Source organism: Camellia sinensis, chromosome 3 (genome assembly GCF_055761805.1).
Source record: "Camellia sinensis isolate YWXY chromosome 3, ASM5576180v1, whole genome shotgun sequence".
NCBI classification, from domain to species: Eukaryota; Viridiplantae; Streptophyta; class Magnoliopsida; order Ericales; family Theaceae; genus Camellia; species Camellia sinensis.
The window spans coordinates 33,175,554-33,307,929 of record NC_138963.1 but is presented as its reverse complement, the minus strand read 5'-3'; the positions used below and the strand labels follow the sequence as shown (position 1 = coordinate 33,307,929).

Sequence of the window (132,376 nt, the reverse complement as noted above, 5' to 3'; positions counted from 1 at the left end):
CACTCTCCATTGTTCTGAATAAAGGGGGTGTACTATGCTGAGACTGTTTAATGTTAAAGAATAAACTTGTTCGGTAACCTTATTTATGGGATCTTATATATTTTGTTTCAGTTTCTTGTGAAATTTTATTATTTTATCACTAGTTTTCAATCCCGTGCTAATTTAAAAATTTTAAATTTAAATTAATAATTAAATATAATATATGTATATTTTTAAATACAAATATCATAAGCTACATTTTTTTAGGAATACCAGGTTAGTTGTGTACTCACTTAATAACAATAAATTACGAGTTTTATTTTGATAATTTGAATCATTTATTTGTAAAGCACTTTATGTATATTATTTATAATAAAAAAATTAGTAGATCTGATCATTATAACCTCTCTATTTTGTCACGTTTGTTTCAAACAAATGGAGAATAAAAAATAATAGGGAAAATTATACAAATAATCCCTACAGTTTACATGATATGTCAATTTGGTTCCTGTAGTTTTAATTTGCTCGATTTTGCCTCTTAATTTAACGAATTGTGTCATTTTAGTCCAATAAATAACATTCGTTAAGTTAATTTAACAGAAATTCAAACAATGTGTCAATTTGGTCCCTGTATTTTCCACAATGTGTCAATTTAGTCCCCGTTAAAATCGAGAAAATTGAAACTACAGGACCCAAATTGACACATCATATAAAGTATAGGGACCAAATTGACACATTATTTGACCTTCCGTTAAATTAATTTAACAACCGTTATTTATTGAACTAAAATGACACAATCTATTAAATTAAGGAGCAAAATCGAGCAAATTGAAACTATAGGGACCAAATTGACACATCGTGTAAACTACAGGGACTATTTGCATAATTTTCCCAAAATAATACAATTATAAAAAATTCAATTACATAAAACACATTTATATATACATAGAAGATGTTATGCATATACAGTGTCGGACAAAAATTATCCACAAGATAGGTTAGGTTAGATATCAGAATCACTGGATTAAGTTTGTAATTAATAATTTTAATGATTTATTATTAGAATGGTTGGTTATAGATCTGCATGCAATGTTGCGTAGGTTGCTTGCCCGAGTGTTTACAATTTACAATTTGGTTAAGAAAGGATCAATAAAATGTTTTTTAAAACACATTTAATTACACATTTATTAAGTTTCTTCGTGTAAGACTAGAGGTGCAACTGGAGTGAGTTGGGAGGTTGTCCAAACCCAACTCAAGTTGTGCTGAGTTGGTGTGCAGTTGCAGGTTGCAGTGCTGAGGCTGATCTGTGTGGCTGCAGATGTTGTGATGTTGCTATCAGCCTGGCTCTGGGTAGGTGCTGAAGTGATGTTGTTGTGCTGTTGTGCTTGGGGTATTGAACAGTTGTGAGTTTTGAGTGCTAGTGTTTTTTCTTCAGTCCACCTGAGCAGCCAACAATTGGAAGTAAGGGCATGAAGTGGTTAGGATGATCAAAGAGTGATTCTATGATGCTTTGATGGTTTGCTTGATTGATGGCTGGTGTTGGTTTCTGCTACTAAAATGCTATCCTGCTACTCATGCCATCTAATGCCCCAGTCTATAATGGCTACTGTTTGAAGAGGGAGCTTTTTTTCTGTTCTTTTTGTTCTTTCTCTTTTGTTGATTGCTTGATTGGTTTCTCACCAATCCTGGGTCAAGTGCTAGCAAATGATTTTGCTTCCTTTGCGTTGCCAATCTAGTTGGGATTGTAGAGAGTAGTTATGATGCTCAGTGCACTTCCCTGTTTTGTTGATGTATTTTTGCATGTATTTTGCTTTTCCATCAATAAAGCTTTCTTTTGCCGATAAAAAAAAAGTTGTGCTGAGACCTGCCCAGACCTGCCTAAGCCCGAATTGCAATGCGAGGTTGCCTGTTCAAACCCGAAATGTCCGAGTTGCCCGAATTACCCGAATTGTACATGAATTTCAGTAGTTTTTTTTTTTTCTGCGTGTAGCTGCATTATTAAATTATTAAAATTTGACTGTATAATACCATCAAAACAAATAATTTATATAATGTAAGAGAGATGCCACTATAGCAATCTTTACAATTCATAAGTGAAAATTTAAAAAATAAGATTTTATGTTATTTGTATATATAATATATATTCAATATGATTTAATAATTTAAATTACATTAATATCATGTAATGACTAATAATTTATATGTAAATTTAATATTTTTTTATATCTATATATATATATATATATATAATTTGGGTTTCGGGTTGTTCGGGTTGTTTGACGTCTTTGCCCAAACCCGTCTAAATTTATTTCGGACTTTTGAATTTTTGCCCAAGCCCGTACCAAATTTGAAAATATCTTATCCAAGCCTTAAAAAAATTCGGACTAGATTTGAGTTGCTCAGATTGAATCCACCCAAGTTGCACCCCCAAATAAGACTGGTGACATGAGCTATTTTATTCTCTTTCCTCCCCCCCCCTCCCCCCTCTGTCTCCATCATTGGCTAGATTTCTTACAAAAATGAATTGTTGCTTGATGCAGTATTTGGGCCCTTTTGTTAATATTTGTCATAATTTTGTTTTTTTATTTGACTCAATCTTGAATGAATGTTTCTTTTTCTAGAAATTGTTGATGAATTGTCTGCATATCTGTTGAATGGGATTTGGCAATTTTTTTTTTTTTTTTTTTTTTTTTTTTTTTTTTTATCGTAGGATCATAAATCTATCTTACTTCTGAAAAGAATTTCTTAAAATAAGTATCAATACTCAACACTTGAAATATTTTAGGATGATAGTTAGATCAGTGAATAGATACTTATCCTCCTATATATCTACATGTTTTGAAAACATCTTCTCTCTGTCCCTCTTAGATAAAGACCTTGATTTTATTTTCATATCAACATTTTGGTTCCTAGATTTCACTACAACATATAAGAGTTTTAGAGATCAATTTTTTTAGTCTCTAAAAGTGAAAATTTTGTTGCAAAAGGTATTTAGGGACCAATTTCTATCGTTATGAAGAGAGTCGTTAAAAAATCGTCCCGAAAAGTAAAAAATAAGGCTTTTAGCGACAAAATTTTGAAAATGTCACTAATAAATAGAGGGACAAAATAATCTAGTCTCAAAATGATTTATTTTTTGGGATAAAAAATTTAGTCCCAAAAGGATAATAATTCATCACTAATGTTTAATTCTTGTTGCTAAAAATATAATAATAATACTTTTCGCAAAAAAAAATTTAATTCCTAAAAAATAATTTTGTCTCTAAATTTTAATTTTTAAAATCTTAATTTTTTTGCAGTATTCATGTTGTAAGTTGGTAACCATAAGGTGAATTAGAAACTACTATTGATCTCACTATTGATGGTGGACACATTGAAGTCATGATTGAGATATGAGGGAAGAAATGATAAGGTGAATTACTAAGTTCAATATATTTTTCTTATTGTCTCGGGCTCTCTTCACTATTCCTTTTTTTTTTGTATTTCTCACCAATTATCATCATGTAATCAGGTAGTATATAAACTGTGGTTGGTCGACCCCCATCCTCACCCCGGGCATGTTTGCCGAGATATTTTGCACTTAGTGATCCTTGTCCTTGGACAGGTATGGCCTAGACCGAGGTGTGGCACACCCAGGCCAAGGCGTGGCACAGCTTAGTCAAGTGTCGTCCTCCCTAGCCGATGTCTTTGTTACCCTGTTGCCGAAGCTTTGACTTTAGCTGATGTCATTACTTGCCGATGTGTCTTACCTTAGCTTGCTGCATACGCTTTGTCATAAGACTTGTCTTATCAATCAGTCACCTTTTTTAGCTGAACCAACCCGGAAGCGCCACGTGTCCGAGCTGAAGGATAAGTCAGCCGGCAGGCCTGTGAACATATCATTCTTTTGTATCATTTTGTTGCAAGTTTTGTTCTTGAAGAAAGAGAAGCTCTAGAAGAGGGAGAAGGAGTTTTAGAGTGAGAGAGTAGATTTTCGAGTTGACCTTTGGAGTTGAGCCGTTAGATTCGAGCTTTGGGGTAAGAATCTTAATCTACTCTGGTTGTTGTTATTGATCATCTAGCTGCATTGCATGATCGAATTTGTTTTGCATGTCATGCATCGATTTGAAGTTGGTTTCGGAAGAGAAAGATAGTATTCATGTGTTCTTGAAGAAAAGTCTCGTTTTGATCCGAAAGTTTGGAACAAGAACCATGTTTTGTGTTTGTTCTTGCATGACCTTCTTGTATGGGTACCCAGGTCCATGTTTTGAACTCATGACATGAAATCTCAGATTTTTGTAACAAGTTATGACCTAGCATTCATCTTCCTCATGATCATGTTCATCATGTTCTTCAAAGGAAACTCAGGTTTTTCCCGACTTTGCTTTTGAATGAGGCCATCGGGACCACACCTCGGCAAGGAGGTGTAGGACCTCGGCAAAGACCTGGTTGGTACCCAGTGTGTTTTCATGAGTCGAAAGCAGTGTTTAAACTCCCAGCATGTTTTGCTTTGTTATTGACTTGGATCTGGTGAGAATGCCGGGATCATTTGCATGCATGTAAAGCTTGTTTTGAGAATGTGATTGCCATGTGATTGTAGGTCCTTGATCTTTGCTTTGAGCCTACACCCGAGGAGATCTATGTGAGTGGTATTTTTAATAAAGCTATGTTATACTGTTTTGATAAATCTTGCTTTGCTTTGTTTTGACGAAAGTATTTGTTAAGCATGAATGAATAGCTCTGTTTTGATGTATCAAGTATAAGCTTTGTTTTGATGTCATCCTTGAAAAGTCCCTTGTGCTGGAGGACTCTAAACTTTCGCAGCACTAAGTATAAAAGGATACGGTCCTTTCTTGGAAAGACTATCGTGTTAAAGCGGGCTACGGGCCTAAGTAACACAAGACCATCGTGTTAAAGCGGGCCACGGGCCTAAGTAACACGAGACCATCGTGTTAAAAAGAGCTACGGGCTTAAGTAACACAAGTCCCTTGTGCTGGAGGACTATAAACTTTCGCAGTACCTTTGACTAATCGATTACGGATCGTGCAGTCTTTGTTTTGCCACTGGCGGTTTACCGCGTGGATTTGTTTGTTCGGAAAGCTTGATTTGTGTTTTACCGATGCCAGTAAGCATCCATTGAGTCTTGTGAGACTTGATAGACGAATACGGTTCATCTCTTGTTTTGATAAAGTTTTGATGTGTTTTGCTCCGAAAGGATCTCGGCTAATACCCGTATGGTTTTGGTGTGTTTTGTTTTGAAAGACTTCGGCTATATTCATGCAAAACCTTTATTTCTAGTACCATTCACTGAGTATCCAAGCTCACCCTCTCTCTATATATGTAGGTGATGAGCAGGACGTCGGCGACGCCTAGACTGTGTTTTTGAAATCTTGTTTTGGATCCCTGATTTTGTCGGCTTTGTTTTGTATTCACGTCGGCGATGTCATTTTGCCTATGTCGGCGAATCTTGAAAATCATGCTTCTTGGCTTGTATTCATTGCATTTTGTATATGTCGGTTCGAGAAGCCTTTTGATCAAGATGTAATACGTATTTTACTTTGTTGTATTCGATTTGTAAAGTTATGTAAAGAGGTATGCCATTTCATTTGACTTATGCACTGCTCTTATGGACCACTTGTATTTTAGATTATTACTTCCGCGCTCGTGAGCCCCCTATATCTATACTCTATTTGCATGTGTATTTTGTAAGTTGGCCTTCGGTAATCTCGGATTACTGGCCATCACGGCACCAAACTACTAGGGGCGGTTTGGGGTCGTGACATTTTGAATCCGCGGTTTGGTTCCGGATTGAAGAATTAAAAATTCGTAGTCTACGGATTGGTTCCGGATTGAACCCCACGGTTCCGGATTGGAACCGATCCGGACTGTATACAAATAGTCTATATTTTTATTATACATCCTCCCCCATAGTATCTTTTCTTATTTCTATATAAAATCTAAACTCAAATCTAAAACCGTGTAATATTTTCTTTTATTACTTTTGTTTGTTGGTTTTTAGTTTTAATTTGTAATGGTTTAAATACTTATAGTGAAACCAGTTTTCTTATGATTATTTAAATTTTAGAACAGTATGTCTCTATTATAAAAAAATATGTTGCTGTTATGAAACTAATATAACGTTATGTTTATATTTTTATAAAATTAAAGTGTTATATATATATATATATATATTTTTGTTATTTAATTATGTGAATCCGTGGTCGTAAACCGATCCAATCCGTATTTAAATGGATTGGTTCGGATTGGTTCCATAATTTAAACGGATTGGATTGGTTCCAATTTTTTTGGAACCATAGATAACGGATTGGTCCTGGTTTTATCCCAATCCGATCCAATTCGGACCATGCTCACCCCTATGATGGGTGATGTTTTCTTGTTCATAGTTTGTGCTTGATGTGGATAAGGTAGTATGTGTGATTGATTTTCATGTGGTGCAGTGGGGGAATTATTTAATAATTTCAGACATGGTCATATTTTAAATCAATCACTAATTATTTAGTTGCTTATTGTTTCTCATGCTTAACATAAATCGTAGACTCATATCCCTCTTTATCAATCAAAACACGTCACATGTTCTTACTCTAGAAATACTGATGTGGTTTGTATATATTACGTTGGCGCTGTTTGGGAAGTGGCTAAAGAGGCTATTATAGCTTAAATGAAAATTTAGCCAAAAAGCCCACTGTTGAAAGCTTTTTTAAAAAAAAAAAAAAAATAGGCTGCACAGCCGGCTACACTGTCAGCTACAGAAGTTGTTCCATCTATGAGTAAATTACGAGTTTACCCCTTGACATCAATTTAAAAAAATATATTTTTAGGGACAAATTTGTCATTTTAATTTCAAATATCATTTCAATACATTTTTCAATACAACAACTCAAATAAAATCTATCTCATCTTCCCAAACACAAAAACTAAAATAGCCTACTAAAATAGTCAAAAAGCCAAATAGCCTACTAAAATAGCCACTTCCCAAACGAGGCCATTGTGTGTGGTGTGGACAGGACGTGAACTTAGAAAATTGTAGTGTTGGTTTATGCTTTAATGCACAAGATTGAGGGGAAAATTTTGTAAACAGGTGTGATGTTATTCTCGTTATGTAAAATTACATTGGCTAGGTTGGTGTGTTTTTTTGTTAGGGGAATTACATTAATAATCTCTATAGTTTAGGAGTTTTGTCACTTTGATTTCTGATTTTTCAATTGTAACACATTTAACCATAAATTTTGAATCTTGTTCCAAATAAGGACAATTGAAGATACCATTACTTAATTTCAAGGGCAAAATTGTCAATTTGATAAAATATAAACTAATTTGATAAAAATAAATGTCAAAAAAATATTTTTGAATTTTTAAAAATTATTTCTACCCACCAAAGATAAAATTATATAAAATTGATAAATCTTTTAGATATTTATTTATTTTATCAAATTAATTTTTATTATGTGTTTGGATGATGATCATATAATGAGTGGTTGTTAAGATTTTAATATGTAACCGGTATATTAATATATGAAATGTTTTTTTTTGTTTTGGATTGTTTGTTAATGGATTTGTTTAATAATGATATCAAAATTGTTGCCATATTTGACTTTTAAAAAAATAGAAACTAATTTAATGAAAATAAAAACAACCACTCATTATATGATTATCATCCAAACATATACTAAACATTAATTTGGTAAAAATATAAATAAATAAATGTCTAAAAGATTTATTAATTTTACATAATTTTATCTTTAATGGGTAGAAATAGTTTTTAAAAATTCAAAATATTTTGTTGACATTTATTTTTCAAATTAGTTTATATTTTATCAAATTGACGATTTTGCCCTTAAAATTAAGTAATGTTATATTCAATTGTCCTTATTTGGAATAAGATTCAAAATTCAGGGTCAAATGTGTTGCAATTGAAAAGTCAAGAACTAAAGTGACACAACTCCCAAACTATAGAGACTGTTAGTGTAATTCGCCATTTTTTGTTGAATATGTCGAATTATCTTTTTAATTATCAGGTTGATTTTTTTTGATCGGCAAATGAAACTTTATTGATGAACACAAACGTAATACATCAACAAAGAGGAGCTTGGAGCTAGACGGAGCTCCAACCTCCTCGTTGGTGAGAAACCAACGAAAAGACAATGAACAAAACCAAATGAAACTATCCAGCTAAATCTGCTACAGAGGAAATCTGCTACAGCTAAATGAAACAATGAACACTGAGTCTGCTTACAGAGGAACTACACCCAAATGAAACTATCTACAAATAGAGCTAACAACACTGAATCTGCTTACAGAGCTGCACCCAGGAAGGCCCACTTCAGAGAATAGTGGACAGCCATTACACAGAATCTGCTTACAGATCTGCTTACTAATTGACGCACTGCCTGATCTGATGTAGGTTTGAGACAAGGTCATGGACTGAGTAATTGACCTTGAAGGACCACTTCACCCACAGAGCAATCTGCAGTTTCAACCTCTCACATAGACCTGCAAAATCTGGAGTAACCCCCTTAAATCTGCACTCGTTTCTTAACTTCCAAACAGACCACATCACTAGTGATGGAACAGCCTGCCAAGCTTTATGAACCCAAGACTTCGCTTTACTCCCAGACCACCATTGGAGCAAACCCTCAACAGAACCAGGGATGACCCAATGCTGATCCCACCAGCTAGCCATGGCTGCCCAGCACTTCCAAACCTGTGGGCAAAACAACAACACATGCTCCAACGACTCCACAACAGATTGACAAAAAACACACTGGGTCTCTGCATTGGGAAGGAGAACCCCAATCCTCTGAAGGAAGAAAGAAGTCTTAATTCGGCCTCTCCAAGCAAGCCAGCATAGGAACTGCATCTTGGGAGGTGCCAGGCTTACCCATACCCCAGCTGGCACTCTCAATTCAAGACCTTTATTTGGACCCCACCAACTCCACACCGATGATGTTGAGAACTTACCAGATGTTGATGCAAGTCAAGAGCAAGAGTCTTCAGATTCAATTCTAAGATCAAGAGATGAGTCCAGGAATGCAGTCAGCCTTTGCAGCTCCTCTTCCTCCCATGCCAACAATCTCCTTCTGAACTGGAGCTGCCATACCCCGAGTTTCTTTTTGGCACTAATTTGCTGTAATGTTCCGTCCTTCTCAGTGGATAGACTGAACAGTTTAGGATACTCCTCATTCAGACTTCTACCATTGAGCCAAGCATCCGACCAAAACTGGATCCTTCTCCCGTTTCCCACTGATAGCTTGAAGTTCTGGGAATAAAACTCTCCCAAAGACTAGTTATTTAAATTGAGCTGCACAATATCCTTCCACATAGTAGGTGCCCCGTCTGTGTTGGACAAAGTTGGTGCCCAATCCCCTTCGGAACGCCCATACCTTGAGCAAACAACTAATTTCCACAAGGTTTTATCCTCTGACCCAAATCTCCACCACCATTTTAACAACAAACAATCGTTCACCTTGCCCAAATCTCTCACACCCAAGCCCTCTTGACTTTTATTCTTAGTTACCTCACCCCAATTAACCAAGTGTACACACCTCCCATCCTTTGCTCCTCCCCACAAGAAATTTGATTGAATTTTTGCTAAAGCCTTAGCAATCCCCTTAGGCATCTTGAAAATAGATAGAAAGTAAGTAGGCAAATTGGATAGGACTGATTTAATTAAAGTCAAACGCCCAGCAAAAGACAGCAGCTTACTCTTCCAAGAGGACAACCTCTTGCTCACCTTATCCAGTATTGGGTTCCAAGTGCTCTTTCTCTTTGGGTTAGCCCCTAGAGGCAAACCTAAAAAGTTGAAAGGTAAGTTCTTCAATTGGCAATTCAGTCTTTGAGCTAAACCCAAAATTTCATCTTCTTGGAAGCCCACTCCGCATATAGCGCTTTTGTGATAATTTATTTTTATTCCAGACAACACTTCAAAACACCTCAACACCCTTTTAATATTAAGCACCTCCTCGTGATCACCTTCACAAAACACTATAGTATCATCTGCAAACTGGAGGTGAGAAATACGCAAATCATTACCTCCCACAGAGGCTCCTCTAAACAAGCCCTTCTCTACCGCCCTTGCTAGTAAGAGGTTAAGAGCTTCCGTTGCAATTATAAACAAAAAAGGTGATAGGGGGTCGCCCTGCCTTAGCCCCTTCTGAGGCTGGAATTCCTCTGTAGGAGAGCCATTAACCAACACTGAAACCCTGGCTGTAGCAATGCAACTCCCCATCCAAACTAACCATTTGACTCCGAAACCCAGATTATTCATCATCGACCACAGAAACTCCCAATTGAGTGAGTCTTAAGCTTTTTCAAAGTCCAATTTTAGGATAATGCCTTTCTTTTTCGATCTTTTCCAAGCATCTACAACTTCATTAGCTATTAGCACACCATCTAGGATTTGCCTACCACTCACAAAAGCGGACTGAACCTCGTTGATCACTACTGGCAACACTCTCCTAAGCCTCCTTGAGAGCACTTTTGCCAAAATTTTATAAACTGAGCTCACCAAACTGATAGGTCTATAATCCCCCAAGCCTATGGGATTAACCTTCTTAGGAATAAGAACTATGAAAGAGCTATTAACCCCTCTCGATAGCTTACCATTTTGGTGAAATTCATTCACCATACTAATGATCTCCCCTTTCAAGATTGACCAACACCTTTTAATGAAATTAAGATTAAAACCATCTGGGCTTGGGGCTTTGTTTGGGTCTCCTTCTGCACTCCTTCAATTAAAACTTCTAAATTTATGCTGGGCCTTGCCTTTGCTGGCCCACTTAGCTCCCTAAGTAGGCCCGTGCTGCATATGTCCTCTTCTCTACTTTGAACTCCACTCGTTCTTGCTGGGTGGGAGTTGACTACCTGCCCCGTCCCTCTCACCTTGGAACATGCACCTACACGGTCATTCCCTACGCTCCTCCCTGCCGCAACCCCTGCATTTGTATGCTCCCCATCATTATCCCTACCCTGCACCTCTGAGCTACTCATCACTGTCTCCACAACCCGAGAAGCCGCTTCCAGCTCTTCACTCACCATCTCCTCCCTTCCCGCATACGCTACCTGTGCACTCTTGCAAGTTTCACCATTGCCATCCACTTGGTCTACCTCATCTTCACCGTTAGAGTGCAACCAACCATGGTCTTTACCTCTGCTCTCAAAAGAACTCTGAAATAAGCTTTTAGGCAACTCTTCACAGGCTCTAACCGGGATATGACTTCCTTTGTGCTGCAAAAAAATTGTTGTGTTGATCCACTCCATACATCTCGTAATCACTCTGACTCTAGTTTGTTGAAAAGTTAAAGGGTTATTGAAGTCCTCTTCATATTGAACAACCAACCCCCAATTACTACCTATGCTTCGAACTGTCGTGATACTCCATAAGTTAATGGGGATGCCAAAACAATGCAGCCATACACACCTCTCTTGCTCTAAGAACTGGCCTTTGTCCCACTCAGTGATTGATTCGCACCACTACTTTCCCCACCCCTGCAACTCTTTCATGCCTTCCTTCTTTTGCTGTTCTGTGGGAAAAGTTACCATAACTAATTTACCTCTCCCCTCTCTAGCAATTACATCTTTCATGCCTCTGCATCTCATTTCCTCTTTAAATGCCTCGAATGCTAAGAAACTATTCAACTGAACTAGTAGACTTTCACTCCCTCACCCATTCCCTTCCTCAAAGACTTTTAACACCACCCTATCCTTATCCCTTACTTCATCACTTAGTACTGCCTCTGCATAGGATTTCTGGACTCCTTTTCCTTTCCACTACTTTGATTGCACCCACCGATTCACTATACGACCTTCATCTCCTCTGCTCTGCCCCTTAGACTTATGTTGTCCCACTGACAGTGGTTTTTGATACTCAGCACACTTGACCCTCAGTGCCTTGTTTCTACACCACAAGCCATCTACCTTCTGAATCGCCACCCGTGCGGCCACCTCACAGTCGTATCTAACGAACCCAAACCTGGAATTTGTTGCTTTCCTCCTCTTCCCCGGGATGAACACATCTTTGACTAGACCAAACTTCCGAAAAAGATTGAACAAGCCTGGAGGATCCATTGATTCAGGGATGTTATCCACGAAAACTTTGATCAGAACTCCTTCCCTTGATTGACCACGATGATTACCCACGCTTCTCCTTCGAATGAGTACCTATATAATATGGAAGTTACTATAATCTTTTTGAATTTTTGAATGTCACATTGTCTATATCTATACGAGGTAGTTTTTGAATGTCACATAAATCGGTAGTGATTGTGGGGAATGATTTTGTGAATTTGTAACTCTGTATTTATAACATTTGGTCGCATTGCAGTGTGGATCTCCACAACTGACAGCCATTCTCACAAAATAATAAGTTATATATTTTACCTTTTTAATACAAAAGAAAAAAAAAACATAATAGAAATATGGGCATAACTATAAACTCAATTTTTAAAGAATATAATAAATTCTTATTTTCAAAATCAGTAGGACTAATTGGTCAATAAAAAATTTATTGAGACTAAACGAATCATCAGCCCTCAAGATGAAATTTATGAATAAATTTTTCAAAATTGTAAAACAAAATCAGTAAAGATGAAAATAATCTTAAAAAAAGTTATCAAATAAACAAACCCAAAATAACAAATGGGGTGTCATCTTACTTTAATTTTTTTAATTCTTATTTTTTTTTTTTGGGTTTTAAAATTCCCATGCCAATCCCAATAAATTAAAAAGAATATGGTTGTATTTGGTTCATGAATTTAAAATTTTTTTTTAAAAGGAAATGGAAAATGCGCATGAAAAGTGTGCGAAATCTATATAATAAAACAAAATGATTTTTGAAAACATCTCTCTAATACAATTGGTTAGAGTGAATGAGATTAACCAATCTATGTAATTGATGGTTCGATTTACTTTGATCAAAATAAAATTTTTCGCTCAAAGTAACTTCATAGCACCTTCCTTCCATCATTTATGTGCCTCATGTCTCTCCCTCATGGAGCATGGCTCATTGAGCCCATTATGGGGCATATTTTAATGAGCCAAACCGTCACTTTTAAAGTATGTTGAATAGAATTGTGTGGGAGTGGATATGAAATACTTCTTCGATCCGAACGAGCCCTTGGATAATCTTCCCAACAGTGACCTAAAATAAGAATAAAATTTCGGACGGTGGTGCCGAAATTAACACTCTAACGGACAAGTCAGTTTTTGTAGAAGGGGTGGTGTTTTTTGGGTTTCTTAAGGTTCAAGGTTCTTTTTTACATACCTCTTTCTCCGGCCTATCTCCTTTTTTTATAGAGTCACTCTTCTCGATCTCCACTCCATGCAGCTTAGCTCTTCATCTTCATCCTGCCATCCCCATCCCCCCTACTATACTTCCTCGAAAGGGACATTCTGGTCCCACTTGATGGTTCCATGCCGACTCGCTCAACATATTCGGCTCTTCTATTCGGCATAGGTACTCACAATTCAGCACTCCCCAACGTTTTCATACTTAATTGGACATTTATTTGGCAAAGACGCAGTTCGGTGGGTTTTGGCCTTATTTAGCCCATTTTAAACGGGCTTCGGCCTTATTTGGCCCACAATTACTTGGCTCCCACAAGAATATACTTACAAAAAATTAAGTTGATCAAACATCAATTACCCTTTCATCAAATCACATTCGTATTTAGTTTTATATTTCAAACTACATTTATCATTTATTTTTTTAGATATAAACTACCCTTTCATCAAAACACATTCGTATTTAGTTTTATATTTCGAACTACATTTATCATTCATTTTTTAGATATAAATATAATTTGATGAAAGGGCTACCAATATTCAATCAATTTAATTTTTTACAAGTATATTATACTTAATGTATTCTAAAAAATTGATGGCTTGAATCATAGAAATAGGCTCCAAAATGGGTCTAATAAGCCGTGTAATAATAGCTGTTGTGCCACCCCAAATCCTTCTCTTTTATTTTGCATTGGATTAATTAATTATTTTTTATTGTAATATGAAATATATTAATTTATTGCATTAATTAATTATTGAATTGCTGAAATTGATCTAGGTTTACTTTCTTAAAATTCTCGAATGTTAAAATTATTAATTTGGTGCTTTAGTTACTAACCAATTCTGTGATAGAGACATTTTCAAAAATCATTGTATTTTATTATATCGACTAGAATAGTTTGAGTTTTGTTGCATTGTAAGTATGTCAATGTATTTTGGTATTGTGTAATGACCCATGAACACAATGTGCTATGTAAAAGTTTCATATGATATTAAGTGTTCCAATGGGAAATTTTCATTTTTCATCAAATCACCAATTAATTGGGAGGATGTACGGCTGGTCGACTGGTTAGTGTAAATTTACTAAAAGTTTGAAGTAAGGAAGTGGTTGTTCGGGAGGACAATAATCGACCAGTCGTCTGGTGTATGGTCCCATTGGCTATCTATAGTAATTTGGTTTTAGACATCTTCAATTTGATGAAAAGTTTAAAAAATTCTCAATTTAATATTGATTTAATGTTAACATTGGAGTATCAAAAGTGGACTTCTTTTTTAATGAAAGAAAAGAATAAATGTTGAAAATACTCTTAGAACATGTCCAACTGTGCATCTTTTTCTTTTCACTAAATGGATGAATAATCTCTCTCTTGACAAGCTCGATTTTCTCATCTGACTTTGTCTGTCTCTTTAATGATTTTTTTCCAATCAGACTCTAATCAAATAAAGGATATAAAGGTCACGTTGGATTGATTTCATAAGATAAATGATATGGAGAGTACACTAAGGTTGAGTGAGAAAATATTTATGTATTGGTATTACATTAAAGATGTAGGATAAAAAAATTTATTTATACAAGACCAAATTAATAATCTTATAGATAGTATTAATATATAAAATAATATTTTAAATTTTTAGTTATAATATTATAATAATAACAATAATTTTTTGTTCTAAAAAATATAAATTTTGTTTAACAATTCACTAATTCCTTCACTTAATTTTTAATTCTAACCCGGTCATGGGATTAATAGTCCTACCAATAAGAGAATTATTAATCCAAACAAATAATTAATCCCCTCATTTATGTTCCCAACTAAATACTCTATAAATAAGTCTTACATATCCAATCTCCCATCTAAAAAACCAAACAAACATGACCATAGGGAGTACAATTCTACTATTAATGACAATCTCTCTCTTGACAATTCCTTTCCAGTTCAACTCTCTCTTTGCTCGATTTTCTCATCTGACTTTGTTTCTCTCTCAAATGATTTTTTTCCAACCCGACTCTTTCCTCGATTTCCTGTCCTACTCTTTCCTTTTTATTTACACTACAACAAAATGCACTTTCGGCGATTAAAATTGGTAACAAAAAAAAATTTAGTCGCTAAAAGTTGTGAAATTGACAATCAAAAATTTTTTTAGTTGACAAAAGTAAAATATTTAGCTACTAATTTTTTTTAGTCGAGGTATATGGGTTATTGGCAACTAAAAAAAAATTTAGTCGCTAAAAATGCCAGAATTGGTGACAAAAAAGAATTTTAGTTGTCGTATACTGAGTGTTATCTACTAAAACCATTTAGTCACCGAATAGAAAATAAAAAATTATTTTTTTACCTTTTTTGATCGCCAAAAGTAAAAAATAATTTTTATATACGGTGGCTAAATTTTTTTTTGTCGCTGAAAATAAACTTTTGCCCAAAAGTTTATTTTTAGCGACAAAAAAGAATTTTAGTCGCCATATATTGCATTTTGGCTACTAAAACCATTTAGCCACTGAATGAAAAATAAAAAATTATTTTTTACCTTTGGCAACTAAAATTTTAGTCGCCAAAAGTTTATTTTCAACAACAAAAAAGAATTTTAGTTGTCAAAGAAGTAAAATTTTTGAAGGGAGACATTTCAAATATTTTCGAGGGATTTATAAAATACTTTTAGCGACTAAAAAATTGAAGTCGCCAATAACCATCTATATAATTCATATCTCATGCTCTCACTCTTCTCTCCAAACCCTAAACAAAACCAACGCCTCTCTCTGTGTCTCCCCGGCCTCGTTCTCCCTCTCCTTCTCTTCAAATTCTTTTTTTTTGAATTATGGAAAATTTCATTTTCTCATTTCTTGAAAATATCAGTGATGCAAGATCACTTATTTATACAACCTATCATATACAACAGATATGTATCTAATATCCTAACTAACTAATCTAACTGATTGACATGTGTGTTAACAACTTAACAACTAGTAACAAATCTCCTAACAGATTCTCTGACCACCATAGGTGTAGTTACTAAAGCAGTTGAGCTGCATGGTAAACTTGAACTGATAGAACTCTTCTTGAACTGATTGGGCTGAGGAAGAGATAGACGACTGAACTGAGTAGGTGCAGGTTTTGAGCTAGGTGCAGGTTCTGAGCTGGAGCTGAGCTGAGTAGGTAATGCTGCAGAGTTATCTGCAGAGTTAGTATCCTTAACACTATCACTCTGTTCAGATTCTTCTCCCTAATCTTCTTTTCATTCAACCTCTCTCTCTCTCTCTCTCTCTCTCTCTCTCTCTCTCGCTCTCGCTCTCGCTCTCTTCCTTTGTTTTCTCTTTCTCTCTATAAACCTACATTCTTGCAGCATATCAGATTTGGCCTCTCTCTCTCCATTAATGAACTCGTTGATGACGATGGAGGGCTTCCAACGTCGGCCTTCTAATGTCCCTTCTCTACATCGACTGAGTAGCTTTGTTTACCCAAACACATTAGCTGCCCTAGATCCCCAAATCTCCTCCATTGACAACCAAGAAAAAGTGAGTTTTTTTTTTTAAATCTTTTTTTTTAAAAAATAAATTCTCTCCACTTAACTTTCATTTCATCCCCATGATGAAAAGCTATGTGATATGAATAATAGACTTGCTAAAATGTTTTGTGAATGTTGAATAATGGACTTGTTGAAACACATTAGCAGCCTCTCTGATGTTCATACATAATGAACATTTTGCATTGCAAGTGTATGATGAAATGCCTTAATGATTTATTTTTTTATTTTTTAAAACAATGAGATACATGTGAATGGGAGCAAATGGCTAAAACACATGTAAAAATTAAGTGATTTAGAAAACAAAGCATGTGTAATATGTTTAATTAAATTTAAATCTCATAAGCCAATCATTACCTGTGGAATATATTTTTGCTACCTGTTGAGCCAATTCTTGTATTGGATTATTATTGGAATATCCCAACAGAGGTGTAACTCATCTAAAAGTTCTAAGGGCTATAATAATTGTGAAGTCCTCCCACTCATTTTGAGAAGTGGAGCATTGCTTCGAATTTTGGTACAATAACATAAAGGGTCATAAAATAACCACACAACTTTGCCCTTTAAAATATAAAGATCATATTCCCTAGTGAAAAATCTAGAAACCCTAGATGTTGATTTGTGATTATGTACCACTTTTAAGCAGAATATAACAAACCCAATCAAACAATCAAAGACAAATCAACACAACGATTTTATGTGAAAAAACAACAATTGGACACCTCCAACTGTGATTAAAAAACCACGGGCAACAGCCACAAAAACAATCCACTAAGAAGATTTAAAGAAATTACACGGGTATACTCTCAATTACCTAGCGAATCCACGCCTAATTGAACCAACCTTTATGTGCCTCTTCTAACCCCATCTTCAACTCGGAATTATCTTTACAATGAGCCACTCCAGAATCCACCGAAGCTTCTGGCTCGAATTCTTCAGAATCCACCGAAGAACAACTCTCTCTTTTGTATAACAAATAAAACCTTTGATGTACTCTCTTTTAAATCATGAGTTGAATACTCAATAAAAACATCAAAGAAAACCTAACAAAATATATCCAGATATAAACCTTAAGATCCAAAAAGAAGATCTGGAGAAGTTCCCTTAGCTTTGGAAAAAAACCAGGCATTTATAGAAGACCAAAAGTAATTCTAGATTTGGAAGAAAACCAACTCTTTAAGAAATCTAGATTTTGAAGCTCGCTCGAGCGAAGCTTTTCTCGCTCGAGCGAGGAGCTTAACTTTCGTGATTTCTACTAGTGCCTTAGCTCGAGCGACGAATCCTTGGCTCGAGCAAGCAATCAACTCTTTCAGGTTTTTGTGTGGACGCAATCTGTCGCTCAAGCGAGAACTCCTTGGCTCGAGCGAGCATTCCTTGGCTCGAGCGAACAATGGCAGACATGCAATTTTGAATGCAATTTTGTATTTTGCATCGGCCGCGAGCTGACCGGGCAAGTCGACCCCCGTAATAATCAGTGAAGTGGCAATCTTGAAAGTATTGACATCACAAACTTCTCTGCAAGGCACAATTCGGGTTGGATTCGCATATAAAACTCATATCCTCACTGAAATACAAGAGCGAATAAAATTACAACTGAAAGAAGTTTTGTCAAACGGGATTGCCAAGAATAAAAACCTAACAATCTCCCCCTTTGGCAATGCCGTGACAGAACACATCTAACAAATAAAATCCTAAACACCCTAACCCTTACAGCCAATGAAAACAAACTTCTTTCTTAAGGTCATGATCTGCAAAACAACTATTAGTGCCACAAGAATATATGAAAAAAACAATAGACATATGACACGATTATCTTGAAACATGAGATGGAAAACATGAATAGTTGAAAACTAAGACTCATGAAAAACAACTCTCAAACAACAAAAGCAAGATCATAAACCACACAAGCAATGATATGACGATGTAAATACTAGGAACATGCAAGAAGGAAATAATTAGCAAACAGTGCATAGCAACATGAAAAACATATAGCCAATCTCCCTTACCAAACATATCAAAATGTTCATGCTAAACAACTCTTGCAATGAAAAACCAAACTCCCTTACCAACCCAAATCAAGATGAACCAAACTCCCCCTTGCTAAAAACAACCACAAACGCTGAACAAAAATAATATAGTGGAGCAAGTAAGGAATTTCAAATTTGTACCTTCAAACACACAAGATTATCCAAGAAGTACAATTACTAGTAAACACAATGTGCACAGTTTGTAGAAAATTTCTCATGAAAGAAAGTGATGCATTATGTGCAAAGCATAGATCCCATGATAAAAGTGTGTGTGTGACTCTCAGAGTTCGACAAACACTAGATTCAATCCTAGTAGTGATCTGAAAGTTAGACCTCCGTCAAGAGAATCTAAGCACAACAAAGGAAAGTCAAACCACTAGGAATCAAGGGATATTTGGTGAGTAAAGGCGGAGGCTCCTCCTCAATCAATGAATCTTTTTTTTTTTTTTTTTCTTTCTTTTGCATATTTTTTTCTTCTTCTCTTTCTTTTTCTTCTTTTTCTTTTGCACAGTGGCTGACACGCTCAAGAGTATGGAAACCGAACCAGAGAAGCATGGATATAATAAGGATGGCCTGGTTGGTGACCCTGAGGTAGCCTTTTCCTCATGGCTAGACTGCAAAGAATTGAGGGAAAAGCCGTGGAGGTGTGTAGACACCCCATTTTTGACCGACCTTGAGACTCAGACGTCACCAGTTGAGCACTTGGTGATATTGCATAATGTGCTCGTTCAGAAGTTTCAGAGTCTTGGCTGCGAGCCCCGCCTCCGGATTTCCGAACCCTCTTCTGTGCCTTGTCTCGGTTTGCGAACCAGACTCGATTTTCTCTGTTTCTTTTCCTGAGGGAAGGGGGAGGTCCCGTAGACTATCTCTCAATGCCCGTGGGCTACATTTGGTGGCCGTAGGCCATTTTTCCCATTTCGGAGCCCGGTTTCCGATTTTCGGAGCCGTCAGGCCGTGTGCCTCGGTTCGGGACCGCCTAACCATCTCCGTTTGCTCTGATTTTTGGCATACATCTTATTTTCTCCCTTTTGAGGGACACTGGGGTCTGAGAAACCCACTTCGTGGCCGAACGACACTTTCGGTGTTTAACGGGCAGTTTCTAGTGCCCCGAACTGCGTGTTTTGGCCCCCGAACATTTGTTTTGCATCGGTTTTCATTCATTTTTGGCAGGTACCTCTGTTTTATCACCAGGAAGGTCACTGAAGGGTAGGAGGCTAGTAATTGTTGTAGCAACCAGTTATCTCTCCTCCGGAGCCTCCCGGCGCCCGTTTTTCTGACTTCCGGGCCAATGTTGAACACCCTGGGGCTAGTGTTGCCAACTTTCAACCACATATTTGTGATCTACACACCTGGGAGGACCCTAAAAACCCATGGCCGGCCAGTAATTGTAAAATTACTTTTTTACCCCTCTCTTCTGGGCCAATGTTGAACACCCTGGGGTTAGTGTTGCCAACTTTCAACCACATATTTGTGATCTACACACTTGGGAGGATCCTAAAAGTTTATGGCCGGCCATTAATTCCACTTTCCATTTTTGCCCCTCCTCTTCAAATGCAATGTTGAACACCCTGGAGTCACTGTTGCCAACCCCAAACCACATATATGTGATCTACACACATGAGAGGACACCAAAAGTTGGTGGGAGGCCAGTAATTTTGCCGAAAATCCAACTTCTTTTTGGTCAAAAGTGGTTCAGCATGAATCCGGGAAGGAGAAAAAGCTGCGCGGCTTCACTGAAACGGGCGTAACTCTTTGCACAAGAGGATTTAAGATATGAGGCCACCACCATTGGAAAGCTTACTTCCGGGGCTTCATTTTGCACTCAAGAATCTCCCAAGTCTAAGTCCGGGAGGGAGAGATGTGGTTGGTTGAAGTCCGCTTGGACTGAATCTGCGCGGCTTCACGGAAAGGGGCATAACTTTTTCTACAGGAGGAATTTTAATGCAAGGTTTGCGCCATTGGAAAGCTAACTTCTGGGGCTTCATCCTAGGGGGTGGCCGGCCACTTTTTCTGGCCGGCCGGCCATTTGTTTCTTTGACCTAGCCGGCCGGCTATGTTAAGTGGCCGGCCGGCCACCTGCAGCAAAAGTACCTGGCCGGCCTGCTTTTTCAGGTTGAGTGCATTCCAGCTGTGCCTTGGTTTTCCCCCAAAAAATATCTACATCCGGGAACCCTTTTGAAAGAAGAAAAAGGCTCATTTTTCTCTCCACTTTTTGGGAGGCTCTTCTCTCTCTCTCAAAAATTTTGCTGGCCTCCTAACTCAAGAAAAGGGGTTACAAAGCTTGCTTGGAGGAGATACATACATAGCACCCCATTTCCTTCAAGTTTTGGGTTCCATTTCTTCATCATCTTCAAGCTCTACCGCCACCCTTCCATTTCAGCAGCAAGGGGAAGAATTCTAGCAGCTTAGAGTCACCAAATCTGGTCCAAGAAGCAACAAAAGTGTTGGTCTTCAAAGGTAAGTCCAATTTCCCTCTTTTCTAGCTCATTCTTGCACCATCTCTAAGCCATACATGCTTATTAATTTGAGCTCCGACCAAAACTGAAAAGGGCCCTCTTTTGAGCTCATCTTCACTTTTCATTAAGGGCTCAACCCTGTTTGAGCCCTCCATGACACACTTGCTTCATTGATCCTCTTGTATGTCATAATTTTGCATGCTATTTTTGACCCATGAGAAATTTATTTTCGAGCATGTTGTAAACTGATATTAGGCTTATTTTGAGCCCCTCTTCAACATTGAAGAAGGGCTCAACACCATTTGGGACTTCCATGTTGTACCTACCTTTATACTCCTCTTTTCTTCCCCATTCTTGCATGCAATGGCAGCCTACCATGCTTTTGTTTTTGGCCATTTTACAGTTCTGAAAAAGTTCTTATTTTGATCCATACTTCATGTTTCATTTAGGTCCTTTCATGGTTTGGGGCTTCCATAGGTCACTTCATGTTATATCCCTCTTTTATTCCCCATTCTTGCATGTTTAGTTAGCCTACCATGCTTTTGTTTTTGGCCATTTTACAGTTCTAGAAAAGTACTTATTTTGGTCCATTCTACATGTTTTATTAAGGGTCTTTGGCTGTTTGGTGATTATTTTATATACTTCATGTTATAGCACCTTTTGAGCCTCATTTTGCATCACATTTTTAGCATGTTTGTATACTGATTTTGAGGCTGCCATATACTGTAAATATGCTTATTTTTTGTCCCTCTTCAATTTTGTAGAAGGGAATTTTTCAGTTTGGGCATTGCATATACCACTTGCCTCTTTGGCCACCTTTTGGTCCATTTTCTTGCATAAGAACTTAGCCTTATCTATGTTTGTTTTTGAGGTTTTTACAGTTCTGTGAAAGTGCTTATTTTTGGTCCCTATTCAATGTTATTGAAGGGCCCGAACCTGTTTGGGGACAGCAGCTATGAGTTGCTTCTTAATCCCGTGTTTATTCCCCATTTTTGCATGCATATTTTGCCCCGTTTTTGTCCACTGTTTGGCCATGCTATAAACTGGAAAAGTGCTTATTTTGGGACTGCCTGGCTTCTGTATTTACATTCCATGTGCCAATTATGCATGTTTGGCATAGCTGTAGGCCATTTCGGGTGCCATAATCCATCTTCCGCGACTTTTTCATGCATCGGGTGTGTTTTCGCCTCATTTCGGGGCTGTTTTCCCCCACATTTCAGTGCTGAAATTTCATTAGCATGTTTGCATGTCATTTCCATGTCATTTGCATCGCGTTATGCATTGCCTCGGTTTGCGTGCCCGTGTGCACGCATTTCGAGGCACTTCATTTTCATCCACCGGCATCCTATGTGAGTGTGGCTGAGGCTCACTCATGTTGGTATAAGCCCATATCATGTTTCCATGTCATTTGCATTGCGTATGCCATTGCCTCGGTTTGTGTGCCCGTGTGCACGCATTTCGAGGCACTTCATTTTCATCCACCGGCATCCTATGTGAGTGTGGCTGAGGCTCACTCATGTTGGTATAAGCCCATATCATGTTTCCATGTCATTTACATCGCATTCTGCCATTGCCTCGGTTTGCGTGCCCGTGTGCACGCATTTCGAGGCACTTCATTTTCATCAACCGGCCTCTTATGTGAGTGTGGCTGAGGTTCCCTCATGTTAGTATAAGTCCATGTTATGTTTTCCATACCATTGCCTCGGTTTACGTGCCCGTGTGCGCGCATTTCGAGACATCTCATTTTCATTGCATTTATCATTGCCTCGGTTTGCGTCCCCGTGTGCATGCATTTCGAGGTATCTCATTTTCATTGCATTTACCATTGCCTCGGTTTGCGTGCCCTTGTGCACGCATTTCGAGACACCTCATTTTCATTGCATTCCGTCATTGTCTCGGTTTGCGTGCCCGTGTGCACGCATTTCGAGGCACCTCATTTTCATTGCATATACCATTGCCCCGGTTTGCGTGCCTGTGTGCACGCATTTCGAGGCATATCATTTTAATAGCATAGTGCATACTAGGTTGTATCTTAGATTGCATTCTGTCATTTTCTCGGTTTGCGTGCCCGTGTGCACGCATTTCGAGGCACCTCGTTTTCATAGCATTGTGTATGTTAGGATTGCATCTTAGTTGCATTTCATGCATATCATGCATATTGCATCGTGTCCGGAATAGGAGTTAGCCCAGGCACGGGAAACGAGGTACATTTCGTACTCCGAGTGACGGAATGTGTCTCAATTCCCCCAGTCACCGACACTCCGGATTATCCATGATGGAGTTAGGTTTTAGCTGTAGTTTCATGTGCATTCATCCTATATTGAGTTGTGCATTTCGACTCCTCGGCCATCATGCCTCGATATGCGTGATTGGTGGCACGAGGATCGAGACATGCATATATCTGTGCAAATACATTGCTATGCCCCTTTCCTGCTCTCTGTTGCAGCAAAATGAAGAATCAGCAACCTTTTGGGGCTTGGCACGCATTTCAAGAACAGGTGTAAACAGAGGCTAATTGGGGCATTTCGGTGGATTTCCGCGCAAGACAATCCGGACATGCATCATCCATCAGAAGCAAGGCAGTCCCTGGCTTGCACGCCAGTTTTATTTGCTTTCTTAGTTAATTCATTAATTAATTAGGATTTTGTAATATTTTGGACTGTAATATTCTTTTATTCGGGACTGTAATATTTGGACTGTATATTTATTCGGACCCTCTCTGCGAGGGCACAACTGTAATAAGTGTGGGTGAGTGTGATGTATGTCTTCCAACCCCACGTCTTTCTCCCTTTTATTTATCCGCTTACGATGGTTAGATTAGGGCATGTTTAAATTAGCATACAGTATGACAGCATGTTTGCATCATTCATCTGTATTGCATGCACCGGGCTCGGCGCATCATACTAACTGCATTGTATTTTTAATTTCAAAGTTGAATACATGATAGTTGTAACATTTCATATGCCATATTAGAATAGCCGAGCCTGCTATAATTGCATTTTTGCATGTGTTGCATTAGGCATTTCTGTATATTTAGGATCATGCATGATTTCTAATAAACTTCTTTTTTTAGCTTGGAGTACTCGGTAAGCTTTATGCTTTAGCATCCTTGCATGCGTGTGAGTGACTGCCATGAATAGCATGCTTACCATGAGGCTATGTGCTTATCTGATATGACTGCTTGAATGCCTGTGGGTGAAGGTTGGGTTATCTGAATTGGAATAGATCATCAAATGTTTCAAGCCTACCTGCGGGTAGCAAAACCTCTTTCAAAAATAAACATGAAATGTTTCGTTCCAATTCAGGCAATCCGGTCTATATTTGTATGCTGTGCGCATCACATAGTAACCTAGGCTAATAACCGGAATAAGAACTCACAATGTTTTCAAAAATAGATATCATGGTTAGTAGAGGCCGGTCTATGACCGGGCGAGCGGGGGTGCTCACGAAGTGACCTTCCCCAATCGTACCCAAGTTCCCGAGCCGAGGCAACTTTGGTGATGACGGACACGTGACCTTTTGGCACCGAGTCAGGGTTTCCTAAATTTCCCAAAATAAAATATTTAGGTGGCGACTCTGTATCTGGCAAAGCAGTCCATGTTTGGCGCTTCTTTCAAAAAATCAGTTTTCTAAAAACGATTTGCCGGATTTGGACTCTTTGGTTCAGATTTAGAACCGTGACTACAAAGTCGAGTCCGAGCTGTAGCGAGGTCCCCCGCGGGCTTGTTACAAGGTGCAAAAAGATGAAAGGTGGTTAAGAGACTCAACGTCACCCAAGATATGCTAGTATAGGTCAATTCCTCTAGAAGCGCAAAAGATCAATGACAGAAATCCATAAAAAAAAAAAATCACTAAGGCGGAAGACTCCAAAATTTTCTAGTCCAAGAGTGTGTACAGAATGAGACATACTAATCAAAAAACACGCACTCCAAAATGAGTAATGACCACAGAAAGCACACATCTATTAACATGTAATGGATTTTCTCATCAATTCCAATATGCACCAAGGACCACTCAAAAATTTCAAGTTTGCAAAACCATACTAAAAAAATATTTTTGGGATTTTTTTTTTCATTAAAAACAACACACAGAAACCCAAAAGCTTAAACAAATAAACAAATTAACACAAGTCAAGTTTTCTCACCCAAACCGCTTTAGTATAAACAAAGTTGTGAGCATTACGGTTCTTAGATGGTGTCCTGACGTTGTGGTTCCCTTTTCTTTCAATGGGATCCCGTCTCGACTTGATTTCCAACATCCTATTTTTAGGTCTAGGCAAATACACTCTCCCATGCAACTTATAACAATAAGGACGAATATGACCATGCATACCATAATGATGACAAATAAAAACAGGGTGTACAGGGTGTACAGGGTGTACCTTCTTTTCTTTTACCTTACCAACTCTAGGAAGTTTAAGAAGTCCATCCTTATGTTGAATTTTTTGTTCCTCCTTTCCTTGAGTTCTTGTATCATGAGATGTGGAAGCACTCTGTTTTTGTTCTTTCTTACCACTAAACCCAATGCCACTCTTGTCAGAACAAATTTGTTGAGACCCAATGATATTGTCCAAAGTCTTTGATCCTTTGTTCCAAAGACCAATGGTAGCCATATCACACTTGAGTTCTTCCTCTTTCTTTATGATTAGTTCTTCCAAGGCAAGTTGAGACATCTCGAGAGTTTCAATCTTTTCTTCATATGTTGCATAGATTTGCTGTAGCTCATTCCTCTCTGTCTCACAAGTCAAGAGTTTTGCACAAAGAGCTTGTCGATCATTGGAAATCTTGATGGCATCAAGCCTAGCCTCGGAAATCTCCTCCTTTAGTTTGACATTCTCACTTTCACATGCTGTGAGTTTCATAGTGAGTTTGTCATTCAATTTGGATAACTTAAGAGATTCCTTATACAACTTTTGATAAGCTTGCTCAAGCTCTTCATTATCACTTCCCGAGGATTCATCATCAATGGCATTCTCAACTGGGCTCTTCGGATGCTCTGTTCGTCTTTCAGTTTCAGAAGCCACCATGAAAGGAAGGAATTGTTTATGTCCCTTTTCGCCTTGATCTTCATTGTCACTTTCATCTTCATCAGATTCTGATTCATCATCCCAAGTGATGGCGAGGGCTTTCTTCTTCGTCAAACGAGTAGGGCATTCTGAAGCAAAGTGGCCAAATCCTTGGCATTCATAGCATTGGAGTCTTTCAGAGTTCCCTTGTATCTTTCCTTTCTCCTTCTTGGCTATAGAATTTATTTTGAGTTTATCTTTTCCTTTAGATTTATGAGTATGAGTAGATTCCAAAAGTTTAGGATTCTTTTTCAGAAAAGATTTTTTAAATTGTTTAACAAAAGCGGTCGTAATCTTGGAATCTATCTCACAATCCTCATCAGAATCCTCTCCAACTCTATGAGCACTACTAAAAGCAATATCTTTTTGTTTCTTTTTGAAATTCCTATGTGTCTCATAAGTTTGGAGATTTCCAACCAACTGATCTAGCTTGAGGTTGTCAACATCTTGAGCCTCCTCAATAGCCGTAACTTTTGGTTGGAACCGATCGGGCAAGGATCTCAAAATTTTTCCCACAACTTTGGATTCTGGTATTTTTTCATCTAAATTGAAGCTGGAATTTACAATGTCACTCAACTTCGCATAAAATTCATCAAAGGTCTCACTATCTCTCATTGAAAGGTTTTCGAAACTAGACGTGAGCCTTTGAAGTTTTGAGCGTTTCACGGAAGGAGTGCCCTCCTAAATAGTTTGTAAGATATCCCAAGCCTCTTTTGCGACTTCACAATTACAAATACGACTAAACTCTTCAGGTGTGACAGCGCAAAAGAGAGAATTGATAGCTTTACTATTCTAGCTACTATTTTGGTAATCAATTGTGTCCCACTTTTCAATTGGTTTGGGAAAAGTTACTCCATCAACGGTAATTGTTGGTTCGGTCCACCCATTCATGACAGATTGCCAAACTTTTTAATCTATAGATTTCAAAAACGATCTCATCCGAGCTTTCCAAAAAGAATAATTGAATCCGTCAAGTAGGGGTGGTCGAACCATAGAATTTCCCTCACAAATTGAATCCATTATCACAAATCAAACAAGATCTCGTTCTAAAAGATATATATATTTTTTTAAAAAAAAATAGAACGACCTGCTCTGATACCAATTGAAAAATCTAGAAACCCTAGATGTTGATTTGTGATTATGTATCAATTTTAAGCAGAATATAACAATCCCAATCAAACAATCAAAGACAAATCAACACAACGATTTTACATGGAAAAACTACAATTGGACACCTCCAACTGTGATTAAAAAATCACGGGCAACAGTCACAAAAATAATCCACTAAGAAGATTTAAAGAAATTACACAGGTATGCTCTCAATTACCTAGCGAATCCACGCCTAATTGAACCAACCTCTATGTGCCTCTTCCAACCCTATCTTCAACTCGGAATTGTCTTTACAATGAGCCACTCCAGAATCCACCGAAGCTTCAGGCTCAAATTCTTCAGAATCCACCGAAGAACAACTCTCTCTTTTGTATAACAAACGAAACCTTTGATGTACTCTCTTTTAAACCATGAGTTGAATACTCAATAAAAACATTAAAGAAAACCTAACAAAATATCTCCAGATATAAACCTTAAGATCCAAAAAGAAGATCTGGAGAAGTTCCCTTAGCTTTGGAAGAAAACCAAGCATTTATAGAAAACCAAAAGTAATTCTAGATTTGGAAGAAAACCAACTCTTTAAGAAATCTAGATTTTAAAGCTCGCTCGAGCGAGGAGCTTAACTTTCGTGATTTCTACTAGTGCCTTGGCTCGAGCGACGAATCCTTGGCTCGAGCGAGCAATCAACTCTTTTAGGCTTTTGTGTGGACGCAATCTGTCGCTCGAGCGAGAACTCCTTGGCTCGAGCGAGCATTCCTTGGCTCGAGCGAACAATGGCAGACATGCAATTTTGAATGTAATTTTGCATTTTGCTTCGGCCGCGAGCTGACCGGGCAGCTTGACCCCCGTAATAATTAGCGAAGTGGCAATCTTGAAAGTATTGACATTACAAACTTCTCTGCAAGGCACAATTCGGGTTGGATTCGCATTTAAAACTCATATCCTCACTGAAATACAAGAGCGAATAAAATTACAACTGAAAGAAGTTTTGTTAAACGGGATTGCCAAGAATAAAAATCTAATATCTAGTTTTGCTCTTCTTTTTACTATTGTAATTAGAATTAGACTGAGAGTAAACATCTTCAAGGAAGCTAAGTAGGAACACACAAATTCTATTTATGTATTAGTAGTTTAAGTGGTATTCTAAGAACCCAATTAAATATATATATATATATTTAGTTCTATGGTGTTTACATGAGCAGTGCTATACAAACAAAAATTATGTACAAAATTTTAATCCAAATAATGTGGTAACCTTGTGTCCTATCACCAAGGTTCTAAATCGCGGTATCGGGTAACGTAACGGTATCGATCGCGGAGTATCGGTATCGATAGTATCGATCGGTACGTATCGGGAATCGGGTGTCGCGGTGGTGAAATTTTAAAAATCATTTCAAAGGTTTTTCAACTTTTTCTTTCCCGTACCAGTCCGAACCGGTGAGTATCGGCCCGTCGCGGCTTGTGTAACGGCTTGTGTAACGCTTACAGGCCGATACGTACCGGGACTCGGCCGATACTCCTGCGATTTTTAATCTCAGTGGTATATCGGCCTGTATCCGTCGCGGCACCCCATTTTTCTGATACGTATCGGCCGATACGTAGCGTATCGGCCGATATTTAGAACTATGCCTATCACTTTAAAAACAAAAGTCCAGTGATCCATCAATGGAGGGGAAAATGTAGCTTTTAAAAGTAGTTGAAATATAACTCTTTTTAGTATTGGATTCATGCTGAATTTTGTTGTGGTTTCTTTATGCTGTTTATTTGATTTGGGTCCTTGGATTTGTGAATGGAAATGAAAAGGAAAAGAAAATGAAGGGGAGGAAACTAAATGCCTTTTTTTTTTTGTGGCTTGGTTGAGTTAGGAAAATGAGAAAGAAATGAATAGCTATTAGTGAACTCATTTGATCTAGTGCTATTTATTTGATTTAGGAAAACTAAATGCTATTTATTGCTTGGTTGAGTTATGCCATATTTTTTGTGGCTTGGTTGAGTAAGGAAAACTAAATGCTATTTATTTGATTTGGGTCTCATTTACTTTACGAACTCATGCATCAAGCATTGTCTACTTTCATAGATCATAGATCATTTGAGGTAGGTACAGGTTGAGGAAAGCAAGCTTTTGGATGCTCCCAATACTCTTTCATGGGTCAATTGTAAATGTTTAAAATTTATGTTGTGAGATAGAATGAGCACTTTCGTCTGCTCTGTCAATAAAAATGTTTGTACCAATGTTTGTTTCTCCAATAATGTACAAACGGCATCATTTACATAAAAAAAAAAAAAAAAAACATTTCCTTATATGCTATAGTTTATAAAGCACATTTCTGTTTTCTTTAATGTAGCACTGCTGCTTCTTTGTCTCACAATGATGGTTTTTTTTTTTTTGATAAGTTCTTTGTCACAATGATGTTGCACTTGTTATATAGCTCCTGGGTCACCTTCATCTACATCTACATGTGCAATTTTCATAATGATGATGTTGGAATGTGCATGTATCTTTGTACAATAAGATTGATGTTATAATTTGAAATGTCAATTTTATTAAATAAGTGCTAATAGTAATTTTTATTTTTTTATTTACAGATTGCTTTTGCATGGGCTATTGTGGATATTTATTTTTGTGTACGAAGAGCATTTGTTCTGTATATGGAAGACATTTATTTTTCTACAACCCTCTGTTTTGGAAATTTAATGTTTTTGTATGTAATATTTAATTTAGATGGATTATACTTGGTTGGTGTGGATTTATATGATATTTGGAATATGATGTTACAAGTTAAAGTTTTTGGATAGTTGATAATGAAATGGGTATTAGTGATAATGGATTTAAATGATAATTGATAGATGTATTATTCTGTATATGTATAGGTTACAGGTTGCATTGATAATGAAATGCATATAATTCAGAATTTAATGCAAAATATTCAATTTATGCATTTTAAAAAAAATTAATAAATAGAGCTTTTGGCGACTAAACATTTAGTAGCCAAAAAATAAAAAGGAAACTTGTTGGCTACTAAATAGTTAGTAGCCCAAAAAAAAAAGGTTTTTGGCGACTAAAAAATTAGTAGCTATGAAAAGGAGTACCATGATTTTAGTGACTAAAAAAATGGTAGCCAAAAAGGAGTGTTTTTAGTGACTAAATATTTTAGTCGCTAAAACAAAAAACCACATTTCTTGAAAACTTTGGGCGACTAAATTTTTAGTCGCCAATTGGCAACTTTTGGCGACTAAAAAAAATTAGTCACCAACACCTCCTTTTGCCGACTAATTGTATAGTAGCGAATTTAGGACTTTCGATGACTAAATATTTTTTAGTTGCCAATACCTTCCTTGACAATCTTCTCATGACCATGCGGGTGACCGAACTATTTAGTCGGGAAAATTTTTCGGCGACTAAAATTTAACTTTTGGCGACTAAAAATTTAGTCTCCAAAAGTACAATTTCTTGTAGTGTTAGCATTTGTTTAAGATGTGAGTTGACTTTATAATTATTTTAGCCTGAGGTTAAAAAGTTTCATTTAAGATAAATTTTTTTGGCTTTTTTTACTTTTATGAGAAAAAAATGAAATAATTATGATTTGGATGTGACATTTTATCTTATTGACTTTTTAATCTAATTTATATTTTTATAACTATTTTAGCCCAAAAAGTTTGAGTTTGGGGTTGCTGCTGCGTATGATGCGTAGCAGCAACTATTGCACATCTTATTAGGCTCATTTCATGGTCTAATTTGATAATTTAAACCGTTCACATTTTAGAAGTTATCGAGTAGAACATACCAGTAAAACATCACGTCAATCAGATATCGTTGGCCATTTCATCAAATCACATTTGTATTTTTAAAAAAAAGAAGATAAATGTAATTTGAAATATAAAAATCAATACAAATGTGATTTGATGAAAGAGATAACAATAGCTGATCGACGTGATTTTTTATAGGTATATTCTACTTGATAACTTTTAAAATGTGAACGGTTTAGATTATTAAATTAGACCCTGAAATGGGCCCAATAAAGTGTGCAACAGTTGTTGCTACACACGCGCAGTAGCAACCCCAAAGACAAAAAGTTTATGCTAAACATAGCCTTTTACTTTTTTTGACCAAAGATATTTTCTCTAACTTTCTTTTTAATTATCTTTTTCTCAATTTCTAGTTTTTTTTTTTTTCTTTTTTAGATAAGTTGTAGTAAGTAAGATTATATCAAAAATGTTATAATCACAAAAAACAGCTATATGAACAGCTGCCATGTTCCTCAATTTCTAGTCATTTATCGGAATATGTAATATGTATCATAAAATACATATCAAAAGTGTAGATAATACACACTATTTGAAATATGTATATCATAACATATGAAATGTGTATATCATAACATGAAAATAAAGAACTGTGCTATAGCATGACCCTTCCCTTTGTTTCGTGTTATAGGTAGAAGGGAGAGTCTTTAACAGTGGAAAAAACATAATCTCAAAGGGTGTGTTTGGTTTGCTTTTGAAATAGTGATTTTCAAAAAAAAATTTGAGGAGAGAGTTTAGAATTTTTTTTGGTTTGTTTGATTGTGTATTTTGAAAGTCGTTTTGGAGTTTGGGAGTTTAAGATGATTTGATATTTTGTTATAATTTAGTAGATGTGTGTGCAAGAAAAAGCGATTAATTGATATGTAAGAGAAAGAAAGTGAATTTGAATTTTTTTTAAGAAAAACCACAAACCAAACAAAATTTTGAATTTTTTTTTTCAAAAACAACTCTCTCAAAAACAAACCAAACAAGCTGGAGAGGGAAAAAAGTAAAAAGTTTATCTTAAGTTTAAAGTTTAAATTTGAAAGATCTTGAGTGACTTGTGAGGCTCATTATAAATCTTATTTGGATAATCTAAATCGTTTATTTTATAAGATTCTTAATACATATTATTCATAAAAAAAAATTAAATTGATTAAATAATTATAATATTTTTATTTTATTATATTTATCTTTAAAAAATAGACGATAAATATATTTTTAAAAATAGACTATCCATTTTTTCAAAGACAAATACGATAAAATGAAATAGTTATAATTATCATATCAACTTATTATTATTATTATTATTTTATGAATGATAAACATTAAAAAATAAACAGTTCAAATGATTAAAACAAGACTTGTGATAAGTCTCACGAATCTCTCAAATTTTTTGAAGTTTAAATTTATATTTTAAAAAAAAAATTGAGAATTACATCTCACAAAGAGTTGCACCCTCATGTCTTATAGTTTTTGTTTTTTTCATCTTACATCGTGAATTGTTACTTTCTTAAAAAAAATAAAAATACAAATAAATGGACAACTCTTCTGCTGGGGAAAAAATATTAAAAAGTAAGGAATAAAACGGGAAAAAGGAGGAGAGTTAAAGCAATAAGGAGCATAGAGAGTTAGGAGGGGGAAAAAAAAATTACGTGTTATTTAATAGGTAAATTTATTATTTAATAGATATTATAATAATTAATGGTATTTTTTTTATTAAATATTATTAAAATATATTACTAATTATTAATTTGAAAATTTTGTCACAAAAAATATCTCTAATTATAAGTTATAGTGAAAGCTTTAAAAAATGTCACAGAAAAAATTCACTAATTTTTAACTTGCAGCAACAGTATAAAAAATTTGTCAAAGAAAAAAGTTATTAATTGTAGGCTTTAGCTACAAGTTATTAAATCGCGACAAAAAAAAAAATTATAATTATCAATTTTTTAGCCATATATGCAAAAACTAGTCACAAAAAATTATTTTTAGTGAAATTTTTTTAAGACTTGATTGAAATTAAGTCCAACCATCATGACTTATTGGTAGTTTACTAAAAAAAAAAAAAAATTAGTGTATTACCTCTGTTAAAATGTATTCTCTCCGCCCCAATTTGTTAGTCTATTTTAGAGATTCTAACTTTTTAAGGGAGCATAATATCATTACACTTAAATTTAAATTTAATTTTTTTTTTCATAAATGCCCCTATTTTTCAAATCTTTAATATATTTATAATTACTCAAAATAGATAGTTTTGAAAAATCAAATATTTTTTACTTTGACTTTTCAAATGGGACCATCATTTTGAGACATCTCAAAATAGAATAATGGACCAACAAAATGGAAGGGGAAATAATAAGTAGCTTAGGAAAAATTTGTTGTACAAATTGTGTATTTAAATAAAAATAAACAAATTCATATTTAATAATTTAAATTACAGAACAAAAAATCATGAAACTAAATTATACTAAAGATTACAACATGATGAACATAAATATATATCAAACTAAAATATTGAAATAAGACAAGAAGGAAATCGAAATCTGTGTGAATCATCTTTAAAACAGACTTGCCGCCTCATTATGGGTGCTGGAGGTATGTCGGCATCTGTCTCATAGGATACGACAGTTTAGAACTCGCTAACGCAGAAGCACTTCCTGTTTAGATTTAGCAAACTGTTAATGACAACACTCTCTCACGCAGGAAAAAGATTATAGAAGCAAACTGACGGTATACTTTGAGAGCTAAACAATTTCGTACTCCAACAAAAGAGGATGGTCTTCTTCTATACACAATGGGAGAGAGAGGAGGAGCCTTCCAACCATTAAGGCTAGCAACAAATGCAGAATTAATCATGCAAAACTGATGAAAAATAAGTGCATAAGTTACACCCTCTATATATACATGTGTGTATATCTTTAGTCACTTAGTCCAAAAAAGACCTAACACATTCCAGCAAGCCTCAAGTCACAAGATCCATGAATCACAGACCCGGCCCAAGTGGGCAACGCACGCATGTGGCAATTTTTGCATAACCAACTTAGATCATAGTTTTGGGCCAAGCCCATATTTGAAGCATCCATAACTCCCTTTTTTCAAAAAATTTGAATGTCTTAAAGAGCTTATTCTCTTATCAAAAAACTTAAGATTTAAATACCCATTAATACTTTCCTCTACAATCAATGTGGAATAAGTGGTTATACATTATTCCCAATACCTCATTCATGAGGCCAACTTTATGAGACAATTTCACATTCAATTCTCAATAATTTTTGGTTTTTTTTTTGTGGTGTAAATATTTTTTATAAAGAATTTAAACTCATTTGATCTCACATCAACTGGTAGTTGGGACCTACTTTAATTTTACATTAAAGTCACCATAAAATCATTTTTTCTAACAAAATTATTTGGTGCTCCTAAGGCTTGACATGGCGGTGCGTTTCACAATTTACAAACCTTCATGCCTTTCATATTTTCCAATCACTCAATACAAATTTATAGCCCTACCTTTTTTACCAATGAGAACACCATTTAGACACTATGTAGCTGCATCTTAAAACCAACCAATAACTTCTCATAGCTTAGGTGACCACGCGGCAATACTCAAATTGGCACACCTCATGGACAGAAGCAATTTTGACTGTAGTAAAATCTCGCCTATTGAAACAAAAAGAGAAAGAAAGTTTCAAACCATGTTTTGAGTCCATGTGCATAATTTAAGAATGGTTTAATTAACAAGGGAAATTTGTCATGGGTATGACTTTCGAGGTCTTTGATTAACTAATTGAAGGGTTAGTTACAATTTAATTATGAATTTGTTATACATTGTGATGTCAGATATTTATTGTAATTATCATATTATTTTGGTTGTAACTCAAAAATTCTTTGATTATAATTTATAAGGTGTGCTTATAATTTTTTTTTTTTTAAGTTATGACTATTATATAATTGAGTTATGACATTTGTAGTGATAATATGGAACACACCCTCAAACCATGGCATTACCCCCAATTAACAAAATTTAAATTTAAATTAATTGTATAATTTTTGTAGAATTATTCAATACAATAATGTGTGAGTGGTAATTTTGATATCACATGATGCATTTTCATGAGAAGTTGTTTTAAAGTGATAAGTCAAAGTCAACTAGTTCATTTTGTATGTATTTTTTATTGGGTAAAATTTATTTTATCTCATTATAATTTGCGCCCGAATTACTGTACTTCCTATGATTCAGATATATAGTCAGAAATTTTGTTTTGAACCAAAGTATAACTGTTAACACCGGTAACTATATATGTGAAATTAGTAGTTGACCCATGCAATACACGTGCTATTTTGTTTAAAAAAAATCTAATGATACAATGTGTGTTATAAAAGAATAATTTTAATTTTAATTTAAAATTAAAATTAAAATTAAAATATGATTTTAATTATTTATTTTGATAATATTGGCACTATCTTTCTATAAAATTGTTACTTGAATGCTTATATAGATTAATTTTAGTTCTATCGTATTATAAAAATGTAATTGTCATATAATAATTTTATATGATATATATTAAATTATAAAATAGTAAAATAAATACTCATTTTGATATTAAAAATAATAGTTAAATTAGAAGAAGAATTAGTAACATAAAATAAAAAGTAATTCTAACTATTTAATTTTCTTTTATATTCATTTGAAAAATAAAAAATGTAGAAATAGAAATTTTAAAAAAAATTAAATATAAATATGTTATAGCTGAATTATCATATAATTATTTTATATGATATATATATATATATATATATTAAATTATAAGATTATAAAATAAATACTCTTAATTAAATTAAAATATCAACTATTTAAAAGAAATTGAACAACGACTAACCAAGAAAGAATCACATAACAACATCTAAACCTAAAAAGAAAACATAATGAAAACATCCAAACGATGGATACACCTCAGTGTATGAAGTGATTAATTATCTATAATATGATACCAAAACATAAAAGAACTTACTATTCAACAATTGAAAAAGTAACTTAACCAGTAAATCCAAACTTTAAAGATTTCCCAAGAGTATTATTGTTGTACAGGTCTTTTCTCCTGTGAGTTGTAATTATATAAAATAATGTAAGAAATGAAGTATAATTTTATATATAGAATCACTATAAAATTTAAACGACAAATCCATAATATTGAATAATATAGAATTAGTATTGGGTATAGAATAAAGCACGAAGAAATAAGGGGGGAAAAAGGCGATTTAGCATTAAAAAAATTATAATACCCTTGAAATAATTAAAAAGAAAAAAGTGAAACCACAAAATTAGTATTGGGTTTGTAGATTACCTCAATTTACCATGAAAAACATATGGAAAATAAATATTTGTCAAATACAATCCATATAAAATAGGTAAAGTTAAAATAATTGAAATTAGGCTTGTATTTGTATAGAACTCTATAAGTAATTAATAAAATACATATGCTGATGTGACTCTCTTAAAAAAAAGTAAACTCTTATAATGTGCCACTTAAGTTTGAAAAAATTATTACTTTTAATAATATATGTATATATATATATATACACATCCACTCAATACTTCAAATATGATGTGACGCTCTAATAATCATATTTTGATATCAAATATCAACTCTACTTGATGTGTCAAAATTTGATGTGACTTTTGACATCACTCTTCCATGTGAATTTTGACATGAAAATCCCTTCATGTTTTTTTTTTTTTTTTTTTTTTTACATTTAAAAATAATATAATAACATATTCGGCATATCGAGTGAAGAGCTTCACTTTTTAGTTATTTTCTTTCTCTTTCCTCTTTCAAACATATAATTTATAATTTTACCATTAATTCAATTAAATTATAGTTAATTATTTATTGTAATTTCTAACTTCTAATTTTAATTTAATTATTTTTTAGATCACAATTAATCTTAAATCCTAAATTATTTATTATAATTATTAAAATTTTAATCTAATTATGCTTTAGATCACAATTAATCCTAAATTCTTAATTTTTTTTTATAATTCCTAACATCTTAATATAATTTCAATTTAATTATATTTTAGATCAATTATTAATTATTTTATATTTTAATTAAATTAAATTTTAAATAAATCCTTAATTATATTATATTATATTATATATATATATATATATATATTTATCAATCTTTACTTGTATTTTAATTTAATTTAGTTTTAATTAACATCTTAATCTAATTTTAGGTTTGGAGAAGATGTGGATAAAATTATCTTTTTGTTGTGTTACTTTCACAGGGGGTCTTACCGATTTCAAGTCTGATGAAATTTGACCTAAGCCAAACTGGAGAATTTATGTTGGGGACATTTGGCAGTTGTACTGTGATGGATCATCCAATCAACGGGGCAGTGGAGCCGGAGTAGTAATCATGGCTCCCGATGGCGCAATAATTGAGCAGGCCGTCAAGCTCGGCTTCGAAGCATCAAATAATGAAGCCGAATATGAAGCCCTTCTAATTGGTTTGCGTAATGCACATCTTCTGGGTGCTCGGCGTTTGCTTGTATTTTGCGATTCAAAACTGGTGATCAATCAGCTAAAAGGGGAGTATGCGGCAAGAAATGACCGTATGGCAGCTTACATGAAAACGGCTAACTCTTTGCTGGCAAAATTTGACCATTATGAATTGAATCAGATAACACGTGATCAAAACACACATGCAGATGCCTTGGCTTGCCTAGCCTCCGCCATTAACTCAGAAATTAAATAGACCATCGAAGTAGGTTTCATCCCGGAGCCGAGCATTGGCCCCTTGAAGGAAGTCCAGGTCAATTTTATAGAATTTGGACCGAGTTAGATGGATTCCATTGTTGCATTCCTATCTTTCGAACAGCTCCCAGAGGACAAGAAAGAAGCGCACAAGCTACGAAACAAAGCCCTGCGATACTATTTGGATCCGCTAAGAAAGCTTTACAAAAAATCCCTTTCTAGTCCATACTTGGAATGCGTGCATCCGGACAAAGTCGAAGAGCTTCTAACTGAAATACATGAATGCAGTTGTGGCGCCCATTCTGGCAAGCGCTCTTTGGCTCATCAAGCCATGACACAGGGGTATTACTGGCCGACAATGAGAGCCGATGCCGAATGTTACGTGAAAAAGTGTGAACAGTGCCAGAAGTTCTCTCCTTTGACCCACCTGCCTCTTGAAGAGTTAAGCTCCATAACCAGTCCTTGGCCGTTCGCCGAATGGGGACTTGACATCGTCGGACCACTGCCTCGTACCCCGGGTAACAAGCTATTTTTGATTGTCACGACAGATTATTTTACAAAATGGGTAGAAGCGGAGGCACTAACGCACATCCGAGATACCGACGTGAAGCGTTTCATTTGGAGAAATATCATAACACGATTCGGCATTCCAAGAGAACTCATTTCAGACAACGGCACCCAGTTTGATTATGGCTTTTACCGAGAGTTGTGCAGCAAGTATGGTATCCGGCCTTACTTTTCCACGCCGGCTTATCCTCAAAGCAATGGTCAAGCTGAAGCCTCTAACAAATCCATCTTAGACGGCATCAAGAAAAGGCTGGAAAAAGCTAAAGGCAAATGGGTTGAAGAATTACCGAGTGTGTTGTGGGCTCATCGAACTACGCCGAGATGATTTACTGGGGAAATGCCGTTTGCTCTATGCTTTGGAACCCAGGCAATCATGCCCTTGGAGATCGGCCTCCCAACCTTGAAATTGAAAGTTTTTGATATGGGCCAAAACGACATGATGCTGGCTTTGGATTTGATTCTGATTGAAGAGCGAAGAGACCGTGCCCTTGCATCTATAGCGCGGTATCAGCAGCAGCTTGCTAAGTCGTATAATCAATGTGTTCAGCTGCGCCGTTACACACCAGGAGAGTTGGTTCTGAAGAAACTACTCCCAGCTGCCAAGAAACCAACTGATGGAAAATTGGGTCCTAACTGGGACGGCCTCTATCAGGTCGATTCGATCACGGGAGTAGGGGCATATCGGTTCAAAGACATGTCTGGAAGGAGTCTGCCACGGCCTTGGAATTCAATGCACTTGCGCAAATTCTCTCATTAAACCCGACTTGTGGGGAATGATACTAGTTCTGAATGGCTCACCATGTACACATTCCAGTTTTGTAATGCAAAGATTCCTGTTTACTCACTGCGAAATCCAATTCAAAAGTGTTCCGATTAAAGCCTCCGGATTCGGAGCACCCTTCGTGGATATCACAATTGACCAAATAGTCTTCGGATTCGGAGCCCCATTGGCGCATGACGCCTTTGGGCCGATAAAGCCTCTGGATTCGGAACGCCCTTCGTGGATATCACGATTGGCCAAACAGTCTCCAGATTTGGAGCCCCATCAACACATGACGCCTTTGGGCTGATAAAGCCTCCGGATTCAGAGCGCCCTTTGTGGATATCACGGTTAGCCAAATAAAGTCTCCGAATTCGGAGCCCCATCGACGCATGACACCTTTGGGCCGATAAAGCCTTCGGATTTGAAGCGCCCTTCGTGGATATCACGATTGGCCAAACAAAGTCTCCGGATTCAGAGCCCCATCGGCGCATGACGCCTTTGGACCAATAAAGTCTCCGAATTCGGAGCGCCCTTCGTGGATATCACGACTGGCCAAGCAAAGTCTCTGGATTTGGAGCCCCATCGGTGCATTAAGCCTTTGAGCCGAATAAGACTCCGAATTCGGAGTGCCATCGGCGCATGACGCCTTTCGGCTGGTTAAGCCTTTGAGCCAAATAAGGCTTCGAATTCGGAGCACCCTTCACGACGGAGGTTAAAACATACAAAACAAAACATTTACACATCAAAGTGGGATGCTCCGTTAAATTGAGCCGGCAAAAACCATTTACACATCAAAGCATATAAACATTCAAAATGAAATGCTTAGTTAATTTGGGCCGGCCCAACCGCATGAACAAAACAAAACATGCCAACATTCGAAATGAGATGCCTAATTAAGCATGTAAAAATTCAGAATGAAACACAAACATTTAAAATAAAACATTTTATTCAATTAGACAATAATTACATAATCTGCGTTTGAGCATTACTATGTCTATTTTTTTCCGGCGTCTCCCTCGTCGTCACTCTTCTCGACTTTGAAGACGGAAAAGGGGAAGTGACCACGTTGATATAGCAGTAACGCCGAATCAACGCCCGCTGCTCGAAGAGCTTCCTCGGCTTAAAGTGCCTTGATCCAACCGTGCTTATATCCACGATTTTCACATCAACAGACTTTCTCGGCGAGCTTTTCCCTGGTCTTCTGTATCCCTACTTTCCGGCCTTCATAGAAGCCTTTTTCATAGGCCCTCCCCTTCGCGGACTCTATTGCAAACATGCTCGTCGTATCATGATCGGCAAGTCCAGTACTAATAAGCCGCTGGGTCACCATTTCTTCCACGATTAGGTTAGCCTGTCCGGCTGGTTGTGTCTGAGCGGCCTTGACTTTCCTTAGCTCATGCTCAGCCGCTTCCGCACGAGTTTCCAAGCTTCGAATGCGTTCATCTTTTTTCTCTATTTCTCGTCGCACAGCATGAAGGCGCATGCCGATTTCATACGCGGTGTACAGCCCTTTCACCACCCCATGAACGCCCTCTCGAAACACCTCGAAGTCAGGTCAACCAACCATCGACTGCTGTACTTCTGGCAAAAAAATCTGTCGTGCAAATTCGACCGCCACGTTCGGGTCCCAGATGATGGAATCCGCCTCTATCATTGGTCTGTTCCCAATGAAAACAGAAAAGCTCAATGGGCGTGGTGGTCCGTTAGCCTCACTTCGCGAATGAAGGAGCTCTCCCGCTAGCGCTTCTCCTTCCTTGGTGACCTACTTCGTCGACACGGAAAGTGGTGCATCTCGTTATCTGCAGATGCCCTACCTCCCGTACGGGGAGGCTCGCCACCTCTATTCATTAATGAGTCTAGCTCCGCCAAAGTCCTGCCTTCGCCCTTACTGTTAAAGAAAAGTCTAGTTGACATTCACACTTTTTCGGCCACGAAAGACGAGCAGAATCGAGTCGCTTTGTGAAACCCAGATGGAATTTCTCAACCCCTTTTTAATCACTCAGGAGTGCACGCCACTCCCGAGGCGACATCATCAATGCGCGTACTCCAGCAACCACCAATATTCAGCATTATTGATTCATTCTGATGTAGAAGTGCTATTCGATTTTCGGAGTTCATACATTGGCTAGGGCAAAGGCAGATTTATTAATCTGATCGGCCAAATACCTAAGCCTAATGCCGATCGATTTGTGCCACAGCCACTCCATGAACTAGTGCTATTCGGCTTTCGGAGTTCATACATTGGCTGGGGCAAGGGAAGATTTATTAATCTGATCGGCCAAATACCTAAGCCCCACGAACTAATGATATTCGGCAAGTGTACATAAACGTTTGTCTACCGCGCGACAGACAGCAATAGTTTTTACCCAAAATACCAAAACAAAACAGTAATCTTCATTGATAGCCACAATTAAATACAGGAAATAATGCAAGGTAAGGGAAATATTCATTCATAAATTAAATACAGCATAGTCATCATTTTATACATAAAGATTACCCCAAGCAAATAGTTCTCTACTAAGAAAACAAAACATGTTTACAAAAACATACATTGAAATTGAAAATACCTAACAAAACTAAAATGTCTCCCAAATCAAGCGGCTCAATGTCCACTTGCTTGCATGGAATTGGCATGGCCAATGTAACTCCAGCGGCAGCAAGGGCTTTGAGCCAGCCGTGTTTGAATCCCCGATTCCAGAATTTGGGGACTTCTTCTACATAGTTTTCAAGGGCGGTGCTCTTCCCAGCCTCGAACGCCGCGAAAGCCTCGGAGTCGACTTTTTTCTTAGCCTTCTTCAACTCTTCCAATTCGACCTCCAGCTTGGCAAGCGCCTCCTTGGCTAACTTGAGCGATTCCTCGCTCGCGTTTGCCCTCTCCTCGGCGTCGGATCTGAGCTGGTCAATAGTCCGAGCCTTCTTCTTCTCAGCTTTGGCTCATGCACTTTCCATTGTGGCTCTCGCTGCCTCGAACTCGGCCCTGCTCCTCTCACCTTTGACTTCCGACTTCAAGCGGCCAATTCTTTCAATTGCATCATGCTGGCGGTGGCCTAGTTCGGCTATCCTACCAACTGTTTACAAAACAAGGAGTTAGGATTGTCACATACCAGGAAATACCGTATGCAAACCAAACCAAATAAGGAGTTAAGATCAAGTCACATACCAGAAGGGCCGACTGGGTAGCTAATGCTATTGCTACCAAATCCGGCTCAACACGAAAGGTTGCCTTGTCAGCCGGCAAGGAGACTGAGGCAGCCAAGCTCAGCGCCACAGCTGGATCTTTCAAAACCGACGCTTTAGAGGAGATCGGCATGTTTTTTTTATCTTTGGTTCAACTACAAAAGGAGCAACCACACCCGACTCCTCTAAGCATGGTCGTTTATCAACAGGTCCCTCCTCGGAGCCGGCCTCGCTCTCGGCAGTACATTTTTCTTCTCGATCTTCTGAAATCGGTCGTTCTTCTGTAATCGGACGCTCGGCATCCTTCTCCATCTCAGCCGCATGAACTTGAGCCGTTTCTTTAACAATAATGGGTTCAGAAGATTCAGTCGGGGCAAGTCCAGAACGGGTGGCCTCGGCTTTCATTCGGGCAGCCATGCGTTCGGCATTTCTTTTTTGCGCCAACTGCGTGAGACTTTCCCCAGCCATACCCTCAGAATAAGCGCCGGGAAGGTCTCCCAAATTTGTGAAAATATCTTCGAAGGCGTCCCCTCGGCCTGATGTGGACGGAGGGTCAGACGAGTTCAGTCGGGCTTCCTCAAAGGCCGAGTTAATAGCTTCGTCAACTTCTGCTGCCAACTGGTCTGGGTCCTCGGCGATTGGTTCGGCCGCTTGTTCTTCTACGTGTTCAGAATCGGATGTTTCTAAACCAATATGTCTCAAGTTTTTGAAGCTGGGAAAGATGAGGGCTGTAAGATAGTTGTCGCCTCGCGGGATCGGGATGTTGTCTGCTGCCAAGAAAGTCGTGTAAGTCGGCTCGTACCGCAGAAGAATGTGGGCTGCCCTCCGTTATTTTTGAAGGTTTGGATGGTCGACGAACTGTAGCGCGGTTTTAATTTCTGCAAGCACAACGTCGTCGTCTGAAACTAACACTCTCTTCAAGTCGCTGACTGCATAAACAAAACGATTTGATGTATATAGTGCCGAATACAGATATGGAAATAACAGAAACAAAAGTGATCTAATCGGCCACTTGGTTTGCCTTTTCACCTTAGCATAGGGTCTAGGTAATCTTCACCTTCGCTGAATTCCTAATTGTCGCGGACAATGATCATCACGTCATCGACACGCTTGCTAGAGCTGGCAAGTATGGTCACTAAGTGATGATCAGTATCCTTTGCTCTAAGAAAGTAGCGTCCTAGCCGGCCAATAGACTTGGCTAGGACATAACAATGCCGAATGGCAGGTATACCTAAATTAATCCTAAGACGCCGATTTAGCTCTACAATTCCCATTATGATGCGAAAGAAATCCACGTTGGGCTGGGAATGGATTAGACCCCAGTATCGAAGAACGGCCCTTAAAAATGGGTGAAGGGAAAAGTGGATTCCGCCTTCAGCAATTGATAGGAGAGGAAAGACGATTGTGCTCTCATCATCCCTCCCCATATTAGTGGTGCTGTCTACGAAAAGTGACAGATGGACGTCATCGGGGATGGAAAAATGACGTCGAAAGCCGGAGATTCGATCCGCTAAAAGGAGCTCCTTCAGATGTTTTGCCATTTTGGCCAGCCCAAGGATTATGGAAAACTAAAAGCAAACAAGGAAGCATGATCAAAAATGAAGGAGAAGAAAACTTACAGGAGACGAAGGGAAAAACAAGAAACAAAGAGTTGCAGAAGCCGCAAAGTGAAGGAGTTATACTAGAAGGCGAGCCAGATATCTTTGAGTATTCAGAACATACATTCAAAGAGACAATTTCAAATCATATTAAATGGAGGCAGTGTATGAAGGGGCGGGAAATCGTTACAATGACCAAAAAGCGTGTACGCGTTCTGACACGCATTGGGAAGATGATTAACCGTTGAATTTTTGACTTCCCAAGCTAGAAGCCAAACACGCCGACTAACTGATGCTAGTGGGGTGTTTGGGGGGCAATTGTGGGAGCCGAATTTCCTTGGATCAATAGAGACGAATGGACCAGTCCGGTCTAGAACATAACCTCTATTCGGCATTGATCCTAGTCAATTGAAGAGCTGAATAAAATAGTCGGCATTCCAACCAGTGGAACAAAGGCCGAGTAGAAGTACATGTAAAGGATCAGGGATGGGCCAAGCCCTAAGGCCCATAGAGAATACTATAAATACAGGATCTTCAGTCAAAGAAAGGTATGTGAGAACTAGCAAACTTAACTTAAGATACAAGTAATCAAGAGAGTATATACTGACTTATTCGTCGGAGTGCTAATTCCGGCACTCTCGACTGGAGTGTTCATTCCTTTTCAGGTGACTAGCTGAAGATCACGAGCGTCCCCCAGAATCTGAAGAGTATTTCCAAACCACTTCTCCACAAACTACAATCACATTAAAAAAAAGAACCATTGAACTAACTGCAATAAGATTTTTCTCTTTGTGATTATTTATGTTTATCTAAATTCAATCATATTAGAAAATAAAATTATAAACAAAAGAAGATAACTTCAATCATACAAATCATAAATCTTTTTATGCTATGTAACTACAATCATATTTTTCTTATAATAAAAAAAAATAATTGAAAAAAAGAATCATTGAAATAGGAAATAAAAAGATTTTTTACAGGCTACACAAAATGAGAAAGCGTAAAGGCAACACTGTTTGCATACGTGGGAAAGGGTGAAGAGGGGACAATTCAATCTCTGTATTTACATAAAATAAAATAAAATTAAAAAAAAATTGAAATTGAAGCTCAAACCGCGTGGGGGTGACAGCAATGTCATGGGCTTTGGTACCATGATCAAACAAAACAACAATGTTAATGCGGTTTCCAAAACTTGTAAGTAGTTTACAGTTAGAGAGAGAGAGAGAGAGAGAGAGAGAGAGAGAGGACCTTGACTTCAGTTTGAGAGTATCGTCCGTAAGGATGATTGCTCACTGTTTGTACGGGAGAGTTGAAAGTGAAGAAGTGAAAAAGGCTGAAGTGAAGAAGTGCTGTCGTAGAAGTGATGTGAAGAAATTGAAAGGTTCTAATAGGTATAGTAGAAGTGAGAAAGGCTGTAATGAGCATGTGAAAAGTTGAAAATGATGTGTATGGAAGAAGTCAAAAAGACTTGGGAGAATTCAATAAGTGTTGAGATTTTTTTTTTTATTTTATTTAAATCAAAAAATTAAGAAATTGAGGTTGAGATATTAGAGCTCCTACAAGACTTGTGGGTTAGAAACTCCCTTTTCCTTATATAATATATAGATATAGATATAGATAGATAGATAGATAGATATAGATATCTATACTATATATTAAGCAAAAGGGGGTTTTAACCCCCAAGGCCTGTGGAAGCTCCAATATGCCAATCCTAATTTCCTGATTTATTTATTTTTTTTTAAAAAAAAAAAAATTGACTTGGTGATTGGTTCAAAGATTATAATAATTACACTATTGACAAATGGAGGAGATAGAGGGTGGGGAAGAGAATAACTGTGGGGATATATTTTTTGAGTACCAACACGTGGCAAGGTGACGCCGACGTGTCAACCGAGGTGCCACGTGTCCTGGTCGTTGTGCCGAGGTTATCTTGGCTAGGCTGAGGTTGCCTCCGAAGATATCGGAATCCGAGATAAGCGGATAAGGGACAAGAGTCCTAGAATAAAGAGAGAACTCAACTTGGATATGAACAAGAGTCCTAGATTGGGAGAAGACTTCAGTTTGGGTAAAGATAAGACTCTTAGAGAGTTTATCCTAATCCCACTGGGAGTCCCAGATTAGCAGTAATCCTAAGTCCATTAGGGGCAGGCTCCTATTGGGACTAGGATTGTATTGGCTATAAAAGAGAGGCACCCCCATGGGTCTAAGGTATGCTTTTGATACTCAACTTGTGAGTTTAGTACTTGATTTATCGTTGAGAGATATACTGACTTGATCGTCGGAGTGCCCCCGGGTGGTCGAAACCACCGCGGGATTCTTATATTTCTGTTGCAGGTCAGTCAAGTGTCATCTATTCTGCCAGTGCTCTCTAGCTGGTTACTAAGCGGGCAGTGTGGTCGAAAAATCACCCACACAATTTGGCGCCGTCTGTGGGAAAGAAAGAAGAATAGATGGCCAATGACGGACAGAAGGATCAGATTAGAGACAAAACTCCTACTGGGAGTGGGAGACCTATCGATCTCGACATTGAAGCGGACGATCGCAACACAGAAACTCGTGACTAGAGTCACGGAGTGAAAGATGCCGACCAGGAAGGTGACGCACCAAAGACAACAGATCGAAGCGAATACCACAACGAAGATGACCTCCAGGTATGGAAGGATAATACCTGCAGAGGAACAAAGACCCTTCCAGAAGGGATGCGAAGACAGGGGGCATAAGCACCCCCAAGGAGATAACATGCAAGTATAGAAGAGCTCAACCTGAGTGAGCAAATCCCGGATCCCAGATCTCAGAAGACATGATCTCGGCCTAGACGAGTAGATCCGGGAAAAGAAGAGCTCAACTTGAGTGAGCAGATCTAAGATTCCAGAAGATAAGATCTCGGTACCTGAGTCTGAGAAGAGAAGAGCACAATGAGCAGATCTCAGATCCCAGAAGATAAAAAAGAAAACACGCAAGATCAGACTAAAGTTGGCAAGAATTGAGAAGTATGTTAGGGCCAAGGAGGACATACCGGGAACAAAGACGTCGGAACAAGAAAAGAGAAACGGCTCGCCGATGCGAGGCCGAAAATCAAACTCAGGTTGGAGCCAAGTAAAATCAATAGAGAAACCAAGGCCGACAACCTCGGCTTAAATTAAACCTCGGCGACAAGGTCGAAGCTACATGTATGATGAGAACCCAAGTGGATTTTAAGTTCACACTTGGGGGGGGGGCAGAGAGAAGAAGAATGCGTTTACCACTTGTTGAAATTTGTAGCAATTTACAAGTTGGTTAAACCAATATGATGCTTAACCGAAGTTAAGCCGAGATGATACTCAACCGAAGTTAAACTGAAATAATGCTTAACCGAAGTTAAGCCCAGAAGATGTTTAACCGAAGTTAAACCGAGACGATGCTTAACCAAAGTTAAGCCGAGATGATGCTTAACCGAAGTTAAGCCGAGATGATGTTTAACCGAAGTGAAACCGAGATGATGCTTAATCGAAGTTAAGCCGAGATGATGCTTAACCGAAGTTAAGCCCAGATGATGTTCAACCAAAGTGAAGCCGAGACGATGCTTAACTGAAGTTAAGCCGAGATGATGCTTAGTTGAAGTTAAGCCGAGATTATTCCTTATCTTCACTTGTTGAAATTTGTAGCAATTTACAAGTTGGAGTTAAGCTGATTCCTTATCTTCACTTGTTGAAATTTGTAACAATTTACAAGTCGAAGTTAAGCCGAGATTATTCCTTAATTCACTTGTTGAAATTTGTAGCAATTTACAAGTTGGAGTTAAGCTGATTCCTTAATTCACTTGTTGAAATTTGTAGCAATTTACAAGTTGGAGTTAAGCTGATTCCTTATCTTCACTCGTTGAAATTTGTAGCAATTTACAAGTTGGAGTTAAGCTGATTCCTTATCTTCACTTGTTGAAATTTGTAGCAATTTACAAGTCGAAGTTAAGCCGATATTATTCCTTAATTAACTTGTTGAAATTTGTAGCAATTTATAAGTTGGAGTTAAGCTGATTCCTTATCTTCACTTGTTGAAATTTGTAGCAATTTACAAGTCGAAGTTAAGCCGAGATTATTCCTTATCTTCACTTGTTGAAATTTGTAGCAATTTACAAGTTGAAGTTAAGCCGAGATTACTGTTTCTCTTCACTTGTTGAAATTTGTAGCAATTTACAAGTCGAAGTGAAGCCGAGGTTATAGTTTGCACACTTATAGCAATCTACAGGTTGATCTAACCAAAGAAGATGCTTAACACTTGTTGAAATTTGTAGCAATTTACAAGATAATGTTAAGCCGACATGTGATCATCTGTTGAAATTTGCAGCAATTTACAGGTTGAGGTAAAAGCTAAGTATATTGTTTAAACACTTGTTGAAATTCGTAGCAATTTACAAATAGATTATTGTTTAACACTTGTTATGTTAATCCTTGTTGATCCCTGTTACAGTATATGTTAATCCTTGTTGAAATTTGTAGCAATTTACAAGTAGGCTAGACTGAGATCACCGTTTAAACACTTGTTGAAACTTGAGAAAAAGCTTGCAAAGTTAACATTGAGTAGTATATGTTTCACACTTGTTAGAATTTATGAAAAGTTTGCAGGTCAGTATCTTGCCGAAGTAAAAGTTTTGTAGCTATTATACCCGAGGTATGTCACCCCGAGAAGATCGCACAAATGAGGCAAAATATGAAAAACATGCAAAATATAGAATCATGCAAGAGTAGTTAGAAGAAGATCAAAACAGAATTCGTCGTGATTGACACGCCTTCACCTTACAACATCATCTTGGGAAGGCCATGGTTGCATGCAATGTGGGTAGTTCCCTCAACGTTGCATCAACTATTGTGGTTCCCCACAAAACATGGGATTGAAGAAGTCAGAGGAGACCAACTGTAGGTAAAGAATTGCTCCATGGCAGCAATGAAAACTACCTACAACATTCAGGAACCAGGGAAGACAGAGATTGAAGACGAGGACATGGAGGTCCTAGATGATGTCGGCAAGGAGCCAGCCAAAAAGAGTGAAGAGACACTGAAGAAAATCCTCGTCCAGGAGGGCGACGAAGAGCGCTTCATTCAGACAAGGAAAGTTGAATTAGACATTCAAGAACAAGGAGGCACATCGGCCATATGCAGAGCTTACATTATCTAAAGAACAAAAAGGTACATGAGTACAAGCGACAAAAAAAGGAAAAACTTCAAAAACTGAGATGATGCTTAACCGAAGTTAAGCCGAGATGATGTTTAACCGAAGTTAAACTGAGGTGATGTTTAACTGAAGTTAAACTGAGATGATACTTAACCGAAGTTAAATCGAAATGATGTTTAACACTTGTTGAAATTCTGAGAGAATTTACAAGTTAAAGAGCACACAAAGTTAAATGTCGGCAAAAGATTCGCCGGAGTTAAACATCGTTTTGATTAGAACCACTAAGTGCACGCCAAAAGTGGTGACCCGAATTGTGAAAGGAATAAATGCTTCAAGAAACAGCGATGATAGTTTGCAAAGGCCAAGAGAAAGAGGGTCTAAAGGGGGTGAATTAAATACCAGAAGTTTTAATACATCGGCGAAAGAAGAACACATCAGGTCTGTGACTACAGCACGAAGCCCACTTCCCTAATGTGATCCTAAGTACAACTTACGTTCACATTAGGGGGCAGGGAGAAGGTGTAGGGGGAAGGAATGATAATTAAGGAGCAAGGAATGTTAACACTTGTTGAAACTTTTGAGAAAATTACAAAATGAGTTAACCGAAGATTATGAAGTCTACCACTTGTTGAAATTTGTAGCAATTTACAAGTTTGGTATAGCCGAGATAAACACTGAAAGACGTTTCCGAGATATGATCAACCGAGATGACCAACTAGCTTGTTAAGAGCTGAGAAGGTTGGCAAGTACAAAAATGAAGACCTTAAAGAACTAGGGACTGAAAGCAAGAACGTCGGACTAATCAGCTTCGACGGACGACAATGGTTCAGCCTCGGCATTCAGTTGGAGGAGCTTCTTGTAACAAGCCCGCAGGGGACCTCGCTACAGCTCGGACTCGACTTTTCGTAGTCACGGTTCTAAGTCTGAACCAAAGAGTCCAAATCCGGCAAATCGTTTTAAGAAAACAGATTTTTGAAAGAAGTGCCAAACATGGACTGCTTTGCCAGATACAGAGTCGCCACCTAAATATTTTATTTTGGGAAATTTAGGAAACCCTGACTCGGTGCCAAAAGGCCACGTGTCCGTCATCACCAAAGTTGCCTCGGCTCGGGAACTTGGGTACGATTGGGGAAGGTCACTTCGTGAGCACCCCCGCTCGCCCGGTCATAGACCGGCCTCTACTAACCATGATATCAATTTTTGAAAACATTGTATGTTCTTATTCCGGTTATTAGCCTAGGTTACTATGTGATGCTCACAGCATATAAGTATAGACCGGGTCGCCCGAATTGGAACAAAACATTTTATGTTTGTTTTTGAAAATGGTTTGCTACCCGCAGGTAGGTTTGAAACATTTTGATGATTCATTCCAATTCAGATAACCCAACCTTCACCCACAGGCATTCAGGCAGTTATATCATATAAGCACATAGCCTCATGGTAAGCATGCTATCATGGCATTCATTCACACGCATGCAAGGATGCTAAAGCATAAAACTCACCGAGTACTCCAAGCCAAAATAGAAACTATATTAGAAATCATGCATGATCCTAAGTGTACAGAAATGCCTAATGCAACACATGCAAAATGCAACTATAGCAGGCTCGGTTATTCTAAGATGGCATATGGAATGCTATAACTACCATGTATTCAATTTGGAATTGAAAGTACAATGCAGTTAGTATGATGCGCCGAGCCCGATGCATGCAATACAGATGAATGATGCAAACATGCTGTCATACTGTATGCTAATTTAAATATGCCCTAATCTAACCATCATAAGCGGATAAATAAAAGGGAGAAAGACGTGGGGTTGGAAGACATACATCACACTCACGCACACTTATTACAGTTGTGCCCTCACTCGGAGGGTCCAAATAAATGATACAGTCCAAATATTACAGTCCCCAAATAAAAGAATATTACAGTCCAAAATATTACAGAATTCTAATTAATTAATGAATTAACTAGAAAGCAAATAAACTGGCGTGCAAGCCAGGGGGCTGTCTTGCTTCTGAAGGATGATGCATGTCCGGACCGTCTTGCGCGGAAATCCACCGGAATGCCCCAATTAGCCTCTGTTTACACCTCTTCTTGAAATCCGTGCCAAGCCCAGGAAGATTGCTGATTCTGCGTTTTGCTGCAACAGAGAGCAGGAAAGGGGCATAGCAATGTATTTGCACAAATGTATGCATGTCTCGATCCTCGTGCCACCAATCACGCATACCGAGGCATGATGGCCGAGGAGTCGAAATGCACAACTCAATATAGGATGAATGCACATGAAACTACAGCTAAAACCTAACTCCATCATGGATAATCCGGAGTGTCGGTGACTGGGAAATTGAGACACATTCCGTCACTCGGAGTACGAAATGTACCTCGTTTCCCGTGCCCGGGCTAACTCCTATTCCGGACATGGTGCAATGTGCATGATATGCATGAAATGCAACTAGGATACAATCCTAACATACTCAAAGCTATGAAAAATGAGATGCCTCGAAATGCGTGCACACGGGCACGCAAACCGAGGTAATGGTAAATGCAGTGAAAATGAGATGCCTCGAAATGCGTGCACACGGGCACGCAAACCGAGGTAATGGTAAATGCAGTGCAAATGAGGTGCCTCGAAGTACGTGCACGCGGACACGCAAACCGAGGCGATGACAGATATAATGAAGATGAGATGCCTCGAAGTACGTGCACGCGGGCACGCAAACCGAGGCGATGACAGATATAATGAAGATGAGATGCCTCGAAGTACGTGTACGCGGGCACGCAAACCGAGGCGATGACAGATGTAATGAAGATGAGATGCCTCGAAGTACGTGCACGCGGGCACGCAAACCGAGGCAGTGCTAAAGTGACATGGAAATGACAAATGGGCTTATACCAACATGAGTGAGCCTCAGCCACACTCACATCGGATGCCGATGGCAGAAAATGAAGTGCCTCGAAATGCGTGCACACGGGCACGCAAACCGAGGCGATGCTAAAATGTGATGAAATGACATTGAAATGACAGATGGGCTTATACCAACATGAGTGAGTCTCAGCCACACTCACATCGGATGCCAGCGGATAAAAAAAGGAGTGCCTCGAAATGCGTGCACACGGGCACGCAAACCGAGGCAATGACAAAATGTGATGAAACATGGCAAAAATGATATGCAAGGATGCTAACGAAATTTCAGCACTAAAATATGGGGGAAAACAGTCCCGAAATGAGGCGAAATGACATGAAATGCAAGGAAATGTCCCGAAATGCAACATTAGGCATCCGAAATGGCCTATAGCTATGCCAAACATGCACAATATGGACATGCAATGCAAAGACAGAAGCTATAAAGTCCCAAAATATGCACTTTCACAGTTATAAACATGGCCAAACAGCAAGTATAGGTAGGGGAAAAATAGCATGCAAGAATAGGGGCCAAAAGAGGGGTAATGAAGCAAGTGGTATAAGAAAAACCCAAACTGAAAAATTTCCTTCTACAACACTGAATATGGACCAAAAATATGAACATTTACAGTATATGGAAGCCTCAAAATCAGTATACAAACATGCTAAAAATATGATGCAAAATGAGGCTCAAAAGGTGCTAAAACATGAAGTATACAAAATAATCACCAAACAGAAAAAAAGTGTTAATGAAACATGAAGTATAGGCCAAAATAAGACCACTTTCAGTTCGGACCAAGGTCCAAAAACAGAAGCAAAGAGGGCTATTAATTTATGCAAAAATGGGGCTAAATAGGGGATATAACTACAAGTGACATATGGAAACACCAAACAATGTTGAGCCCTTCTCCAATGTTGAAGAGGGGCTCAAAATAAGCCCTAAATCAGTTTACCACATGCTCGAAAATAAATTGCCCATGGGTCAAAAATAGCATGCAAAACTATGACATACAAGATGGTCAATGAAGCAAGTGTATTATGGAGGGCTCAAACAGGGTTGAGCCCTTAATGAGAAGTGAAGATGAGTTCAAAATATGGCCCTTTTCAGTTAGGGCCGAAGCTTGAAACCAAAAAGAGATGAGGCTTAGAAATAGATCAAAGGAAAGGGTCAAAAGGATCAAAGTGTAACTTACCCTTGAAGATCCAAGCTTTTGTTGCTTCTTGGGTTGATTTGCAGCTTCTTTAGCCTTCAAGAATCCCTCCTAGCTTCTGGAAATGAGATGGTGGTGGTAGAGCTTGGTGGTGTAGAAGGAATGAAGGTTAAGAAGTTAGGGTTTTTTGAAGAATTGAAGAAGAAGACAATGGAGTTTAGGGTTTATGCTTGGAGAAGAATTTTTCTAACCCTCATGAAGAAGACCCTCAGCTGGTTATATGGTCAAGAAAGGGGTGTAAAAGGGGGGTCAAATGGAGAGGAAAACTCTCTCCCAAAATATCCCCCGGATACAGAAAATATCTGGGGGATATTGCCCTACAGCTGGAAAGGGTACAGTGAGGAGAGCACGGCTGGCCGCTCACTTTGGCTGGAGGTGGCCGGCCGGCCACACCCCCTAGCCGGCCGGCTAGGGGTCAAAAGGGTCAACCAGCTTTTCTGGCCGGCCAGGTATTGGGGAGGTAGCCCTATGTGTGTACAACACAACCATGTAATTGAAATTCCAAGAAAGTGGGCCCAAGGGGTTCAACAATGGCTCGGAAAGAGGGGGTCAAAAGGGTCAAGTTGACTTACTGGCCGGCCATGAACTTTTAGGGGCCTCTCAGGTGTGTACATCACAGATATGTGGTTCAAAGTTCAAGAAAAAAGGTCCAAGGGGTTCAACATTAGCCCGGAAGAAAGGGGTCAAAAGGGTCAGATGACCTTAATGGCCGGCCATGAACTTTTAGGGGCCTCTCAGGTGTGTAGATCACAGATACGTGGTTGAAAGTTGGCAACGCTAGCTCTAAGGTACTCAACAATAGCCCGGAAGTGCGAAAAACGGGCGCCGGGAGGCTCGGGAGGAGAGATAACTGGTTGCTGCAACAATTGCTGGCCTCCCACCCTTCAGTGACCTTCCCTGTGATAAAACAGAGGTACCTGCCAAAAATGAACGAAAACCGTTGCAAAACGAATGTTCCGGGGCCAAAACACGCAGTTCGGGGTCCCGGAAATGGGCTGTTAAGCACCGAAAATTGTATTCGACCTCGAAGTGGGTTTCTCAGCCCCCAGTGTCCCTCAAAATGGATGAAATAAGATGTATGCCAAAAATCAGAGCAATAGGAGATGGTTAAGCGGTCCCGAACCGAGGCACACGGCCTGACGGCTCTGAAAACCGGGAACCGGACTCCGAAATGGGCAAAATGGCCTACGGCCACCAAATGTAGCCTACGGACATTGAGAGATGGTCTACGGGACCTCTCCCTCCCCTCAGGAAAAGAAACAGAGAAAACCGAGTCTGGTTCGCAAACCGAGACAAGGCACAGAAAAGGGTTCGGGAGTCCGGAGGTAGGGCTCACGGCCGCAACTCCGAAACTTCTGAACGAGCACATTATGCAACATCACCAAGTGCTCAATTGGCGACGTCTGAGTCTTAAGGTCGGTCAAAAATGGGGTGTCTACAGTTGCCCCTCTTTGACAGAACTCGGAAGTCACAAGTGACGGGAGTGAATGTCAAAGCCAAGAGACGACCCATTTTTGACAAGGCCGAAGACTCAGACAAACATACAAGATAGACAGAGATGTGCCCGCAGGCATGCCCGCAGGCAAAGGGGCAAAATGCAAATGATATGCAAGAAGCCGAAGGTAACCCAATGATTATGCAAATGCAGCAAGCTGTAATGAAGCAAGTATTCGCAAATAGATGCAACAGTTTTAAGCAAGAATGCAAAGCAACAACTACATTTCATGCAGTTAAGAATGCGGAGGATTATTCAATCTCCGCCATGTCTCACACGGAGAAGATACGATACCTGCGCGATTCGTCTGGTTGCGCCAGCCTCAATTGAACCGTACATGCAATATCGTGCCTGCAAAAGAGAGAAATTGCAACAAGTACAATATGCTAACAACAAATAATTAACGCGATTCCGAAAGTTTCGACACACGCGGCGTCGGTGAGTGTATGCATCGCAATGCAAGAGTGGAACATGCGTGACGACGCATGCTCCAACACAGAGGTATACAAATAACAAGAAATGTATATGACAATGTGAGTATGCACATGAGAATGCAAGATATGTGCATGAAAGTACAAAACGAGTATGAATCAGGGTGTTCATTCGTCGTGAAACAACGAGTACGGAAACGCGTGTTTCGGCGAAGGTAACTCGATCATGGCCTCCGATCCGCTTCCTTGAAAGGTTACAACTCATTCAAAAAGGATACACTTTGATTTTGATGAATGATGATGAGACACATGTCAGAACTTGAAACCGAAGTCTCGACGGAGCAATTTCGCGACCGGAAGTGTACTTTTCTTGAACTTTTTCAGGTCCCGGGAACTCCGATCTTCCTCAAAATTTGCAGAGAGCTAGGTGAGCATGTGGGGAACATGGCCGGCCACTTATCTTCCCAAGGGGGGGTGTCCAACCGTTTTCCACAAAAGCTAATGGCTGGCCGGCCATTTCTGCAAAAAGCAGATGGCTGGCCAGCTATTATTAGAGGCCGGCCGGCCATGCCCTTTTTCCGAGGGGCATTTTGGTCTTTTTGCCTCCTTTTTGATGCTCTTTCAAACCAAGGCTTGAGGCCTATAAATGGCAGCCGAACCCCACTTCATTTCGTGCCTCTTTCAACACTTTTCTTTCCAGTTTTGAGTTTTACGCGCGTTTTCCAACACCTCGCGCAAATTGTTTTCGTAAAAACACTCAGTTTTAAACACTTTGGAGCGATTAAATTCCGGCTTTGGAGCTTCTTTTTGCATTTTCACCACTTGAGGTAAGTTCATCTTAATATTTAGAATATTTTCTCGGGAGTTGACTCTTGTTGACTTTTTCCAATTTTTGCTCATTTTGCTCATTTTTGCTCCCTTTTGCAGATTCTTGGAAATGGCAGGCAATTCTTCTCACGGCGGGGGTCTCCCAGGTGCCGGAGATGATTTCGATCCCACGACTCTACCTCCGAGGACTCGACCTTTCATGCCCGAGAGGTACCGTCCGGCAGTGCACGTCCTCCCTCGTGCCGTTTTCCGTCATTTTACCAGTTTCGACGAGAGAGCACCTGCGGATCTGCTTCTCAGAGAGCCGGAGCAGCATCTCTCTCACGAGGCCCGAGAGGTATTTACTTCATCTTCTTCTTCTTTTTTTTTACATTTCGCACCCTTGCCATGCTTAAACATTTAGCTTGTGACATAGTACTTTCCTTACATCTTGAACATGTAGTTTCAACACTTGAATTTTCGAACACTCGGTTCATTAATTACGAACACACAGCCCACATTAAAACACATGGCTCAAACACTGATTTGTCGAACACTCAGCCCGAATTCGAAAGTGAACACACAGCCCACACTTTAAATGGAAGTTGAACACGCAGCCCGAACTTCAAATTTTTCTGAACACACAGCTCAGATAGATAGTGAACACGCAGCCCACAAATTAACTGAAAGTTGAACACGCAGCCCAAAATTCAAATTCTCTGAACACGCAGCCCAGGTAGATAGTGAACACGCAGCCCACAAATTAACTGAAAGTTGAACACGCAGCCCAAAATTCAAAATTCTCTGAACACGCAGCCCAGGTAGATAGTGAACACGCAGCCCACAAATTAACTGAAAGTTGAACACGCAGCCCAAAATTCAAAATTCTCTGAACACGCAGCCCAGGTAGATAGTGAATACGCAGCCCACAAATTAACTGAAAGTTGAACACGCAGCCCAAAATTCAAAATTCTCTGAACACGCAGCCCAGGTAGATAGTGAACACGCAGCCCACAAATTAACTGAAAGTTGAACACGCAGCCCAAAATTCAAAATTCTCTGAACACGCAGCCCAGGTAGATAGTGAACACGCAGCCCACAAATTAACTGAAAGTTGAACACGCAGCCCAAAATTCAAAATTCTCTGAACACGCAGCCCAGGTAGATAGCGAACACGCAGCCCACAAATTAACTGAAAGTTGAACACGCAGCCCAAAATTCAAAATTCTCTGAACACGCAGCCCAGGTAGATAGTGAACACGCAGCCCACAAATTAACTGAAAGTTGAACACGCAGCCCAAAATTCAAAATTCTCTGAACACGCAGCCCAGGTAGATAGTGAACACGCAGCCCACAAATTAACTGAAAGTTGAACACGCAGCCCAAAATTCAAATTCTCTGAACACGCAGCCCAGGTAGATAGTGAACACGCAGCCCACAAATTAACTGAAAGTTGAACACGCAGCCCAAAATTCAAATTCTCTGAACACGCAGCCCAGGTAGATAGTGATTTGCATGTAGCTTATTTTACTTCATCGGCACACAGCCCATTTCATCTTATTGGCACACAGCCCATTTCATTATCATTGGTATACAACCCATTTATTTCATTATTGACACATATATTCATTCTGAATGCAGGGTGGTTCCCGCAGTGTGCGAGGATATGGTTCCACCATGGCGCGGGATTGGTATGCTGAGCTCCCGGAGGGCGTCAGGGATTTGGTAGACTTGGCAGGGTTTGGGCCCTTCTGCGCCGGATTGTCACGCTGTCCTGCCAGGAGGACCTTGATGGCAGCTCTGGTAGAGAGATGGTGGGACACCACCAATTCCTTTCATTTCTCTTCCACCGGGGACATGACCATGACCCCTTTTGACTTTGCTGTATTGACCGGCCTTGATGTCGGAGGTTGGGCCATCCCCTACGACGAGGATATGGGCGAGTGGGAGGCCGCCTGGATGTATTTGTTGGGGGCTCGCCCACCTGTTGATAGGGTTTCAGGGAGAGTCAGGTATACTTGGTTCTCCTCCCATTTCCGGCGGGCGGAGATGGTGCCCGAGACTCCTGAGGAGACAGAGCAGTATGCTCGTGGCTTCCTGATGTTCCTCTTCGGGACTACCCTGTTCGCCGACAGAGGGAACACCATTGGGCTATATCTGCTGAGCGCTCTAGTCGACCTATCACAGGTCAGTAGATATGATTGGGGTGGCGCTGGCCTGGCTACCCTCTACTTTTACATGAGCGCGACCTCCCGCGGGCGGGGCGATTTGCTTGGCGGCTACTGGAGAGCTTGGGAGGTATTTTCTGTCCCCTCGATTTACATTTCTGCTCTTCATTACTTGTACATTGCACACACAGCGTACTTTTACAGTCTGTATTTTGCTCTCAGCATTTCGTACTTACATTCTGCACTGCTCTTCTCAGTTATGGGCTTATGTATACTTCCCATCGTTAGCCCCAGTGCTGGAGGTGGTGGGGATTCCCGTGACCCCATATTCATTGATATTTGAGGGCCCGCACCGGGCGAGGCCTCGAGAGACCCTGGTTCGTCTGCGACAGTACTTCGACACTGTGCGACACTCAGAGGTACTTCAGAACTTTCAGTTCTTTTCATTTTCATCTTTGACTTGCTCTGTATATTCTCGTTCTCTGATTGGTTTATACATTTATCATCCGCAGATTACTTGGCAGCCTTGGGCACCTCTGGGTGATGATCTCCTACTTCAGTATACCGGAGCATCAGGCATCTCCCGGTATAGGGTCCTGCTCGAAGGGCCAGTCGGCAGAGTCTGGTTCCTGGGGGAGCGCTTTCTGTGCCAGGTACGGGGGTATCTTTCTCAGGATGTTCCCGCGGTACCTCCAGCTAGTATGCGGACCGCTGACAGGCTCTCTTACTCAGAGGTAGTCGGCGCCATGTTGGGCAGTGATGCTTTGTTATATGTTGCGGAGGGGGACTACGCCACCTATCGTCACATATATTTGATGCCTCCATTGACAGAAGCTCGTATTCCGATGATGAGACCTGCCGGTACGTCATCCTCGGATCAGGCTCAGGCTCGAGCTACAGACATCCCTTCTTCTAGCAGGGCTGGCGCATCTAGAGGTGGGAGTAGACCGTTTCCTCCGAACCCGTCGATTCATCCTCATCTGGGATGGCCAGATATGCCTACTGAGTTGATGGCGTGGCAGTATGGGACTAGCTCTCCGATTCCGATTCCACTAGAGCCTCCGATGCCCAGTGATCGATACGCCATTGATCCGGACTCACCGCCGGTATGCTCCATTTTCGTCATTCATCATTTCAGATGTTTAGACACTCATTTGTTCACTGATGATTATGAACTCATTTTTGCAGCCATCGCGAGGGTACATGGAGGAGATGGTTGAGCTGGTGGCCACACTCGAGGGCATGGTCCTACGCAGGGAGGCACAGTTGTCTGTTGCGGGCATTCAGGTACCCTTCAGTTTTTGGCATTTATCATACTTCTGATGACATGTTGATTTCTACTGCATCGATAGACTACTTGTGTAGAGCACATCTGACACATACCTCACTTGTACACTGTATTTATATACACCCACTTTACGTAGCTTTTGCTTGTATCTGCATCTGATGTATATATTTGGATTGATGTATTTGAATTGAACTCTTTGTTTTCAGATGCCTTCATGGTCCGGTCAGCCACAGACCAGGCCACCTGGGCCTCATTGGGGAGCTGGGCCATCTGGGCCTTATCAGGGAGCTGGGCCATCCGGGACTTATCAGGGGGAGGGGTCATCTCGGCCTTCCCGAGGAGCCGGGCCATCTAGGCCTTTTCGAGGAGCTCGAGGGGGGCCTGTCCGCAGACGCAGGGCTCATGTTGTGGAGGTGGAGTCTGATGAGGAGGAGGAGGAGGCCACCGACCGTCAGTTCGAGACATCTGTCGAGGAGGGAGGCTCCGGTTTTGGCTCGGGAACAGAGGCGAGGCTGAGGAGGATCCTGAGGACGACAGCTCCGACTCTGATGATGGTGCGGAGGTTGTCCCGCAAAAGAGGATGAGGCGTGCTTCTCGTTCCCGCTCCCGAGGACTTTGATGTTGCTATTTCCTGCTTTATTTTTCTTTTTGTTAGTAGTTTGTAGCACTTTGCACATTGTTAGGCAGTTTTATTTTTTGTAAAACTTGTACCTTTGTTTGTTGTAAAGCATGATGAAATGAAATAGCTTTTGAAAAAGGTGTTCGTATTTTAGCATCGTATCGCATCAATTTATTTTGCACAAGAATGAAATTTGAATGGTAATGCGCATTGTGTAATCACCAAGTCAGGTAGTGAACCGACGCAACAAACTAAGCAACTCAACTTACTAAGATATAACAGAATCTTTAGCAAGTTTACAACTCGATAAGCAAAATGCAACAATGCAAATAAACAAGACTTTAACAAAAATTGCTTAAACAGAGAGCAAAGACTCAAAAACACAAAACACGTCCGCTCGACAAACAACTCGATAAGCAGAACAATAACTCGATAATCAAAACAATAGCAGAGTGTACTTCTGGCGATCTGGGCATCGGAACGCATCCGGAATGAAGGCCTTCGACTCTCCCGTTGCATGGAAATGCTTGGAGTTCTCCTTCGAAGAGTAAAACAGGGCCAAGGAGACACACTGCAGCATTGCTAGCCATCCCGGGGAGCTGGCCGGCTATTTTTGCAAAAAGTGAATGGCTGGCCAGCCAGAGATATGCCACGGCATGGAGGACTAGAGAGCTTCTGGCCCCCTGCTTCAACCTTCAGTTGCACTTTGTCAGATGAATGCGTGGATTGGCTCAAAGAGGAGGTACAATTTAGGCCCAGCTTGGCATCAGATGCTCCGTCCAACTCTGGAAGGGGACACAGAGATACTTGATTCAACTATGCCCCAAATTTATTGCTTATTTAGCATTTTCAAGTTTTCTTTATGACTGTACTAAAATAAGCAACCTCAATTGTAATGCAAGAGCAAGAGAACTCTATTTTGAAATCAATGAAATTGAAAGTTATGGTACTGAAAATTTTCCACTTTTGGTCCAAAAATGGTCTAAGTCGTAAAAAGATTGATTTGAACAAAGTCAACTTTTATTAAAACTTTTCAAAACTATTTTCGATGTGGATCAGAATTGGACATGTCGAAAATCTGTCACTGAGATGCACAACCCCAGATCTCCGCAACTGGAAAGTTGCCCCTAGTCCGAGGAACAATGCGGCATTCTATAGCAACGGAAAGTTGCCCCTAGTCTGAGTAACTTTGCACCGTCGCGGCAACGGAAAGTTGCCCCTAGTTTGAACAGCACTGCATCGGAGATCGCGATAAATGCTGATGGATAAAGATGACTGAGGTGATCAAAATGGACAGAATTGATCGGGGAAAAAGTTTATGGCTGAACTTCAAGATGAAGCTGCCTACGTATCCCAAAGGTGGGAATCAAGCCTTACGTAGTTCAGGCTTAGGTTCGCTCGAGTATTTTCACTCTCCTTTTGCGCTCTAACTTTTGCCAAGGCCGCCCTTTGCGGGTTTTCAACCTTGCGAGCTCAGTTTTTATATTTTCTAATTTTTTTTGTGCTCTGAATCTTGCCTAAGTCGCCCTTTCGGGTTTTCAGCCTAGCGAGCCTCTCAAGGATAGTATTTCTTCAACTTGTCCATATTGATTGGTTGTGAAAACTCCAAGCCATCTAGATCCATCAAAACCACAGCCCCACCTGACCAGATAGCTTTGATGATGTAAGGACCAGTCCAATTAGGTTTGAACTTGCCCCTTGGGTCGTGGATGGGAGCTCGGTTGTCCTTGAGCACCAAATCTCCTTCTTTCAGATTCCTGGACTTAACCTTCTTGTTGAAAGCCCGGGCGATTCTGCGTTGATAACCTTGGATGTGGTACAGTGCTTTCAGTCTTCTTTCATCAAAGAGCATGAGTTCTTCGAATCTGCTTTGCTGCCAATCTGCTTCGGCTATCTGGCATTCAGCCAATACTCGTAATGATGGGACCTCAATCTCAATGGGTAGAACAGCCTCCATTCCATAGACCAATGAATATGGAGTTGCTCCAGTAGAAGTTCTGATTGAAGTCCTGTAGCCCCACAGGGCAAATGGCAGCTTGTCTGGCTAATCTCGATAGGTTTCCACCATCTTCTGTAGTATATGCTTGATATTCTTGTTGGCGGCCTCAACTGCTCCGTTGGTCTGTGGCTTGTATGTAGATGACTTATGAAAAGCCACATTGTATTTCTCCAACAAGTCTATCACTTCTTTCTTGAAGTGGGAACCATTGTCTGAAATTATTTCGTTTGGCACCCCGTAGCGACAGATGATGTTGTTCCTGATGAACTTTGCGACATGCGACGCCTTCAATACTGCGTATGATTGGGCCTCGACCCACTTTGTGAAATAATCTATCGCTACTAGGATAAACTCATGCCCGTTGGACCCCTTCGGGGTAACAGCTCCGATCACATCAATTCCCCAGACTGAAAAAGGCCACGGCGAAGTCATGTTGTAAAGTTTTGACGGCGGGATGTTCATGCGATTTGCATGAATTTGACATTTGTGGCATCGCCGAACAAAGCTAATACAATCCTCCTCCATGGTTGACCAGTAGTAGCCCTGCCTGAGGATCTTTCTGGCCAGCATTACTCCATTCATGTGTGCACCGCACTCCCCCCCATGGATGGCTTCCATCAGGCGTTTTGACTCTTCAGCTTCTACACAGAGCTTATGCATTCCCAGATGACCCCTTTTGTACAAATTTCCCCCGCAGATAATGAATTGAGCAGCCATTCTTCTGACAGCCCTCTTATCCTTGGCATTTGCCCCTAGTGGATATGTCTCCTTTTCCAAGAAGTTCCAGATGTCGTAATACCAGGGGTTGCCGTCTTGAACCTCATCTATGGCGGAAATCGACTCGTATGCCGGCGCGAACTTCTGATCAATAATGACTGGACGCATCCGGACTCCGGACGGGATGTCTATCATAGAAGATAGAGTTGCTAGTGAATCTGCAAACCTGTTGTTCTCTCTTACGAGGTGGGTGAAATTTAGCTTTTCAAACCGAGGAATTAACGAATCCAAGGTTTGGTGGTAGATTATCATCCTTTCCTCTTTGACCTTCCAATCTCCTTTTGCTTGAGACACAACAAGGTTCGAGTCCCCAATGACGTCCACTCGTCTTGCCCCTAGTTCCAGGGATGCTTCTAGGCCAGCAATACATGCCTCATACTCTGCTTCGTTGTTGGAAACTTTGAACCGGAGCTTGAATGCTAAAGGGATACGGGAATCATCAGGCGCTATCAGCAACACCCCTATCCCATACCCATACTGGTTTGACGCTCCGTCAAAGTACATTGTCCAAGTTTCATCTTCGACGTGCAGAATGGCTTCATCTGGGAATAGATACTCAACCGCTTCATCCCCCTCAACCGGGTGGTCGGCAAGGAACTCCGCTACCGCTCTGCCTTTTACTGACTTGCGCGTCACATACTTCAAATCAAATTCGGAGAGCAACAGCAACCAACGAGCTAGCCTACCCGTAAGTGCTGGTTTCTCGAAGAGATATTTGATGGGATCCAAACGCGAAACCAACATTACTGAGTGAGCTAACAGGTAGTGCCGCAGCTTCCTGGTTGCCCATACCAAGGCCAAACAAGCCTTCTCCAGCGGTGTATAGCGGGTCTCGTAATCCAGCATTTTTTTGCTCAGATAGTAGATGGCCCTTTCCACTTTGTCTTCTGACTCCTGCGCAAGCATGCAGCCCATGGTAGTCTCAGTTACCGAAAGATACAGTATCAACGGTCTCCCCGGCTCTGGCGGCGACAACACGGGTGGGTTCTGTAGATACTCTTTGATCTGCTCAAAAGCTGCTTGACATCGGCCGTCCCATTGGAATTTCTTTCCTTTCTTCAGGAGACCAAAAAGTGGTTCACAAGTCAAGGTTAATTTAGAAATAAACCGTCTTATGAATTGCACTTTACCCAGAAAGCCTCGCACCTCCTTTTCAGTCCTTGGTGGTGGCATTTCTAAGATGGCCTTGATTTTGGAAGGGTCGACCTCGATGCCCCTTTGTGTGATCAGAAACCCTAACATCTTCCCTGCTGTAACACCAAACGTGCATTTCTGGGGATTCAGTCGCAGCCGAAACTCTTTGATCCGTTGAAAGAATTTTTGTAAGGCGGTGTAGTGGCCCTCTCTATCTTTGGACTTGACAATCATGTCGTCCACGTACACCTCGACCTCCTTATGGATCATATCATGCAATATTGTAGTCGCTGCCCGTTGATACGTAGCTCCAGCATTCTTCAGCCCGAATGGCATCACTCTATAACAATATGTCCCCCACGGGGTAGTGAACGCAGTCTTCTCCCGGTCTTCGGGTGCCATCACTATCTGGTTATAGCCTGAGAAACCATCCATAAACGAAAGCAAGGCGTGTCCTGCCGTGAAATCTACTAATTCGTCGATGTGCGGCAAGGGAAAATCGTCCTTCGGACTGGCCTTGTTCAAATCTCTGAAGTCTACACAGACCCGAATTCTGCCATCCTTCTTTGGCACCGGAACTATGTTGGCCAACCAAGTTGGATATTCAGATACCAGCAGGAACCCTGCGTCAATTTGCTTGGTGACCTCTTCCTTAATCTTGAGGGCCCAGTCCGGGCGAATCCTTCTGAGTTTCTGTTTGACAGGGCGGGCCTCTGGATCAAGAGGGATCCGGTGCTGTACAATCTCAGGATCGATTCCAGGCATGTCTTCATAGGACCACGCGAAAACATCTTTAAAATCTTTTAATAAAGCGACTAAGCGCTCGCGCTCCTCTGAAGACAACGTGGACCCGATTTGGACCAGCCGCGGGTCCTTCTCAGTACCAACATTCACAGTAGTGATTTCATCCATTAATGGTTTAACAGATCTTTCTTGCTCTTGATCAATTAATCGTTGCAAAACTGGGGGAATTTCTTCCTCGCTGTTTTCATCAAAATTTTGAAAATCCTGATTTAAGCAATAAATCAAAGGCACAGAAAAATACTCGGAAACCACATCCACATCATTCTCATTAAATACTTCCAAGCCGTCAGATTCCTCTGTTACAACAGACTCAAAAGAAAATGAAAAAGATGACCTAGACAGGACTGTGGTATCCGGGTTATCACCCCCAGGAATACCGGACTCAGACTCAGTCGAGCTGGAATCTGATTCCGACGCAGAAGATTCGGTAGAATCAGATTCCGGCTCACTACCTGACCCGGAACTGCTAGATAAAAAGCCTTCTTCATATTGCCAGATGAGAGAAGGTGCGATAGATGCATCCAAGATCGGCGCTGGAAAGCCCGCAGCTATTTCATCTCCAATCACAGAAACCGAAGAGTTATCCCCCAAGCACTCTTGGCCGATCGGAGGATCTGATAGTAGACTCGCCAGTGCTACCCCCATTTCCAACTCTGTACTCTCAGGATCCACTGCTTCACACTGCTCAGTCTCAGTTGGTGGGTCTGTCTGCGCTTCGGCAACGTCATCCCCAGATAGTTGTATGTCGAAGAAGATTTCAAAACCAGGCACGCGCTTCCCCTCCGCGTTTTGCCATGGCTCCGGGAAGCCGCAGAATGGAAAATCTTCCCCCTCCCGGACGAAACGTCCGTTTAGGGTACCCCAGATGGGCCTGTGTATTAAGTCAAATGGCTTCCCAGCCCTCTTTGCCTTGGCTCTTCCAGCCATTTCTTTTCCTTTCCTCAACCAGTCCTCTTTGGTGGGTAGATAACCCAGTCCAAAGGTGTGAGGGTTGTGTGGCACTTCGGCCAACACTGAGACGCCTTTCCGGCCACTTCTCCCTAATCCCATTCCAGGGGTATGTTTTAGCTTGTTCATGAGGTAGATAGATTGTGCACTGACATACATGCCCTCATTTGCAGCCATGACATTCTGCACCACTTGAGCCTCGGCCAAAGTGAACCCCGACAAAAACACATCCTCCGTGCCATGCTCGATCTCCAAGACAGGTGTAGACACTTCCGGCGGCGGATGGATTGATGAATTTCCAAAAACGATCGCTACCCCTTTCCCGTGAGGGTATTTCAGCATTTGATGTAGGGTGGAAGAGACTGCTTTGACCTGGTGCAACCACGGTCGCCCCAATAGTAAGTTAAAGGTTGCGGGAACGTCCAGGATATGAAATTCGATGCTGTGTTGTCCTGGACCAACCTTAGTTTGAATTTTAACAGTCCCCATCACTTCTCTGCTGGTATTGTCGTATGCTCTGATCACTTGAGTAGTTGGGACGAAGTCCACGGGCTTCAACCCGATTGCATATGCCGTTCTGGTTGGGCAGACATTAATCGCAGACCCGGTATCAACAAGTACCACCGGTATCCACTTATCTCTACATTCCACAGAGATGTAGAGAGGCTTGTTATGATTTGCGCCCTCAGGCGGTAGCTCTTTGTCCGAAAAAGTTAATGCCGGGGAACCTCCTCCCGGAAAAACCAGCCCAACCAGCTGTTCAGGCGTGGTGTCTATGGAAAGTTTCGACTTGTCCATGGCAGATAGGACAGCTTCTCTGTGCACTCGTGATGCCATTAGCAGTCCCCAGATGGAGATGTCTGCCTGTATTTTCTTTAACTGTTTCAGCACAGCTTCATCCTCAATCTGCTTCTCCTTCTGTCTCTCCGCTTCTCTGTCTTTCCCGGATGCTTCGGGTTGGTCTAGGTGTGGGGGCTTGAAGTACCGCCCACTTCTTGTCATGTGGTCCACTTCATCAAGATACCAAGTATCATCTGGTTGGCCATTTCCCCAGTCTTCATCGGTGTGGGCAAGACACAAATCGTCATCTTCCCACCACATTCCGCTGGCAGCCAACAGACATCTGTCCGGCTCCAGTCTACTCGCACTTTCAGTGCTCTCTGTCCAAATGCTCGCAGCATTGTCTGTCTTTGTGGACACAGCATTTTCGGTCCCCTCAGGGCCCTTCGCCTTTCTGGCTTTCTCAGCTTCCTTAAACTTTCCTTGTTCCAACTGCGTCAGTACAGTTGTTTGTTCAACAGTTCCCACATCCGTAATGCCCATGTCCTGAGCGGAATTCTTAACACCGGCGCTCTCCGGCGGTACAACTTGATTTTCGGCCGTTCCGGCCACAAGTGATGTTTCTGCCCCTGCCGGGCTCTGTTCTGGTTGGGCTTCCCCCACTGCATCCGGTTGATCTTCAAGCCATCCAGTGGCCTCCTCTGATCCCTCATAATCATTCCAGTTAATGGACGCGTCCTCCAACTCCTGATCATCGCGAAATTGCAAGTTAGCAAAGTCCTCCTCTATGGTTGTCGGCTCATCTGCCCATAGCCTAGATCCATCCTCTCGGATCATGCACAGTTCTCCTGTCTCGGGAAATTCTACAATTAGCCCACTTCGGCTCGTTGATAGGATGTGCCTGCTCGGATCATAAGCTCCCTCAGCAAAATTCTGCCCAGTCCCAGATTTAACAGACTCATTCTCTCCTAAAATCTGCCCTGCCTTGTCTTCGATGGTCACCACCACCGGCTCCGATTGGGTTTTGGAGACGTCCACCATGCACAAAAGGTCAGTGCAAGCGGGGAGGAGCACCTCCGGCTTGGGTAGGTGGGTGGGGGTAATATAGATGCTAGGATCGTAAGACACGACCCCAGTCTGGATGAAATTAATTCTGTTGGGAGGGGGAGGTTGGTTATGTGGTGGAAGAGGGTTAGTTGTGACATTAGGTTTATCAGGAGGCGCAATTACCTGTTTGTCAATAAGATCTTGGATCTCATGACGTAATCTGTAACAACGGTCGGTATCATGACCGTGTTGTTGGTGGTATGCGCAATATTTTGACGGGTCATATGAGGGGGGGAGTGGATTTGGTAATGGTTTTGGTTCCAGGGGTTTTAAATGATTTTTCCTGATCAGTATTCCCAGAACCTTGGACAGGGGCATGTATAGTTGGGTGAAGGTTCTTTGGCCCCGGGGTTGGAATCGGTTGTTTTGTGAGTTACTTCCGGACGCGCCAGAGAATGGTGTGGCAGTCATGGGCCTTGGTGGGGGAGGGGGAGTAGTGGTGACCATGCCAACTTCCGAGGCTCTTGTATTAGCAGCGCCGCTCGGGCCTGCATTGTTGTTACGGTTAAAGGTCCTCCTTGGTTGTTCTCTGTCCTGGTCAAACAGGCCTTGCCTCATAGCATCTTCTATTTGCACCCCCATATCATGTAAATCTGCGAAAGTAGGGAAGGGGACCACAATCATTCTTTGCATTAACTTGGGATGGAGATTGCGCACAATCATCCGGATTTGATCTCTGTTAGTGGGCCTTAAAGTCATCGTCGACGCCTTTGCCCTCCATCGGATCACAAAGTCCGAGAAAGATTCCTTAGGCTCTTGCCTTGTTGTTTCAAGATCACGGGTTGTGATCTCGATCTGAGTGTTATACGAATATTGTGTGACAAAGGCCTCAGCTATCTCGTCCCAATTCTTCTTCACCTCATCCGATAATCTTGCATACCAATGGGAGGCCACACCTGACAGGGTTCGGCCGAATAATGAGAGCTTCTGTTGTCGTGTAAGGCCCATTGGCCGCAAGACATCCGCAAACAGTCGGATATGGACCATGGGGTCACCAGTCCCGTCAAAACGGTCTATTTGTGGCATTTTGAATCTATCGGGGAGCGTCACGGCCTCCTCGGTATATCCGTCTCCGATATCCGGCATAGCCTTAGCCCCTTGGGATTTTTTGAAAAGCTTCTCCAATTTGCTCAATTTCAGAGCTGTTTGATCAACCTCGACCTCGGATGGAGAGTCCGGGTGATTGGATGTGTGGACTTTGGACAGTTGTGGTGGAATCGGGGGCGGGACAGGCCCCGTTGGAAGACTCGTGTCCTCTTGCAGAATTTGGACAGCCGGTACGGTATTCTGGGTGTTAGGAGGGACGTCCTGAATAACAGGAGCCTTCTCAGGTAATGGGGCTCCTGCTGGAGGAGGAATCTGGTGTGAAGCAGATGCTGTACTCTGTTGTTGCAATCTAGTAATCAGTTCAGCCTGCTGAGTCATAATTTCAGCTTGCTGCTTAGCGAATTCATCTCGGCGGACGGCATCTTGTTGCATAGCCCGCATGGTTTCCTGCATCTGGCGCATCATTTCCTCAACTCCTGTCGGTGTTGTCATACTGCTTCGATTTGTCTGAACTACTGGCAGATTTGTCTCAAGGGGGATCTCAGTCCAACTGTCCACTGGTGGGGGATACCACTGTTCTGGTGCTCTCAATTCAGATGTACTGCGCTTCCTTTGCTTCCTTCTTGTAACAGGGGGTAGAGAATGGAACACTGGCTGTCCGTCGATTAGATCCTCAGATCGGTGGAGTCGACGACCTCGTGTCCAAGGTGCTTGGGGAATGCCTGTTGGGTCGGAAGCAATCGTGCTAAAACTGACCTAGTAAAAGATAAATAAAGCGAAAAGGAAATAAATAAACAGATAAATGGACAGCACAACAGCTTAAAATAAAAAGCAAGACACACAGTCGGGCACACAGTCAAAAAGCTGAACAACATACTGTCCTCAAACACTGGTTATTATCCCTGTATCACTGTCCCCTAACACTGAATCTGATACCCGCAGATAACTGATTCTCAAATACTGGCTGATGCCGCAGGTCTGATACCCACAATGCTGAACTGATGCCCGCAGGCCTGATACTGACAATACTGAATTGATGCCCGCAGGCCTGTTGCCCAAACTCATATACTGATACATGCATTCCTGTAGAGACGCACTCTAAAGCACATAACAGATAAGTGAGAGCCAAAACACCCCTATGTTGGGGTAGGGTTTCCCTGTCCTATTTTGTCAGGAGCTAGGGTTTCACTATGCACGCAGCGATTTCAAACAACCTATAAACGGGTAAGCATCCTGTCCTAGTTTGGAATGGTCACTATGGATCCGAATATGCACTAGGTCGAATGGTCAAAGAGGGTGCCCCGGTAAAACCGGGGTTTGTGTTCCCATACTGGCAGAGCCCACAACCGGTCAGCCTTATGGTCATGCCTTGACAAGACAAGCCTCCGGCAAACCGTTCAGGAATAGCAGATGGCAAACACGGTGTCCTAGGCGCACCAATGCAAATGCAATGCAAAGAAACACACAAGTGTAATCAAAAACAGATATCATGAGTTCGAGTCAAGTTCTCTATATCCCCAGCAGAGTCGCCAGAAACTGTAACAAGCCCGCGGGGGACCTCGCTACAGCTCGGACTCGACTTTTCGTAGTCACGGTTCTAAGTCTGAACCAAAGAGTCTAAATCCGGCAAATCGTTTTAAGAAAACAGATTTTTGAAAGAAGTGCCAAACATGGACTGCTTTGCCAGATACAGAGTCGCCACCTAAATATTTTATTTTGGGAAATTTAGGAAACCCTGACTCGGTGCCAAAAGGCCACGTGTCCGTCATCACCAAAGTTGCCTCGGCTCGGGAACTTGGGTACGATTGGGGAAGGTCACTTCGTGAGCACCCCCGCTCGCCCGGTCATAGACCGGCCTCTACTAACCATGATATCAATTTTTGAAAACATTGTATGTTCTTATTCCGGTTATTAGCCTAGGTTACTATGTGATGCTCACAGCATATAAGTATAGACCGGGTCGCCCGAATTGGAACAAAACATTTTATGTTTGTTTTTGAAAATGGTTTGCTACCCGCAGGTAGGTTTGAAACATTTTGATGATTCATTCCAATTCAGATAACCCAACCTTCACCCACAGGCATTCAGGCAGTTATATCATATAAGCACATAGCCTCATGGTAAGCATGCTATCATGGCATTCATTCACACGCATGCAAGGATGCTAAAGCATAAAACTCACCGAGTACTCCAAGCCAAAATAGAAACTATATTAGAAATCATGCATGATCCTAAGTGTACAGAAATGCCTAATGCAACACATGCAAAATGCAACTATAGCAGGCTCGGTTATTCTAAGATGGCATATGGAATGCTATAACTACCATGTATTCAATTTGGAATTGAAAGTACAATGCAGTTAGTATGATGCGCCGAGCCCGATGCATGCAATACAGATGAATGATGCAAACATGCTGTCATACTGTATGCTAATTTAAATATGCCCTAATCTAACCATCATAAGCGGATAAATAAAAGGGAGAAAGACGTGGGGTTGGAAGACATACATCACACTCACGCACACTTATTACAGTTGTGCCCTCACTCGGAGGGTCCAAATAAATGATACAGTCCAAATATTACAGTCCCCAAATAAAAGAATATTACAGTCCAAAATATTACAGAATTCTAATTAATTAATGAATTAACTAGAAAGCAAATAAACTGGCGTGCAAGCCAGGGGGCTGTCTTGCTTCTGAAGGATGATGCATGTCCGGACCGTCTTGCGCGGAAATCCACCGGAATGCCCCAATTAGCCTCTGTTTACACCTCTTCTTGAAATCCGTGCCAAGCCCAGGAAGATTGCTGATTCTGCGTTTTGCTGCAACAGAGAGCAGGAAAGGGGCATAGCAATGTATTTGCACAAATGTATGCATGTCTCGATCCTCGTGCCACCAATCACGCATACCGAGGCATGATGGCCGAGGAGTCGAAATGCACAACTCAATATAGGATGAATGCACATGAAACTACAGCTAAAACCTAACTCCATCATGGATAATCCGGAGTGTCGGTGACTGGGAAATTGAGACACATTCCGTCACTCGGAGTACGAAATGTACCTCGTTTCCCGTGCCCGGGCTAACTCCTATTCCGGACATGGTGCAATGTGCATGATATGCATGAAATGCAACTAGGATACAATCCTAACATACTCAAAGCTATGAAAAATGAGATGCCTCGAAATGCGTGCACACGGGCACGCAAACCGAGGTAATGGTAAATGCAGTGCAAATGAGGTGCCTCGAAGTACGTGCACGCGGACACGCAAACCGAGGCGATGACAGATATAATGAAGATGAGATGCCTCGAAGTACGTGCACGCGGGCACGCAAACCGAGGCGATGACAGATATAATGAAGATGAGATGCCTCGAAGTACGTGTACGCGGGCACGCAAACCGAGGCGATGACAGATGTAATGAAGATGAGATGCCTCGAAGTACGTGCACGCGGGCACGCAAACCGAGGCGGTGCTAAAGTGACATGGAAATGACAAATGGGCTTATACCAACATGAGTGAGCCTCAGCCACACTCACATCGGATGCCGATGGCAGAAAATGAAGTGCCTCGAAATGCGTGCACACGGGCACGCAAACCGAGGCGATGCTAAAATGTGATGAAATGACATTGAAATGACAAATGGGCTTATACCAACATGAGTGAGTCTCAGCCACACTCACATCGGATGCCAGCGGATAAAAAAAGGAGTGCCTCGAAATGCGTGCACACGGGCACGCAAACCGAGGCAATGACAAAATGTGATGAAACATGGCAAAAATGATATGCAAGGATGCTAACGAAATTTCAGCACTAAAATATGGGGGAAAACAGTCCCGAAATGAGGCGAAATGACATGAAATGCAAGGAAATGTCCCGAAATGCAACATTAGGCATCCGAAATGGCCTATAGCTATGCCAAACATGCACAATATGGACATGCAATGCAAAGACAGAAGCTAGAAAGTCCCAAAATATGCACTTTCACAGTTATAAACATGGCCAAACAGCAAGTATAGGTAGGGGAAAAATAGCATGCAAGAATAGGGGCCAAAAGAGGGGTAATGAAGCAAGTGGTATAAGCAAAACCCAAACTGAAAAATTTCCTTCTAAAACACTGAATATGGACCAAAAATATGAACATTTACAGTATATGGAAGCCTCAAAATCAGTATACAAACATGCTAAAAATATGATGCAAAATGAGGCTCAAAAGGTGCTAAAACATGAAGTATACAAAATAATCACCAAACAGAAAAAAAGTGTTAATGAAACATGAAGTATAGGCCAAAATAAGACCACTTTCAGTTCGGACCAAGGTCCAAAAACAGAAGCAAAGAGGGCTATTAATTTATGCAAAAATGGGGCTAAATAGGGGATATAACTACAAGTGACATATGGAAACACCAAACAATGTTGAGCCCTTCTCCAATGTTGAAGAGGTGCTCAAAATAAGCCCTAAATCAGTTTACCACATGCTCGAAAATAAATTGCCCATGGGTCAAAAATAGCATGCAAAACTATGACATACAAGATGGTCAATGAAGCAAGTGTATTATGGAGGGCTCAAACAGGGTTGAGCCCTTAATGAGAAGTGAAGATGAGTTCAAAATATGGCCCTTTTCAGTTAGGGCCGAAGCTTGAAACCAAAAAGAGATGAGGCTTAGAAATAGATCAAAGGAAAGGGTCAAAAGGATCAAAGTGTAACTTACCCTTGAAGATCCAAGCTTTTGTTGCTTCTTGGGTTGATTTGCAGCTTCTTTAGCCTTCAAGAATCCCTCCTAGCTTCTGGAAATGAGATGGTGGTGGTAGAGCTTGGTGGTGTAGAAGGAATGAAGGTTAAGAAGTTAGGGTTTTTTGAAGAATTGAAGAAGAAGACAATGGAGTTTAGGGTTTATGCTTGGAGAAGAATTTTTCTAACCCTCATGAAGAAGACCCTCAGCTGGTTATATGGTCAAGAAAGGGGTGTAAAAGGGGGGTCAAATGGAGAGGAAAACTCTCTCCCAAAATATCCCCCGGATACAGAAAATATCTGGGGGATATTGCCCTACAGCTGGAAAGGGTACAGTGAGGAGAGCACGGCCGGCCGCTCACTTTGGCTGGAGGTGGCCGGCCGGCCACACCCCCTAGCCGGCCGGCTAGGGGTCAAAAGGGTCAACCAGCTTTTCTGGCCGGCCAGGTATTGGGGAGGTAGCCCTATGTGTGTACAACACAACCATGTAATTGAAATTCCAAGAAAGTGGGCCCAAGGGGTTCAACAATGGCTCGGAAAGAGGGGGTCAAAAGGGTCAAGTTGACTTACTGGCCGGCCATGAACTTTTAGGGGCCTCTCAGGTGTGTACATCACAGATATGTGGTTCAAAGTTCAAGAAAAAAGGTCCAAGGGGTTCAACATTAGCCCGGAAGAAAAGGGTCAAAAGGGTCAGATGACCTTAATGGCCGGCCATGAACTTTTAGGGGCCTCTCAGGTGTGTAGATCACAGATACGTGGTTGAAAGTTGGCAACGCTAGCTCTAAGGTATTCAACAATAGCCCGGAAGTGCGAAAAACGGGCGCCGGGAGGCTCGGGAGGAGAGATAACTGGTTGCTGCAACAATTGCTGGCCTCCCACCCTTCAGTGACCTTCCCTGTGATAAAACAGAGGTACCTGCCAAAAATGAACGAAAACCGTTGCAAAACGAATGTTCCGGGGCCAAAACACGCAGTTCGGGGTCCCGGAAATGGGCTGTTAAGCACCGAAAATTGTATTCGACCTCGAAGTGGGTTTCTCAGCCCCCAGTGTCCCTCAAAATGGATGAAATAAGATGTATGCCAAAAATCAGAGCAATAGGAGATGGTTAAGCGGTCCCGAACCGAGGCACACGGCCTGACGGCTCTGAAAACCGGGAACCGGACTCCGAAATGGGCAAAATGGCCTACGGCCACCAAATGTAGCCTACGGACATTGAGAGATGGTCTACGGGACCTCTCCCTCCCCTCAGGAAAAGAAACAGAGAAAACCGAGTCTGGTTCGCAAACCGAGACAAGGCACAGAAAAGGGTTCGGGAGTCCGGAGGTAGGGCTCACGGCCGCAACTCCGAAACTTCTGAACGAGCACATTATGCAACATCACCAAGTGCTCAATTGGCGACGTCTGAGTCTTAAGGTCGGTCAAAAATGGGGTGTCTACACTTCTCTACCGCTACCTCGGCATCAATTTCAAGAAGGAAGCAAACTACTCGGCATCAGCGGTAGGTTGTGTCTCATCCCCAGAAGACAGCTGGAAAGAACTTCTCAGCAGCCTTCTCAGCCACGAGCTCAGCATCAACCTCCTGAAGAGTTTGATCAAAGCTCTTCTTGGCGATTGGCACCTCGGAGTTTGAAGGCAAAGATTAAAAGCAAGAATCTGGAAAAAGACACAGAAAACAGAAACAAGAATGTAATTCGTAATCAAGAACGATGATGAAGCTATCAAGAAATCAAGACAAAAAGATTGCACAAGTGTGTCAAGCCAAGAACAGTGGTAGAAATCAACAGATGTGTGAACAGTGTGTATTCAAGAAGATGATTTGGAAATAACGGGTAAAACAAGCAATGGTGATTAACAATGAAGCAGAGCTTCTTGGAAAGCAACAAGAAATAAAACCAGGAGGAACAATGGCTTACCAGAAAGAGGGAAGCCGGAATAAGAATTGCCGAAGTCTGACGACAATGACAGAATGACGTAAGCTTCACTGGAGGAGAGGAATGAAGACAGTTGCAGAAGCTTAAAAGCTTGGAATAATGACGGATTTAAGCAAAAGAGCTAGAAAGAGAAAAAGCCAGAGGATTGAATGAAAAAAGAGAAAAAATAGTCAAGAAGACGACAAAGTTCAAGAATAAAGCCAAGTACACAGGCACTAAGTAAGTATGTGGAGAACAAGAAAATAATGACTCAGACATGATGCTAGCAACAGAAAGCGGATATGACAAGAACAGTGCCAGGTATTCAAACAAATCAAAAACTTGAAGACAGACGAGAACATAAGGCCACAGATGGCAAATAAACAGATTCAAAGTAAATCAGAAGAGTTATGAAAGATTGAGCTTAATAAAAAAGTAAGTTTATGAACCTACAAAGTGAAATGAACGCCGATATGAAAAACGCCGGAGTCAAATAGATGACTGGAAATCGGGAACTCACCAGAGAATGTGAGTGGAACAGTTGTAAAAGCTCTTGGAGTTTACGAATTAATGGAACCAAAACCTCGGCTAGGAGGTGCGATTTCAAGCTGCTTGGAAGGCATGAATCTTGATACATGACAGAAGTGGACAGTAAAGTCCAGGGAACTTTGAGGTCGGCAAGTTTGATCTCGGACAGAGGGGCACAGATGAACGAACAGTATAGGTTCCATCACCTCAGAATGCCGAGGTAATAGAACCTAGGGGGCAGTTGTGGGGATATATTTTTTGAGTACCAACACGTGGCAAGGTGACGCCGACGTGTCAACCGAGGTGCCACGTGTCCTGGTAGTTGTGCCGAGGTCATCTCGGCTAGGCCGAGGTTGCCTCCGAAGATATCGGAATCCGAGATAAGCGGATAAGGGACAAGAGTCCTAGAATGAAGAGGGAACTCAACTTGGATATGAACAAGAGTCCTAGATTGGGAGAAGACTTCAGTTTGGGTAAAGATAAGACTCTTAGAGAGTTTATCCTAATCCCACTGGGAGTCCCAGATTAGCAGTAATTCTAAGTCCATTAGGGCCAGGCTCCTATTGGGACTAGGATTGTATTGGCTATAAAAGAGAGGCACCCTCATGGGTCTAAGGTATGCTTTTGATACTCAACTTGTGAGTTTAGTACTTGATTTATCTTTGAGAGATATACTGACTTGATCGTCGGAGTGCCCCCGGGTGGTCGAAACCACCGCGGGATTCTTATATTTCTGTTGCAGGTCAGTCAAGTGCCATCTATTCTGCCAGTGCTCTCCAGCTGGTTACTAAGCGGGCAGTGTAGTCGAAAAATCACCCACACAATAACGCAATAAATGAAATCCTAATTTCCTGATTTTTTATTTTTTTAAAAAAAATTGACTTGGTGATTGGTTCAAAAATATTTACACGCCATTACTTTTTGCATCCCCAAGAGACCCATGTAATTATTGTGTAAATGGCTCTTAATTTTTTTCCCACTTAATTTTTTTGTTTTGTTTTTTGAAAAAATAAATAAATAAATAAACACTTATTAAATTCTTTCAAACTCCTCGGTCAAACCCCAGGTATTTACACGCCATTACTTTTTGCATCCCCAAGAGACCCATGTAATTATTGTGTAAATGGCTCTTAATTTTTTTCCCTCTTAATTTTTTTGTTTTGTTTTTTGAAAAAAAAAAACACTTATTAAATTCTTTCAAATCTTTATAACTTCTCCAATACACATATTTTTCTTAAATTTTCACATACCTATTGTAAACAGTGATTTTCCTTTTTGCTTTCTCCTTCTTGAGTTCTCACTTCCATGCTTTCAACTTCAGTGACTACGTATACAAATAGTAAGTGTTATTTTTGTTTTCTCCTTCTTAACTTTTTCTTTTGTTTACTGTTTTAATATTAACAGTGATTTTCCTTTTTGCTTTCCCCTTCTTTAGTTCTCACTTCTACACTTTGAACTTCAATGACTACATATGCAAACAGTAAGTATTATTTTTGTTTTCTCCTTAACTTTTAATGTTATTTAATCTTTTTATAAACCCTCACAAAAAGAAAAATGTGATTATAATTTCTCCTTCTTAACTTTTTCTTTTGTTTACTATTTTAATATTGTAGTTAATCAAAAATTCGTTCAATGGTTTTTTTGATTTTATTTTTGATTTTTTTAATATAAACCCTCAGAAAAAGAAAAAATGTGATTATAATTAGTTGAATGATTCTTTTTTTTAATATGATTTTAGTTAGTTTAATAGTTAAAAAAATGTGATTAACTAATTTTTAATGTTATTTAATCTTTTTATTTACTATTTTAATTTTATTTAAAATTTTTTAATATGATTAAAATTGGTTGAATGATTCTTTTTTTTAATCTGATTGTAGTTAGTTTAATAGTTAAAAAAATGTGATTAACTAATTTATTATGTTATTTAATCTTTTTATTTACTATTTTAATTTTATTTTAAATTTTTTAATATGATTAAAGTTGGATGAATATAAACTCTCACAAAAATAAAAATGTGATTATAATTAGTTGAATGATTCTTTTTTTTAATGCGATTGCAGTTAGTTTAATAGTTAAAAAAATGTGATTAACTAATTTTTAATTGTAACAACCCTCACCTTACTCTTGTCATACTTGCATACATACCCGTTACCTAGAATTGATGATTTGCTTGATCAGTTACAAGGAGCACGAGTCTTTTCTAAGATCGACCTTCGGTCTGGTTACCATCAGCTTAAAGTTAAAGCCGAAGATGTTGAGAAGACTGCTTTTCGAACAAGATATGGCCACTACGAGTTTTTAGTAATGCCTTTTGGAGTGACCAATGCCCCTGCCGCATTTATGGATTTAATGAACAGAATCTTCAAACCATATTTAGATGAATTTGTAGTTGTTTTCATTGATGATATATTGATCTATTCCAAGAGTGATGTTGAACATGAAAACCATTTGAGACTTGCCTTACAAATTTTGAGAGAACGGAAGTTGTATGCTAAGTTTAACAAGTGTGAGTTTTGGCTTTCTACCATCTCATTTTTGGGTCATGTGATTAATGAAGAGGGTATCTCAGTAGATCCTAGCAAAGTTGAAGCCGTAGTAAATTGGCCGAGGCCGACTAATGTGTCCGAGATTCGTAGTTTTCTGGGTTTGGCAGGTTATTACAGAAAGTTTGTGAAAGATTTCTCAAGGATTGCAATTCCATTGACGCAACTGACTAAGAAGGGAACACTGTATGAATGGACTAAAGATCGGGAGTCAGCCTTCCAGGAACTGAAGACGAGGTTAATTACAGCACCAGTACTTGTACTACCATCAGGTAACGAAGAGTTTCATGTCTATAGTGATGCATCGCATAAGGGTTTGGGTTGTGTATTAATGCAAAAGGGTAAGGTTATAGCTTATGCATCTCGTCAGTTGAAACCTCATGAGAAAAACTATCCTACCCATGACTTAGAATTGGCGGTCGTGGTATTTGCTTTAAAGATTTGGCGTCACTATTTGTATGGAGCTACTTGTCAGGTTTTTACAGATCATAAGAGCTTAAAGTATCTATTCACTCAGAAGGAATTGAATTTGAGACAGAGACGGTGGCTTGAGTTGTTGAAAGACTACGATATGCAGATTCAATATCACCCCGGGAAAGCTAACAGTGTAGCCGACGCTTTGAGCAGGAAGTCAGATGGAAGTTTGGCATGTTTAACCGTGATGTCAGCAGAGCCGACTATTGTTAATGAAGTAAAGACCAGGCAGATGGAAGATGACTTCTTCAAGAAAATAGCCGAGGAGATTGACACAAGGCCGAGACCAGGGTATACCATCGAAAACCAAGTACTCAAGTTTGAAGGAAGGTTATGTGTGGCCGACATCCCAGAGTTAAAGAGGAAAATTTTGCAGGAAGCTCATGGTTCTAAGTTTGCTGTCCATCTAGGGAACACCAAAATGTATTAAGATGTGAAGCAGACCTTCTGGTGGCCAAATATGAAGAGAGAAATAGCCGAATTCGTGTCCCAGTGTTTACATTGTCAACAAGTGAAAGCAGAACATCAAAGACCAGCAGGACTTCTTCAACCTTTGCCGATTCCTGAGTGGAAATGGGAGCACATCTCCATGGATTTTGTGATTGGTTTGCCGAAAACACCAAAGGGTATGGATTCAATTTGGGTTGTTGTTGATAGGTTAACTAAGTCAGCACACTTTCTACCTGTTAAGACTACCTTCAACGCCAATCAACTTGCCTTGCTATATGTGAATGAGATTGTCAGACTTCATGGAGTGCCGATGTCAATTGTTTCAGACCGAGATCCTAAATTTGTTTCTAGATTTTGGCAGAGTCTTCAGAGGGCTTTCGGAGCCGAGCTGAGATTTAGTACAGCTTTTCATCCCCAGACAGATGGGCAGACAGAGAGAACAATTCAGACGCTTGAAGATATGCTTAGACTTTGTGTGTTGGACTTCCAAGGAAGTTGGGGAACACATTTGCCCTTAGTAGAATTCACTTACAATAACAGCTATCAAGCTAGCATAGGCATGGCGCCTTATGAGGCCTTGTACGGAAGAAAATGTAGGTCGCCGATATGTTGGACCGAAGTCGGAGACAGAACTCTGCTTGGTCCCGAATTGATTCAAGTGACAACAGAAAAGATTAAACTTATCCAACAGAGGATTAGAACTGCCCAGAGCCGACAAAAGAGCTACGCCGATCAGAGAAGGAATGAGATAGAGTTCGAAGTTGGGAATCATGTATTCCTGAAGGTTTCACCAATGAAAGGGGTTTCCAGATTTGGAAGGAAAGGTAAGTTAGCACCTCGCTATATTGGGCCATTTGAAATTCTTGAGAGAGTTAATTCCGTTGCCTACAGGCTTGCTTTGCCGCCAGATTTGAGCCAAGTCCATAATGTGTTTCATGTTTCGATGTTGAGAAAATACATCCGAAATCCACTGCATATAATTGATCATTTCGGGATTTCGATTGATGAGGATTTGGGCTACGAGGAGAAACCAATAAGGGTTATTGACAGACAAGTGAGGCAATTGAGAAACAAATCGATACCGATGGTAAAGGTCGAATGGAAGGAACATTATGGCACAGAAGCCACGTGGGAAAAAGAAGAGGATGTGAGAATCCATTATCCAGAGTTGTTTTCTGAGCAAGGTAATCTAAGTTTGGGGACCAAACTTCTTTAAGGGGGGTAGGATGTAACAACCCTCACCTTACTCTTGTCATACTTGCATACATTCCTGCATGATCTTGCCTTGTTTTAATAATTGGTAGGATTTGTTTGCCTTGTTTTGTTAGTATTACTTGCGTGATCTTGTCCCTTGTTCGGTGTGTGCGTAGCCGAGGTCACCTTGAGCTTAGTCCGCCTTTGAACCTTGTACTTAGATTTGTTTTGAGATCTTGTTCAACCCCATCTTCACCTCGGGCATTCATTGCCGAGATGTTTTGCACTTAGTGAACCTTGTCCGCAGGCAGGTATGGCCTAGGCCGAGATGTGGCACACCCCGGCCAAGGTGTGGCACAGCTTAGTCAAGTGTCGTCCTCCCTAGCCGACGTTTTGTTATCCTGTTGCTGGATCCTTGATTTGAGCCGATGTCATCTTATTGCCGATGTATCTTGCCGAGCTTGCTGCATACGCTTTGTCAGAGACTTGTCTTGTCTATCAATCACCTTTTCGAGTTGAACCAACCCGGCAGCGCCACGTGTCCGAGCTGATTGTTAAGACAGCCGGCAGACTTAGAAACGAGTCATTTTCTTGTCTCAAATCTTTGTTTTAGAGAGAGAAGCTCTAGAGAAGTTCTTGAGTGAGAATAGTCTTCCAAGCTTGATCTTCGTGGCTTGAACCGTTAGATTCGAGCTTTGGGGTAAGATTCTTGATCTACTTTGAATGTTGTTATGGATTATCTAGCTGCATTGCATGATCGGATCTGATTTGCATGTCATGCATTGTTTTGAAGTTGGTTTTGGAAAGAGAAAATGGTTTTCATGTGTTCTTGAAGAAAGTCTCGTTTTGATCCGAAAGTTGGAACGAAAACCATGTTTTTGTGTTTGTTCTTGCATGACTTTCTTGAATGGGTACCCAGGTCCATATTTTGAACTCTTGGCATGAAAACTCAGATTTTTGTAACAAGTTGTGAGCTTGCATCCATCTTTCAAATGATCATGTTCTTCAAATTCTTCAAAGGAAAACCCAGGTTTTTCCTGACTTTGTTTAGCGGGACCTCGGCATAGTCCTGGACGGTACCCAGTGTGTTTTCATGAAACGGGAACAGTGATTATGCTTCCAGCTTGTTTTGCTTTGTCTTTGACTTGGATCTGGCAAGAATGCCGAGATCATTTGCATGTATATGGAGCTTGCTTTGAGAATGTGACTTGCCATGTGATTGTAGGTCCTTGATATTTGCTTTGAGTCTACACCTGAAGAACTAGGTGAGTGGTATTATTGATAAAGCTATGTTGTAGGAACCCACATTTTATGTCCTCGTCATGTTCATGAGCATCGGTATGATTGTGACTTGTTAAGCTTGCATGTGTATGTTTGTGACTTGTTTCGCTTGAGCGAATGTGATCCATGCCTTGTTTTGAAGCCTTGTGATTTGTCTAAGTGTAGTGTGCTTGTCTTGTTCCTTCCTTGATGTGAAACTTAGGTCACGCCTTGCCTGAGTTATGCTAGCCGATGTTATTCCAAGCCTAGGTTACGTTACGCCTAGATCATTCCAAGCCGAGGTCATCCTCAGTCTAGAAGTATCTTGGAACCCCTTGTTGACCTCCATCCTCGCCTTGACACATTAGCCGAGGTGTTACCTTGCACCCAAGTGATCTCGTCCTGGAGTGGTATGACCTAGACCGAGGTGTGGCGCATCTAGGCCAAGGTGTGGCACAGCTTACTCAAGTGTTGTCCTTCCTAGCCGGGGTCATTGTCACCTTAGTTGCCGAAGTCCTTTTGTTAGCCGATGTCACCCCTTGTCGGAGTGCCATTCCGTGTAGCTTGTTAAATACGCCTTGTTATTAGCCGATGTCATTGCCTCGTCAGAGAGCCCATACCGCTTTACTTGTTGAACACCCTTCCACCATGCTTTGTCTGGTCTGTCAGCCACCTTTTCAGGGAAAACCCAACCAGTCGCCGCCACGTGTCTCAGTAGAGGGTTAACCCCAGAACCGGGTAAAGAAAACTATCATTTGATATCATAAGAGTGAGGAAGTAGATCTTCAAGCTTGATTCCTAGAGATCGAACCGTTAGATCTGTGTTCTAAGGTTAGATTCTTGATCTACTCATGATGTTCTTTATGTTCATGTTATTGCATTGCATGATCGGATATGATTTGTAAGCCATGCATTGTTTTGAAGTTCGATTTTAGAAAGAGAAAATGACATTCATGTGTTCTTCAAGAAAGTCTTGTTTTGATCCGAAAGCTTGCATAAAGAATCATGTTTTTGTGTTTATTTCCGCAAGAATTCTAAGTACGGGTACCCAGGTCCATGTTTTCAAACTCGTAGCATGAAAATCCCAGATTTGTGATAACAGATTGTGATCGAACATTCATATTTTTCATGTTTTCACACTCATGTTCTCCATGTTCATCAGCAGAGGGAAACCCAGAGTTTCCCGACCTCTTCTCCTTGCATGTGGCCCTCGGGAACACACCTCGGCGAGGAGGTGTGGAACCTCAGCCTAGACCTGGTTGGTGCCCAGCATGTTTTCCGAAATCATTTGTGTACATACGAAACTTGTTGAAGGTGCATTCAATAGGCTTTGCCATGTGTTTGTAGGACTTGGGCTTGTCTCGACCCCGACGTTTGAAGAACTATGTGAGTGATATTTTTAATAAAGCTATGTTACACTTGCTTTCATAAATCTCGTCTTGCCTTGTTTTGAAAAGTACTTGATCTAGCATGAATGACTATCCCTACTTGTATATTAAGCGCTATCTTGTTTTGATGACATTTCTTGAAAGTCCTTAGCTGCAGGGGACTATAATGCAACTGCACTCTTGTCTTGAAAGTCCTTAGTTGCAGGGGACTATAATGCAACTACACTCTTGTCTTGAAAGTCCTTAGTTGCAGGGGACTATAATGCAACTGCACTCTTGTCTTGAAAGTCCTTAGCTGCAGGGGACTATAATGCAACTGCACTCTTGTCTTGGAATTGTCATCACCCCCTTGTATTAAGTAGATGTAATAACATCCAAGGAACTTGAAAGGCCGGCAATGAACTTGATTTCCCCCTTGATTGTAAAGTATGCTATGTATTGTTTTGAAAGAAATCTTGGATATCAATCATGCAAAACCTTTATTTCTAATATCATTCACTGAGTATCCAAGCTCACCTTCTCTATATATATGTAGGTGATGAGCAAGAAGGCAATGAGGCCTAGACGTGTAGCCGATGTGTTTTTGGGTGCATTGCCGACGTGTTTTGGATTAGCATTTTGTACCATCTTGAAGATTATGCTTCTTAGCTTATATTTCATGTGCACTTGTATATGTCGGCTTGAGAAGCCTTTTGGTCAAGATGTATTTTGTATCTCATTCCCTTATTGTATCTAAGTTGTAAGACTTTGTAAGAATGTATGTCATTTCATTGGACTTAAGCACGGCTCTCATGGACTATTTAGATTCAGTATATGTATATATGTTGCTTCCGCACTTGTAAGCCCCATATTTTATACTCTAATTGTGTGTGATTCTTGTAAGTCGGCCTTCGGTAATCTCGGATTACTGGCCATCACGGCACCAAACTACTAGGGGCGGTTTGGGGGCGTGACAGAATGGTATCAGAGCGCGAGATCCTTATAGTACGTTAATCACCCACCTTGAGTCCTAAAGAGCATAGGATTTTCCTTAGAATGATGTTAGGATTGCATCATATTACTTGCTACTTGACTACGTGTGCATCATTTCGGCATAGACATTTGTTACTTGTATACGTATTATCTGTTCAGTTATTTTAAAGTCTCATCTTGCGTTCTCCTAGCATCATGAGGAGAGGTAGACCTCCAGTTAGCCGAGATCGTTCAGAAGATAGATTGGAGAGATTGGAAAGGTTAGTCGAAGGCTTGGTTCGTGAGCAGAGACAACCTAGGCCACAGGATACTGGTACGACTTCCACGCAGGCCGAGCAGATGAATGGCCGTTATACAGCTCCACCCCCTCAAGTGCCACAAGTGCCTCTACAGCAAGCTTTGTATGGGAACGACACGATAACCCTAATCAGAGAGTTCAAGAAAATGAAACCGCCGAGATTTCAAGGAGGTATAGAACCAATGAAAGCCGAGGCATGGGTTTTAGAGATGGAGAAGTTGTTTGAGATCTTCCCCAGTACAGACGCCCAGAAGGTATCTCTGGCAGCATTCACATTAGACGACGATCCTCGTAGGTGGTGGATGATGGTCCGAGAAAGCAATCCGGGTTTGACTTGGGCAAAATTTTTGGAGTTGTTCTACAACAAGCATTTCCCCCTTAGCGTCCGAGACCGAAAGACCACGGAGTTTCAGAATCTGATGCAAGGGAACAAGACAGTCGCAGAATACGATCGTGCCTTTACTGAACTGGCGAGATATACGCCTCATATGGTTGACGACGAATACCGAAAGGCGAGGAAGTTCGAAAGTGGGTTACGTGGACCGATACAAGATCGGGTCAATATGCTCAATATGCCGACATACGCTGGAGTACTAGACAAGGCCATCCTGGCTGAAGCTAATTTAAACCGATACCAGAGTTCAGGTGAGGGTCAGAGGAAGAGACAGAATTATGATAATCGCCGAGTTCCGTTCAATGCCAAGAAGAGAATGAGCACAGACAGTTCCAGCAACTCAAACCAGGAAGGTAACGCCAAGCCGGTGTGCGCGAGTTGTGGAAAGCTACATTTCGGGGTTTGTCGTTGGGAAACAGGAGCTTGCTATGAGTGCGGCGAGATAGGTCATCGTGTGAAGGACTGCCCGAAAGCAGGGACTGACGATGGAAAGAGGAATGGAAGCACCTCGGGCCCTGCACAGAACAACAACGTCGGGAGAATACAGGCAAGGCAAGGCAGAGTTTTTGCATTGGTACCCGGAGACGCCCAGAATGCCGAGGCGGTAGTGTCAGGTACCCTTTCAATTTGTTCTCAAGATGCATACGTATTGATTGATTCGGGTTCTACGCATTCATTTGTGTCCACTATATTCGCCTAGAAGTTGAATAGAGAGTTAGAACCCCTTGATTACATATTATCTGTGTCTACTCCATCTGGGAGAAATATGATTGTTACATCCATTTATAGGGCGTGTATTGTTATGATTGAGAGTGTAGAGTTGTTAGTTGATTTGATGCCATTAAGCATGACCCATTTCGATGTCATATTGGGAATGGATTGGTTAGTAGCGAACCATGCATCCATTAATTGTGTTACTAAGAGCGTCACATTTAAGACCCCAAGTCAAGCTGAAGTCATTTTCCAAGGTAAAGGAGTAGTACCCCCACCTTACTTAATCTCATCCATGAAGGCCTACAAGTTGATCCAAAAAGGATGTCAGGGTTATTTATGCAGTATACTAAGTGATTTGAATGGAAGTGTTGAGTTAGCCGACATACCCGTTGTTGAGGAATTCCCCGATGTCTTTCCGAATGAGTTGCCTGGCCACCTTGTCGATAGGGAAATAGAGTTTACCGTGGACATCCTGTCAGGAACACAACCCATCTCCAAAACACCCTACAGAATGGCCCCAGCCGAACTTAGAGAACTGAAATCGCAATTACAAGAATTGTTGGACAAAGGATTTGTTAGGCCGAGCACTTCACCGTGGGGAGCACCCGTTCTATTTGTTAAGAAAAAGGATGGCACACTTCGTCTTTGCATTGACTACAGAGAACTTAATAAGGTGACCATTAAGAACAAGTACCCATTGCCTAGAATCGATGATTTACTTGATCAACTACGAGGAGCACGAGTCTTTTCCAAGATTGACCTTAGGTCAGGCTACCACTAGTTGAAGGTTAAAGCCGAGGACATCGAGAAAACTGCTTTTCGGACAAGATATGGCCACTACGAATTTTTGGTAATGCCCTTCGGAGTAACCAATGCCCCAGCAGCATTCATGGACTTGATGAACAGAGTCTTTAAGCCGTACCTAGATGAGTTTGTCATTATTTTTATCGACGACATATTGATCTATTCCGGGAGTACGAGCGAGCACGAGAATCATCTGAGACTTGCCCTGCAGACCTTGAGAGATAAGAAGTTGTACGCCAAGTTAAGTAAATGCGAGTTTTGGCTTTCCAGCATTTCATTTCTAGGGCATGTGATTAATGAAGACGGTATATCAGTTGACCCCAGTAAGATTGAAGCTGTTGTGAATTGGCCGACACCGACCAACGTGTCCGAGGTTCGTAGTTTTCTGGGTTTGGCAGGTTATTACAGAAAGTTTGTGAAGGATTTCTCGAGGATTGCAGTGCCATTGACACAACTAACTAAGAAGGGAGCAGCTTATGAATGGACCAATGAAAGAGAATCAGCCTTCCAGGAGCTGAAGACGAGGTTAGTTACAGCACCAGTTCTGGTACTACCATCGGCTAATGAAGAATTTCAGATTTACAGTGATGCTTCATATAAGGGTTTGGGTTGCGTGTTAATGCAAGAAGGTAAAGTCATAGCGTACGCGTCTTGTCAATTGAAGCCCAATGAAAAGAATTATCCTACCCATGATCTGAAACTAGCTGCCGTGGTTTTTGCTTTGAAGATATGGCGTCATTACTTGTATGGAACATCTTGCCAAGTTTTCACCGACCACAAGAGTCTGAAGTACTTGTTCACTCAGAAAGAGTTAAATATGAGGCAGAGAAGATGGCTCGAGCTACTGAAGGATTATGACATGCAGATTCAGTATCACCCAGGTAAGGCAAATTCCGTAGCCGACGCATTGAGCAGAAAGTTAGTTGGAAGTTTGACGTGCCTGACAGTGGTTTCGGTGGAACCGACCATTATTGAGGAAGCGAAGACCAGACAGAGGGAGGACAAATTCCTCAAGAAAGTAATTGATGAATTCGTCACCAAGCCGAGGTCGGGATACACCATGGAGAATCAAGTGCTTAAGTTTGAAGGAAGATTGTGCGTGGCCGACGTACCAGAGTTAAAAAGGAAGATTTTGCAAGAGGCCCATAGTTCCAAGTTTGCCATTCATCCAAGGAGCACCAAGATGTATCAGGACGTAAAGCGGACCTTTTGGTGGCCAAACATGAAAAGAGAGATAGCCGAGTTTGTATTTCAGTGCCTGTGTTGTCAGCAAGTGAAGGCAGAACACCAGAGACCGGCAAGACTTCTTCAACCCTTGTCAATTCCTGAGTGGAAATGGGAGCACATCTCCATGGATTTCGTAGTGGGTTTGCCGAGGACGCAAAGAGGTATGGATTCCATTTGGGTTATAGTCGACAGGTTTACTAAGTCAGCTCACTTCTTGCCTGTCAAGACTACATTCAATGCCGACCGACTTGCCGAATTGTACATGAATGAGATCGTTAGGCTTCATGGGGTGCCGATGTCCATTGTGTCAGACCGAGATCCGAAGTTCGTTTCTAGATTTTGGCAGAGTCTACAAGGAGCCTTGGGAACAGAGTTGAGATTTAGCACAACCTTTCACCCCCAGACCGACGGGCAGACAGAAAGAACAATTCAGACACTCGAAGACATGCTCAGACTGTGCGTGTTGGATTTCCAGGGAAGTTGGGAATCGCATTTGCCATTAGTAGAGTTCGCGTACAACAACAGTTATCAAGCCAGCATAGGCATGGCGCCGTATGAAGCTTTGTATGGAAGGGAGTGCAGATCGCCGATATGTTGGACTGAAGTAGGAGACAAAGCTCTAATTGGCCCCGAGTTGGTTCAGGTGACAACTGAAAAGATCAAACTCATTCAGCAGAGGATTAAAACTGCACAGAGTCGACAGAAGTGTTATGCTGACCAAAGAAGGAGGGAGTTAGAATTTGAAATTGGGGATCATGTGTTTTTGAAGGTCTCGCCGATGACAGGAGTTTCGAGATTTGGGAAGAAGTGTAAACTTGCACCCCGATATATTGGGCCGTTTGAAATTCCTGAGAAAGTTAGCACCGTTGCTTACAGACTCGCTTTGCCACCGGATTTGAGCCAAGTCCACAGTGTGTTCCATGTTTCAATGCTGAGAAAATATATCCGAGACCCACTGCATGTAATAGATTACTCCGGGGTTGTAGTTAATGAAGACCTGGGCTACGAAGAGAAGCCGATGAGAATTATCGACAGACAAGTGAGACAGTTGAGAAACAAGTCGATATCAATGGTGAAAATCGAATGGGAGAAGCATTATGGCGAGGAGGCCACATGGGAAAAGGAAGAGGAGATGAAAATCCGTTACCCGGAGTTATTCGTAGGACAAGGTAACTTAAGTTTGGGGACCAAACTTCTTTAAGGAGGGTAAACTGTAGGAACCCACATTTTATGTCCTCGTCATGTTCATGAGCATCGGTATGATTATGACTTGTTAAGCTTGCATGTGTATGTTTGTGACTTGTTTCGCTTGAGCGAATGTGATCCATGCCTTGTTTTAAAGCCTTGTGATTTGTCTAAGTGTAGTGTGCTTGTCTTGTTCCTTCCTTGATGTGAAACTTAGGTCACGCCTTGCCTGAGTTATGCTAGCCGATGTTATTCCAAGCCTAGGTTACGTTACGCCTAGATCATTCCAAGCCGAGGTCATCCTCAGTCTAGAAATATCTTGGAACCCCTTGTTGACCTCCGTTCTCGTCTTGACACATTAGCCGAGGTGTTACCTTGCACCCAAGTGATCTCGTCCTGGAGTGGTATGACCTAGACCGAGGTGTGGCGCATCTAGGCCAAGGTGTGGCACAGCTTACTCAAGTGTTGTCCTTCCTAGCCGGGGTCATTGTCACCTTAGTTGCCGAAGTCCTTTTGTTAGCCGATGTCACCCCTTGCCGGAGTGCCATTCCGTGTAGCTTGTTAAATACGCCTTGTTATTAGCCGATGTCATTGCCTCGTCAGAGAGCCCATACCGCTTTACTTGTTGAACACCCTTCCACCATGCTTTGTCTGGTCTGTCAGCCACCTTTTCAGGGAAAACCCAACCAGTCGCCGCCACGTGTCTCAGTAGAGGGTTAATCCCAGAACCGGGTAAAGAAAACTATCATTTGATATCATAACCTTGCCTTGTAGAGAGAGAAACTCTAGGAGGAAGGAGTTTTAGAGTGAGGAAGTAGATCTTCAAGCTTGATTCCTAGAGATCGAACCGTTAGATCTGTGTTCTAAGGTTAGATTCTTGATCTGCTCATGATGTTCTTTATGTTCATGTTATTGCATTGCATGATCGGATATGATTTGTAAGCCATGCATTGTTTTGAAGTTCGATTTTAGAAAGAGAAAATGACATTCATGTGTTCTTCAAGAAAGTCTTGTTTTGATCCGAAAGCTTGCATAAAGAATCATGTTTTTGTGTTTATTTCCGCAAGAATTCCAAGTACGGGTACCCAGGTCCATGTTTTCAAACTCGTAGCATGAAAATCCCAGATTTGTGATAACAGATTGTGATCGAACATTCATATTTTTCATGTTTTCACACTCATGTTCTCCATGTTCATCAGCAGGGGGAAACCCAGAGTTTCCCGACCTCTTCTCCTTGCATGTGGCCCTCGGGAACACACCTCGGCGAGGAGGTGTAGAACCTCGGCCTAGACCTGGTTGGTGCCCAGCATGTTTTCCGAAATCATTTGTGTACATACGAAACTTGTTGAAGGTGCATTCAATAGGCTTTGCCATGTGTTTGTAGGACTTGGGCTTGTCTCGACCCCGACGTTTGAAGAACTATGTGAGTGGTATTTTTAATAAAGCTATGTTACACTTGCTTTCATAAATCTCGTCTTGCCTTGTTTTGAAAAGTACTTGATCTAGCATGAATGACTATCCCTACTTGTATATTAAGCGCTATCTTGTTTTGATGACATTTCTTGAAAGTCCTTAGCTGCAGGGGACTATAATGCAACTGCACTCTTGTCTTGAAAGTCCTTAGTTGCAGGGGACTATAATGCAACTACACTCTTGTCTTGAAAGTCCTTAGCTGCAGGGGACTATAATGCAACTGCACTCTTGTCTTGAAAGTCCTTAGCTGCAGGGGACTATAATGCAACTGCACTCTTGTCTTGGAATTGTCATCACCCCCTTGTATTAAGTAGATGTAATAACATCCAAGGAACTTGAAAGGCCGGCAATGAACTTGATTTCCCCCTTGATTGTAAAGTATGCTATGTATTGTTTTGAAAGAAATCTTGGATATCAATCATGCAAAACCTTTATTTCTAATATCATTCACTGAGTATCCAAGCTCACCCTCTCTATATATATGTAGGTGATGAGCAAGAAGGCAATGAGGCCTAGACGTGTAGCCGATGTGTTTTTGGGTGCATTGCCGACGTGTTTTGGATTAGCATTTTGTACCATCTTGAAGATTATGCTTCTTAGCTTATATTTCATGTGCACTTGTATATGTCGGCTTGAGAAGCCTTTTGGTCAAGATGTATTTTGTATCTCATTCCCTTATTGTATCTAAGTTGTAAGACTTTGTAAGAATGTATGTCATTTCATTGGACTTAAGCACGGCTCTCATGGACTATTTAGATTCAGTATATGTATATATGTTGCTTCCGCACTTGTAAGCCCCATATTTTATACTCTGATTGTGTGTGATTCTTGTAAGTCGGCCTTCGGTAATCTCGGATTACTGGCCATCACGGCACCAAACTACTAGGGGCGGTTTGGGGGCGTGACATATGTTATACTTGTTTTGATAAATCTTGCTTGCCTTGTTTTGACAAAAGTATTTTGTTAAGCATGAATAAATAGCTCTTGTTTTGATGTGTCAAGTATACTCCTTGTTTTGATGCCATCTTATAAAAGGATACGGTCCTTGTTAAATCGGGCTACGGGCCTAAGTAACACAAGTCCCTTGTGCTGGAGGACTCTAAACTTTCGCAGTACTAAGTATAAAAGGATACGGTCCTTGTTAAATCGGGCTACCGGCCTAAGTAACACAAGTCCCTTGTGCTGGAGGACTCTAAACTTTCACAGTACTAAGTATAAAAGGATACGGTCCTTGTTAAATCGGGCTACGGGCCTAAGTAACACAAGTCCCTTGTGCTGGAGGACTCTAAACTTTCGCAGTACTAAGTATAAAAGGATACGGTCCTTGTTAAACCAGGCTACGGGCCTAAGTAACACAAGTCCCTTGTGCTGGAGGACTCTAAACTTTCGCAGTACCACTTGAATGATGAATACGGTTCATCCCTTGCTTCGCCGATGTTATGATACTTGACTGATGAATACGGTTCATTCCTTGCTACGCCGATGTTATGATACTTGACTGATGAATACGGCTCATTCCTTGCCACGCCGATGTTATGATACTTGACTGATGAATACGGTTCATTCCTTGCTACGCCGATGTTGTGATACTTGACTGATGAATACGGTTCATCCCTTGTTTTGCTTATGTCAGTAAACATCTTTGGATACTTGTAATATTTGATTGATGAATACGGTTCATCCCTCGTCTTGCTAAAGTTTGATGTGTTTCGTTTTGAAGGACCTCGGCTATATTCATGCAAAACCTTTATTATTAGTACCATTCACTGAGTATTTGTACTCACCCCTCTATATATATATGTAGGTGATGAGCAGGACGGCGGCGACGCCTAGATCGTTTTGGATGCTTGTTTTGGATTCGTACTTATGTCGGCTTTGCTTTTGTATTTACGTCGGCGATGCCCTGCTTTGCATGTCGGCAAATCTTGAAAATCATGCTTCTTGACTTGTATTAGCTGTATTTTGTATATGTCGGCTCAAGAAGCCTTTTGATCAAGATGTAACATGTATTTTACCCTGTTGTATCCAAGTTGTAAAGTTAATTGGAATGTTTGGCATTTCTTTTGATCTATGCACGGCTCTTATGGACCACTTGTATTTGATTCATTGCTTCCGCATTTGTGAGCCCCCTATATCCATACTCTGATTGTGTTAAGTTTTTGAAAAGTTGGCCTTCGGTAATTACGGATTACTGGCCATCACGGCACCAAACTACTAGGGGCGGTTTGGGGTCGTGACATTAATGTTATTTAATCTTTTTATTTACTATTTTAATTTTATTTTTAGTTTTTTAATTTTTTAATATGATTAAAGTTAGATAAATATAAACTCTCACAAAAATAAAAATGTGATTGTAATTAGTTGATATTTTTGTTTTCTCCTTCTTAACTTTTTCTTTTGTTTACTGTTTTAATATTAACAGTGATTTTCCTTTTTGCTTTCCCCTTCTTTAGTTCTCACTTCCACACTTTCAACTTCAGTGACTATGTATGCAAACAGTAAGTGTTATTTTTGTTTTCTCCTTAACTTTTAATGTTATTTAATCTTTTTATAAACTCTCACAAAAAGAAAAATGTGATTACAATTTCTCCTTCTTAACTTTTTCTTTTGTTTACTGTTTTAATATTGTAGTTAATCAAAAATTAGTTCAATGGCTTTTTTGATTTTATTTTTGATTTTTTTAATATAAACCCTCAGAAAAAGAAAAAATGTGATTATAATTAGTTGAATGATTCTTTTTCTTAATGTGATTATAGTTAGTTTAATAGTTAAAAAAATGTGATTAACTAATTTTTAATGTTATTTAATCTTTTTATTTACTATTTTAATTTTATTTTTCACTTTTTAATATGATTAAAGTTGGTTGAATGATTCTTTTTTTTTTTAATGTGATTGTAGTTAGTTTAATAGTTAAAAAAATGTGATTAACTAATTTATTATGTTATTTAATCTTTTTATTTACTATTTTAATTTTATTTTAAATTTTTTAATATGATTAAAGTTGGATAAATATAAACTTTCGCAAAAAGAAAAACGTGATTATAATTAGTTGAATAATTCTTTTTTTTAATGTGATTGTAGTTAGTTTAATAGTTAAAAAAATGTGATTAACTAATTTTTAATGTTATTTAATCTTTTTATTTACTATTTTAATTTTATTTTTAATTTTTTAATATGATTAAAGCTAGATAAATATAAACTCTCACAAAAATAAAAATGTGATTGTAATTAGTTCAATGATTCTTTTTTTAATGTGATTGTAGTTAGTTTAATAGTTAAAAAAATGTGATTAACTAATTTTTAATGTTATTTAATCTTTTTGTTTACTATTTTAGTTTTATTTTTAATTTTTTAATATGATTCAAGTTAGATAAATATAAACCCTCACAAAAAGAAAAATGTGATTTTAATTTCTCCTTCTTAACTTTTTCTTTTGTTTACTGTTTTAATATTGTAATTAATCAAAAATTAGTTCAATGATTTTTTTTTAATGTAAAATCTTTTTATTTACTATTTTAATTTTATTTTTGATTTTTTAATATGATTAAAGTTAGATAAATATAAACCCTCACAAAAAGAAAAAATGTGATTATAATTAGTTGAATGATTTTTTTTTTAATGTGATTGTAGTTAGTTTAATAGTTAAAAAAATATGATTAACTAATTTTTAATGTTATTTAATCTTTTTATTTACTATTTTAATTTTATTTTCAATTTTTTAATATGATTAAAGTTAGATAAATATAAGCTCTCACAAAAAGAAAAATGTGATTATAATTAGTTGAATGATTCTTTTTTTTAATGTGATTGTAGTTAGTTTAATAGTTAAAAAAATGTGATTAACTAATTTTTAATGTTATTTAATTTTTTTATTTACTATTTTAATTTTTTAATATGATTAAAGTTAGATAAATATAAACTCTCACAAAATGAAAAATGTGATTATAATTTCTCCTTCTTAACTTTTTCTTTTGTTTACTGTTTTAATATTGTAGTTAATCAAAAATTAGTTCAATGGTCTTTTTTTAATGTAAAATCTTTTTATTTACTATTTTAATTTTATTTTTGATTTTTTAATATGATTAAAGTTAGATAAATATAAACCCTTAGAAAAAGAAAATGTGTGATTATAATTAGTTAAATAATTCTCTTTTTTTAATGTGATTGTAGTTAGTTTAATAGTTAAAAAAATGTGATTAACTAATTTTTAATTTTATTTAATCTTTTTATTTACTATTTTAATTTTATTTTTAATTTTTTAATATGATTAAAGTTAGATAAAAAAAAAATGTGATTATAATTTCTCCTTCTTAACTTTTTCTTTTGTTTACTGTTTTAATATTGTAGTTAATCAAAAATTAGTTCAATGGTCTTTTTTTAATGTAAAATCTTTTTATTTACTATTTTAATTTTATTTTTGATTTTTTAATATGATTAAAGTTAGATAAATATAAACTCTCAGAAAAAGAAAAAAATGTGATTATAATTAGTTGAATGATTCTTTTTTTTAATGTGATTGTAGTTAGTTTAATAGTTAAAAAAATGTGATTAACTAATTTTTAATGCTATTTAATCTTTTTATTTACTATTTTAATTTTATTTTTAATTTTTCAATATGATTAAAGTTAGATAAATATAAACCCTCACAAAAAGGAAAATGTGATTATAATTAGTTGAATGATTCTTTTTTTTTAATGTGATTGTAGTTAGTTTAATAGTTAAAAAAAATGTGATGAACTAATTTTTAATAGTATTTAATGTTTTTATTTAGTATTTTAATTTTATTTTTAATTTTTTAATATGATTAAAGTTAGATAAATATAAACCCTCACAAAAAGAAAGATGTGATTATAATTTCCCCTTCTTAACTTTTTATTTTGTTTACTGTTTTAATATTGTAGTTAATCAAAAATTAGTTCAATGGTTTTTTTTTATTGTGATTGTAGTTAGTTTAATAGCAATAAAAAAATTGTGATTTGTATGATTGAAGTTATCTCCTTTTGTTTATAATTTGATTTTTTAATATGATTGAAGTTAGATAATGGTTCTTCGGTTCAATGGTTAGATAATTTAATTTTTTAATTTGATTGTCATTCAATGGTTCTTTTTTTAATGTAATTGTATTGTAGTTAGTTTAATGGTTCTTTTTTTTTCATTTATTTTTTTATTATGAGAAAAATGTGATGTGATTGTATTTTTTACAATCCGTTTTGATCACACGGTGAATTTATTTTAACTGATTGTGTTTTTTTACACTATATTTCGATCACATGATGAGGAAAGAAATTTGTTTGCGTTGTGACAATCTCTGTGTTTTTATAGGATGGAACGTGATTCAGTTACTGCTAAAATCAATCGACTATGTCGAAAAAGAAAATTACTCATTTCACGCCAGACTGATCATGATGATCCCATATTCAATGATAAATTGAAACAACTTCAAAAAGAAGCACGTCGATTAAGAGTATGTGTTCTACGTGACAAACAATTGCATTATAGAACGAATGTTCGAAATGCCACAAGTAAGCTCTAAAGTATTATCATTTTCATATATATTAATTGAAACATTAGTTTTTATACTCAATATATATATATATATATATATTTGCTGCAATTTAAAATACAGGAGTTCTTATGCCTTCCACATCAGAGGGTGTTCACTTCCACCAAAATGTTTCAAGAGTCACCACATTGACAAAAAATACTAATGTTCTAAATGGTAAGAACCTCGAGTAATAATATTTTCTAATTATGAATCGTTTATATTATAACTTGCAAATACTAATATTTGCTATTTTCATAATGAATGCTAATAGTTATATTGTTTATATTTTTCATGAAAATTATATGATGCAATAGTCATGCCTCTCATATCTGAGAAGGAAGGTATGAAATATTATTTATATTAATTTTACAATTATGATTTATTTTACAATATTCTTATAACTTCAAAAAAAGTAATGATTTTATAATAATTGTTTTATTCATGTAAATCCAAATAAAGGAATTGTTATGTTCCCAATATCTGAGGGTGTTCAGATACATAAGGATGTTTCAGAAGTCACAAGGGTGCTGAATAATAGTATTGTCCTACAACAAGGTAAACACTAACATATATATAGATTTTGTAATTACTATTTTTAAAATTATAATTCATGATACTTATATTGTTTATTTTTTCTTCCAATTAGATGACGGGATAGTCATGTCTCAAAATTTAGAGGGCATTCAGTTGCATAGAGATTTATTACAGGAAACTATAATAGCGAACAACAATATTGTCACAGAAGAAGAAGGTAATAATTATTATTTGTATTAATTTTATAATTATGATTTATTTGACAATATTATTGTAACGCGCTAAAAAAATAACATTAAACCCATCAATATAGACATGCATTGATATATAAAAGTTCCACATTCTTCCATTTATCAGAGTTTCATTACAAAAAGTATTACATGTTAACGACAAAAGCAAATGCCCTAAAGGCTTACAGCTTTCCAAGTTAACACTTGGTTACAACAAAAGAGTACTAACTCATTTACACATTAAGCCCTTGGCTTGAATTTACATGTAATACATCAAAAATAAAACGACAAAAGTGTGCCCGCCTCTAGCCTCCCAAGCTATGTCCTTGGAGGTGGCATGCTACCTGTGCCTGAAAATGATATTCCCATATAGGGTGAGCCACAGCCCAGCAGAGATATACTAAACCAACTATGAACGATGACTAAAAGATTAGCAATTGATAGATGGCCAATACCGATACATCCACATATATCTCATCACAGTTTCATGACATACAAGTCTATGTTACTTTTCATTCTCCACCTTTATTTAGTAGATAAGCATATTAGCTATATCAACATATCAATAGATAAACATATCACGCATCAACAGATAAGCATATAAGCTATATCCACACTTCACTAGACAAGCATATGAGCTGTATCTACACTTCTCAAAGATAAGCCTATGAGCTGTATCTTCACTTCTCTAGGCAAGCATATGAGCTGTATCTACGGAGTTCATCCCCCATCTCCTCCCAACACTATCCGGTTTAGAGGTACATCCCCCATCTTCCCCTAAACTGCGGAGTACATCCTCCATCTCCTCCTCTATACACAATGCATATAAACACAAAGGTTCTATACACAATCAATCAATACATAAAATTAATGTATTCAATCCACCGTCATACTCTATGACACATTCAATCGATTAGTTTTAGTTTGCCTAATCATCATGCATTGTCTACAACAATCACGACTATCCTCCACCGATAGTCCAAAGCAGTTATTTCTAAACAGAAAATAAATGCACAAATGGATATTAAATCAACATTTCAACTAGGTGAGCGATAAATAATCCAACTACACCCTTTAACCCCTTCCCTTTCCAATTTCCACATTCTCAATTCAATTCCTCATTTCCAACAATTAATTATACAAATTAATCAATCAATGTAATTAGGGCATTTTTCATAATTAACATTACAACCCTTAGGTTCCATTTTCATTAATGTTTTATCATTAATTTCACTTTTTCCATGCCAAACATGCATCTAGGCTTTATTTAGCTAAAACCCCAACCTTTGTAAATTTACACAAAAGCCCCAAATTTTCACCAAATTACCAAACCAACCCCAACATCTCAAAATACTAAAATTTAAAGACAAAGCTCATAGAAAGGAGTAGGATATCCCTACCTCAAAGTTTGAGCTCCAATGGAGATGAAGACCAAAACCAAAATGCTTCAAATTCTGAAATTTTCATATTAAAATGTAGCCCTCGACGATCAACACAACTTTCGTAAAGACCAAAAGTGAGCAAACAACTCCTACTAGATCAAATCTAAGAGAGAAGGGCCGGTTTTAGAGTGAGAAGCTCTGAAAATGGCTTTTTGGAAAAGTAAGAGAGAGAAAAGATCTTGAAAAAGTGATACAAAAGTCGAATCTCACATTTAAATAAGCGTCGCCCCGCTCGAGCGTCAAACTCCCCGCTCGAGCGGCACTCACAGACTCCCGCTCGAGCGGCCCTCACAGACTCCCGCTCGAGCGGCCAACCCCCCGCTCGAGCTCCGGATGTACACTCCCAGAACTTTTGCAGACAGGTCTCTCGCTCGAGCTTTCAACTCCCCGCTCGAGCGGTACTCACACAATCCCGCTCGAGCGGCCAATCCCACGCTCGAGCGTCGAACACTGCACAGGAAATACTGGATGGGTGAAACTCCCGCTCGAGCGCCAAAACCCCCGCTCGAGCGGACATGTCAAAATCTGGGCAACTAGTTTTGGTTTCTAAACTCAACCAACCTGTAACAAACCTGCCCAACACATCCTATAACCCAAATACAAAGTAAGAAAGGATGTACACCAGGTAATAATCAACTACTATCATCCACGGACACATGTCCGGATCACTGTACAACAAGGGTAAACCCGGGATCGCTATAACCTCCCATCCTTAAAGAATTTCGTCGCCGAAATTAAACACAAGTTCAAAAATAGGTTTTCCCCATGTCCAACAATATTACGACATGATATTTAAACATTTCGACCCATTACCGGTCAATTCCATCCCTTTTCAAGAGGTATTTCACAATGTATATTATAAGTGCATTATTATCATGCAATTTCCTTCCATTTCCAACCATTTTCAACATGCATGGTTCACAGTTCATATCATTATCAATATACATGATACAACTCCAATTCTACAATATAGCCAACATATGCAATATCATAATCAACTTCCCATATCAAGGTAAGTTCTACAACATACTTCCATTAAACCAAAACACTACCAATGTTTTACAACTTAAGACATATATAAAGCTCTTAAGTCCAACAATACTACAAAGCCTAAATACAAGATTACACATCAATAAACATGTCCGGATATTTCTTGCGGACCTCCAATTCACGTTCCCAAGTGGCCTCCTCCACTCCGTGATGTTTCCACAAAACCTTCACTAAAGGGATGGTCTTGCCACGCAGGACTTGATCCCGTCTATCCAAGACCTGAACTGGTCTCTCCTCATACGAGGCATCCTCATCTACCTCTAAGTCGGTCCAATCTAATACATGCGATGGATCCGGCTCGTACTTCCGAAGCATACTAACATGAAAGACATCATGCACTCCGGGCAACTGCGGCGGCAAAGCCAAACGATAAGCAACCTCGCCAATCCTCTCAAGGATCTTAAAAGGCCCAATAAACCGAGGGGATAACTTTCCACTCTTCCCGAACCTCATCAAACCTCGCCTAGGTGATATTTTCAAGAAAACATGATCACCTACCTCAAACGCCAAAGACCTCCTCCTACGGTCGGCATAACTCTTTTGGCGACTCTGGGCTGTAACAAGCCTCCTACGGATAAGCTTAACTTTCTCCGTCGTCTCTCTAACCAACTCCGGACCCAACAAAGGTGCATCACCCACCTCGGCCCAACAAACTGGAGACCTACACGGTCGGCCATACAAGGCCTCAAACGGTGCCATACCGATGCTAGACTGAAAGCTGTTGTTGTAGGCAAACTCCACCAATGGTAAGTGCCTCTCCCATGTCCCAGTAAAGTCAAAGACACAACCTCGAAGCATATCCTCAAGGATCTGAATAGTACGCTCGGACTGCCCGTCAGTCTACGGATGATAAGCCGTACTAAAGGTCAACTTAGTGCCCAAGGCACTCTGCAAACTCTGCCACAACCTAGCAGTAAAACGAGGATCTCTATCTGAGACGATCGTCACTGGGACCCCGTGCAGTCTCACTATGTCCCGAACATACAAGTCGGCAAGGTGATCTACCGAATCTCTCGCGCGCATAGGAATGAAGTGCGCCGACTTAGTTAACCGGTCTACAACCACCCAAATGGCATCACTACCCCGTTGAGTCCTCGGAAGACCTACAACGAAGTCCATAGTGATATGCTCCCACTTCCACTCGGCAATAGGCAAGGGTTGCAACAAACCCGCTGGCCTCTGATGCTCGGCCTTCACTTGTTGGCAAGTAAGGCACTTAGACACGAAAACAGCCACATCTCTCTTCATATCCCGCCACCAAAACTGGTGACCCAAATCCCGGTACATCTTAGTGCCTCCCGGATGCACCGCAAGACGTGAATGGTGAAACTCTTGGAGTACTTCCTCTCGGCAAGACTCCGGCACAAACAAACGGTCTCGGTATCTCACACTCAGGTCGGGATACACCGTCAAACCCTTCTCAACTTCCCCACCGGAGATCTTCTCTCGGAAGGACTCTACCTCAAGGTCACCTCTTTGTGCCTCTAACACTCTAGTTACAAGTGTGGGCTGTGCAACAACAGAAAACAAGGCCGCAGCCTCAACAGATCCGCCCAGATGCAAATCAAACTCGCCAAGTACCCCCAACATCTCCCATTCTCGGATGGCAATACAAGCTACATCACTAATAGATTTCCTGCTAAGGGCATCAGCCACAACATTGGCCTTTCCCGGGTGATAATGCAACTTAAAATCATAGTCCTCAATGAACTCCATCCATCTCCTCTGCCTCAAATTTAAGTCCCTCTGGGTAAACAGGTACTTCAAACTCTTGTGGTCCGAGAACACCTCGAACCTCTCACCATAAAGGTAGTGCCTCCAGATTTTCAAGGCAAAGATCACTGCTGCTAACTCTAGGTCGTGTGTAGGGTAATTCTTCTCGTGAATTTTCAACTGACGTGAGCCATAAGCTACCACTTTCCCCTCTTGCATCAACACACAACCCAAACCCTCCCTTGAGGCATCACAATAAACCGCATAACCCAACCCTCTCTCTGGAATAATCAAAACCGGAGCGGTGGTTAGCCTAACCTTCAACTCTATGAACGACTTTTCACAAGTCTCACTCCATACAAACTTGACCCCTTTCCGCGTCAACCTAGTCAACGGCGAAGCTAGCCTGGAGAAATCTTTCACAAACCGACGGTAGTACCCAGCTAATCCCAGAAAATTACGAATCTCAAACACACTCTTAGGTTGTGCCCAATCTTGCACTGCCTCAGTCTTGGATGTATCAACAGACACCCCTTCCCTGGATACCACATGGCCTAAGAATTTCACCTCTCCTAGCCAGAACTCACACTTCCCAAACTTGGCATACAGCCTATGGGCTCTAAGCAACTCAAGCACCACTCTCAAGTGTTCCTCGTGCTCCTCCTCAGAAGGCGAATAGACAAGAATGTCGTCCACGAAAACGACTACAAATCGATCCAAAAATTCCCGGAAGATCCGGTTCATCAAGTCCATAAAAGACTGCCGGTGCATTGGTAAGCCCAAATGGCATCACCAGAAACTCATAATGGCCATACCGCGTACGGAATGCCATCTTAGGAATATCCTCCTCCCTGACCCTCAACTGGTGGTAACCCGATCTCAAGTCTATCTTAGAGAAACAATGGGAACCCTTCAACTGGTCAAACAGATCATCTATACGGGGCATAGGGTACTTATTCTTGACCGTAGCCCGATTCAACTTCCGGTAGTCGATACACAATCCCAAGGCACCATCTTTCTTTTTAGCAAAGAGGGCCGGTGCTCCTCATGGTGAAACACTAGGGCGAACAAAACCCTTATCTAGCAATTCCTGGAGCTGAACTTTCAACTCAATCAACTCTGCTGGAGCAAAACGGTAAGGTGCCATAGAAATCGGCGCCGTGCCGGGCACTACATCAATAGAGAACTCTATCTCTCGGTGAGGTGGCAAACTAACAAGGTCTTCGGGAAAGACATCCGAATACACACAAACCACCCTCGGCAATACAATCTGGGTCTCATCACACTCACTGCTCTCAAGGCTAGCAAGTAGACCACTAAGCTCACTCCGCCCTCGCGAATCATACCCCGGTGGCAAAACACTACCAACTCGGTCTCCCAAGAAATGGAACCACTCCCCGCTCAAGGTACATAACGGGACCCTCTGGCGGTAGCAATCGATAACAGCCCGGTATGATGATAGCCAGTCCATACCCAAAATAACATCAAAACCCTTCATGGGCATGACAACAAAAGGAAAAGGAAGCCTATAGTCGGCGACCTCTATATCACAACCTCTAACACCTTGTTTCAAGATCAACTCACCACCAATAGGCGATACCACACAAATAGGAGATGCTAACTGTGCCAACTCCAATTCTAAAACAGATGCAAATGCAGCAGATACAAAAGAATGAGATGCACCCGTGTCAATCAACACACTAGCAACCGAGTTGCAAAATAGAAAAGTACCTCTCACTACCGATGGAGCCGGTACTAAATCCTGTTCGGTAACAGCATACACGTGCCCTGTGGGCCCCTGATCCCCCTGCTCACCTCTGGGAGCATACGACTGCTGTACTGACTAGGACGACGAAGCCCCCGGATTGGCCCTCGAGGCCTGCACAGACTGGGTTGGCAGAAAACTCTGCGTCTGCCTGGAACCAGACTCTCCCGAAGTGGCACTCAACTGCGGGCAAAACCTCTTCAGGTGCCCGGGTTGACCACACTGATAGCAAGACAAGGACTGGCCTCTGCCCTGACTCTGGCCCTGAGGTCTAGCTGATGAAGAAGCAGCTCGCTGACCCCCTCCCTTCTGCGGGAAAACCGAAATTTTGTGACCCAGCTGGCCACACTTGTAACAGGTGAAATCCCCCTGACCACCTCTCCCGAAGCCTGCACTCGGCACTGGAAAGGTCGACCTAGCCAAACCACCTTGAGACTGCTGAGGATTAGGACCCCTCTGTCTCCTGCCATCACCCTGACCATCTTAGCTCCTCTTGGAGCCTCTCTGCCCCTCATCCTCCTCCTGCATCAAGAGCTCCATATGAGCTGCAGCATCCACTAGATGTCTATACTCACGGATGAAAGACCCACCAACCCTCAACTTGAGGCCCCGCTTCAACTTCCGCTCAAACTCATAGCAACGACGTTCTTCGGACGCCACCAACTCAGGTGCAAACCTGGACAAACTAGTGAAAGTGGCCTTAAACTCTGCCACAGACATGCCCTGCTGATTAAGCCAGCTAAACTGATCCCTCAACTTCTCCCTAGCCACTGCAGATAAAAACCTTTCCTGGAAAGCATTTACCAACGCCTCCCATGTACCACCAACACGAGCCTTCTCGTACTTCCACCATTGACCCGCATCTCCCTTCAGCTGGAAGGATGCCAAGGTCACTTTCAGTGCCCCGTCCTCGATGCCAAGCATCTCGAACGTCTTACTCATCTGTTCTAACCACTCGTCAGCCTTCAGTGGCTCCTTTGGATCCCCAACAAACTCATCCGGGTTAGACCGGAAGAACTCCCTCTTCAAGAAAGAAGGCCCTGCCTCAGCTGCCTGATTCCCTGCTCTGAGAATACCCAAAGCCCCTGCTATCTCTCGTGCCAAGGCACTCATAGCCTGCTGACCCGCTGGCTCGGCCATATTGGCTTGACCAACTCCCTCCTGCACTGCCGGAATATCATCCGGTAAAGGTACTTCCTGCCTCGCAGGCCTACCACGCCTAGCACCTCTTCCTCGTCCTGATATCCTAATGAAGGTAATACAGAACGTTAGCACATTCACAAATGTGCCAAAACTAAACACTCACGTCCTAATGCATGGACAACTGTAATTCACTCCACGTAAGCACATAAACACATAAGCACTTACGAATTTCATTTCTGGATAATGATAGTCCCGAGGCGTTACTAGAGTTCCGGTTAGAAATAGCATTGATCAAGTGCTTTTCCAACAAGACTCCCAGAAACCCAAGGGTCCAATCAACATCCTAGAAACTACATTCCATACCCACATAGTCACATAAGCATGTTATCAATTAAGCACATAGCATATGACACTACATCTAAGTCTCTATCAAGCGAGACAAACCCATTGTGATCCTAATCACTTCCCACGTACCCAAAGTATTCGAACCCGGTACGCTCTGATACCAAGTTGTAACGCCCTAAAAAAAAACAACATTAAACCCATCAATATAGACATGCATTGATATATAAAAGTTCCACATTCTTCCATTTATCAGAGTTTCATTACAAAAAGTATTACATGTTAACGACAAAAGCAAATGCCCTAAAGGCTTACAGCTTTCCAAGTTAACACTTGGTTACAACAAAAGAGTACTAACTCATTTACACATTAAGACCTTGGCTTGAATTTACATGTAATACATCAAAAATAAAACGACAAAAGTGTGCCCGCCTCTAGCCTCCCAAGCTATGTCCTTGGAGGTGGCATGCTACCTGTGCCTGAAAATGATATTCCCATATAGGGTGAGCCACAGCCCAGCAGAGATATACTAAACCAACTATGAATGATGACTAAAAGATTAGCAATTGATAGATGGCCAATACCGATACATCCACATATATCTCATCACAGTTTCATGACATACAAGTCTATGTTACTTTTCATTCTCCACCTTTATTTAGTAGATAAGCATATTAGCTATATCAACATATCAATAGATAAACATATCACGCATCAACAGATAAGCATATAAGCTATATCCACACTTCACTAGACAAGCATATGAGCTGTATCTACACTTCTCAAAGATAAGCCTATGAGCTGTATCTTCACTTCTCTAGACAAGCATATGAGCTATATCTACGGAGTTCATCCCCCATCTCCTCCCAACACTATCCGGTTTAGAGGTACATCCTCCATCTTCCCCTAAACCGCGGAGTACATCCTCCAACTCCTCCTCTATACACAATGCATATAAACACAAAGGTTCTATACACAATCAATCAATACATAAAATTAATGTATTCAATCCACCGTCATACTCTATGACACATTCAATCGATTAGTTTTAGTTTGCCTAATCATCATGCATTGTCTACAACAATCACGACTATCCTCCACCGATAGTCCAAAGCAGTTATTTCTAAACAGAAAATAAATGCACAAATGGATATTAAATCAACATTTCAACTAGGTGAGCGATAAATAATCCAACTACACCCTTTAACCCCTTCCCTTTCCAATTTCCACATTCTCAATTCAATTCCTCATTTCCAACAATTAATTATACAAATTAATCAATCAATGTAATTAGGGCATTTTCCATAATTAACATTACAACCCTTAGGTTCCATTTTCATTAATGTTTTATCATTAATTTCACTTTTTCCATGCCAAATATGCATCTAGGCTTTATTTAGCTAAAACCCCAACCTTTGTAAATTTACACAAAAGCCCCAAATTTTCACCAAATTACCAAACCAACCCCAACATCTCAAAATATTAAAATTTAAAGACAAAACTCATAGAAAGGAGTAGGATATCCCTACCTCAAAGTTTGAGCTCCAATGGAGATAAAGACCAAAACCAAAATGCTTCAAATTCTGAAATTTTCATATTAAAATGTAGCCCTCGACGATCAACACAACTTTCGTAAAGACCAAAAGTGAGCAAACAACTTCTACTAGATCAAATCTAAGAGAGAAGGGCCGGTTTTAGAGTGAGAAGCTCTGAAAATGGCTTTTTGGAAAAGTAAGAGAGAGAAAAGATCTTGAAAAAGTGACACAAAAGTCGAATCTCACATTTAAATAAGCGTCGCCCCGCTCGAGCGTCAAACTCCCCGCTCGAGCGGCACTCACAGACTCCCGCTCGAGCGCCCAATCCCCCGCTCGAGCTCCGGATGCACACTCCCAAAACTTTTGCAGACAGGTCTCCCGCTCGAGCTTCCAACTCCCCGCTCGAGCGGTACTCACACAATCCCGCTCGAGCGGCCAATCCCACGCTCGAGCGTCGAACACTGCACAGGAAATACTGGATGGGTGAAACTCCCGCTCGAGCGCCAAAACCCCCGCTCGAGCGGACAGGTCAAAATCTGGGCAACTAGTTTTGGTTTCTAAACTCAACCAACCTGTAACAAACCTGCCCAACACATCCTATAACCCAAATACAAAGTAAGAAAGGATGTACACCAGGTAATAATCAACTACTATCATCCACGGACACATGTCCGGATCACTGTACAACAAGGGTAAACCCGGGATCGCTATAATTATCATAAGTTCAAATAATAAAAGATTTGACACTAAATATTTTATTCATGCAAATTCAAATAAAGGAATTGTTGTGTTCCTGATATCTGAGGAAGTTCGCATACATGAAGACATTTCGGAAGTTACAAGGGTGGTGAATAATAATATTGTCCTACCAGAAGGCAAACCCTAATATATATATATATATATTTTTGTTTATAGAGATTAATATTTTTAATTATAATTTTTAAAATTATAATTGCCAATAATTGATATTCACGAACCTTTAAATTAAATATTAATTTTTAAGTCAATCATTTCTCAATTAAATTTTAGATGATGAAATAGTCATGCCCCTCATAGCTGAGGACATTCAGTTGCATGGAGATGTCTCAGAAGTCACTTTGACAACAAATGTTAATATTCTTCCACAACAAGGTAAGAATAAACTATTATGTTATTCATGACTCATAATTTATACTTATCTCATTACTATTCTCATTGTATTATTTCACATAAGTTTATTTTGGGATATTTAATTATTTTTCAATGATTTTTTACGATGAAATAGTCATAAATCCCATAACCGAGAGCATTAAATTGCTTACAAATAATAACATTGTTCCACGACAAGTAAGAATTATATTGTAATAATTTTGTTTAAAAAATTAATGACAACTCCTACAATTTAAATATACATTGTCTCAAAAGTATGTATATATATTTATGTTAGGTATGCCTTTCATGACTTAAACCCAAAATGTCATAACTTTTTCACTACAAAAATCATAACTTTATTGCACAAAAAAATGTCATAACAAAATCTCAAAAATGTCATAACAAAATCTCGAAGTGTCATAAAAAAAATCACAAAATGTCATATTATTCCTAATTTTAGGGTGCACATCATAAATTCGCTATTTATAACTTTATTACAAAATGTCATAACACATATTACAAACAATCATAACGTTCATTAGTAAAAAATCATAACTTTTTTACAATGTGCATCATTTAAAAGGGTGCACATTGTAAATTTTTCCTACATATAATACTAATTATTTACGATGTGCATCATACAGATGTTGCAATCGTTGCACGTCACAGAAAACGACGCGTACTGAGTAGATGGAAATTTAGTGACAGAACATTCACATGTCCGCGATGTGACGCCATCATGTGGTTAGATGAGAGAACAAAGGATAGTTCTAAAACCAATCCCAAATTCAGATTATGTTGTCAAGCTGGGGAGGTCCTTTTACCTTTATTGCCACACGCTCCTGACTTCTAAGATGCACAATTGAGGAATGCAAGTTTTATGGAAAAAATTAGAATGTATAATTCAATGTTGTCTTTCACATCAATGGGTGGAAAAGTAGATCATTCAGTTTTAGATGGAAGAGGTCCATATGCATTTCGGATTAGCGGGGGAAATTATCATAGAATAGGGTCACTGCTACCAACTCCTGGTTAGAAACCTAAGTTTGCCCAACTGTATATATATGATACAGAGCATGAATTGCAAAATCGTCTTGATGTGATAGGCCAAACCAGTACATATATTTTGGGCATTAATTTGTCAATATTTGAAGGTTTACAAGAAATGTTAAATGCAGTTAATCCTTATGTGAAAATATTTCGAAGTACTGGAGATTTGTTGCGGGATCGTAATGTATTGAATCTACATGTGCGTATGTTAAACTCCAGAGGTGAACGACAATATATCAGGCCAACTGCAAATGAAGTTGCGGCGATAATCATTGTTGATGATGCTGGAACTGAAACACATCGTGATATCATTGTTCAGAAAAATGATGGTATATTAAAAAGAATCAGTGAAATACATCCATCATATGTACAATTACAGTACCCATTACTGTTTCCATATGGTACAGATGGATGGAGGTGCGACATCTCTTCTAATACATTCTCAAGCAGATCTCGAAACAATGTGTCAATTAGAGAATTTTATGCATTTAGACTCCAACATAGAGAATTTGAAGGTAAAACACTTTTAAGAGGAGGGCGTTTGTTTCAACAATTTGTCGTTGACTGTTATGCTGCTATTGAGCAAACTAGATTGAATTACATCAAGACCCATCAAGTTGAGTTGCGCGCAGACCTATATCCAGGAATAGAAGACGCTGTAGTTGCTGGAGATGTAGATGCGTCAGTAGTAGGGAGAAGATTTGTGTTGCCTTCGTCATTCTCTGGGGGGGCACGTAGTATGATCCAACGTTATCAAGATGCTATGGCAATTTGCAAAACTATTGGAGCTCCTGATTTGTTTATCACGTTCACATGAAATCCTATATGGCCAGAAATAAAATTTGATCTTCCAAGACTATCGAATCAACGTGCAGAAGATAGACCTGATATCGTTGCTAGAGTTTTTCGGATTAAGTTTAAACAATTACTAACCGACTTGAAGAAAAATAAAATATTTGGAGAAGTACTTTCAGGTATTATTATTCTAACACCTATGCATTTATGATATAACAAATACTCTTAAATGTCTAATGTATCAATAATTATTTTTATGAACAGTTATTTACGTCATTGAGTTTCAAAAACGGGGATTGCCGCATTCTCACATTACAATCACACTGGCATCGGAGAATAAGCCAATCACACTTGAACAAATTGATGAGTTTATATGTACTGAATTGCCTGACAAAAATGAAGACCCATTGGCATATAAGACTGTCGTCAGATGCGTGATACATGGACCTTGTGGTGCTGCTAATCCCAATGCTCCATGCATGGTAGATGGAAAGTGTACAAAACATTATCCGAAGAAATTTTGTAATGAAACAACAATTGATGATAATGGATTTGTATCATACAGACGCAGATGTAATGAGGGCAACACAATAAACATAAATGGATTTATAGTTGATAACAGATGGGTCATTCCATATAATTGTGATCTTTTGATGCGATATGATTGCCACATTAATATTGAACGATGTGCGCACCCGAAGTTGATGAAATATTTGTACAAATATGTCAACAAAGGGCCTGATCGTGCGACAATTGTGATTGAGGATAATGTTATTCATCCAAACAATAATGGGCAACAACATTACAAACAAGTTGATGAGATCAAACAGTATTTGGATGCTCGATAAGTGTCTGCGATTGAAGCGTGTTGGAGGATATTTAAGTTTGAAATTCAGAAACAAACTCCTTCTGTTGAGCGCTTACAATATCATCTTCCAGGTCAACAATTTGTTATATTTAATGACAATGATCATCTACACAAAGTTATTGACCAACAACGTGTTCATGACACAATGTTGACCAAATGGTTTGAAGCAAATAGAACCCACCAATCTGCAAAGGAGTTGACTTATGTTGAATTTCCAACAAAATGTGTCACGACCCCAAACCGCCCCTAGTAGTTTGGTGCCGTGATGGCCAGTAATCCGTAATTACCGAAGGCCAACTTTTCAAAACTTAACACAATCAGAGTATGAATATAGGGGGCTCACAAATGCGGAAGCAATAAATCAAATACAAGTGGTCCATAAGAGCTGTGCGTAGATCAAAGCAATGCCAAACATTCCAATTAACTTTACAACTTGGATACAACAGGGTAAAAAGCATGTTACATCTTGATCAAAAGGCTTCTCGAGCCGACATATACAAAATACAGCTAATACAAGTCAAGAAGCATGATTTTCAAGATTTGCCGACATGCAAGGTAGGCATCGCTGATGTAAATGCAAAAGCAAGCCGACATAAGTACAAATCCAAAACAAGCATCCAAACGATCTAGGCGTCGCCGCCGTCCTGCTCATTACCTACATATATATAGAGGGGTGAGTACAAAACTCAGTGAATGGTACTAAAAATAAAGGTTTTTACATGAATAAAGCCGAGGTCCTTCAAAACGAAACACACCAAAACTTTAGCAAGGCAAGTGATGAACCGTATTCATCATTCAAGTATCATAACATCGGCGAAGCAAGGGATGAACCGTATTCATCAGTCAAGTATCATAACATCGGCGAAGTAAGGGATGAACCCTATTCATCATTCAAGTATCAAAACATCGGCGAAGCAAGGGATGAACCGTATTCATCAGTCAAGTATCAAAACATCGGCGAAGCAAGGGATGAACCGTATTCATCATTCAAGTATCATAACATCGGCGAAGCAAGGGATGAACCGTATTCATCAGTCAAGTATCAAAAGCTGTACGATCCGTAATCGTTTGGTCAAAAGTATTGCGAAAGTTTAGAGTCCTCCAATACAAGGGACTTGTGTTACTTAGGCCCGTAGCCCGTTTTAACAAGGACCGTATCCTTTTACACTTGGTACTGCGAAAGTTTAGAGTCCTCCAGCACAAGGGACTTGTGTTACTTAGGCCCGTAGCCCGATTTAACAAGGACCGTATCCTTTTACACTTGGTACTGCGAAAGTTTAGAGTCCTCCAGCACAAGGGACTTTCCGAGGTTAACAATCAAACAAGGCCATTTATTCATGCTTAGCAAATACCACGTCAAAACAAACAAAACAAGATTTATCAAGAACAAGTGTAACATAGCTTTATTAGAAATACCACTCACCTAGTTCTTCAGGTGTAGACTCAAAGCAACTATCAAGGACCTACAATCACATGGCAAGTCACATTCTCAAAGCAAGCTCTATATACATGCAAATGATCTCGGCATTCATGCCAGATCCAAGTCAAAGACAAAGCAAAACAAGCTGGGAGCTTAACCACTGCTCCCGTTTTCTCGAAAACACACTGGGTACCGTCCAGGGCTAAGCCGAGGTCCCGTTAAACAAAGTCAGGAAAGACCTGGGTTTTCCTTTGAAGAATATGAAGAACATGATCATTTGAAAGGTGGATGCAAGTTCACAACTTGTTACAAAAATCTGAGTTTTCATGCCAAGAGTTCAAAACATATGGACTTGGGTACCCATTAAAGAAAGTCATGCAAGAACAAACACAAAACATGGTTTTCGTTCTAAACTTTTCGATCAAAATGAGACTTTGTTCAAGAACACATGAAAAACCATTTTCTCTTTCTAAAACCAACTTCAAAACGATGCATGACATGCAAAACAAATCCGATCATGCAATGCAGCTAGGTATTCAGCAAGAACAATCAAAGGGGATCAAGATTCTAACCTCAAAACTCGGATCTAACGGTTCAAGCCACAAGGATCAAGCTTGGAAGACGACTCTCACTCAAGAACTCTTCTTCCTCCTTTCTAGAGCTTCTCTCTCTAAAACAAAGATTTGAGACAAGAAATGATTTGTTTCAAGGTCTGTCGGCTGCCTTAACAAACAGCTCGGACACGTGGCATTATCGGGTTGGTTCAGCTCCAAAAAGGTGATTGATAGACAAGACAGCCTCTGACAAATCGTATGCGGTAAGCTCGGGTAAAACACATCGGCAAAGAGATGACATCGGCTCAAAACAAGGATCCAGCAACAGGATAGAAAAACATCGGCTAGGGAGGACGACACTTGACTAAGCTGTGCCACACCTTGGCCGGGGTGCGCCACATCTCGGCCTAGGCCATACCTGCCTGCGGACAAGGTTCAAGTGCGAAACATCTCGGCAAAGAATGCCCGAGGTGAAGATGGGGTTGAACAAGGCCTCAAGATAGTTCTAAGTACAAAGGGTCAAAGGCGGACTAAGCTCAAGACGATCTCGGCTACGCACACGCACTAAGCAAGGAACAAAATCGTGCAAGCAACTTAAGCAAATCAAGGCAAGATAAAACCTTTAAATTAACATGACAAGCTAGACCATGCAAGAATGTATGCAAGTATGGCAAGAGTAAGGTGAGGGTTGTTACATCCTACCCCCCTTAAAGAAGTTTGGTCCCCAAACTTAGATTACCTTGTTCCCAGAACAACTCCGGATAACGGACTCTCATGTCCTCTTCCTTTTCCCACGTGGCTTCTGTGCCATAATGTTCCTTCCATTCGACCTTTACCATCGGTATCGATCTGTTCCTCAATTGCCTCACTTGTCGGTCAACAATCCTCATTGGCTTCTCCTCGTAGCCCAAATCTTCATTAACTGTGATCTCGAAATGATCAATTACATGTAGTGGATCTCGGATGTACTTCCTCAACATCGAAACATGAAACACATTGTGGACTTGGCTCAAATCTGGCGGCAAAGCAAGTCTGTAGGCAACAGGATTAATTCTCTCAAGAATTTCAAATGGCCCAATATAGCGAGGTGCTAACTTACCTTTCCTTCCAAATCTGGAAACTCCTTTCATCGGTGAGATTTTCAGGAATACGTGATTCCCAACTTCGAACTCTAACTCATTCCTTCTCTGGTCGGCGTAGCTCTTTTGTCGGCTTTGGGCAGCCCTAATCCTCTGTTGGATAAGTTTAATCTTCTCTGTTGTCACTTGAATCAATTCGGGACCAAGCAGAGCTCTGTCTCCGACTTCGGTCCAACATATCGGCGATCTACATTTCCTTCCGTACAAGGCTTCATACGGCGCCATGCCAATGCTAGCTTGATAACTGTTATTGTAAGCGAATTCCACTAAGGGTAGATGTGTTCCCCAACTTCCTTGGAAGTCCAATACACAAAGTCTAAGCATATCTTCAAGCGTCTGAATTGTCCTCTCAGTCTGCCCATCTGTCTGGGGATGAAAGGCTGTACTAAATCTCAGCTCGGCTCCAAAAGCTCTCTGTAGACTCTGCCAAAATCTAGAAACAAATTTAGGATCTCGGTCTGAAACAATTGACATCGGCACTCCATGAAGTCTGACAATCTCGTTCACATATAGCAAGGCAAGTTGATTGGCGTTGAAGGTAGTCTTAACGGGTAGAAAGTGTGTTGACTTAGTTAACCTATCCACAACAACCCAAATTGAATCCATACCCTTTGGTGTCTTCGGCAACCCAATCACAAAATCCATGGAGATGTGCTCCCATTTCCACTCAGGAATCGGCAAAGGTTGAAGAAGTCCTGCTGGTCTTTGATGTTCTGCTTTCACTTGCTGACAATGTAAACACTGGGACACGAATTCGGCTATTTCTCTCTTCATATTTGGCCACCAGAAGGTCTGCTTCACATCTTGATACATCTTGGTGTTCCCTGGATGGACAGCAAACTTAGTGCTATGAGCTTCCTGCAAAATCTTTTTCTTCAGCTCTGGGATGTCGGCCACACATAACCTTCCTTCAAACTTGAGTACTTGGTTTTCGATGGTATACCCTAGTCTCGGCCTTGTGCCAATTTCCTCGGCTATTTTCTTGAGGAAGTTATCCTCCATCTGTCTTGTCTTTACTTCATTAACGATAGTCGGCTCCACTGACATCACGGTTAAACACGCCAAATTTCCATCTGACTTCCTGCTCAAAGCGTCGGCTACACTGTTAGCTTTCCCGGGGTGATATTGAATTTGCATATCATAGTCCTTCAACAATTCAAGCCACCGTCTCTGTCTTAGATTCAATTCCTTCTGGGTGAATAGATACTTTAAGCTCTTATGATCTGTAAAAACCTGACAAGTAGCTCCATACAAGTAGTGACGCCAAATCTTTAAAGCAAATACTACGGCCGCCAATTCTAAGTCATGGGTAGGATAGTTTTTCTCATGAGGTTTCAACTGACGAGACGCATAAGCTATAACCTTACCCTTTTGCATTAGTACACAACCCAAACCTTTATGCGATGCATCACTATAGACATGAAACTCTTCGTTACCTGATGGTAGTACAAGTACTGGTGCTGTAATTAACCTCGTCTTCAGTTCCTGGAAGGCTGACTCCCGATCTTTAGTCCATTCATACAGTGTTCCCTTCTTAGTCAGTTGCGTTAATGGAATTGCAATCCTTGAGAAATCTTTCACAAACTTCCTGTAATAACCTGCCAAACCCAGAAAACTACGAATCTCGGATACATTAGTCGGCCTCGGCCAATTTACTACGGCTTCAACTTTGCTAGGATCTACTGCAATACCTTCTTCATTAATCACATGACCCAAAAATGAGATGGTAGAAAGCCAAAACTCGCACTTGTTAAACTTCGCATACAATTTCCGTTCTCTCAAAATCTGTAAGGCAAGTCTCAAATGGTTTTCATGTTCAACATTACTCTTGGAATAGATCAATATATCATCAATGAAAACAACTACAAATTCATCTAAATATGGTTTGAAGATTCGGTTCATTAAATCCATAAATGCAGCAGGGGCATTGGTCACTCCAAAAGGCATTACTAAAAACTCGTAGTGGCCATATCTTGTTCGAAAAGCAGTCTTCTCAACATCTTCGGCTTTAACTTTAAGCTGATGGTAACCAGACCAAAGGTCGATCTTAGAAAAGACTCGTGCTCCTTGTAACTGATCAAGCAAATCATCAATTCTAGGTAACGGGTACTTGTTCTTAATGGTGACTTTATTGAGTTCTCTATAATCAATACAAAGACGGAGTGTGCCATCCTTCTTCTTAACAAATAAAACAGGTGCTCCCCATGGTGAAGTGCTCGGCCTAATAAATCCCTTATCTAACAACTCTTGCAATTGCAGTTTCAATTCTCTAAGTTCAGCGGGGGCCATTCTATAAGGTGGTTTGGAGATCGGTTGCGTTCCCGATATAATATCGACCGTAAACTCTATTTCTCTATCGGTCAAGTGGCCAGGCAATTCATCCGGAAAGACGTCGGGGAAATCACTAACAATCGGGATGTCGGCTAAGTTAACATTTCCATTCTGATCACTCAGTATACTACACAAGTAACCTCGACACCCTTTCTGAATTAACTTACAGGCCTTAATGGACGAAATCAAGTATGGTGGGGGCACTACCCCTTTACCCTGGAAAGTAACCTCGGCTAGGTTTGGGGGTCTCAGTGTGACACTCTTCGAAACGCAATTAATAGATGCATCGTTCGCAACTAACCAGTCCATTCCCAGTATAATATCAAAATGAGCTAGGTCTAGAGGCATTAAATCTACTAGCAATTCAACATTCTCAATCACAACAACACATGCTCTGTAAATGGATGCAACAATCATAGATCTCCCAGACGGAGTAGACACAGATAACACATAATCAAGGGGCTCTAGTTCTCTATTAATTTTCTCGGCAAACTTAGCAGATATAAACGAATGAGTAGAACCCGAATCAATTAATACATAGGCATCTTGGGAGCAAATTAGTAAAATACCTGACACCACTGCAGCATTCTGAGTGTCTCCTGGTACTAATGCAAACACTCTGCCCTGTCTCATCTGTCCTTTCCCAGCATTTCCCTTCTGAACGGAACCCGAGGTATTCTCACTTTTCTTCTTGTCATCAGTCTTTGTTTTGGGGCAATCCCTCACATAATGGCCCATCTCGCCACATTCATAACAGGCTCCAGACGTTCGTCGGCAGATCCCGAAATGCTGTTTCCCACAATCCGAACACGTCGGTTTAACACTCCCTTCCTGCCTTAGATTACCAGTACTGTCCATGTTCGTTCTCTTCTTGGTGTTCAGCTGTCCTCGGCGATTGTCATAATTCTGCCTCTTTCGCTGGTTTTCTCCCGAGTTCTGGTATCGGTTCAGATTAGCTTCGGCCTGAATGGCTTTGTCCAATACTTCGGCATAAGTCGGCATATCCAGCAAGTTGACCCGGTCTTGAATCGGTCCACGAAGCCCACACTCGAACTTCCTGGCCTTCATATATTCATCGTTGGTCATGTGAGGTACAAATCTTACCAATTCAGTGAAAGCGCGGTCATATTCCGCCACTGTTCTGTTGCCTTGCGTCAGAGTATGAAATTCGGTAGCCTTGCGGTTTCGAACACTTAGGGGAAAATGTTTCTTGTAAAACAACTCTAAGAATCGGGTCCAAGTCAAATCTGTATTGCTCCCTCTAACCGTCATCCACCACCTGCGGGCGTCATCATCCAATGTGAATGCTGCCAACGTCACTTTCTGTGCGTCGGTGCTAGGGAAGATCTCGAATAACTTTTCCATTTCCAACACCCATGCTTCAGCCTTCATCGACTCTATACCCCCAGAGAACCTTGGTGGTCTCATCTTCTTGAACTCCCTGATCAAAGCTATCGTGCCATCCCTATATAAGGCTGGTTGCGGGGGAGCCTGCGGCACTGGAGGAGGTGGAACTACATTTCGGCCGTTGGTCTGCTCGGCCTGAGTCGACGTAGCACTAGCGAACTGCTGTCTGGTTTGCCTCAGCTCGCGGGCCAAACCTTCAACTAATCTTTCCAATCTGTCCATTCTATCTTCGGGCTGATCTCGGCCAAGCGGTGGTCTACCTCTCCTCATGATACTATGAGTATGCAAGGTATGACTTTAAAACAATTAAGCAAATAACCACATAGGCAAATAGCAAATAAGCATATCAGGACAATGCACATTCCACTCAAACAACAAATACCATGATGCAACCCTAACATCTTTCTAAGGGAAAATCCTATGCTCTTCAGGACTCAAAGTGTGTGAATAACGTATACCGAGGAACTTGTGCTCTGATACCATTCTGTCACGACCCCAAACCGCCCTTAGTAGTTTGGTGCCGTGATGGCCAGTAATCCGTAATTACCGAAGGCCAACTTTTCAAAACTTAACACAATCAGAGTATGAATATAGGGGGCTCACAAATGCGGAAGCAATAAATCAAATACAAGTGGTCCATAAGAGCTGTGCGTAGATCAAAGCAATGCCAAACATTCCAATTAACTTTACAACTTGGATACAACAGGGTAAAAAGCATGTTACATCTTGATCAAAAGGCTTCTCGAGCCGACATATACAAAATACAGCTAATACAAGTCAAGAAGCATGATTTTCAAGATTTGCCGACATGCAAGGTAGGCATCGCCGATGTAAATGCAAAAGCAAGCCGACATAAGTACAAATCCAAAACAAGCATCCAAACGATCTAGGCGTCGCCGCCGTCCTGCTCATTACCTACATATATATAGAGGGGTGAGTACAAAACTCAGTGAATGGTACTAAAAATAAAGGTTTTTACATGAATAAAGCCGAGGTCCTTCAAAACGAAACACACCAAAACTTTAGCAAGGCAAGTGATGAACCGTATTCATCATTCAAGTATCATAACATCGGCGAAGCAAGGGATGAACCGTATTCATCAGTCAAGTATCATAACATCGGCGAAGTAAGGGATGAACCCTATTCATCATTCAAGTATCAAAACATCGGCGAAGCAAGGGATGAACCGTATTCATCAGTCAAGTATCAAAACATCGGCGAAGCAAGGGATGAACCGTATTCATCATTCAAGTATCATAACATCGGCGAAGCAAGGGATGAACCGTATTCATCAGTCAAGTATCAAAAGCTGTACGATCCGTAATCGTTTGGTCAAAAGTATTGCGAAAGTTTAGAGTCCTCCAATACAAGGGACTTGTGTTACTTAGGCCCGTAGCCCGTTTTAACAAGGACCGTATCCTTTTACACTTGGTACTGCGAAAGTTTAGAGTCCTCCAGCACAAGGGACTTGTGTTACTTAGGCCCGTAGCCCGATTTAACAAGGACCGTATCCTTTTACACTTGGTACTGCGAAAGTTTAGAGTCCTCCAGCACAAGGGACTTTCCGAGGTTAACAATCAAACAAGGCCATTTATTCATGCTTAGCAAATACCACGTCAAAATAAACAAAACAAGATTTATCAAGAACAAGTGTAACATAGCTTTATTAGAAATACCACTCACCTAGTTCTTCAGGTGTAGACTCAAAGCAAATATCAAGGACCTACAATCACATGGCAAGTCACATTCTCAAAGCAAGCTCTATATACATGCAAATGATCTCGGCATTCATGCCAGATCCAAGTCAAAGACAAAGCAAAACAAGCTGGGAGCTTAACCACTGCTCCCGTTTTCTCGAAAACACACTGGGTACCGTCCAGGGCTAAGCCGAGGTCCCGTTAAACAAAGTCAGGAAAGACCTGGGTTTTCCTTTGAAGAATATGAAGAACATGATCATTTGAAAGGTGGATGCAAGTTCACAACTTGTTACAAAAATCTGAGTTTTCATGCCAAGAGTTCAAAACATATGGACTTGGGTACCCATTAAAGAAAGTCATGCAAGAACAAACACAAAACATGGTTTTCGTTCTAAACTTTTCGATCAAAATGAGACTTTGTTCAAGAACACATGAAAAACCATTTTCTCTTTCTAAAACCAACTTCAAAACGATGCATGACATGCAAAACAAATCCGATCATGCAATGCAGCTAGGTATTCAGCAAGAACAATCAAAGGGGATCAAGATTCTAACCTCAAAACTCGGATCTAACGGTTCAAGCCACAAGGATCAAGCTTGGAAGACGACTCTCACTCAAGAACTCTTCTTCCTCCTTTCTAGAGCTTCTCTCTCTAAAACAAAGATTTGAGACAAGAAATGATTTGTTTCAAGGTCTGTCGGCTGCCTTAACAAACAGCTCGGACACGTGGCATTATCGGGTTGGTTCAGCTCCAAAAAGGTGATTGATAGACAAGACAGCCTCTGACAAATCGTATGCGGTAAGCTCGGGTAAAACACATCGGCAAAGAGATGACATCGGCTCAAAACAAGGATCCAGCAACAGGATAGAAAAACATCGGCTAGGGAGGACGACACTTGACTAAGCTGTGCCACACCTTGGCCGGGGTGCGCCACATCTCGGCCTAGGCCATACCTGCCTGCGGACAAGGTTCAAGTGCGAAACATCTCGGCAAAGAATGCCCGAGGTGAAGATGGGGTTGAACAAGGCCTCAAGATAGTTCTAAGTACAAAGGGTCAAAGGCGGACTAAGCTCAAGACGATCTCGGCTACGCACACGCACTAAGCAAGGAACAAAATCGTGCAAGCAACTTAAGCAAATCAAGGCAAGATAAAACCTTTAAATTAACATGACAAGCTAGACCATGCAAGAATGTATGCAAGTATGGCAAGAGTAAGGTGAGGGTTGTTACAAAATGGGTATGGAAAAGAGATAAAAAAGAATAGGATGTCCGAAAATCACATAAATGTATTGGTAGATTGCCATATGCACATCCAACATCGGGTGAGATATATTATTTGAGAATGTTATTGAATAAGGTTCGTGGTGCAGAAAGTTTTGAGCATATCAGAACTGTAAATGGGGTCGTGCATACAACATTTAAATCTGCATGTATTGCCCTTGGTCTACTCAATGATGATAATGAATGGCACGAGGCATTGGCAGAAGCATCAAATTGGGCATCAGCAACAAAACTTCGACATATGTATTGCACAATGCTCATGTTTTCTGATATAACCAATCCAGTCGAATTATGGGAACATCATTGAAAAAGTTTCACCGATGATATACAATATAGAATCAGAAGAGATATGAGAGATAGTGATCTACATCTTGATGATGAAGACTTAAAAAATTTAGGACTTCTCGAAATTGAGCATATATTAAATAGAAATGGAAGATCTCTCAAAGATTTCCCTCCCATGCCATTGCCATCTTCGCAAGGTGCTCAATTTGTGACAAATAGGCTCATCAGAGAAGAGATGGAGTACGATAGTGTTTCGGAAAAACAATTGTTCAATGAATTACATTCTGGTTTAAATAGTGAGCAATTGGAAGTTTATGACACCATAATGAATGCATACAATTGTAAAAAAGGGGGTTTGTTTTTCCTTTATGGAAGTGGGGGAACAGGAAAAACATATCTGTGGAAAACATTGATAGCAAAGTTTAGGTCAGAAAAAAAATTGTCCTTTTAGTTGCATCATCTGCAATTGCGGCTTTACTGTTACCAGGAGGTAGAACTGCGCATTCACGCTTTAAAATTCCAATTAATTTGGATGAATTCTCAAGTTGTAGTATTAATCAACAGACTGAACTGGCAAAATTAATTCAAGAGGCATCATTGATCATATGGGATGAAGCTCCAATGCACCATCGTTATGGATTTGAGGCAGTTGATCGTACTTTCAGAGATATACTAAAGGGTACAGAATTTTGTTCAACTGATTGTTTATTTGGTGGAAAACTATTCATACTTGGTGGTGACTTCAGACAAATTTTACCTGTAGTACCAAAAGGTAGGCGGGAAGCCACAATTGCAGCATCGTTGAAGGAATCGACTATTTGGAATCATTGTCGTGTGTTGCATTTGAGGACCAATATGCGTATTATGGCCCATGATACTTCTATTCAAATGCGTCAATAACTCAGGGATTTTGCTAACTGGATATTGATAATTGGTGATAGAAAAATACCTGGAATTTCTTTCACTGAAGGCGGGGAGACTAATTGGATTGAAATTCCAGAACAGTTCTTGATTAGAAATGGATCACATGCTCTATATGATTTGATCCATGCAATCTATCTAGAATTAAGTACTAGATATAGTGACAGTTCTTACTTGAAAGAACGTGGCATCTTAGCACCAAAAAATGCTGATGTTGATGAATTAAATGTCATAATGCTATCAATGTTGCCTGGAGAATCTCGAAAATACCTAAGTGCAGATACGATATGTCCAGCTGAGGATGAGAACATTGACGAAGGCATGCATCCACCAGAGTTATTGCACTCATTAAATTTTCCAGGAATTCCAAGTCATTGCCTTGAACTCAAAAAGGGAGCACCTATAGTGCTACTGAGAAATCTCAATCAATCTCAAGGTCTATGTAATGGCACCCGTCTTATTGTGTCACGCCCCACTTTTTTTATTACTCGAAGTCATTACCAAATTCATTAACTTAATTAAATTTCAAGGATAACATGCGGAAATAAACTCATACATTCAATCCGTAGAAGTGATTAACAATACTCTCATTCGTATGCAAAGTAAATATTACATGAACATACATAATAAATTGCCCTTGGGCTTACATCACTTAAGGTACAAGAAGAAGGGTGTAACCCTTTTACAACAATGGCATTCCGCCAACATAACTGAGGCCCCGTGGCCAGTAAATAAATAGATCCAAATCTTGCAGCACATTCAGCTCAACACCTGAAAAAGGTTTCAACAACGTGGGATGAACATATAGTCCAGTAGGGAACTCAACATGATCCTCAACAATAACAACTTACAGATAGCTATGATCATGAACACTCATTCTCATACTAGAATAGTAATGTGACAGTTTATACAAAATTATATAGGTATGAACTTTTCTCGAAAACAACCGTTTCATTCAACGCTACGAGTGGTTTGTCTTTCCTTTTTCCTTTCATTAACCTCCATTCCCAATCTTTCATAACATTAACAAATACTTAGGAAGTAATCTCACTAAGCCCGATACCCTCTTCCATTTCCTATACATAGTCAGATGTACCTTTTCAAACATGTTTATCTTAAAAACATTCGTTCTCCTCCACACTTTCCAAAAGACAAAAATGACATTTTGGTTCGTTTCCATTACTATCATAACTATACATGCATATCTGTGTAAAAAAATATAAATTTACAACCCACCAACATGTATACAATCAACCAATGGAGTAACTCGGTCCTCCGAACTGTAACCAATCAAATCCATGATATTTTCAATTACAACGAAACAACAACAATTACATTTCACTCTACTAGCTATGTGCGTAGTAAGCCAACAATACACCCCACTCAACAACATTAACAACAAGCCAATTTACCAGGTGCTAGCTAGAGGGGTATGGTACCCTCGATTATTAGCACAGTCAGTTCTCCAGGTGCTAACTGGAAGGGTATGACACCTTTGATTCTCAGCGTGGTCAGTTCTCCAGTCGCTAGCTTGAAGGGTATGATACCTTTGATTCTCAGTGCGGGGCATAACACTGTAACAAGCCCGCGGGGGACCTCGCTATAGCTCGGACTCGATTTCTAGTCACGGTTCTAAGTCTGAACCAAAGAGTCCAAATCCGGAAAATTGTTTGAGAAAACAGATTTTTGAAAGAAGTGCCAAACATGGACTGCTTTGCCAGATACAGAGTCGCCACCTTAATATTTTATTTTGGGAAATTTAGGAAACCCTGACTCGTTGCCAAAGGCCACGTGTCCGTCATCACCAAAGTTGCCTCGGCTCGGGAACTTGGGTACGATTGGGGAAGGTCACTTCGTGAGCACCCCCGCTCGCCCGATCAAAGATCGGCCTCTACTAACCATGATATCTATTTTTGAAAACATTGTGTGTTCTTATTCCGGTTATTAGCCTAGGTTACTACGTGATGCGTGCAGCATACAAGTATAGATCGGGTCGCCTGAATTGGAACAGAACATTTTATGTTTGCTTTTTTGGAAGATGGTTTGCTACTCGCAAGTAGGCTTAAAATGCAGATTTTGCCACTCTCAGGTGAGCTTAGAAAAGATGGTTTTGCCACTATCTAGTGGGCTTAAAACAAACAGTTGATGATTTATTCCAATCCGAGTAACCCAACCTTCACCCACAGGCATTCAGGCAGTTATATCACATAAGCACATAGCCTCATGGTAAGCATGCTATCTTGGCAGTCACTCACACACATGCAAGGATGCTAAAGCATAAAACTTACCAAGTACTCCAAGCCAAAACAGAAACCTCATTAGAAATCATGCATGATCCTAAGTATACAGAAATGCCTAATGCAACACATGCAAAATGCAAACTATATCAGGCTCGGCTATTCTAAACATGGCATATGGAATGCTACAGCTAACACGTATTCAACTTTGAAATTGAAATACAATGCAGTTAGTATGATGCGCCGAGCCCGGTGCATGCAAAACAAATGAATGAATGCAAACATGCTATCATACTGTATGCTAATTAAAATATGCCCTAACCCAACCATCATAAGCGGGTAAATAAAAGGGAAGAAAGACGTGGGGTTGGAAGACATACATCACACTCACGCACACTTATTACAGTTGTGCCCTCGCGCAGAGGGTCCGAATAAATACACAGTCCCGAATAAAAGAATGTTACAGTCCGAATATTACAGTCCAAATAATTTACAAATTCCTAATTAATTAACAAATTAACTAAGAAAATAAATAAAACTGGCATGCAAGCCAGGGACTGCCTTGCTTCTGATGAATGATGCATGTCCGGGTTGTCTTGCGCGAAAATCCACGGGGATGCCCCAATTAGCCTCTGTTTAGCAGTTGTTCTTAGAAAGCGTGCCGAGCTCCGAAAAGTTGTTGATTCTTCATTTTGCTGCAACAGAGAGCAGGAAAGGGGCATAGCAATGTATTTTCACAGATATATGCATGTCTCGATCCTCGTGCCACCAATCACGCATACCGAGGCATGATGGCCGAGGAGTCGAAATGCACAATTCAATATATGATGAATGCACATGAAAACACAGCTAAAACCTAACTCCATCATGGATAATCCGGAGTGTCGGTGACTGGGGAATTGAGATACATTCCGTCACTCGGAGTACGAAATGCACCTCGTTTCCCGTGCCCGGGCTAACTCCTATCCCGAACACGATGCAATATGCATGATATGCATGAAATGCAACTAAGATACAGCCTAGTATGCACAATGCTATGAAAATGAGATGCCCCGAAATGCGTGCACACGGGCACGCAAACCGAGAAAATGACAGAATGCAATGCAAATGGCATGGAAATAGGATGTGGGCTTACACTAACATGAGAGAGCCTCAGCCACACTCACATAAGAGGCCGATAGATGAAAATGAAGTGCCTCGAAATGCGTGCACACGGGCACGCAAACCGAGGCGATGGCATACGCAATGCAAATGACATGGAAATGGCATATGGGCTTACACTAACATGAGAGAGCCTCAGCCACACTCACATGGGATGCCGATGGATGAAAATGAAGTGCCTCGAAATGCGTGCACACGGGCACGCAAACCGAGGCGATGGCATACGCAATGCAAATGACATGGAAATGGCATATAGAATGCAACATGGACTTTAAGCACTGAAAAGTGGGGGAAAATAGCCCCGAAACGAGGCGAAAACACACCCGATGCATGGAATAGTCCCGAAATATGAATTTTGGCACCCGAAATGGCCTATAGCTATACCAAACATGCACAATTGGTACACGAGATGAAAAGACAGAAGCAAGGCAGCCTCGAAATAAGCATTTTTACAGTACAAATCATGGCCAAACAGCAAGCAAAGATAGGGCAACAATGGCATGCAAAAATGGCCCTAAACATGAGATTATGAAGCAACTCATAGCTGCTAACTCCAAATAGGTTAGGGCCCTTCAACAAAGTTGAAGAGGGGCCCAAAATGTGATGTTTTCCTGAACTGTAAAATCCCCAAAAACAAACACAGGTATGGCTGCACTCCCATGCAAGAAAAAGGGCCAAAAGGTGGCCAAAGAGGCAAGTGGTATATGCAAAGCCCAAACTGAAAAATTCCCTTCTACAACATTGAAGAGGGACCAAAAATATGACTATTTAAAGAACTGTAAAAACTCCAAAACAGTATAAAAACATGCTAGAAATGCAATGCAAAATGAGGCTCAAAAGTGGCTATAACACAAAGTATGCAAAATATTCATCAAACAGCCAAAGATCCTTAATGAAACATGAAGAATAGGCCAAAATAAGACTATTTATAGGCCTGTAAAAAGACCAAAAACAGAAGCATGATTGGCTGCCAAAGCATGCAAAAATGGGGATTAAAAGAGAGATATAACATGAAGTGTATAAAATATGTCTCAAACCATGAAATGCCCTTAATAAAACATGAAGAATGGGCCAAAATAAGAACTTTTCTAGCTCTGTAAAATGACCAAAAATGGAACCAAGATAGGCTGCCAAGTCATACAAGAATAGGGGACCAAAGATGGATATAAAGACAAGTGGTACATGGAGGTCCCAAACAAAGATGAGCCCTTCTTCAATATTGAAGAGGGGCTCAAAATAATCCTACTTACAGTTCATGAGAAACTCCAAAATAGATCACACGTAGGTTAGAAAAAGCATGCAAAATATTGACATTCAAAGAGGGTATTGAAGCAAATGCAAGATGGAGGGCTCAAACAGGGTTGAGCCCTTAATGAGACATAAAAATGAGCTCAAAAAAATGACATTTTTAGTTTTGGTCGGAGCTCAAAACAATAAGCATTTATGTCTTACAAATGATACAAGAAAATGGACCAAAAAGGGGAAATGGAACTCACCCTTGAAGATCAAACTTTAGCAACTCTTGGCTTGAGTTTTCAGAACCCTTAGGCGTTGGAGAACACCTTCAAACTTCTGGAATGGAGGATGGAAGGGTGGGTTTTGGTGGTGTAGAAGGAATGGTGGTGTAGGACTTGGAGGTTTTTCAAGGAAATGGGATAGATGGAGGAGGAATTGTGAATCAATGCTTGAAGACCAATTTTTCTAACCCTTGTATGCAATGTTGCCAGCTGATTATATGGACAAAAAAGGGGGAGTAAAGGAGGGGCAAAAGGTGGGGGAAAATAGGCAAGTTTTCCCCCACAAAATATCCCCTGGATTGGGATATTTTCTGGGGGAAACAGCTATACAGCTGTAAAGTTGATGTTGCAAGGAACATGGCCGGCCAGGTATTTTTGTTTCAGGTGGCCGGCCGGCTAGGGGTCAAAAGGGTCAAGTTGGTTTAGTGGCCGGCCACCACCTGATGGTGTCCTCCCAAGTGCCCTCAACACAACCCTGTGGTTAAAAGTCCAAGAAAGTGGCTCAAGGGTGTTCAACATTGGCTCGGAAGGAGGGGTTCAAAAGGGTCAAGCAAAATTAGTGGCCGGCCACCAACTTTTAGGGTCCTCCCATGTGTGTACATCACAAGTATGTGGTTCAAAGTTCAAGAAAGTGGGCCCAAGGTGTTCAACATTAGCCCGGAAGGAGGGGTTCAAAAGGGTCAAGTAACATTAGTGGCCAGCCACCAACTTTTAGGGTCCTCCCATGTGTGTACATCACAAGTATGTGGTTCAAAGTTCAAGAAAGTGGGCCCAAGGTGTTCAACATTAGCCCGGAAGTGTGAAAAACGGGCATCGGAGGGCGTCGGGGGATATATAACTGGTTGCTGCAATAATTACTGGCCTCCCACCCTTCTACGGCCTTCCCAGTGATAAAACAGAGGTACCTGCCAAAAATGAACGAAAACCGTTGCAAAACGAATGTTCGGGGGCCAAAACGCGCAGTTCGGGGTCCCGAAAATGGGCTGTTAAACACCGAAAGTGGCATTCGACCACGAAGTGGGTCTCTCAGGCCCCAGTGTCCCTCAAAAGGGAGTAGAAAGGAAGTATGCCAAAAATCAGAACAAACGGAGATGGTTAGGCGGTCCCGAACCGAGGCACACGGCCTGACGGCTCCGAAAACCGGGAACCGGACTCCGAAATGGGCAAAATGGCCTGCGGCCCCCAAATTTAGCCCACGGCCACTGAGAGATGGTCTACGGGACCTCTCCCTTCCCTCAGGAAAAGAAACAGCGAAAATCGAGCCTGGTTCGCAAACCGAGGCAAAGCACAAAAGAGGGTTCGGAAGTCCGGAGGCAGGGCTCACGGCCGTGACTCTGAAACTTCTAAACGAGCACATTATGCAACATCACCAAGCGCTCAATCAGTGACGTCTGAGTCTTAAGGTCGGTCAAAAATGGGGTGTCTACAAACACCAACAATCACAGTACATCAAGGCATAACCAACATGTATAATGCATATACATAAACTATCAAGACATCAGCAATGTGTTAAAGCATAAGAACACACAACCATCTCCTTCCGAGCAATTATACATATATATAATGTATCTAGCACTTCATCACATACGATGTTCAATTAATCAAAGGCAAAATGCAAACCCGACAATTCTACACAACCGTGTCATCCTCCACCGATGACCAAGGACAAAACCTCTGGATGCATGTAGTTAGTACATCTATTAAAAGACTCAAATATCATGAATCACAAACCCAACAACAATATTAACATGGTAGTTAAAGAAGCAACTTCTACATGTGTGTTCAACACTCAAGATACAACACTATAATTCTCAAACTTATTTCGAAAACACTTCCCTCATTTTCACAAAAACGATTCCATCTCCTTTTTGTTATCACAAAACCAACTCCACTAATCTTGTTTCCACAAAATCAACTCCAAAGCCATGGTTAATCCTTTAGGTATTAACACCCTTACCACACTCATCTTGACAAAAGAGATTTACACACAATGGTCAACAAACTCCCATTATAATTTACCCAACCAAAATATAATTTAGGGCTTTTCTTCTATTAACTACAAAATGCTAATTTATATTTATTTTAGCCAAGACAACAATCAATGAAGCCAAAACCATTCTCCACACAACCAACCCTAGGTTTATTTCATGATTTTCAAACAAATCCAACATGCTACAATTTTCATGCAATACAAAAATTACCACATGTCTATCTATAGACGGAGTATTGAAAAAGAACAAGGAGAATCCCTACCTCAAATGGAGAACTCAAAAGGGGAAGATGACCCGAAATCAAAGTGCTCCAAATCCCAAATTTCTTGGATCACAACGAAGCCCTCGATGATCAACACACTTCTTACAAAGGCCCAAGGTGAGGAAAACACTCTAGCTAGATCAATCCTAAGGGAGAAGTTAGGTTTTAGAGTGAGGTGCTCTCCAATGGCTTTTTCGGAAAAGTGAGAGAGAGAAAGGAAATCAAAAAGTGATTCAAAAAGCTGAATCTCGGTGTGTTATACAGGTCGCCCCGCTCGAGCGTGGAAACCCCCGCTTGAGCCTCACTCACAGACTCCCGCTCGAGCGCCAAAAACCCCGCTCGAGCGGCGAATACAACCATCCAGAAGTTTTGCAGAATAGGCCCCTGATTGAGCGTCCAACTCCCCGCTCGAGCGTCTCACACAAACTCCCGCTCGAGCGTCTAACACTACAGAGGAAATACTGGGAAGGTGATTTTCCCGCTCGAGCGGAGAGGTCAAAAACTGGGCAAAGATTCTGGGTTTTTAAAACACAACCAACATAACCCAACAAGTCCAACACAACCCAAAACTCTAAGATAAAGAGTAAGGGACAGAAAAGAGAATGAGACAACAACAACAAATCTACGGAACCGAGTCCGGATTACAGTTCAATAACAACAGGGAATATCGGGATCGCTATATATTGTTGAGAGAATGGGAGATAAAGTGATTGAGGCACGAGTGATTACGGGTTCGAATATTAGGGAAGGAGTCTTCATTCCACGTATCATTTTATCACCATCTACCACATATTCACCTGTCCCGATTAAAAGATGACAATTTCCCATAAAATTAGCATTTGCAATGACCATAAACAAAAGTCAAGGTCAGACTTTAAAAAAAGTTGGTGTATACCTTCCTAATCCAGTATTCTCCCATGGTCAGTTATATGTTTCCTTATCGCGTGTTACCATACCATCAGGCTTGAAGATATTGATTGTTAATAAGGTTGACCAACCGTCAAATTACACAAAAAATGTTGTATATCGTGATGTTCTTGATGGCATTTGAAGATTGAAATAAAATGTCTTTTCAAAATTTGAATATGTTTTTTTATTCTTTAATTATACAATACTTACTACTCTAAATTCTAAATCTTATCCAAAATATTACATTTAGCACACAAAAAATTGGATGATCTAATCTTTTTTTTTTCATTGTCATTTAATAAAAATAATTAAAAAACTTACCCTTACAAAATATGTTTGTATAATATTTTTTGTACAATAATTCATTACTTATTTTTTCTATTTTATCATAATGTAAACTTAACAATTTTTATTTTTTTTATTAAAAATTCTTAATATTTTCATTTTCAAATTTCTTAAGATCTATAGATACATTGTATAAAAATTATAAATTCATATATTGCTCATATGCATCTACATTGTCAATAGGTGATAGAATTATCAGATATCCCTATTTTGCTGATTTACATCCATATGCAAGTAATTGGAGCGTTAAAGCAAAGTTAGTCAGGTTGTTATCTGTGACTAATCGTCCTGGGGGAAATATGACATTCAGAATGATTTTTGTTGATGGATAGGTATTTACAACTCTTATCATGAGATAATTGTTAAATATTTTGTTTTATATTATGTTATAAGTGTGTACTTATTAACTTTTTTGAAAGGGTGATGCCATGGAAGGAACTGTATGCTCTGAAGAATATGATTACTTCAAAGAACATTTAATTAAGGGAAAAATATATTGTTTTAGAGGAGTTCATATTACATTGGCTGATGGGAAATTCAAGTTGGTGCCATATTATTATAAGATGTCTTTTACTAATGATACAACAATTGTGGACATACTTGATCATGATACTAATATACCATTTCAGTGGTATTTCCTTAAAAAATTATCAGACATTAGCCAATTTCTTCATCAAGATGTTCAATTAATAGGTACGTTAATTTTACTAAATGATACTTATCTAGATTATATACTTACATAGTTTATTACCAATACAAAAAATTTGTGACTATCAAAACAATAAACATGCAAATGCTAAAATATGCAGATGTGATTGGCTTGGTTGTTAGTGTAACTGAATGTCAAGGTATTGCAAATCGTGATAATTACAAGAGAGAGATTCTACTACTTGATACAAGGTATGATACTATAACATATTTCTGTGTCTTTACCAAATTTGAAATACTCTACGAATTATATTATTTTTTCTAATCTCAACTTTTTTTTTAATTGTAAAAACAGTTTCACATTGGTAAGACTAACTCTATGGGATGTGTTTGCAACAATTGATGGCATGCAACTATATCATACTCTAGAGAATTATAATATTTTGTTTGCCACTGGATTAACAGTTAAAGATTATCATGGTAGGATTAGTTTTTATTCACTTTTGTAATATCTACATGCATATACAGATATTGATATTAATAAATTATCTTTTCTCACCTTCTAGGTCCATGTCTTGCTACATGCAAATATAGCAAGTTATATATCAATCATTCATTCTGTTATACAAATCATATTCGAGTGTGGTATGTTATGATTGTATAATATTAATCAATTATATATGACAATATAATTCTCACAATTATATATATATTGACATGATTATCTAGGCTTGCTATGAATCCTATATCACAAAAGTTGGTATCTTGGAATCGAAAAAATAGATTCTCAATTTCACAATCATTGATAATATCAAATGCCAAAAGAATTCGAATACGTGATTTTGCACCCATGCCAAAGGTAATAATTGTTATCATCCCAATTAATGAAAATTAAACGATATGTATATAATTTGTTTATAGAGAGATTAATTTATGTTTTTTCAAATATTTTGTAGGTCTCATATTTTCGAATACTTGGGTACATCAAACAAATTGATGTTGACAACCTTTGGATTGATTTGTGCAAAGGTTGCTATCAAAAAGTTGAATATCATTATGGTCACATTGTTTGTCGTCACTGCCTACATGATGATATTGATATTATAGCAAGGTAATTTTCTTTAGGTAAATAATTACTATGTACAATAATAATTCAAACTTAATAAGTTTTTTAATTTTTTATTAGGTACAATATTTCCTTTTAACAAGCGTCCTTTTTTTTTTTTTGGTTGATAAGATACAATGTTAAGCTTGTGGTCAAAGACAGTACTGGTTCAATAAATCTCACTGTTCAAGATAAACGGGCAGAGTTTATTTTGCGATGTCAACCATCATATTTGAAGAATATGAGATCAAAGGTAGGAAATTATAAAATTTATTATAAATAACTTATTCTTACTTTTTCAAACACAAACTTATAATTCCAAAATTTTATACGATAATGGCGTTAGAATGATTAAAGATTATATTGCGTCATGCCAAGATCGTGCCTATGCATTTATCATACCTGCACCAACAATGCCACGTCAACTAGATTGTGCACCGTGCGTCACCTTTGTTTTAAATATAGATTGGTCTGAAGAATGTCTATATCTTTCAGAAAGTAAAAAAAAAAAAATATAAGTATAACTTTTTTACTTTATAACATTTTATAAATACATAATATATGTATTGTTCATTAATTATGATACTAACTATCATGTTGACAATGCAGGAATGCTGATGGAAGGCCCACAACAATTTAGATTTTAGTTATTTTTTGTTTTACTTATTCAGTGAATTTCGAACAAATGTAATAAATTCTTATTATTACTTTAATTATGCAATGTCAATATTTTCTTTTAAAATTACATATATATTATGCTAACAATTTAAAAATATGTTTAACATAATTATGAATGGTTTTTTTTTTATTTAAATTTAATCCCGTGCATAGCACGGGTGATATGCTAGTAGATATAGATATAGATAGATAGATAGATAGATAGATAATAATAATAATAATAATAATAATAATAATAATAATAATAATAATAATAATAATAATAATAATAATACTAATATAGATAGATTTTTAATTGTTTACACTCTTCAGTGGGTCATTTAATATAATTTTTGTAAAATTAAACCGTTGTTAGGACAAGTTTGGAAACTAATTTTTTAATTAAGAAATAAAAAAGTAATTACTAAAAAATCAATTATTATTCTTTTTTATTTTTTTACACAAATTTTTTTTTAAAAATAAAAATAAAAAAAATCAACTATTTGCTTGGTTACACTTTTCCAAAAACACTTTTCAGAAAATTCTACTTTCTTGTTTTCTGTATTTTTTTGTTTTTACTAAATTTTTTTAATATTTTAAGCAATTTTTTTTACTTTTTAGACATACCTAGCATAAATATACCTAAAAAGTAAAAATTTGTGAAAAAAATCTTTTAAAAATTCACTAAATACCAAAAATACAAAAAAAAAATACGAGAATCCAGTACATTTTTTATATTTTTATGTATTATTAATTTTTAAAAATATTTTTTCACAAATTTTTTACTTTTCAGATACATCTAAGTAAGGTGCATCTAAAAAAGTAAAATAAAATGTTTAAAATGTTAAAAATATTCACTAAAAACAAAAAAATACGAAAATAAAAAAACTCAATTTTCAAAAAAGTTAATCTAAAAAACTCAAACCAAACACAATAGTTTTCAAAATAACCCGAAGTAATGATTATTTCTATAATTATTTTAAAAAATTTACACAATTTTGTAAATTAGAAAAAAATTTTAGTTTAACAAAGTTTTATAGTTTTAAAATGAGGGCACGTTTTTTATAAA

At 39.9% G+C, this 132,376-nt stretch overlaps 3 protein-coding genes and 1 pseudogene across 3 annotated transcripts; 3 read left to right on the top strand and 1 right to left on the bottom strand.

Annotated features, from left to right (window-relative positions):
* Positions 1-8,350: 8,350 nt before the first annotated feature.
* On the bottom strand, positions 8,351-8,836 carry LOC114300346 (uncharacterized). The gene has a single exon (XM_028245230.2). It carries the CDS (start codon positions 8,834-8,836, stop codon positions 8,351-8,353), a length of 486 nt encoding a protein of 161 aa, XP_028101031.2.
* A 36,528-nt stretch (positions 8,837-45,364) lies between these two features.
* LOC145821414 (uncharacterized) lies at positions 45,365-95,828 on the top strand. The gene is made up of 5 exons (XM_082917929.1): positions 45,365-45,508; positions 58,759-59,352; positions 59,435-59,533; positions 95,330-95,355; positions 95,618-95,828. Exons 1-5 carry the CDS (start codon positions 45,365-45,367, stop codon positions 95,826-95,828), a joined length of 1,074 nt encoding a protein of 357 aa, XP_082774055.1.
* A 328-nt stretch (positions 95,829-96,156) lies between these two features.
* LOC114293828 (uncharacterized) lies at positions 96,157-109,418 on the top strand. Its single transcript, XM_082917928.1, has 7 exons — positions 96,157-96,181; positions 96,300-96,395; positions 96,487-96,591; positions 106,624-106,725; positions 107,880-108,509; positions 108,609-108,749; positions 108,835-109,418. Exons 1-7 carry the CDS (start codon positions 96,157-96,159, stop codon positions 109,416-109,418), a joined length of 1,683 nt encoding a protein of 560 aa, XP_082774054.1.
* Positions 109,419-119,618: 10,200 nt separating this feature from the next.
* Positions 119,619-128,694, top strand: LOC114301846 (uncharacterized; annotated as a pseudogene).
* The last annotated feature ends 3,682 nt before the right edge of the window (positions 128,695-132,376 follow it).

Excerpts from the sequence above, each read along its gene's own strand:
- LOC145821414 (XM_082917929.1), top strand. The coding sequence starts at position 45,365 with ATGATTGCTCACTGTTTGTACGGGAGAGTTGAAAGTGAAGAAGTGAAA. Across the intron at positions 45,509-58,758 it reads AGAAAGGCTGTAATGAGCAT|ATTACTTGGCAGCCTTGGGC; the intron begins GTGAAAAGTTGA and ends TATCATCCGCAG. Across the intron at positions 59,534-95,329 it reads TGTCTGTTGCGGGCATTCAG|TTAGATAATGGTTCTTCGGT; the intron begins GTACCCTTCAGT and ends ATATGATTGAAG.
- LOC114300346 (XM_028245230.2), bottom strand. The coding sequence starts at position 8,836 with ATGCAGTTCCTATGCTGGCTTGCTTGGAGAGGCCGAATTAAGACTTCT.
- LOC114293828 (XM_082917928.1), top strand. The coding sequence starts at position 96,157 with ATGCCTCTCATATCTGAGAAGGAAG. Across the intron at positions 96,592-106,623 it reads TATTGTCACAGAAGAAGAAG|ATGATGAAATAGTCATGCCC; the intron begins GTAATAATTATT and ends ATTAAATTTTAG. Across the intron at positions 108,750-108,834 it reads ATTTGGAGAAGTACTTTCAG|TTATTTACGTCATTGAGTTT; the intron begins GTATTATTATTC and ends TTTTATGAACAG.